Source organism: Oncorhynchus mykiss, chromosome 8, assembly GCF_057628025.1.
Source record: "Oncorhynchus mykiss isolate SJ-2025 chromosome 8, ASM5762802v1, whole genome shotgun sequence".
In the NCBI taxonomy this organism is placed as follows: domain Eukaryota; kingdom Metazoa; phylum Chordata; class Actinopteri; order Salmoniformes; family Salmonidae; genus Oncorhynchus; species Oncorhynchus mykiss.
The window spans coordinates 72442503-72557802 of NC_143029.1; the positions used below are offsets into that span (position 1 = coordinate 72442503).

The following is a 115300-nucleotide window of genomic DNA, read 5'->3' on the forward strand; positions in this document are numbered from 1 at the left end:
CATGAAAATCTTTTGCCAATTGGATGGAAACCGAGATACTGTCTCCCTCTCTCAGCTTGTTGTTTCATACTGCCCCCCTCTGCCCTGGAAGGGAGGGAATAGGCCTCGGTGTCATCAACATACAAACGTCTCTATCAACCAGAAGACTGCAGACCCGGACCAACAATATCTATCACCTGGCTGAGTGACCTGATAGGAAATCACTGTCACTACTTGAGGTGAGTTCAAGAACATCTTGTCGAGAACAGATCTTACATGAATCCAATGGCCATCTCCATAGCTTAATAGTCCATTTCAGCCATAGTCTGAAATTGTCCCATCACAATAATCAAAATATAAACAATGCTGTGGTAATAATACTTGTATCACTAATATTTATGAAAGAGGAAAATAAAAACTTTTGAAGTGTGTTTAATAAATATTAATGTGCCACATCATTATTGGGCCTATGAAGCAATGCTTAATGTTTGATGAATGCTTGATGAAATAATAAACATTTGTTTTCTCTTCCAAATAAATACTACGTGTGATTCAGGTGAGATGTGGCAAATTGAAAGCAGCGTTACCTGGGGGTTCTTCCGTTAGAAAGCCAGTTGGCTACTGCACCCCGCTACACAACATCCTTTTGTAATGTGCACACTATTTACCCCTGGAATGCTCCAGGCTAATGTCTCAATAATGTTCACTCCTTTCTCAGGTCCTTCCCACAAAGGACTTAACTAATGATCCATGGACAAAATGAAGCATTTAAATTTATTCATTAATCATTCATCTCCAGCTCATTGAAAATGCTAAACTTCCACAAAATTAAGATTGAATATTGAAAAGTGATTGAGGGAGACAGCTTTCTAGAAGAGGGAGAGAGAAAATGAGAGAGGGATAAAAAAAAAATGAAACAACAACAACAAGTGTGCTTGTCTCCTGAGAGGAAGTGTTTTGCTCGGACATTGGTCCGGGTGGTCGAGGTAGTGTACTAAGTGGTAGTTAAGGTCACGGTGGGTTTTAGTAGTCCTGATTAGATCTCCAAATCTGGAGAAGCTTAGAATTTCTGTCAACACTGCCTGTAATTATTCTCTTTTCCAATTAATGGTGACATAGATTAATTATCTGATGAGGCAAAGCCAATTGCAATCATTCACCCTGCTAAAATTAGATCAGTCCTGGCAGCAGCATGAAAGTCACCTGTTTCATTGTTATGGATCTGCTGCTGGTGAGAGAGAGAGAGAGAGAGCGAGAGAGAGAGAGAGGGGGGGGGGGATAGTGAGTGAGTGAAGCGTGCTGGGGTAAGTAAGTTGTCTGGCACCAGGTGAATGTCCAATTACACTGTTATCTGAACTGTAGGCATCTTCTTCTTGTTCAACCCAATGGCATCCAGACCCACTTGTTTGTTCCCTGCTGCTGTCTCCATCGTCGGAGCATCCTCACTGGTTGTTGAGTCATCTGCCAGAGAGTGCAGAAAGGCAGAAATGCGCCGGATTGCTTCTGACAACTCCTCCTGTTTGAATAAGAGAGCAAATAGAATCAATGAATACATTCTAATTAAGAAAACAGAGTGACGACAGTAGTCAGACGACGTTGAGTCGGGAGATTAGAGAGGGAGAACAGCAGCTTTGACGACAGACATACAGTAGACAAAGACAACTCTAGTGTTGATGTGATGCTTTCTCCGTTCTCTGTCTGTTTCACTACTTGCTGCTTGCTCGACGTACTGTCTAGAGATAGTGAGAGTAAGTTACGCCCAGGGTCTTGTTCTTTATTTTGTGGAAGGAGAGAGCGAGAACAAGTACAAGAGAGAGAGGCTCCTGGTTGAACCATGGTCCAGGTTCAGTGCGCCTGTGTTTTAAAAATCTCAGCATCCAGTTTTTCTATTAAACTGCCTTGCACTGTCAACCAACTTGGGAATCTGAACCGGCCTAGCCATGCAGAAATTCTCTGACTAACAATTATATCAGAAACAGGATCTTGGATTACTGTCCCTGGAGACTGGGGCTAGTGGGCGTCTGCTACTATCATTACTGGCCATTCAACAAGCACTCTGCACTGTGAGCCTCGCCGCTGTTAGCCATTGTCAATTATGCCATCCCTGGTGTAAACTGGCAGAACACAAAAACTCAACTGCCAGTTCTGGCAGCGGTGTTACAGGATGACAGCGCCCCCACCACCACACACACCCACCATCCCACATCGCCCATTGCCTCCTCCTCTGGAGCTACTGCAAAGCAAGAAAATAAGTTACATTTGGCTTCATAATGCTAGTGTGGTGGAAGTGCAGACCTGACGCCTTGGTGGTGGAAGTGCAGACCTGACGCCTTGGTGGTAGAAGTGCAGACCTGACTTTTCTGATCTTCTGCCAAATAGGTGGATGGATTAGTATAGTACCCAGCAGGATTCAGTCCATGAAGAGTCCATTTTGGTACATTTGTTTCATTATGTTTTGTTCTGTTGGTGCGAAGTGGGAACTGCTATGAGGCCATCACCATCAGTATGTAAAATATGCAGTGCATCACTGAGGGGCTTTGGTTTTAACATGAACGTTACTCAGAGGGGCTTTCTGTTAAAAGTATGCACTGCTTTATTTGTAAGTGTGCACTACTTAGAGGGTCTTTGATTTTTAAGTGTGTACTACTCTAAGGGGTCTTTCTAAGGGGTGTGCACTAGTCTAAGGACCCTGAGTAAGGAAGCTTAGTAAGGAAGCTGTGCGTAGTGCGTAGTAAAGCCTGCTTTAGTCTGCAGGAGCCGGGTTGGGGGTTTAATGTGAGTAGCTGCTCTGCTCTGAGGGACCCTGTGCTGGGCTGTGACGGGTGACGGTGCGCTGCGCTTCAATACACCAGCTCTTTTGTCCTTCACACTCTGCAGCTCCCTGATAGCTCCTCCCTCCTCCTCCTCCTTTTCCTCCTCCTCCATGCTCCACTCCTCCCTGCTCTGCTCTACCCTCTGCTCTGTGTTCAGCTGCCTAGGGCCTCCCCTCCTCTCTTCGGGGCTAGACCTGGGAGACATGACTGCTCCCTCCCGCCGCTGACTGACTGGCTGTAATGTCTGGCTGGATAAGACCAATCAAAAAGCATGTCGGAAATACAAAGGGGGAAGGAATGGATGGATAGGGAAATAATGACTGAATGTGTTATTGCTCACTGTGTAGAGAAGACTAGACACAGAGGGTCTGAAATTATGTCAAATCAATTCTATCTGGGAAGAAGTCTGATCGAATCAAATCAGTTGAATTATCATTTGAATTGCAATGAAGACCTAGACAAAACTTGTATTGTCTAAGTCTGTGGGACTGTGACATAGGTAATGGTAGTGCTAGCTTGGGAAAAGCCGATAGACGTGGCTGGCTGTCACACCTGGATAGAAAGCAGGGGCAAGGAAAAAATGCTGAATGTAAACACCTCTGTATAAAAAATATAATGGGTGAGAGAATGTGAATGGTTCCATGGTTGAATGGCACCTGCCTGCTACACTATGATGTTTGGTGAGGGTGCTACAGGACAGGACATTTGATAAAGATTCATCACTCTCCTTCTGTCCGCTTTGACCTCCTCTCACATCTCACCACATATTAGCCACCCATTATCCAGTAATTGAAGATCTCCACTTCTCCATGCACCCCTGCAGATTCAGAATTACGTGCCTACTACTTTTTCAGCAAAACATGAGAAAGGTAGCTCGGGGTTATTCAACCTAGGAACACAGGAGGGTTTGTAGTTGTACCATAGATAGTTATCCAGTAGTAACAACACAATAAACATAAGGCAGCCACACAGCCAAACGTAATGTAGTGAATAAATATGCACCCTAACAGAGTGAATGTATAGTTCTCTGGAGAGGAGAAAGGGCTAGCTTCAGATGCCGGGTCGCAGCATGTCATAGGCACTCGCACCGAAACATCGTCAATCACGTCACTGTGCCGGCGTTGTGACTACTGGATATATGGAGGAAGGGTGATGGTGGCGTGTTTAATAACTGTAATGTGATGACGCTACAGACGGCTGTGGTGACTGGTGAATGTTTTACTGTGGGTTAGTGGACTGGTTAGTTCCCTGCCAATGGAGGCATGACGCTCAGCTCAACATGTTTTAACTTTGGGATGCTACACATGCTCAGCATTACATGAAGGCATTACATGAAGTCATTATGCTGTCATAAATTATTATACTCCCATTAAATTAATAAAATCTACTCATCCCATGAATCTTCCCAACACTTAAAAAAATGATTGTGATATACTGCAGGACTAGGCAGGCGGATTGGAGAATTGAAGAAAACCCCATCGAACTGGAATGGTTGTAATGTTGTATGTGTGTGGATTCATCCTGTGAAACATACATACCTGGACAGTTTTTATTTTCTGGTTGTTCTCGTTAGAGAGGGTCTGGAAGCGGGCCAGTTCAGCCTGGCTATAGAGGCTGCGTTGTCTGAAGTATTTCACCACAGCTTTGTGCATCCTCTTCTGCAACAAAGAAATCTAGGAGGGGGCAGACAGGGAGAAAGAAGGAAGGGAAGAGAGAAGAGAGAAAAAGGAATTGGTAAGGCAGGAGAGGAAATTAATGGCAGTGTTCAAGAAGAATGATGGAGGGGAATAGAGAAAGCAGTCAATAGCCCATTCTGCAGTACACAGGCCTGACAGGAATTTCACAGTCTCTTGGTTTCTCTGCCCACTCGTGTGCAGTCATCAGAATCCAGTCACATCTGGCTGCCAGGATGGGGGGTTAATTTTCTCTAAATGCTTCAGCAGTTTTGTTCTAGCTGAGGCAAACTCTGTGACTGCAAAGCTGATGAGTAAAATATTTCTACTTCACCCAGTTTAACTTTATATCAATCCCCTCAAGACATATTTTACACATACACACAGAGTCATGAACCCCCCGCCGAAACTAGAAATTATTCCTAGTCTATTGGAAAGACATGATGCTCGCTCGCTTTATTATTTGAACACAGTTTCAAGCAAAGGGGTTTCTTTCAATTCTGATAGATGCCATTGCTTTTTCTCCCTCCATCTCTGTTTTCTTCCTGCAAAGCTTATCATTGCTTGGCAATGTGTTCCCCAGTGCATAGAGAAACTAAAGCGAATTAGCTCAGCCATCTACTGCTGAAGGACAGACAATAACAGGAATTCTCTTCATAGCGTGCCCTGTTAAAAACCTCTGCTGAGAGCTCCATCCACATAAACAAAACAATGCTTACATGCAGTGATGAGGCCACTTATATGAACCATAAGGTAACTGATGCTACTGGAGGAGAAATAACACATCGCAATTGAAAACCACTTTTAGGTTAGTTCTATCCTAGTAGATGGGGGTAGGTATGGTAGGTAACCATTATACAAAAAAAAGGTATTTTGATATTGCCTAAAATTTGAGGAAAGTGTTGGGTTGGAGCATTGAAGCATTCAGCTATGTGCAGGTGATTAAAAAATGTACCAATTGTAACATTGTAACTTACTGTATAATGTCAACTAATAACAAATGCAATACATTCAGAATGTATCTTTGTGTACAATGTCTTATTACTATGGTGCTAACTACGTTTGTATTATAACAGGCAAAAGACTATAAACCTTGGCTTGATGAGTCAGGCCAGTAGAGCGCCTTAGCAGGAGCTTCCATTGGCTCCCTCTGCTGAATATCAAACATTTTACAGGCTCTTCAAACAACTGAGAGCTTCTTCCATGTTTGGAGTGAACCAAGTCATTCCAGTACACAGTATTGCTATGGGCTGTCAAAACATGTGTGCTATGATATGATCCCACCAGTGTGCTGGGTCCTTTGAAGCTAGTCTTTCTTCTCTGGGACAGAAGCAGGTTAGTTAGCCACTATGAATAAAACCCTGTAACATTGGGTATTGAGAATAACAATTGATAGAAATGAGATTGTCAGAGGGATATGCAAATCAGAAACCAAAAAACTAAAAGGAATTACATGACATTAAATCTGTTTCTATTTAGAATGAGAAAATGAGAGATGTTGGTAGGTGGTTCTGTACTAAATGTCTATGTCTAGAGCTGAAACAAACAGAAATGGTTAAGGAAGGCTAAATACAGAGTAAAAGAAAATCAGGCTTTGATCACAAGCGTGGAGAATCCTGCCCACAGGATTTTATTTCTGCATTTTTTTACTTGATAACATTCATTCAGTCAGATGAGGAATTGCTCAAGTAAAGGTATTAGTCATTTTGGAGAAACAAATAATGTCTATTGCTTATTGCCTGAAGCAGTGCATGTTTTATTTCCTGTTTAGGCTATAGAATATGGTCTTCATCTGCAATTCCTTTTAAGATCAAAGTTAAATTGCGTCCCGGACCATAAAAACCGAAACGGTTGAAATGTTGTTTTCTGTAGCTTCTCTCACAACTATTCAACACCTTTAGGAGTATACGTTGTTCTGTAGTTTTCATTCAACACCTTTAGGAGTATACGTTGTTCTGTAGTTTTCATTCAACACCTTTAGGAGTATACGTTGTTCTGTAGTTTTCATTCAACACCTTTAGGAGTATACGTTGTTCTGTAGTTTCCATTCAACACCTTTAGGAGTATACGTTGTTCTGTAGTTTTCATTCAACACCTTTAGGAGTATACGTTGTTCTGCAGTTTTCATTCAACACCTTTAGGAGTATACGTTGTTCTGTAGTTTTCATTCAACACCTTTAGGAGTATACGTTGTTCTGTAGTTTTCATTCAACACCTTTAGGAGTATACGTTGTTCTGTAGTTTTCATTCAACACCTTTAGGAGTATACGTTGTTCTGTAGTTTTCATTCAACACCTTTAGGAGTATACGTTGTTCTGTAGTTTTCATTCAACACCTTTAGGAGTATACGTTGTTCTGTAGTTTTCATTCAACACCTTTAGGAGTATACGTTGTTCTGTAGTTTTCATTCAACACCTTTAGGAGTATACGTTGTTCTGTAGTTTTCATTCAACACCTTTAGGAGTATACGTTGTTCTGTAGTTTTCATTCAACACCTTTAGGAGTATACGTTGTTCTGTAGTTTTCATTCAACACCTTTAGGAGTATACGTTGTTCTGTAGTTTTCATTTAAGACCTTTGGGAGTATACGTTGTTCTGCAGTTTTCATTTAAGACCTTTGGGAGTATACGTTGTTCTGTAGTTTTCATTCAACACCTTTAGGAGTATACGTTGTTCTGTAGTTTTCATTTAAGACCTTTGGGAGTATTAGCATTGAGAGTGTATTCTTTTTTTCTATTATTGACAATGTGCCTGCTATGTGTCTCCCTCCCATTGGCCAACCTAGCCCATTGGCCAACCTAGCCCATTGGCCAAACTAGCCCATTGGCCAACCTAGCCCATTGGCTAACCTAGCCCATTGGCCAACCTAGCCCATTGGACACCTAGTGAACAGAAGCAAACATAATGAAACATGTCACCTTGGAACACCTGTATAGTGAGCTTAGTCTTTATGCGTTTGCATGAATTACATCCACCTATCCTCTCTCTAATCTCCCCCTGGGCAGAAATACTACTATATCACATCCATCATCCTCCTACACTAAGGTTATCTCATCAAGATCAGATTACTGCAGTCATCTCATTGGTTACCCAACTAAAACAATCTGACAATTACTGACCATGCTAAGAAACATTTCAATCAAACGGCAAACTGGATATAATATAATTTAACATAATATCATATCATATAATGATTTAAATGTATGATTAAATGATAGTGATTATGATTCAATATGTAAAGCTCTATCATTTTATAACATTAGGAAGTAGACACGTTCAGTAGAGAGCCTACCTGTTTGTGATCATAAAAAGATGCCTCTGCTCGATTCCTCTCGTCAAACACCCCAACAGCCCCCTGCTTGACGATCATCAGGACTTTCTGAAGGGCTCTGTACTCGTGGGCCAACTCAACGTTCTCTCTTAGGGCTACCTTTAGGTCGGACTACAACACATACACATACAAACACATGTTCAGTTACAAGGTTTCACATATATTGATAACAAGGTGTCCTGACAATTTTAAGCACTTGACAGGACTTATGAGTGTGGTCCACAGTCATAAAATATTGAGGAGACATGGCAGGTTGCAGCACAGTATGACTGAGGAGGTCCATCATGGTGGTTAGTTCCATCAACCCCTAGTGGAGGATAGCTGCTACAGTCCTACCAAGGAACAATGCATGCTGAAGCAGCAGTTATACTGCACTGTATACAGTACATGTTGAATGTCAGCTACTGTATGAGCGATCAAAGACATGGATCACTGTCCCAGGCAAGGCTATAGAAAGGAGAGATAAACATTGTAGGGCACACAGGGACAAGTAGAGACAAACACTGACTGGACACTATTCTGGAAATCAAAAAAATAACAATGACTGAGTAACTGTCTCTCTCTCTGCCTGCCCTCTTCTCATGTCTCAACCCAATTCATTCCCAGAGTATTTGATCATTGTGCTGCTGTATCCTGGTGGTCTCGACTGTACTGTGCTGTACCTGCAGAACGAAGGAACATAATGAAGTGTGTCTCTGCAGTAAAACACAACAGCAGCAGCACTAAGGTGATGAGTTTAACCCAGCAGAAAGAGGGGAGGGGGGGGCTGTAAACATGACAAATGCTTTCTATTGATTCCAGTTTTAATTACAGCAGGCAAGGCATGCAGCACTTCTGACTAAGCCCATCTGATGGCTGCTGTTATCTGAAGTGTAAATGGAACGAATTACACTTCATTGCCCATAAGAAGTCTGTAGTTTGGTTGCGTTGTTTACTTTATCCACGGTGACAACTACACAGAACACCAGCTAGCTGCTTGATTACATTAATGAAGGAAGACACTATGTTGATGGTGGAAACGCTTTGGAAACGTTTGGGTTTGGAGATCATGACAGACATTTACAGTGCCTTCCGAAAGTATTCATACCCATTGACTTATTCCACATTTTGTCATGTTGCAGCCTGAATTCAAAATGGATTAAATAAATAAAAACATTCTCATCCATCTGCACACAATACCCCATAATGACAAAGTGAAAACATGTTTTTAGAATTTTAGCTAATTTATTGAAAAATAAATACAGATATATCTAATTTAGAGTATTCACACCAAAGTCCATATATGTTAGAAATACTTTTGGCACTGATTATAGCTGTGTCTTTCTGGATAAGTCTCTAAGAGCTTTGCACACCGGGATTGTACAATATTTGCTCATTATTATTTTCAAAATTCTTAAAGTTCTGTCAAATTGGTTGTTGATCATTGCTAGAGTCTTGGCATAATATAACGACACAAGGCCAGACCCAGATGCAGACACAAGAGGCAGATGGTTTGAGTTCTGATATTTATTATAGTCCAAGGGGTAGGCAAAAGGGAGGTCGGGGACAGGCAAGAGTTCATAACCAGGTCAGAGTCCAAAACGGTACAGGGCGGCAGGCAGACTCGAGGTCAGGGGCAGGCAGAATGGTCAGGCAGGCAGACTCAGAGTCAGGACAGGCAAAGGTCAGAACCAGGAGGATGAGAAAAACAGACTGGTAAAAAAAACAGGAGCTAGTAGAAAAACGCTGGTTGACTTGGCAAACAAGACGAACTGGCACAAACAGACAGAAAACACAGGTATAAATACACAGGGGATAATGTGGAAGATGGGCGACACCTGGAGGGGGGGGGGGGGGGGTGGAGACAAGCGCAAGGTCAGGTGAAACAGACCAGGTTGTGTCAGGTATAAATACACAGGGGATAATGTGGAAGATGGGCGACACCTAGAGGGGGGAGACAAGCCAAGCACAAGGTCAGGTGAAACAGACCAAGTTGTGACAATAGATGTCAAAGCAGATTTATGTCAAAACTGTAACTCAGCTATAAAATTGCAAAATTACAGATAGATTGTGGATTCTATCAATGTAATTGTCTGCATAATTTCCAATCCCCCATATATACTGTATATATTTTTTTATTTACTGTCTTCTTGGCAAGCAACTCCAGTGTAGATTTGGCCTTGCAGTTAATGTCCTGCTGTGTCTGTTGGAAAGCAGACAAACCAGGGTTTCCTCTTGGATTTTGCCTGTGCTTAGCTCCATTCTGTATTTGTTTTTATCCTGAAAAACTCCCCAGTCCTTGATTACAAGCATACCGGATGACATGATGCAGCCACCACTATGCTTGAAAACATGGAGAGTGGTACTCAGTAATGTGTTGTATTGAATTTGCTCCAAACACAACACTTTGTAGTTAGGACAAAAAGTGAATTGCTTTGCCACATTTTTGCAGTATTACTTTAGTGTCTTGTTGTAAACAGAGTGCATGTTCTGGAATATTTGTATTCTGCACAGGCTTCTTTCTTTTCACTCTGTTAATTAGGTTAGTACTGTGGAGTAAATACAATGTTGTTAATCTGTTCTCAGTTTTCTCCTATCACAGCCCTTAAACTCTGTAACTGTTTTATAGTCACCATTGGCCTCCTGGTGAAATCCCTAAGAGGTTTCCTTCCTCTCCGGCAACTAAGTTAGGAAGGACGCCTGTATCTTTGTAGTGACTGGGTGTATTGATACACCATCTAAAGTGTAATTAATAACTTCATCATCAGGCCTCCCGGGTGGCGCAGTGGTTAAGGGTGCTGTACTGCAGCGCCAGCTGTGCCATCAGAGACTCTGGGTTCTGGGGGGGCGACGCACAATTGGCCTAGCGTCGTCCGGGTTAGGGAGGGCTTGGTCGGTAGGGATGTCCTTGTCTCATCGCACACCAGCAACTCCTGTGTCGGGCCGGGCGAAGTGCGCGCTAACCAAGGTTGCCAGGTGCACGGTGTTTCCTCCGACACATTGGTGCAGCTGGCTTCCGGGTTGGATGCGCGCTGTGTTAAGAAGCAGTGCGGCTAGGTTGGGTTGTGTATCGGAGGACGCATGACTTTCAACCTTCGTCTCTCCCGAGCCCGTACGGGAGTCGTAGCGATGAGACAATATAGTAGCTACTACAACAATTGGACACCACGAAATTGGGGATAAATAAATAAATAACTTCATCATCCTCAAAGCAATATTCAATGTCTGCTTTTTAAAATGTTTACACATCTACCAATAGGTGCCTTTCTTTGTGAGGCATTGGAAAACCTTCCTGGTCTTTATGGTTGAATCTGTGTTCGAAATTCACTGCTCGACTGAGGGACCTTACTGTCACGTCTGCTCCCGCTCCCCCTCTCTGGCGCTCGAAGACGCCAGGCTGCCCATCATTATGCACACCTGTCACCATCATTACGCACATCAGCGTTTCATTGGACTCACCTGGACTCCTTCACTTTGTCGATTGCCCCCTCTATATCTGTCTGTTCCTCAGTTTGATCCCGTCAGCATTAATGTTGTTTTGTTTCCCCTGTCCAGACGCTGTCCGTGTTCTGTTTCATGTCCGTTATTTATTAAATGTTCACTCCCTGTACTTGCTTCTAGTCTCCCAGCGTCTTTCCTTACACTTACAGGTAATTGTATGTGTGGGGTACAGAGATGAGATAATGTTAAACACTATTATTGTAAACAGAGTGAGTCCATGCTACTTATTATGTGACTTGTTAAGCACATTTTTACTCCTGAACTTATTTAGGCTTGCCATAAGAAAGGTGTTGAATACTTATTGACTCAAGACATTTCATCTTTTCATTTTTAATTCATTTGTAACAATTTTGAAAACCATAATTCCACATTGCATTATGCGGTATTGTGTGTAGGCCAGTGACACAAAATCTAAATTAAATCTATTTTAAATTCAGGCTGTAACACAACAAAATGTGAAGAAAATGAATACTTTCTGAAGGCACTGTACCTGATGAATAACTGATTTTGATTAATTTAATTTCAATTGACTCAGTGTATGGGGCGACTTCATGAGTTGAATGGAACTGTTTGTGGATACACAACAGTGTTTTGGTGAAAATTAGGTTAAGATTAGGGTTAAGGGTTTTGTTAAGGTTAGTGTTAAGGTAAGGGTTAGTTATAGATTTTGGCTAGTTGGGCTGTCAATGGGATGCAGGTCAAAAAGTCCCCTTAGTGTCTCCCCACACACAAACACAAGCCTCCTCTGAGCTGTTAGCAATACTAATGTGCTCTACCTGACAGTTAACATCCCAACAGTCAACATCCATGGTGACCTCTGGGGCCTTCCAATGATAATATGAGGTCAGCATCTTTCTCCTGTGTAATTTGATATCTCAATGTGTCCAGTCATTACTGTGTTTCTCTGAGTCACGCACGGCAGTTTCCAAATGCTTAGTGTGCTTATTACGTTATGCTAATGTGGACATTATGTGTGTGCTGTATATTCAAATCGAAGTGTATTGGTTGCGTATACATATTTGCAGATGTTATTGCAGGTGCTATTTGCAGCTTGTGTTTCTAGCTCCAACAGTGCAGTAATAATGCCTAGCAATACAAAACGATTACGCACATAATCCAAAAAGTAAAAAGAAAGAAGTTAATACATTTCAGAACGCGTATAGAAAGTGTGGACAGTATATGAATAGAAACTGTGTACAGCAGTAGTTATATAGGACCTAATGAACATAATGATCAAATTAACCAATTTCCTTCTAACTTAACAGTCGCTCTAACTCTTGATCTTTTTATTTGGTGAGAGGGGCGATAGGCCTATTGTTGTTTCCATTACATTTTTTCAAGTGAAAAAGGCTAAAGCTATTTTTGCATGATTGCTTTTTATCAGGCTAATGGGACTTGTGTCTATGAGGAAGACTTCCTAATTCTTAAATTGTCTCACGCCAACAACTTCTTTAAAGTTGCTGCGCTCGCGGATGCATGGCGGCCTAGCTCCATTGCCTTTTCTTGTTTTGAACTAATGCATTCTTGATCACCGTTTAATGAAACTCTATACCACATGGCGATTTCACATTAGATAAGCCATGTGAGACTCCCATCAGCCACGAGGCGGTGGCTGGGCTGATAATCCTGCATGCTGCAGATGAAAACCTTACAATAAATTGGGCTCTCCCATTAAAGGGGCAATCTGCAGTTGCTACATCCATTTTTGGATTCATAAATTAGTGATATATACCTATAAGTTTCTTGAAGAATATAACTGATAAATGCCTCATGAGCTTAATTCAACTGTCTTACCCCATCAGAACCCAAAATATAAGCTTGTTAAACTGCAATGTTTGTAAACAAAGTAAATGTAAACAAACTCTATAGCCTCTAAACATGGTTAAAACTATAATGTTGATCTCAGTGATGGTCACTCCTTGCATCCATAGCTCTGTCTATGAATTTGAGAGTGGTAACATTTCTCCAGTCCCATTCCTCACCTTTTTACCGAAACAGGAGCGGGGACACCCTTGGTTATTCTTCCAACTGCTGATTGCCACATTAAAACAAGGCTTAAATATAAAATAATGTACACCACAGACATTTTTTACACTCATTTTGAGGTGAATACAAAAAACATTACATTGGTAAAAATGTGTTTTGTCAATGGTGTGAGGTTGGGAAGAATAGGCTTGTGTTTAAATTAATATGATGATTAAACATACAGGTAACTGAATACAGCAAATGTCCAACCAAGAAAGATTCACCAATACAGGAGAGGCCTTCCCACTGGGCACAAACTGGGTGAATCAACGTTGTTTTCAAGTCATTTCAATGAAATTCCATTGAACCAACGTGGGATACATTAATTGAAGTCTGTATTCAGTTGGTTTTCAGTTTGGAAAAATACTTTCCAACAGTTAGTTGTCACTTCTTTAAAAAACACAACACGATTGACCTTGGCTTGTAATTCTAATTGCTTAGGATGCTGTTGTGGTCTTCTCACAACGGATTGTAGCGAGTAATTCTAGTGACACTAATCCACAAATAACTACACAATAAGCTGAGGACCCTTTCAGACTTTCTCTTGTGTTTGTTACCAATATACCACTTTGAAGACAATTGCCATGTTTGAAAACTAACAAATATTTTTAGCCTACCTGCTTTTAGCCTACCTAAATGTTACTGTACATGGTCTCAATTCCAGTAAGATTAGCTGTATGAGGAATAGCAGTAACACTAACATCCAATAAAATGAGTACAACATAAACCAAACCACCTTGTATTAACCAAATGACCCAGTGTTTTACCTTGGTTTCCTCCATTTTTTGCTGTCTGGTTGTGAATAGAGTAGTGTGAGTTTGCACTGCTTGCTCAATCCGTTGTTGACAGTTGGTGATATCACGTTCCAAGGTGTTCATGATCAACGTAGCTGTTTGGTTTTTGAACTCTACGGCATCAAAGACGGACCTGATAAATACAGGTGAACGGCAATCAATTGATTTGGAATAATACCAAGCTGATTCCTGTGCTAATATCAATGATGGAAAAGCCAAGGCTTCAAAGTTAATGGTGACGCTTCACGCTCTGAGAACAGCATGAATCAAACTAATAAATTCAAGCTTTCCGGGGTCTCTGGTGCAGCAGGCTTACAATGATAATACATTCTAAATACTCTAGATAGGGTAGAAGGCCTATTATATTATATTGGCAGAACAGAGGGTGGTTGTGAGGAGAGGAGAGATTCTTACTGTAGTTCTTCAATGACATCTGGCATTGTGGCTGCTGTTTCCTCCATCCTGTCAGACCCTGTTCTGTACTCTTTGGACTTAGCAGTGAGGACTGTGATTCTGCTCAAGGCGTGGTCAAACCTCTTGGTAACATCTTGGTGTAATTCCTGTCAACAATAAACAAGATTGAAATGAATGAACCATGCGCCACAATGAAACTTGGCAGCATGATTTCAACATCAATAACTTTTATTAAGTCCCACCACCCACCTTGTGAGTTCAAATACATTACACTATCACTTGTAAATCATGCGTGTGTATTAGGTGTATTACATTATATCATGAAATGTGTTGTGCTAATATCAATTACATTTCTCACATTTAAAAAAAAAAATATGGTGACTGTGTGTAAATCCTTGCTTTATCTTACCTTGACTGTATTTAGATGGTCAAGTTTCAGGTTCCTTTCCTTTTCCAGACAATTTGTAGTGTTTTTGTGTTCTGTTAGAATATCACAGAGTTTCTCCCTTAAACGTTCAATTTTCTGAAACAGAGAAATGAATAATCAATTGAATTTAAAACACTCAACATATCTCACTAAAATGTTTGAAATACAGTCAACTGAACATAAAATGTTAGATTACCTCAGATTTATCATTGTAAACCTTTCTCAGTTTTTCCATTTCAATTTCCAGTTGTTTTGTAGCTGATGACACCTCTTCAAATTCCTTATGAAGTTCCCATCTGGCGTTTTCTGTGTTGGTTTGCTCCTGGTGTAATTCTGCTTTAAATGTTGTTAATGTATCCTAAAATACAGTTTAAAAATTTAACAAAACTGTTGTACACAAGGAATCATATCACCTTCCAAGATCAGTTTTACGAGATTACTGGTTTTAGAACACAGCTGATTGTAAAAAGCTGCTTGGCAGAACCAACCAAAAACTCTACAGAAGACAGACAGAAGAGATTTACCTTCAGAATGGCCATGGCTTTCATCTCGCTCATCATGTCTTTCTTCAGATTCTCAATCACTTTCTGAAGAGATATGTATATGTGTTGCATCAGTAACACTAGTAAAGAAGCCCACTTCATCATGGTACATGAATCTACTAGTACATATCTGAATGTCTATCTGCAAGGGCTCTTTTCACAAACCCACCTTGATAGAGACTCCAAGCATGGATGAATCTCTAAAAGCATGTGCTTCTCTCACCGACAACTAATGCAGATTATGTGATTGACAATATCTAACGGAATTTGAATCTAAACATCAAACACTTGTGTCAATGAGGATATGCAACCTCATGTAGGATTCATTTATAAATCAGTGTCTCTCTAACTTACCCTCATAAATTCTGATAAAATGGATCTCTACGTGTTATGAGCATGTTACTACAGGTAAGAGTGCATGGATCTCTACAGATGTAAGATCTTCATTTGAGCCAGTTTGCTACAGCAGGAAATTAATCCTGCAGCGACAAGAAATGTAAATGATTCTGTGGATTATAATTCATTGAAATTTTTGTAGTGGTTGATACATTTTTCATAAGGCCTTTTTAAACCTCAAATACACCACAAGTTTTAAATGTCCTGCATTGCAAATTAAGATCTTAACATCTGTAGCCTTGATCATACTACAGTTAAAAGTGTGTGGATGTCGAGATGTCGAGTTAAGTGCATGTCTCTTTCCACACGGACCCTCATCCTCTGCTCCTCCATGAAGGTCTGCTGCTCCAGCTCCTCCAGGTTGACCTTGGTGTTAGCGTGCATTGCTGCCACCTGGGACAACTCCTCCTTGGCCTCTTCTCTCTGTTCCTCATTCACACTGATCTTCTGTAGCATGCGCTTCCTCTCCTTCTGAAGCTGCTTCACTGCCTGCTCACTGATGGATGGACACACACACACACACACACACACACCCACGTAAGTATGCACACACACACAGCTATGTAAGTATGCATACACCCACACACATACGTAAGTATGCACACACACACAAATTACATACAGTACCTCTCATAGATCGTGTTACTGTAGTCCTCAGTCTCTAGTTCATACTCTTTGTTTTCCTCATGGAGAGCCAAGATGTCCTGATGCTTCTTACAGAACACCTCCTCGGAGTGAGAGACCGCCGCTTCACCTGCAAGTCTCTGGAATATGCCCCGGATGCAACGTTAGGAAGCAATAAATATGTAATAAGTCGTATGCAATAAATAAAGTATTGTGAGAATTATTCAACGTCAACAATAACTATCATCACTTACAGTTGCATGGATTTCTTTCTGCAGCTCTGAAATCTCTTCCTTTAATTGTGCAATTTTTCTACCTTCAACCTCAATAAATATGTTCAACTCCACAACCTGTGACCAAAAAATAACTATACATTGTATTCTCAATATGTAAGGAACATTGGTGCATGTTTCAGCATATTCCTTAAGTAAAATTCCTCATTCATTTGTTCATTCATTAATTATGATAAATGCAGTTGTTCACAGTGGTGAAAATCATTTAAGTTAAAGACTGGCTCACATGTGCTGACGTAACATACAGTACACAGTTAGCACAGTACAGTACTCACCAGATCATTGACTGCAGTCTCCTGCACCTCTAGCACAGGGATATGTTGTGACATGTCTCCCCACTCCTCCTCCTTCAAAGCTACCCTCTCCTCTGTCTCCTTCAATGTAATGCAGTAGCCATCCCAATAATCTATCAGCTGCTGGAACTCAGTTCTGGACAAAATAATACAATCATCTTTTGAAGTGAAATTATTCATAAACTTTACATGTATGTCTAATTGCGCAAACTGCAAGCATGGCGCAACAGTTGTAAGTACTTTATAACAACACTGTCAGGTTAAGTTACCGCGTGATTACAGAGATATTTGAGATTTAACAGGACAGATTACTTGGACAATTATTCCTTGGTTCCTTCTGGTTCCTTTTAACCTAAAAAAAACCTTTGGGTAACTATCAGATACTGTATGTGAGGACAGACGCTGGGAGATGAGAAGAAGGTACAGGGAGTGAACATTTAATAAATAACAAACATGAAACAAAACACGGACAGCGTCTGGACAGGTGAAACATAACGACATTAATGCTGACACAGGGATCAAACTGAGGAACAGATACAGTTAAAGTTAGAAGTTTACATACAATTATGTTGGAGTCATTAAAACTTGTTTTTCAACCACTCCACAAATTAATTGGTAGCAAACTATAGCTTTGGCAAGTCGGTCAGGACATCTACTTTGTGCATGACACAAGTAATTTTTCGAACAATTGTTTACAGACAGATTAGGGTCAGAAGTTTACATACACTAAGTTGACTGTGCCTTTTATTAGGGCTAGGCCCCTTTTTTCTAAATTTCTGCCTGAATGACGTGCCCAAAGTAAACTGCCTGTTGCTCAGGCCCTGAAGCAAGGATATGCATATAATTGGTACCATTGGAAAGAAAACACTTTGAAGTTTGTAGAAATGTTAAAATAATGTAGGAGAATAACACAATAGATATGGTAGGAGAAAATCCAAAGAAAAACTAACAATAATGTTTTTGAGAGACCATCCTCTTACAATAACAAGAATAAGGTCATACTGACAATTAACCCCCTGGATGCAATTCCTATGGCTTGCACAGGGTGTCAGCAGTCTATGTTCAACGTTTCAGGCTTGTAACTTCAAAGACGAATAAGAAATATTAGTTTTAGGACAAGGACATACATAGTCTTGGAAATGTGTGTTTGGGCGCACCATGAAGACCTGCTAAAATTGGTTTCCTATTGAACATACTTCTTTCCGTATAAATATTATAGTTTGATTACATTTTAGGGTACATGAGGAGTAAATAGAAACGTATTTTGACTTGTTGAAACAAAGTTTAGGGGTAGATTTTCAGATTCCTTTCTCTGCATGTTGAACGAGTGGACTACTCAAATCGATGGTGCCAACTAACTGCCTTTTTGTGATATAAAGAAGGATTTCATCTAACAAAACGACACTACATGTTATAGCTAGGACCCTTTGGGTGACAAATCAGAGGAAGATTTTCAAAAAGTAAGTGAATATTTAATCGCTATTTGTGAATTTATGAAACCTGTGCCGGTGGAAAAATATTTTGAAATGGGGCGCCGTCCACAAACAATCGCATGGCATGTTTTCGTTGTAATAGCTACTGTAAATCGGACAGTGCAATTAGATTAACAAGAATTTAAGCTTTCAACCGATATAAGATATGTACCTAAATGTTTAATATCCATAATTTTTAGGATTATTTATTTGAAGTGCGCGCCCTCAAGTTTCACCGGAAGTAAAAGGGCCTTTAAACAGCTTGGAAAATTCCAGAAAATGGTGTCATGGCTTTAGAAGCTTCTGATAGGCTAATTGACATAATTTGAGTCAATTGGAGGAGTACCTGTGGATGTATTTCAAGGCCTACCTTCAAACTCAGTGCCTCTTTGCTTGACATTATGGGAAACTCAAAAGAAATCAGCCAAGACCTCAGAAAAACAAATTGTAGACCTCCACAAGTCTGGTTCATCCTTGGGAGCAATTTCCAAACGCCTGAAGGTACCACGTTCATCTGTACAAATAATAGTACGCAAGTATAAACACCATGGGACCACACAGCCGTCATACCACTCAGGAAGGAGACGCATTCTGTCTCCTAGAGATGAACGTACTTTGGTGTGAAAATCAATCCCAGAACAACAGCAAAGGACCCTGTGAAGATGATGGAGAAAACAGTTACAAAAGTATCTATATCCACAGTAAAATGTGTCCTATATCGACATAACCTGAAAGGCCGCTCAGCAAGGAAGAAGCCACTGCCCCAAAACCGCCATAAAAACAGACTACGGTTTGCAACTGCACATGGGGACAAAGATCGTACTTTTTAGAGAAATGTCCTCTGGTCTGATGAAACAACAATAGAACTGTTTGGCCATAATGACCATCGTTATGTTTGGAGGAAAAAGGGGGAGGCTTGCAAGCCGAAGAACAACATCCCAACCGTGAAGCACGGGGTTGGCAGCATCATGTTGTGGGGGTGTTTTGCTGCAGGAGGGACTGGTGCACTTCACAAAATAGATGGCATCATGAGGTAGGAAAATGATGTGGATATATTGAAGCAACATCTCAAGACATCAGTCAGGAAGTTAAAGCTTGGTCGCAAATGGATCTTCCAAATGGACAATGACCCCAAGGATACTTCCAAAGTTGTAGCAAAATGGCTTAAGGACAACAAAGTCAAGGTATTGAAGTGGTCATCACAAAGCCCTCAATCCTATAGAAAATCTGTGGACAGAACTGAAAAAGCGTGTGCGAGCAAGGAGGCCTATAAACCTGACTCAGTTACACCAGCTCTGTCAGGAGGAATGGGCCAAAATTCACCCAACTTATTGTGGGAAACTTGTGGAAGGCTTCCCAAAACGTTTGACCCAAGTTAAACAATTAAAGGCAATGCTACCAAATACTAATTGAGTGTATGTAAACTTGGGGATCTGATGGAAAAAATAAATGCTGAAATAAATCATTCTCTCTACTATTATTCTGACATTTCACATTCTTAAAATAAAGTGGTGATCATAACTGACCTAAGACAGGGAATTTTTACTAGGATTAAATGTCAGGAATTGTGAAAAACGGAGTTTAAATGTATTTGGCTAAGGTGTATGTAAACTTCCGACTTCGCCTGTAGATATAGAGGAAGCAATCAACAAAGTAAGGAGTCCAGGTGAGTCCAATGAAGCGCTGATGTGCGTAATGATGGTGATAGGTGTGCATAATGATGGGCAGCCTGGCGCCCTTGAGTGCCAGAGAGAGGGAGTGGGAGCAGGCGTGACACTGTAATACTATTTAATATGCTGTATACTGTACTCACAGTCTGTCATTTAGCAGATTCCTGATGCCCTTAAGTTCATTGAACATCAATCCTCTATCCTCATCTGCTTTCAGTTCTTCCTTTCTCATCTCTTCTTGAAAACTCTTCAGTTCACTGAAGGTCTTTGAAAATGTCTCAAGGGCCTAAAATAAAAATATATATAAATATATGCAATATATATGTGACAATAACAGTGTAGAAAAAAACTTGAACAAAATGAATTGTGAACAGTACCTTATGTTGAGCCGTATTAATTTGGATCATGAAATCGCTCTCCAGCTGCAGTTTTTCCTTCACCAGAGGCCCATTTTTCTTGATGAAATCAATGTCCTCATTTAACCGCCGATTCAGAACTTCTGTCTTGATCAATCTATCTGTCACTTGGTGAAGTTTATCTCTTCTCAATTTCAGATGCCATTTCAATTCACTGATGTCTCTGGTACAGGCCTCATGCTCTGGAGAGAAACAGCACATATCCAGGTTTCAAGTAAAGTTGCACTATAAGCAATATATAAAGAACTTACCAAACCTACTAGATTACAGTTTATTTTGTCTTCAACAACAAGTGTTGCAAAATAATACTCCTAATAAAAGAGTGATAACAACATGAATGACCTTTCTTTAAGGGATCTTTGTCTTTTGCCACTAACTGACCTTTCTGGACAGCTACAGGGAACTCCTGCTGCTTCCACAGTGAAATACTATACATTTTCCTCCCTAAAGTTCTCCTTCTTTTCTTCTCCGACTGTAGAGCCTCCTCTGCATCCTGGCGATCAGCTTCCAGACGTTCAATCAGATACACTACTTCTACCAGGACGTCCGTGGTTTCCTTACGCAGCGGAGACAACAGGTCACCCTCTGTATGAAGGAAGAGAGATGCTCGTATAGTATACCAGTAGCCTTATCTATTGAAAAATATTGGTAATTGTCAGATGACCTAAGCTAAAATAAAATAAACTACAAGTGGACTCATAGTACAGAAAGCGTCTGCAAACAATAGGGGCTGTACTGTATATGGTTGATTCAAAATAGTGCGCATGTTATAGATGCCATTATAGATAGATGCCACTGTATCCCTCTCATTTGAGAAAATAAATAAACACATAAAAAATATTCACCTCTCTCACCTCTTGCACTTAGTCCAATGCCTTCGATGTATAACTCTGTAGGTATCATTGAAGACACAGATTCACTGGAATTCAATCTGGAAAACATGGAACACATTTCTTCACAGACCTGAAGAAATAGGAACATTCATTGCTGTAAATGTAAAGCTTTAAATGAAGACTAATAACAATAAATGAATCAAACTGTATTCATCAGGTACACAGTTTAAAGAAGGTTTGAAAGGTGCAGCAAAATGCTTGTGTGCTAACTACCTCAACATTACAGTACAATAATCAATAATAAATATCAATAATAAGAGTCAAGTTAAAAATAACAAGTAATAGATCAGTATAGATCATGAATGTGCTATGTCCAGTACGACTGTATTTACAAATATTGTGTCTTGGTCACGCAGTTGACAATAGTATATAATAGAACACCAACGTTGACTGTGTTTGTGTGGGTGTGTGTGTATCTTTGTGTGTGAGTCAATGTGCATGTGTGTGCTTGTGTGGGTTTGTTAATGGGTTGTTGTGGACGTGTTAAACTATACCCCACAGGAATAGTAAACAAACAAAAATTTGACCAACAGTGGACATTTTTTTGGTCCCCACAAGGAAAAAGGCAATTTCTAGCGTGTTTAGGTTAGAATTAGTGCTGGGGTTAGAATTAGGGTTAGGGGTTAAATGTTAGGGTTAGGAGTTAGAGTTAAGTTTAGATTTTGGGGTTAGGGAAAATCGGACTTTGAATGGGTTGGAGGGTTGGAGTTGGAGGTGACACATAGGATATAACATAGGACCAAAAATATACATCTTACCTAAAAGTTTTGCTTTTTTGCTGTTTTTCATGAGACATCTGATGCTGAACATTTCCTGACTGGTAGAGGAGACAGGCAGACAAATTACAGAAATGTATTTTTTTTCTTCATATTTTTAACTCATAATAATGAACTCAAAAAGCTTTTTTTTGCATGATCACACTTTGAATCTTACCTGTTGACACCAGCTCTCCACTTTCCTCTTCAGCTCCTGAATATGGCAAACAGCTTTGTTGACGCACGGCGAGGGGGTGTTAACCAGGGCACAACTGCGACGTCTGCTGGGGCACACTGCTTGAAGATCTACCTGATCTTAAAAGATATCAGAAATGACCACCCGTAAATCAAATTCATGATAATTTGGGGATGGCTTGATGAAAAGCAAAAAACACATAACTGCTTTCCATAAATATGATACATACAAACAACAGTATGACAGTATAACATAACGAATAATTCATATGACATTTGTATCCCTTAAAATCTGACACAAGAATATAGTATATCGGACACATATTCCACTTTGTGTGAAAGAGACTTACTGTACACAGTGTTATGACAATAAGACAATGATCTTATGTCATTTCCACTATCACCCATAAATGTCCATATAACCAATCACTGTATTGTAAGCATCAGGGAATAGGCCAAGGGCCAGGGAAGCCTAATTTGAGCCTCCTGTGGCAGACTCAAGGACAATATAGGCTTAGCGGTGGAAGGGTGCCATCTGGCTGCAGTATGGCTCCTGGCCTAAATGCACAATATTGAAACAGATATCCTACTCAGTCTAACATACACTTTAGGCCAGTGCTTTCAAGGCACAACATAGCCTACTCTATGTAAGATGATGCTGCAGCTGGAGCGCTCATATGAAATATGATTAAGCAAGTGGGCGACTTTCACCTTTTGTCATGGACTGTAATGTGAGAGAACATTACCTGCTGTTGTGGCAATCTGTCTCAAGTGTCTCTTTAGAAGCAAGACAATGTGCGATGACAGACAGTATCCCCATTGTATAACAATGCTACCACCTGTATCTCTGTTCTGTTTCAATTGCCTTTCAAGTGTTAAGGTGTGTGAGGGGGTTATTATTTGTGCAAAATTTCATTCAAACCTTGTAAACTTGGCCCGTCCTCCCTTGATGGAAATCTGAGTGGTTCAACTTCAGGCATTGTCGCAATATGCAATCTCCACAATACTATGCAAAAAAACAAATTATTGTTAGTTAGATCAATGTTGGTGAAATTAAATCACTTATTTGCTACCTTTACATCTTGCCACTGTGCAAACTAATGGCAAAGCTGTGTGTCATGTCTTATGTTATGGCATGGAAGAAAGTCGAAGCGTGAGCGAGTTGGCTATCAACTTACTTGTTCCCAGAATGGATAGGCCTTCGTTCTTTTAAAATTTTAACATCCTGATTCAGGCGCTACTGTAACTACCACCGATACGTTATCTGGAAACAATATATCCGATGAAATTTTCAACTAACTTTATTTTATGACCAGAAAGTTACAAGAAAGGAGTTGTAATGTCCCGTGTGATTCTATTCAGCGTTGAATGGCTGCATAAACTTCCCGTGTCACATGGTTGCTAAGCAACAAGCAAAGGGCTGCATTCAAGAGCAGTAGTAGAGGTTTGTTCACTGTACTTTATAATATGACAAATAATAACCCCTCACGGCTTCTCGAGGCCCCTTTATAATATGACAAATAATAACCCCTCGCGGCTTCTCGAGGCCCTTTGCATGGCACAGGCATTGCTCGTCTGCCATCTAAGTTAGTGGGACATATTATGCGTTGTATTAATTCAGAGGAACGTTTTCACCAAGGTTAGGCTAAAGTCTAGACATTTTGAGACACTATAACAGCATTTTAGGATGATAAGTTGCATGAAGTTTCCCAGTGAAACTGTTTGGCTGACTAGAGGAATAACAAATGTAATTATACTAGGGTAAGTAAGGCTTGTTGTAGAAATGAGTCGTAAAGCAAGTTAGCCTATGAATGAAAGGACAATGGGGCATCACATTTGTGCTTAAGCAGCAATTGCACATGCATTTATTAAAAGTACAACATACTAATTATCTGTTTGTTGATCATTAATTGATGAGATACCAACACAATACATGTTTATTTTAATTTTATTTTATTTCACCTTTATTTAACCAGGTAGGCAAGTTGAGAACAAGTTCTCATTTACAATTGCGACCTGGCCAAGATAAAGCAAAGCAGTTCGACACATACAACGACACAGAGTTACACATGGAGTAAAACAAACATACAGTCAATAATACAGTATAAACAAGTCTATATACGATGTGAGCAAATGAGGTGAGATAAGGGAGGTAAAAGGCAAAAAAAGGCCATGGTGGCAAAGTAAATACAATATAGCAAGTAAAACACTGGAATGGTAGATTTGCAGTGGAAGAATGTGCAAAGTAGAAATAAAAATAATGGGGTGCAAAGGAGCAAAATAAATAAATAAATAAAATAAATACAGTAGGGAAGGAGGTAGTTGTTTGGGCTAAATTATAGGTGGGCTATGTACAGGTGCAGTAATCTGTGAGCTGCTCTGACAGTTGGTGCTTAAAGCTAGTGAGGGAGATAAGTGTTTCCAGTTTCAGAGATTTTTGTAGTTCGTTCCAGTCATTGGCAGCAGAGAACTGGAAGGAGAGGCGGCCAAAGAAAGAATTGGTTTTGGGGGTGACTAGAGAGATATACCTGCTGGAGCGTGTGCTACAGGTGGGAGATGCAATGGTGACCAGCGAGCTGAGATAAGGGGGGACTTTACCTAGCAGGGTCTTGTAGATGACATGGAGCCAGTGGGTTTGGCGACGAGTATGAAGCGAGGGCCAGCCAACGAGAGCGTACAGGTCGCAATGGTGGGTAGTATATGGGGCTTTGGTGACAAAACGGATTGCACTGTGATAGACTGCATCCAATTTGTTGAGTAGGGTATTGGAGGCTATTTTGTAAATGACATCGCCAAAGTCGAGGATTGGTAGGATGGTCAGTTTTACAAGGGTATGTTTGGCAGCATGAGTGAAGGATGCTTTGTTGCGAAATAGGAAGCCAATTCTAGATTTAACTTTGGATTGGAGATGTTTGATATGGGTCTGGAAGGAGAGTTTACAGTCTAACCAGACACCTAAGTATTTGTAGTTGTCCACGTATTTTAAGTCAGAGCCGTCCAGAGTAGTAATGTTGGACAGGCGGGTAGGTACAGGTAGCGATCGGTTGAAGAGCATGCATTTAGTTTTACTTGTATTTAAGAGCAATTGGAGGCCACGGAAGGAGAGTTGTATGGCATTGAAGCTTGCCTGGAGGGTTGTTAACACAGTGTCCAAAGAAGGGCCAGAAGTATACAGAATGGTGTCGTCTGCGTAGAGGTGGATCAGAGACTCACCAGCAGCAAGAGCGACCTCATTGATGTATACAGAGAAGAGAGTCGGTCCAAGAATTGAACCCTGTGGCACCCCCATAGAGACTGCCAGAGGTCCGGACAGCAGACCCTCCGATTTGACACACTGAACTCTATCAGAGAAGTAGTTGGTGAACCAGGCGAGGCAATCATTTGAGAAACCAAGACTGTCGAGTCTGCCGATGAGGATGTGGTGATTGACAGAGTCGAAAGCCTTGGCCAGATCAATGAATACGGTTGCACAGTAATGTTTCTTATCGATGGCGGTTAAGATATAATTTAGGACCTTGAGCGTGGCTGAGGTGCACCCATGACCAGCTCTGAAACCAGATTGCATAGCAGAGAAGGTATGGTGAGATTCGAAATAGTCGGTAATCTGTTTGTTGACTTGGCTTTCGAAGACCTTAGAAAGGCATGGTAGGATAGATATAGGTCTGTAGCAGTTTGGGTCAAGAGTGTCACCCCCTTTGAAGAGGGGGATGACCGCAGCTGCTTTCCAATCTTTGGGAATCTCAGACGACACGAAAGAGAGGTTGAACAGGCTAGTAATAGGGGTGGCAACAATTTTGGCAGATAATTTTAGAAAGAAAGAGTCCAGATTGTCTAGCTATTTAGACAATCTAGTCTATTGTCTAGATTTTGCAGCTCTTTCGGAACATCAGCTGACTGGATTTGGGAGAAGGAGAAATGGGGAAGGTTACTGGCAATCAATGCCATTTCCACTTAAAGCACAATTGAATGCTCTAGAAGTTAAACAAAATAAGGAGCAGACATTATATGCCTACCATTCTTAGATCTGTGAGACAGGTTCTAAGATAGGGCAGGGTCAATAAGACCTTAACTGGATACTGATATGGAAGCATGCAAGACAGGACTATCACAAAATATATAGATTGTATTACAAATATAGTAAAGTACGCCAGTTTACTGGGCAGGCGTAATTTGATGTCACCAAAGGTAATTTACAGTTTTACAAAGGCCTGAAACAAAACACAGCAAATTTTATGTGGAAGCACAGCAAACTGATTTTCAGTGCAACACAGCAAACACAATATTCAACAGGGATTCAATATCAAAGGTCTAACGGACTAAAGTGTTACGTGAATAAAACTGCACGCTCTCTCAATCCCCCCCCCCCCCCGCAAAAAAAAACAGTAAGCTATTAAACACAATACATACCTGCTGCCTCAGCTGTCTCAAGTCCACTCCACTCGACACAGCCACCATTTATTTTTTAGGTTGTTTTTTAACCTTAATTTAAGCAGGGAGTCATGCTGAGACCGCGGTCTCTTTCGCACATGAGCTCTGCATGAACACACCAATAAACAACAATTACACTATACATATCTATAAACACATCAATTACACCCCACTGGCACAGACGTCAATTCAACGTCTATTCCAGTTGGTTCAACGTAATTTCCTTGAAATTACGTGGAAACAACGTTGATTCAACCAGTGTGTGCCCAGTAGGACAAAAGATGAAAAGCAAAACAACCATATGAAACAAACACATTCTTAAGTAAAGTTTCAAGTTGTAATGTCACGTGCACAAGTACAGTGAAATGTCTTTCTTAACCCAACAATGCAGTAATCAATATCAATGTAGTACTAAAAATAACATAAGGCAGAACAAAAACACACACATACAAAGAATTAAGAAGAACACAAGTAAGTAAGCTATATACAGGGTCAGTTCCAATTCCATATTTACAATGTGCAGGGATATTGCAGTAATAGACATCAGGATATATGATAAACAAAGTAGCAGCAGCGTTTATGATTATTGTATGTGAGTGTGTGTGTGTGAGCAAATTAAGTGTGTGTGTGTGTGTGTGTGTGTGTGTGTGTGTGTGTGTGTGTGTGTGTGTGTGTGTGTGTGTGTGTGTGTGTGTGTGTGTGTGTGTGTGTGTGTTGGAGTGTCAGTGTTCATGAGTGTGTAGAGTCCTGTGAGTGTGCATAGAGACTAAAATATAAAATACAAGGGTCAACAATCCCATGTGTAACTCTGTTGTGTGTCGCACTGCTTTGCTTTATCTTGGCCAGGTCGCAGTTGTAAATGAGAACTTGTTCTCAATTGTCCTACCTGGTTAAATAAAGGTGAAATAAATCAAATAAAAAACTCAGTTTGTGTAGCCATTTTGTTAGCTATTTAGCAGTCTTATGGCTTGGGGATAGAAGCTGTTCAGGAGCCTGTTGGTGATTTGATGCACCGGTTGCTGTGCTGAAGCAGAGGCCCTCTGACATCAAAGCAGAGGCCCTCTAACATCTGCCTAAATTGGAAACCTGATCTCAGAGCATTTTGTGTTATTCTGTACGTAAATCTGAGACATTTGGCTAAGTTTAGGAGTTAGGTTAAAGGGTTAGGGTTAGCTAAAAGGTTAAGGTTAGGGTTAGGGGAAGGATTCGCTTAAAGGATTAAGGCTATCTGGATATTTATGCTATCTGGCTATCACTTTTTTTGGTTACTCCCTGATTCCATATGTGTTATTTCATAGTGTTGATGTCTTCACTATTATTCTACAATGTAGAAAATAGTAAAAATAATAAAAATAATAAGTAGGTGTGTCCAAACTTTTGACTGGTACTGTATATATATTTATATATATACTCACTACCGTTCAAAAGTTTGGGGTCTCCTAGAAATGTCCTTGTTTTTGAAAGAAAAGCACATTTGTTGTCCAATAAAATAACATCAAATTGATCAGAAATACAGTGTAGACATCATTAATGTTGTAAATGACTATTGTAGCTGGAAACGGCAGATTTTTTATGGAATATCTACATAGGTGTACAGAGGCCCATTATCAGCAACCATCACTCCTGTGTTCCAATGGCACATTGTGTTAGCTAATCCAAGTTTATCATTTTAAAAGGTTAATTGATCATTAGAAATCCCTTTTGCAATTATGTTAGCACAGCTGAAAACTGTTGTTCTGATTAAAGAAGCAATAAGTGGGAGGCCCCAGTGCACAACTGAACAAGAGGACAAGTACATTAGAGTGTCTAGTTTGAGAAACAGACACCTCACAAGTCCTCAACTGGCAACTTCATTAAACAGTATCCGCAAAACACAAGTCTCAACGTCAACAGTGAAGAGGCGACTCCGGGATGCTGGCCTTCTAGGCAGAGTTCCCCTGTCCAGTGTCTGTGTTATTTTGCCCATCTTAATCTTTTATTTTTATTGGTCAGTCAGAGATATGGATTTTTCTTTGCAACTCTGCCTAGAAGGCCAGCATCCCAGAGTCGCCTCATCCCTGTTGACGTTGAGACTGGTGTTTTGCGGGTGCTATTTAATGAAGCTGCCAGTTGAGAACTGTTTCTCAAACTAGACACTCTAATGTACTTGTCTTCTTGCTCAGTTGTGCACCGGGGCCTCCCACTCCTCTTTCTATTCTGGTTAGAGACAGTTTGCGCTGTTCTGTGAAGGGAGTAGTACACAGCGTTGTTCGAGATCTTCAGTTTCTTGGCAATTTCTCGCATGTAATAGCCTTCATTTCTCAGAACAAGAATAGACTGACTAGGTTCAGAAGAAAGGTCTTTGCTTCTTTAATCAGAACAGCTGTGCTAACATAATTGCAAAAGGGTTTTCAAATGATCAATTAGCCTTTTAAAATTATAAACTTGGATTAGCTAACACAATGTGCCATTGGAACACAAGAGTGATGGTTGCTGATAATGGGCCTCTGTAAGCATGTATATATTCCATAAAAAATCTGCCGTTTCCGGCTACAATAGTCATTTACAACATTAACAATGTCTGTATTTCTGATCAATTTGATGTTATTTTAATGGACAAAAAATGCGCTTCCATTTCAAAAACAAGGACATTTCTGTGTCCCCAAACTTTTGAATAATGATAATAATAAAACAATCTGATGGGGATTGTTTCCAGACACGGCACGTATACTTCCTGTGCATTGTAGTCATGGTGGGTTGAATCATTATGTGTTTATATGTTTCTTTTGTCAACTTCAATATTTGTACACTGGCGCAAGTTAAGAGATTCCGCATTACGTCATCGGCAGAGGCCACATACTCGAAGCAAATGTTGGGTAGTGCTAACGTTACGCGAACATTTCGAATACAGCACCATTGCAAAAAGCGTTAGTAATAACAGGATTAGCAGCGTTCTAGGTGTAATGGTGAATTGGTCTAAATGAATCGTAATCATATATATGGATACGGCTGACACTTCAATTCCTGGAGGTAAACAATGCAGTTTTATGACCATGCCTCGATGTCCTGGTAAGTATAGACAGCACAAATGCACTGCAACATCGGTAGTGAAACGAGAATTATCACTAAGTTACTGTGTAGTGGGAACTAGTGAGATCGAGAAAAAAAATGTATCACGAGGCAAAATGCATGTCAATTAATAGGGTTAAACTATTGACTATTTGGATGTTGTAAAAATGACACCGTTATGTCGCTCATTTGTAGGGATGCTTCTGTCGTTACAGGGATACGGGTTATTTTGCAATCGATGTGCATATAAATCTGTCATCTGCTGCCTGTTGCCTTTCTTCACTCATCATGTGTGTTTGACAAAAACATTGAAATATCTTACTGTTTCTCAATTCTTTCTGAAATACACTAGAGCTGAGCATGATCCATTCTAGATAAAATAATCTAGTCATTGACATGGCCATCATGGCTGGTTGTAAAACTGTAATGGCATCATTAACCAACAGTTTGGTATATAGCTCATACATTTCCTACCCATCCAGTTGTTTCTGTTGCAGAGATTACCTGAAGCAGCTTCACTAATCACCAGTATAAAGTTGCCAGTATCAGTTTTTTTTCCTCCATCAAGGAGTTCACGTTGGAACACAGTGTCAGTTCAGGAACCACACAGTTCTATTCAGGAACAACAACCATAAACACGTCAAGAACACTCGTGAGTTTTTGTCTTGTGGAGCAATGACCCATGGCCTCTTTGCAATGTCTCTGAGTTGTACCAGTTCAGTGCTGTCTGCCCAGGCCAGAGGCCCCACGAGCAGATAACTGACTGGGGCAACTCAGAGACATGCAGTGTCCAGTGTAATAGACTCCCAGACAGACAACATAAGACTGTTTAGACGTCTTATTAACTGACTATATAGGCTGCTATAAATACACCATTTCAATATGTGATGGGCGTTTTTGTTGGTGATTTCTGTACAGTTAACTTCATAACTGAACAAAGTAGACAGCTCTACACCCAGCTCTACACTGTGGTTGGAAATCAGGTGCCAACATCAATTATATTCTAATGATGTAAAAATAACACTGGGCAATCAGTGGATGAAAGTAAATACATGAACAGCTGCAATATGTAGCTTATGACTCAGTCTGCTATGGGCATATGCAGGGCCACAACTCAAGCAACTGCTCGTGTCCCGGAAATACTGTATGACAACCTGATCCAAGTAGTTTAAGAATATACATGAAAAACACCACAGTCTCCTGTGCTTTTCTTTCTTCGCCTGTGGTAAAAATAGAGCCATAATATAAATAAGGGACTTATAAGGGAATGGTTCAGCGGGCCTGGAACTCAGTTAATAACTGGGCAAGAGAGTATATATCCCCTGCAGCAATAAATGTGATCATTTTAATAACGCTGAGAGAAACTGACTTTATAGCCTCAGTTTGATTCTGGCAGAGGTGGAGAGTTACAAGTCATCTGCAATGTTTAGTTTATGGTGTACGATGATTTGCTCGTTTCAGGGCAGTTATTTTCTAATACTGCAAGTGTATTTGACACTGGCACAGAGCAAGAGTAATGCTTGCTGGGCAGGCGCCAAGCGAGAGGTTGGAAGGGACTGCAACTGGAGAGCCAGCAAATCTGTACAAGAATGTGGAGCCTGCTCATTTGAAGTTAAAGATAGAGGCAGCAGCACAAGCTGTGTCCTGACAGTTTCTAATTTCAGATATCTGACTGTAGCTAAGCAAACCACCGTCCAACTGAGGCTGGCTGCTTTTGTTGTCATGCTTGCCTGGTAGAGAGGGATTTATACTCTGTACAGTTGTTAAGAAAGACAAACCTTTGGAGTAGCACACAGACAGACAAGGAGAAGGAGAAGGAAACAGAGGAACATGGTACATTCTGAAGGGTACGTTCAACATTGACAAGTTTGTAATCTCCTGATTTGTGTTGCTTGTAGTTTTCAATCTTCACCAGGGGAATAGTAGTTTGTGTCAATCTTAGCTATTTATTTCACAGTTTAAAAATAGCCTTTGTAAGGTCAAATACTTAGCACAAGAACTTGTCTCTGTTACTTTTGTGATATGAAAAGGGAGTTTGAGTATGTTAACATGTTATTATTAGTTAGTTATGTGTTTCTGTACTACTGTATACGAGACATCTACCGTAGATTGCTCTTGGATGATTCATGAATTATTAACTAAAAAGTGTTTTACATTGTTGTTACTTACTTCAACTAAAACTTTACATTACAGACAGATAGTTTTTGTTTACAGTCATCTTTATGGTATAAATACCGTGTCTAATGATTTCAGTATTTTTTTTAACCAATTTTACCCAGTGTTACCACAGAGGGCGTAACTCTGCAGAAAAGGATCTGTGTGCAGAAAAATTGTTGTCATCTTTGTTTATGTGTACAGTACCTTGAATTAGAATTTGTAATGAAACATTTGGAAGTTCCTGCATAATATTAGCATATTTATCACTTTCAATTATATAAATTCTAAAGTCTTATTTGTTGAAAATTGGCCAGTCTTAGTAGAACGAGTGTAATGAGTCAAAGTTGTTTATCATTTCTGTTCTCATTGTATAATTGACAAGTTCTATCCTAGTTTTATTCTATTTGTAATTACAATGTATTCAAATCCTGATTCAAACATGAATGGTGTCTGTTAGATCTTCAAGAGAAGATGTATGACGAGAGGGTGGTGAAAACCCTTGCTCCACAAACTTGGACCACTCTAAGGGGATACGAAGACATTGCACCCTATTTTTTTTTTAAATGGACAATGGAGTGACAAGATTCTTTCTTACAATCGGCCTCGACCGGGAGGTCCGTGGGGCGACGCACAATTGGCCTAGCGTCGTCCGGGTTAGGGAGGGATTGGTCGGTAGGGATCTCCTTGTCTCATCGCGCACCAGCGTCTCCTGTGGCGGGCCGGGCGCAGTGCGCGCTAGCCAAGGTTGCCAGGTGCACGGTGTAGCCTCCGACACATTGGTGCGGCTGGCTTCCGGGTTGGATGCGCGCTGTGTTAAGAAGCAGTACGGCTGGTTGGGTTGTGTATCAGAGGACGCATGACATTCAGCCTTCGTCTCTCCCGAGCCCGTACGGGAGTTGTAGCAATGAGACAAGATAGTAGCTACTACAACAATTGGATACCACGAAATTGGGGAGAAAAAAGGGGTAAAATTCAAAAAATAAAAATAAAACAAAAAAAGATTATTTGTTACTATGGCAACTTAGCACATGACTATGTGTATTAGACAGCCTTGGACAGTGCAGCGAAGCATGGTGTGAGCGTTCGCTCGCTCTGCCACTCTGCCCCCTGTGAAACACTCTTCCTTGTTTCACTCAAGTTTTTCAATGCCCTGACTTTTGTTTGCATGTGTCCTGAAGGTCAACCGGTAAGAACATATCTGTCATCAGTGTTTCCCCTAGGATTTTAGAGTCCCTCTTGGCTGCACAGACTGGTTTTTGCTGTTTTAAAGCTAATTTCCTGCAATTCTACACATTTTACCATGGGGCAGAGATAATATTTTACAGTTTTAAAGCTAGTTTCCTGTAATTCTACAACAACAAAAAATCATGGTGCTGAGAGAACATGTTCAATTAAAGCTAATTTCCTGCAATTCTACACATTTGGACTTTTGAAGTAACTGTCCAGTGAAAATCTAACTTTTAAAAGTTCATATTCTGTTAACTAATACCCAAATAATATTGTTGACTCAACCTATACTCGCATTTGTGGCCAAAGCATAAATTGGAGACGAACCCCATCTCAAACTTGCATCTTAAACAGACCAAGGCTATAGAATATGATGTCATACTACTGAGAAAGATGAGCTGGCCAATCAGTGGTCTTGGGGAGAATGAGCTGGCCAATCAGTGGTCTACTGTATTAATATTTTTAATCACTGGTATATGCCCACACCATTCTGTTGTTGGGGTACACCTATACCATTCTGTTGTTGGGGTACACCCACACCATTCTGTTGTTGGGGTACACCCATACCATTCTGTTGTTGGGGTACACCCATACCATTCTGTTGTTGGGGTACACCCATACCATTCTTTTGTTGGGGTACACCCATACCATTCTGTTGTTGGGGTACACCCATACCATTCTGTTGTTGGGATACACCCATACCATTCTGTTGTTGGGGTACACCCATACCATTCTGTTGTTTGGGGTACACCCATACCATTCTGTTGTTGGGGTACACCCATACCATTCTGTTGTTGGGGTACACCCATACCATTCTGTTGTTGGGGTACACCCATACCATTCTGTTGTTGGGGTACACCCATACCATTCTGTTGTTGGGGTACACCCATACCATTCTGTTGTTGGGGTACACCCATACCATTCTGTTGTTGGGGTACACCCATACCATTCTGTTGTTGGGGTACACTCACACCATTCCGACATAGAACATCTGCTTTTTAACATACTTAGCTACCAGTTTTTGGAAGGAAAACTATTTCATTCATATTGTAGGTAATTATAGGTCATATTTCATAGGAACCTGGAAACACTGGACAGTTTGGTTAGTTCTCAAATATTACCTTATTTAAAATGCATAGCTCCATTATCTTTTCTACATACTGTACAGTATATTTAGTTTTAGTCATTTAAGTTTACAATGAAAACATTTTACATCGTATTATTTGGAGTGGCTGCCACAATTTAAATAAATATAGAGGAAACACTGGTCATGCATGCCACCATTTATTCAAGTGAAGATGGGCAGTGTGAGGAGGTAAAAAATGCTCAGCATTGATGAAAAAAAATGACCCTAAGTGTCAATAATTTTACAGATGATGTTTAGTGATGGCCTCTTGGAACTACTAATACAGTATCTTGTGCGGATTCAGGCAATGAAGTGAATTTAGAAAATAGTGTGTGGATAGTGACATCAAGTGGATGATGATACAGTATGTAGAGTGTAATGGTGGTGATAGCCAAGGGGATAGTGTTGCGCTTGTTGAATAGTGTGTTTAACTCTGTACTGAGGGCTTGCTAAATGCATCGAGTCAGTAGGACCGTAGGACATACAGTACATGATAGAAGTTACAGCTGAGCAGTAGCACTACTATGTGAATAATACTACAACTACTAACAAGCTGTTGAGTTAGTAGTGTTACATTCATGTATTCAAATGGCAAAATGATTACCTGGGAAGCACTATATTTTGCTGCACACATTCATCCATTACAAAGGTATCACTATTAGAAAGTAAACTGTCATATCCAGTGGTGTAATCCTGCTAAGTCATTACTAATGAATAGTCACTCAGTTTTCCTCTCCTTCTGATCAGAATGATTGAAGATCGTGGGAGGAGTGGCGACATCATGGCGGAGAGACGACAACTGTTCGCAGAGATGCGTAAGTGTCCAGGGCCATCTCTAAAGAGAGACACACATTCCAAGTATTATAACTATAGTATACATAATAATGTTATTAATGACATTTACCAAGTCATTTACTAGGTTACTTCTACAAAATATTAATATAATTAGCATCCAGTATAGGCCTACACAGAAGAACAGCGTTCATTCGGAAAACTAGACACACATCTAGTGTTAATGTCCACATGAATAGCCTATGAGCAACACTTTTCTCCCAAGAGCTCCGCACAGTCTATCCTCAGCAGCATTCCTGTGTTACTGTCTTTCACATTGCCTTTCACAATTAATGTATTTTTCCTACAGGGGCACAAGAGTTGGATTCCATAAGATTGTCCACATATAGAACTGCTTGCAAACTCAGATTCGTTCAGAAGAAATGCAATCGTGAGTATGGTGTGATATCCTGCGTTTGATAGTAATAGTTGTGAGTATGGTGTGATATCCTGTGTTTGATAGTAATAGTCGTGAGTATGGTGTGATATCCTGTGTTTGATAGTAATAGTCGTGAGTATGGTGTGATATCCTGTGTTTGATAGTAATAGTCGTGAGTATGGTGTGATATCCTGTGTTTGATAGTAATAGTCGTGAGTATGGTGTGATATCCTGTGTTTGATAGTAATGGTTGTGAGTATGGTGTGATATCCTGTGTTTGATAGTAATAGTCGTGAGTATGGTGTGATATCCTGTGTTTGATAGTAATAGTCGTGAGAATGGTGTGATATCCTGTGTTTGATAGTAATAGTCGTGAGTATGGTGTGATATCCTGTGTTTGATAGTAATAGTCGTGAGTATGGTGTGATATCCTGTGTTTGATAGTAATAGTCGTGAGTATGGTGTGATATCCTGTGTTTGATAGTAATAGTTGTGAGTATGGTGTGATATCCTGTGTTTGATAGTAATAGTCGTGAGTATGGTGTGATATCCTGTGTTTGATAGTAATAGTCGTGAGTATGGTGTGATATCCTGTGTTTGATAGTAATAGTCGGGAGTATGGTGTGATATCCTGCGTTTCATAGTAATGGTCGTGAGTATGGTGTGATATCCTGCGTTTGATAGTAATAGTTGTGAGTATGGTGTGATATCCTGTGTTTGATAGTAATAGTCGTGAGAATGGTGTGATATCCTGTGTTTGATAGTAATAGTCGTGAGTATGGTGTGATATCCTGTGTTTGATAGTAATAGTCGTGAGTATGGTGTGATATCCTGTGTTTGATAGTAATAGTCGTGAGTATGGTGTGATATCCTGTGTTTGATAGTAATAGTCGTGAGAATGGTGTGATATCCTGCGTTTGATAGTAATAGTTGTGAGTATGGTGTGATATCCTGTGTTTGATAGTAATGGTCGTGAGTATTGTGTGATATCCTGTGTTTGATAGTAATAGTCGTGAGTATGGTGTGATATCCTGTGTTTGATAGTAATAGTCGTGAGTATGGTGTGATATCCTGTGTTTGATAGTAATAGTCGTGAGTATGGTGTGATATCCTGCGTTTGATAGTAATAGTCGTGAGTATGGTGTGATATCCTGTGTTTGATAGTAATAGTCGTGAGTATGGTGTGATATCCTGTATTTGATAGTAATAGTTGTGAGTATGGTGTGATATCCTGTGTTTGATAGTAATAGTCGTGAGTATGGTGTGATATCCTGTGTTTGATAGTAATAGTCGTGAGTATGGTGTGATATCCTGTGTTTGATAGTAATAGTCGTGAGTATGGTGTGATATCCTGTGTTTGATAGTAATAGTCGTGAGTATGGTGTGATATCCTGTGTTTGATAGTAATAGTCGTGAGTATGGTGTGATATCCTCTGTTTGATAGTAATAGTCGTGAGTATGGTGTGATATCCTGTGTTTGATAGTAATAGTCGTGAGTATGGTGTGATATCCTGTGTTTGATAGTATAGTCATGAGTATGGTGTGATATCCTGTGTTTGATAGTAATAGTCGTGAGTATGGTGTGATATCCTGTGTTTGATAGTAATAGTCGTGAGTATGGTGTGATATCCTGTGTTTGATAGTAATAGTCGTGAGAATGGTGTGATATCCTGTGTTTGATAGTAATAGTCGTGAGTATGGTGTGATATCCTGTGTTTGATAGTAATAGTCGTGAGTATGGTGTGATATCCTGTGTTTGAAAGTAATAGTCGTGAGTATGGTGTGATATCCTGTGTTTGATAGTAATATTCGTGAGTATGGTGTGATATCCTGTGTTTGATAGTAATAGTCGTGAGTATGGTGTGATATCCTGCGTTTGATAGTAATAGTTGTGAGTATGGTGTGATATCCTGTGTTTGATAGTAATAGTTGTGAGTATGGTGTGATATCCTGTATTTGATAGTAATAGTCGTGAGTATGGTGTGATATCCTGCGTTTGATAGTAATAGTTGTGAGTATGGTGTGATATCCTGCGTTTGATAGTAATGGTCGTGAGTATGGTGTGATATCCTGTGTTTGATAGTAATAGTCGTGAGTATGGTGTGATATCCTGTGTTTGATAGTACTAGTCGTGAGTATGGTGTGATATCCTGTGTTTGATAGTAATAGTTGTAAAGTTGTCTCTAAAAAATGACTGCTAAAAGAGAACAGTGTACATGCATTTCTATTGGATTCTATTCCATTCTGTTCTTTTACAGTCCATTTGGTGGACATCTGGAACGTGATCGAGGCGTTCAGAGAGAACGGCCTGAACACCATGGACCTCAACACAGAGTTCACTGTGGCTCGCCTGGAAGCAATACTATCGACCATCTTCTACCAGCTCAACAAGCGCATGCCCACCACACACCAGATCAATGTGGAACAGTCCATCAGTCTGCTACTCAACTTTCTCCTGGCTGCCTATGACCCGTGAGTATCCACCATCACCTCATTACTGTGGGACGTTCACTGAGCATGATGACGCGCTGTTTTTTTCTGTGTGTGTGTGTGTGTGTGTGTGTGTGTGTGTGTGTATGTGTGTGTGTGTGTGCGTGCGTGTGTGTGCGTGTGTCATTTAATTGAAGGGAAGTGTTGATAGGTGATAAATCTGTTCACAGTACACAAGGTCTTTCATGGGAGGATGGAAGTCCAGACTGAATGTAGTTATAACGATGCAATGGTCTCACAATGTTCTTGTGCCATTGATTCATCTTTACTTCTGATGAAAGACAAGAGAAAGTAAACAGTAAAAATTACATAGTGAAGATAAATGCAATTGGGCCCTTTTTGCTTGTTTTAAGCGTTATTTTTAATTTATTTAACTAGGCAAGTCAGTTAAGAACAAAGTCTTATTTACAGCCTAGGAACATTGGGCCATTTTTGCTTGTTTTAAGCGTTATTTTTAATTTATTTAACTAGGCAAGTCAGTTAAGAACAAAGTCTTATTTACAGCCTTGGTCAGGGGCAGAATGACAGATTTTTACCTTGTCAGCTCAGGGATTTGATGTAGCAACCTTTCGGTTACCGGCCCAACACTTTAACCACTAGGCTACCGTTCCAGGCAGGTTGCACAGGTATAAGAGCAACTTAAAGGGATACTAAGGATTTTGGCAATGAAGTCCTTTATTTACTTCCCCAGAGTCAGATGAACTCATGGATACCATTTTTAGGTTTCTGAATCCAGTATGAAGGAAGTTAAACATAGTTTTGTGAACAAATGCTAACTACGGTTAGTGCAATGACTGGAATTCTATGGTATTTACTAGCATGCTAGCAGTTACCATAGATATCCAGTCATTTCTCTAATGCTACACTACATGACCAAAAGTTTGTGGACACCAGCTCGTCGAATATCTCATTCCAAAATTATGGGAATTAATATGGAGTTGGTCCCACCGTTGCTGCTATAACAGCCTCCACTCTTCTGGGAAGGCTTTCCACTAGATGTTGGAACATTGCTGTAGAGACTTGCTTCCATTTAGCCACAAGAGCATTAGTGAGGTCAGGCACTGATGTTGGGTGATTAGGCCTGGCTCGCAATCGGCATTCCAATTCATCCCAAAGGTATTCGATGGGGTTGAGTTCAGGGCTCTGTGCAGGCCAGTCAAGTTCTTCCACACCGATCTCGACAAACCATTTCTGTATGGACCTCGCTTTGTGCACGGGGGCATTGTCATGCTGAAACAGGAAAGGGCCTTTCCCAAACTGTTGCCACAAAGTTGGAAGCACAGAATCATCTAGAATATCATTTTATGCTGTAGCGTTAAGATTTCCCTTCACTGGAACTAAGGGGCCTAGCCCAAACCATGAAAAACATCCCCAGGTCATTATTCCTCCTCCCACCAAATGTTACAGTTGGCACTATGCATTGGGGCAGGTAGCGTTCTCCTGGCTTCTGCCTAACCCAGATTTGTCATCGGACTGTCAGATTGTGAAGCGTAATTCATCACTTCATAGAGCGCGTTTCCACTGCTCCAGAGTCCAATGGCGGCGAACTTTACACCACTCCAGCCCTTCACTTGGCATTGCGCATGGTGATCTTAGGCTTGTGTGGGGTGCTCTGCCATGGAAACCCATTTCATGAAGCTCTCGACGAACAGTTCTTGTGCTGATGTTGCTTCCAGAGGAAGTTTGGAACCGAGGACAGACGATTTTTAAATAAAATGTTTTTAAAAAATCCTAATACTGTGCCAAGTTGAAAGTCACTGCGCTCTTCAGTATGTTTGTCTATAGATATTGCATGGCTGTGTGCTCAATTTTATACACCTGTCAGCAACAGGTGTGGCTGATATAGCTGAATCCACTAAATTGAAGGGTTGTCCATGTACTTTTGTATATATATTGTAGTTAGCAGTTATGCTTACGCTAGTTAGCAGTTATGCTAACGCTAGTTAGCAACTTCCTCCAAACTGCACGCAGGGACATAAAAATGGTATTGACGAGTTCATCTGACTCTGGAGTATCCTTTTAATGTTAAAGTGTTTAAATCATTGCAAGTATTATTCTTAAACTGTATATTCTTGACCTGTTCAAATTATACAAGTACACAAATACTAAACACATTTCCTCTTTTAGGGAAGGCCTCGGAAAAATGTCTGTCTTTGTTGTGAAGATGGCCCTAGCAACCATCTGCGGAGGAAAGATTTTGGATAAATTAAGATGTAAGCTCACCCGTTCATCTTTGTTAAGAATAATACATTAGAGAGAGAATTAACTATTTGCAGAGAATGAATTGTCAATGTTAGCTTTTTTGTTAACTTATTAATAGTTATCCTGAGCAATTTAAAATGTGTTTAGTCAGTGAAGTCTCTCTATTGAGGAATTTAGTAATACAACAACATTTGGTTCCAGTGGGTTTTTCCCTTGAAGTCTGTATGCGTGCACTATTGTTCCTAGATGAAAAAGAGAACAGTGGCCCTTAACTCTCCACGGCTGGGAGAAGTCATTATTTATAATCTGAAGGATAGGGTTTATTACATAATCCACCAAATCTAGTGCATCAGACAGCCGCAGCAACTCATGGGGAAAGTAAATGGAAGGTTAGGGTATTTTAGCTTATGTTTTGTGGTAATTACTATGTATTGCTACACAGCTTTAATTTGTTTTTGTTCTTTGTAAATGCAATACACAGCATGATTGCACTGTCTAATGCTGCAATTAGCTAACAATGGTGACAGCTGACAATTAATTTGATAAATTATTTATATATATTTTGCAGTAATGCCTCCCCTCCCATTTTCTTCACAGATATTTTTTCACAGATATCAGACCCTGGTGGCATAATGGTGTACTCCCAATTCGACCAGTTTCTGAGGGAGGTTCTCAAATTGCCAATGACTGTTTTTGAGGGGCCTTCCTTTGGCTATACTGAGCAAGCCACAAGAACCTGCTTTGCACAGCAGGTAAGAGTCCCCATCTACACTGAAAATTAACATACATTTTCAAGTAAATCAATAAATGAATGAATGAATAACACACTATAGGTATAGAGACTGGATGGATGTTGTAATTGTGTATAAAACATCCTTAATAAAACTACATTTTCTTTGTAGTACTAGCTACCCCATATGCATAACCTGTATGTGATGTGTAACTCTGTCCTCTCTACTGCATGTCGACAGAAAAAGGTCTCCCTCAACACATTCCTGGACACGATGATGTCAGATCCTCCTCCTCAGTGTCTGGTGTGGTTACCACTCATGCATCGCTTGGCTAATGTGGAGAATGGTGAGCCATCACCGCCACCACGGCATATTTAACACGTTCCTGGGTAGCACTGGGTATGAATTTTGTCTCACACCATCACATTGAGTCACCACATAGTAGACACACTTGCGCAAACACACACACACATACACACCCTTCCACCATCACATCACCCTGCCCAATCCCTCGTGATTGACAAGGTACAAAATGAGTCATTAGTCTCACACACACACTGATGTTCACAGAACACACTCCTTTATTTGAAGAACGCTGTCTGAGAAACCTGCAAAACATCCCAGTGCTGTTGTCTTATATAAAGATATCAGTTGCAAACCAATTTGTGTTTGTATTAACAACGTTTGGGGTGTGTGTGTATATGTACGCCCGTGTGTGTATGTGGACTTGAATGCACATGTTGGTGTGTGTGCCCCCCCACCTTGCCCCCTCCGCCCCTGCAGTGTTTCACCCGGTCGAGTGCTCCTACTGCCACAGTGAGAGTATAATGGGCTTCCGCTACCGCTGCCAACAATGTCATAATTACCAGCTCTGTCAGGACTGCTTCTGGAGGGGGCATGCCAGTGGTTCCCATAGCAACCAGCACCAAATGAAGGAGTACACGTCATGGGTAAGGGGGGTGACGGGGTGGGGAGAGGAGGGGGACGCCAGCCAGCGATTTCTGCTCAGCTTCACCCAACACATTACAGTGCTATAGGGATGGATGATGAAAGTGTGATTTGATTCCCTCACCTGTGGCAAGGAATATTACATGCAGTGTATTTCCCTTGATCTCTGATGTTCTACATGTGGCCAGATACATTTAAATGATATGGATAGGCAGTGGAGAAATGCATTTTATATATGGATTGTACTGTATGTGCTGTGACATTTTGGTCAGTGGCATCTAATCCTATATGCTATTTTGAAAGTAATTACTCTGTTTTAAGTACCTCTTCTTGCCCTCTGAAATCATATGTTTGTGTTTCTCCCAGAAATCGCCTGCTAAGAAGTTATCTAATGCTCTCAGCAAATCACTGAGCTGTGCATCTAGCAGAGAACCTTTACACCCCATGTTTCCTGACATGCCAGAAAAACCTCTGAACCTAGCCCACATTGTGTAAGTATGGAGCTATTCTATTCATACAGTATCACTTGTATTCAAGACCACAGTCATCCTATTAAATTCCTGTCAATTTCAGATCCATCCCATAATCCCATACTACAGCCCTGTATCCCCAAAGTAATAACCACAATTGGTAAAAACAGATGTTTCATCTTTGCTCCATTTTTCTTTGTGTGTGTTCTGGAAATGAACAATGACAATATGAAGCCACGGTCTTGTAGTGCTACAGTATATATTTGATGCATTACTTTTCCAACCCTTAACAGCTAAGCCAAGTCAAATGTAGGGTTGCTATATTCCGGGAACTTTCAATAAATATCCTGGTTTTCCCGAAATACCTGTTGGAAGATACCCGGAATCAGGAGAAAATAAGCAGGAAATGTAAGCCTCCAACCAGGATTTCTGGAAAACCAGGGAATTTATTGAAAGTTCCCAAAATTTAGCAACCCTAGTTAGATGTCTAAGCTGTAGTGTGGAAAAGAGTGGCAATGCATTCTAAGGGCTGAGAATCTGAGACAAATGTTGATTTTGACACCTACGTAGATTATTTTCATGTGAAAGTGAATTCAGTTGTACAACTCACTGTGGCCGTTGTAGTGCATGCATGGGTGATTGTAACATATCTCTTTGTTCTTTTCTTGCTGCAAAATAGAGACACTTGGTAAGTTTGCTTTGAATACTTGCTAGAATATGTAGAATATGCTGCTATTCCTTTTAATTAGATCAAGTGCTATAGAAGGTAGTGTATTATATTACTAGTAGCTAGTGCCATATTCTTTTGTCTGTTGTTTAATCGGATCATGTTGATCCTCCAGGGTCAATCCTTATATACTATGCCCTGTAGTTCCTCAAAGTGGCACCTTCATTTTAGCACAACAAACTTGTGTGCAGTTCACTACAGGTTTCTGCATCAATTATTCTGTCCCTCCTTTGCGCCACATGTGAATACCTTTTTAGGTCATGTAAACAATAAGATTATGAGGAGTTAATGACCTTCGGATGAGTGAGGAGGAAATCCACACGCACACATTCTTTATGTGATGTGTCACAATCAAAAACTGCAGCTATTGTGTTCCGACTCCCCAGCCCCATTCAATGCTCGTTCGGCCCTCTGAGATCTCGATGCGCACACACACGCACGCACGCACGCACAAACACACACACACACACACACACACACACACACACACACACACACAAACACACACAGTTATTCGACAGTTGCTTCCCTTCCATTTGATGATGACTGTTTGAACATGATCATGTTTGTCTCCTGCACTACAGGCCTCCCAGACCAATGAATAGCACCAATGACTTCATGCTCTCCCACTCCATGCCCACGTCAGGGAACCCTTACTCCACTAAGAAGTGAGTATCTGATATATCAGTCAGAAAGACTGCAATAATGCCGGGTATACAGAATTTTCAAAGACAGAATCAAGTTAGGTTACCTAACTGTACATATTAGTCATGAAAATGAACACCTCTAAGCCCCCTTAAAATCCACACGTCAGTATGAATCCTACTAACCAATCTTTATTTTTCTAAACATTTTTGGATATATGCAGCTAATTTGTGGAGGTTTGTGTCGTCTCACTCTTTTGTCTGGTGTAAATAGCTGCCTTATAGTACCAAGAATAATAATAATAAAAAAACGTTGGCTAGGGCTGCTTCAGATCTGTTGAAAGGAAGGGGGTAAGTGACCCAAGCGGGCGTACTGCCTTGGAGAATGGTTTGGTGGTAACAGGGATCAAGGTAAGACCAAGTGCAGACTGTGTGAAGTAATAATGTTTATTGTAACAACCAACAAGCAGGCAAACGACAGGTCAAGGCAGGCAAGGGTCGATAATCCAGAGTAGGAGCAAAGGTACAGGACGGCAGGCAGGCTCAGGGACAGGCAGAGTGGTCAGGCGGGTGGGTACAGGGTCAGGACAGGCAAGGGTCAACAACCAGGAGGACGAGAAAAAAATAGGCTGGGAAAGACAGGAGCTGACAGGACAAACGCCGGTAAGCTTGACAAACAAGATGAACTGGCACAGACAGACAGAAAACACAGGTATAAATACCCAGAGATAAGTGGGGAAGATGGGTGACACCTGGAGGAGTTGGAGACAAGCACAATGACAGGTGAAACAGATCAGGGCGTGACAGGTGGCGCAAATGCGTACGTGAACTAATTCAAATGGATTGAGGCTGGGTCCGAAATGACATGCTATTCCCTACAGTATATAGTGCACTACTTTTGATCACGGCCAGGACTGGTCTAAAGTAGTGCTCTATTGTAGGGAATATGGTGCTTCTTCAGATGCGAGCGAGCCAGGTAGAACCAAGGAAAGTTACAGGAGAAGTTACACACATAGTTTTCTGGCGTCAGTGAGTCATCCATCTCTACATATAGGAACTGCACCTGCGCTTGATGAGACAAAGGCTGCATTGGTTTAAACACGGACCCCATTCATAGAGCCAGGTTTGTAAAGATATGAACCTTCTAGGGATGGGCATTTGACATTGTTTGACTATTTACATTTAAAAAATGATATATTTTTAGAACTCACGGCCTGCACTGGAAGAAATATGTCCGCATTTATCTATATATAGGCCTAAGCCAATAGAGCTCGACGATGCCAAATTTATCATGACCATTACAAATATCAAATCCTTATTGCTAAATTGCTCCATAAATATTCAGTCAATAAAAAAGCAAGTGCCATTTAAGATACATTTATTGAATCCTTGATATCAACTAGTTATATTATATCGTTGAACACAATCTTCAAAAAGGCAGTAACCTCAGCAGTTGCTCTTGCTTGTAGAAACCTGTGACCGTGCAATGGCATAGCCTTGCTTTTTTAATTTAGCAGACACTCTTATTTCCCGAGCCCTTATCACAGTCAAGACACCTATTTTATAGTAAAAAAAAACTTGATGTAATAGAACAGAATATTTTTCAAAAGTAAAAAAAGATGCCACTACGAAGTGATGCGCATCTACCGTCTGGATAGGTTATTCTCAAAGAGTGATCATTTATTATCACAGGCAAACTACATTTTCTTCATATGATGTTTCTTTAGACCTCTCTAAAATAAATAATAGATTTATTGTGATGGTGTAGGCTATATTACATGGATTTTTTTTTACTTTTAAAAATGTAGATGTTCCAAAGGTCAGCATCAGTAGCTTGTAGGCTATGCGTGGAAGACAGAAGATGCTAAATGTGTTTATGTTAATTAACGGTCAATTACCATGAGACTGACAGTTATTTGCTTGACAATCACCGGCTGACAAAATGTCATGACCTCCACAGCCCTACTCATGCTGATCCATAGTACCTTGCGTGGATGTGATGATTAGTAGAGGTTGAATGGGGGCATGTTCTCTTCTTCTGGCATTTCATGGCTGTTGACAACGTGGTTAACGTTGGGTTTTGGTCTTGCGAGTGTAGTAAGCAAACAGTACTTAGCAAAAATCACTCATTCAATCTTGAAATGCTTATTGAAATCATTAGCGTTATTAGACAGAGTGGTAGTTCGTGCATGACTAGGCTTTGCATCTTGGAGCTATAGGTTACTTGTGAATTTTTCTAAATGTCAAACCAATGACATATTAAAGTTTTGACATTCATTTACATACAATACTTTGACTGTTGAAAACCCAAACACTGACTATTTAGATCAAATTCCCATAAGGAGATTATGATACAAGATATAAATGCCTATGTCTGTGTACTGTAGATTATTTGAAAATGCAGTACAGGTTCAGTATCACATTCATATCTATAGTAATTGTTTCACAGGAGAATTCAACAGATGTATCCCAAAGGGATAGCTTTGTTTTCATCTTTTGACTCATTCAATGATGGAGACAAGACATATTGCTCTCTCCAGACCTGTCCTTGCCCAGTACTCTCTTCCCCTCCCTGTTCTCATCATGTGTGTCATTTGTGTTCTGAAACCCTACACTGTTCCAGGTTAAACTACAGCCTTGATGTGCCCAATAGACTGGCTGATGAATATGTTCTCATTGGGCTGTATGTGAATCTCATGCAAAACAACCCCACGTCATGATTAGTGTGTATTCCTCTGTCTGTAAAGTAAACACAGTGGGGAACTACTAGCTACAGTATTCACACAGTATTTACACCACCCCTGGCACTGTTCTCCCTTTTTTTATTTAGCTACAAGCCTTAATACTGCATACACTCCTCACATCAAACTGAATAAAGGAAGTACAGTGCCTTGCAAAAGTATTCATTCCCCTTGGCGTTTTTCCTATTTTGTTGCATTACAACCTGCAATTTAAATAGGTTTTTATTTGGATTTCATGTAATGAACATACACAAAATAGTCCAAATTAGTGAGGTGAAATGTAAAAAATAACTTGTTTTAAAAAAAAAAAAAACGTGAAGTTGTTCGTGCATATGTATTCATCCCCTCTGCTATGAAGCCCCTAAATAAGATCTGGTGCAACCAATTACTTTCAGAAGTCACATAATTAGTGGAAAGAATGGAAAGTATATGGAAAGAATATGGCACCACAACAAACCTTCCAAGACAGGGCCGCCCAACAAAACTCACGGACCAGACATGGAGGGCATTAATCAGCGAGGCAAAAAAGAGACCAAACATAACCCTGAAGGAGCTGCAAAGGTCTACAGCGGAGATTGGAGTATCTGTCCATAGGACCACTTTAAGCTGTACACTCCACAGAGCTGGGCTTTACAGAAAAGTGGCCAGAAAAAAGCCATAGCTTTTTTGAGAAAAAAATAAGCAAACATGTTTGGTGTTCACCAAAAGGCGTGTGGCAGACTCCCCAAACATATAGAAGAAGGTACTCTGGTCGATAAGACAGAAATGTAGCTTTTTGGCCATCAAGGAAAACGCTATGTCTGGTTCAAACCCAATACCTCTCATCACCCCGAGATACCATCCCCACAGTGAAGCATGGTGGTGGCAGCATCATGCTGTTGGGATGTTTTTCCATAGGCAGGGACTGGGAAACTGTCCAGAATTGAAGAAATTATGGATGTTGCTAAATACAGGAAAATTCTTGAGGGAAACCTGTTTCAGTCTTCCAGAGATTTGAGACTGGGACAGAGGTTCACCATCCAGCAGGATAATGACCCTAAGCATACTGCTAAAGCAACACTCGGGTGGTTTAAGGGGAAACATTAAAATGTCTTGGAATGGCCAAGGGGGGTGAATAATGCCAAGGGGGGTGAATACTTTCGCAAGCCACTGTCTCTCATCAGCCACCCGGTGGAAGGGACTTAGTGGATCTGAGGCTCTTTCTCCTGTTGACTCTGTCATCCTCCGAATCCCACCAACATCAGCTGCCTCAGAGCGCAACTTGTTCTTGTTTGGGAACACACACACATCAAAGCATGCAACAGGCTGACCAATACAAGGGTTGAAAAATTAGTGGCCATTAGGGCAAATTTGAGGCTTTTTGAGCCTGACAACAAACCATCCTCAACAAGGTCGGAAAGTGAAAGTGAAGATGAGGCCTCAGAGTCTGACATTCAAGAGGTGGATATTGAGGAGATCCAGGGAGAAGACATGGAAGCCTGAGAGGAAGACAACCAAAGCTTTAGTTCCTAGACTGTCATTGTACAGATGTACAGTGCCTTGCGAAAGTATTCGGCCCCCTTGAACTTTGCGACCTTTTGCCACATTTCAGGTTTCAAACATAAAGATATAAAACTGTATTTTTTTTGTGAAGAATCAACAACAATTGGGACACAATCATGAAGTGGAACGACATTTATTGGATATTTCAAACCTTTTTAACAAATCAAAAACTGAAAAATTGGGCATGCAAAATTATTCAGCCCCTTTACTTTCAGTGCAGCAAACTCTCTCCAGAAGTTCAGTGAGGATCTCTGAATGATCCAATGTTGACCTAAATGACTAATGATGATAAATACAATCCACCTGTGTGTAATCAAGTCTCCGTATAAATGCACCTGCACTGTGATAGTCTCAGAGGTCCGTTAAAAGCGCAGAGAGCATCATGAAGAACAAGGAACACACCAGGCAGGTCCGAAATACTGTTGTGAAGAAGTTTAAAGCCGGATTTGGATACAAAAAGATTTCCCAAGCTTTAAACATCCCAAGGAGCACTGTGCAAGCGATAATATTGAAATGGAAGGAGTATCAGACCACTGCAAATCTACCAAGACCTGGCCGTCCCTCTAAACTTTCAGCTCATACAAGGAGAAGACTGATCAGAGATGCAGCCAAGAGGCCCATGATCACTCTGGATGAACTGCAGAGATCTACAGCTGAGGTGGGAGACTCTGTCCATAGGACAACAATCAGTCAGTATATTGCACAAATCTGGCCTTTATGGAAGAGTGGCAAGAAGAAAGCCATTTCTTAAAGATATCCATAAAAAGTGTTGTTTAAAATTTGCCACAAGCCACCTGGGAGACACACCAAACATGTGGAAGAAGGTGCTCTGGTCAGATGAAACCAAAATTGAACTTTTTGGCAACAATGCAAAACGTTATGTTTGGCGTAAAAGCAACACAGCTCATCCCAGCTGAACACACCATCCCCACTGTCAAACATGGTGGTGGCAGCATCATGGTTTGGGCCTGCTTTTCTTCAGCAGGGACAGGGAAGATGGTTAAAATTGATGGGAAGATGGATGGAGCCAAATACAGGACCATTCTGGAAGAAAACCTGATGGAGTCTGCAAAAGACCTGAGACTGGGACGGAGATTTGTCTTCCAACAAGACAATGATCCAAAACATAAAGCAAAATCTACAATGGAATGGTTCAAAAATAAACATATCCAGGTGTTAGAATGGCCAAGTCAAAGTCCAGCCCTGAATCCAATCGAGAATCTGTGGAAAGAACTGAAAACTGCTGTTCACAAATGCTCTCCATCCAACCTCACTGAGCTCGAGCTGTTTTGCAAGGAGGAATGGGAAAAAATTGCAGTCTCTCGATGTGCAAAACTGATAGAGACATACCCCAAGCGACTTACAGCTGTAATCGCAGCAAAAGGTGGCGCTACAAAGTATTAATTTAAGGGGGCTGAATAATTTTGCACGCCCAATTTTTCAGTTTTTGATTTGTTAAAAAAGTTTGAAATATCCAATAAATGTCGTTCCACTTCATGATTGTGTCCCACTTGTTGTTGATTCTTCACAAAAAAAATACAGTTTTATATCTTTATGTTTGAAGCCTGAAATGTGGCAAAAGGTCGCAAAGTTCAAGGGGGCCGAATACTTTCGCAAGGCACTGTATGTTGGTAATGTTTTTGGAAGATGCGATGCATCATTGGGGATCATTCAATATTCCCTTTCTTTTGTTGTTCAGTGAAATCATCCCATGTGAAGAGTCAACTCATTTAATTAAAGTTTAATTCGTAACTAAATCGTTTTTTTAAAATTATATGGGAAGGATTGACTCATTTGCAATATATCTACTTATGATAAGGTAAAGTGTTTATGTTTCTGTCTCCATATGATATGGTAAATATATCCAATGCAAAAAAACATTTACATTTAAATTATATCAATATAATTTGCATATATTCCCCTTAATTCCCGTTAATTACCACGGAAAGTATCCACCTATGAATTTCCCCCAAAATGTGCAACCCTAATGGCTCGGCATCTGACCGTAAAGCACTACAGAGGGTAGTGCGTAAGGCCCAGTATATCACTGGGGGGCAAGCTTCCTGCCATCCAGTACCTTTTAACTAGTCTGTGTCAGAGGAAGACACAAAAAAATTGTTGCCCAAGTCATAGACTGTTCTCTCTGCTTCCTCACGGCAAGAGGTACCGGAGTGCCAAGTCTAGGACCAAAAGACTCCTTAAGAGCTTCTACCCCCAAGCCATAAGACTGCTGAACAATTAATCAAGTGGCCACCGGACTATTTACATTGACCCCCCCCCCCGCCATTTGTTTTTACACTGCTGCTATGCGCTGTCTATTATCTATGCATAGTCACTTTACCCATACCTACATGTACAAATGACCTTGACTAACCGCAGGACGCTGGCACCACCATGCTTCACTGTGGGGATGTTTTTCATCGACAGGGACTGGGAAACTGGTCAGAAATGAAGGAATGATGGATGGAGCTAAATACAAGGAAAATCTTGAGGGAAACCTGTTTCAGTTTTCCAGAGATTTGAGACTGGGACAGAGGTTCACCTTCCAGCAGGACAATGGCCCTAAACATACGGCGAAAGCAACACTTGAGTGATTTAAGGGGAAACATTTAAATGTCTTGGAATGGCCTAGTCAAAGCCCAGACCTCAATCCAATTAAGAATCTGTGGTATGACTTGAAGATTGCTGTACACCAGCCGAACCCATCCAACTTGAAGGAGCTGGAGCAGTTTTGCCTTGAAGAATGGGCAAAAATCCCAGTGGCTAGATATGCCAAGCTTATAGAGACATACCCCAAGACACTTGCAGTGTCTTGCACTTGCAGTGAGTGGTTGGGCTGACTGGGAACACGGCGATTCAGACAGTTAGCAGGCCGGTGCTAACACGCTAACAGTTAGTAGGCCGGGGCTAAACAAGCCAGCAGTTAGCAGACTGGGGCTGGCAAGTTAGCAGTTAGCAGACCGGGTTAGAAGGCAAGCAGTTAGCAGGGGCCAGCAGTTAGCAGATCGGGGCAGGCAAGCTAGCAGTTAGTTGAACGGGGCTAGCAAGTTGGTCCTTTGGGGGACGTCGCAATGGGGGTAAGTCTGTTTTTGCCTCATTGTGCGGTGACATCGATAGACCAGTCGTGGAGTTAGGAGGGTTCCAAGTAGCTCTAGGTAGCTAGCAGGCCTAGCAGGTTAGCAGAATGGGCCTTCAGCGGGCGTCGCGCCTGAGGGGCCTGTTGGAATCCTTGGGCAGATTATGTCGGTATTCCAGTCGTAGAGGATTGGCGGGGTTCCATGCCCCGTCGCAGTAGAAGGGGTCCGGATATTGTAGCCCAGGAGTGAGCTGGGAGATGGGTCTAGCATGGGCTAGCCCCAGGCTAGTTGGTGACGGAAACGTTAGCCAGGAGTAGTCAACCGTTGCGATTAGCTAGCTGTGATGATCCAGATGAAAAGGTTCAGAGTTTGTGGTAGGAATTTGGGGATATGGAGAGAAAAATAGGTCCGGTATGCTCTGGTTTGAAATGCGTTGTACGAACTGGAGAGAGATTTCCGAGCTAAAGGTTAGCTGATGACTGTTAGCAGTGGTTAGCTGACTGATAGCTGGTAGCTAGTTAGCTAGCTGGCTTCAGTTGAGGTATTCCAGTTCGGAGGTAAATAGAAATACTTTAGGAAAAAAAAAAACTGATCCACACCACATTGGGTGAGGCAGGTTGCAGGAGAGTATTTTGAAGTTGAGGTTTAGGAAAAATATTAAAAAGAACGCAAAGAAAAATATATATACACAGGGGACGAGACAAGACAAAGACGTCTGACTGCTACGCCATCTTGGATTGCAAGATGTTTGTTTCACAATAAATAATATTTTGCATCTTCAAAGTGGTAGGCATGTTGTATAAATCAAATGATACAAACCCCCAACATGTTCATTTTAATTCCATGTTGTAAGGCAACAAAATAGGAACAATGCCAAGGGGGTGAATACTTTCGCAAGCCATTGTATGTGCATTCACAATCCATTGACTTGTCTTTTAAAAGTTGGCATACAGTAATGTAGCTAAACACTTTTCATAAACCATACTGCTTTCGCCAGCTGTTACTAAGCAATAGGTGTTGGAAGGCTAAATCAATGCTATTTTGCTCATGAAGTTGTTACAGGGCTGTACAAAGTTGCATTTGTTTTGCTCTTCATATAGTGAAAACCTAGTTTCTTGCCCTAGAATTGTCATTTTAATGTGCTTATGATGACAGATTAGACTTTGCTGCGTTTCCTTCTTTGCTGTGGCAGTAATCAGTTATTTGTAGAGAATATCTGTGTTTATGTTTGTCCTTTATTATAACATCTTGGACTGTTACAGTAAATACATTGATTGGATTTTTTTCTTGGACTTTAATGCGTCTTTATGAGTTTCAACAAATGCTGTATGATAAATCTCAACTATTTCTACCCGAAATGTTGTTCATTTCTCTGAAAGGAAACTCAGACCTTTACAAAATTATCCAATGGAAGCTACTGACCGTTTACTGAAGTATCCATCTGAAAGGACTATTTTGTGAGGGTGCTAAGATTAGTAGGAATCATCTGCTTGCGTCCGTGCTGCTCTTCTCTCCTGCTTTGCTCCGCCTCTGTGGACTCTGTAGTAGCATCATCTTAGAGATCTTTCTGCAGATGGAAAATACTTACAGATTCAACTGCATGTAACTTTCCTTAGCATTTGTATAAGCTGAATGTTGTTCCTTAGTGCTTATAGTGTGTGTGCGTGTGTGCGTGCGTGGCTTTAGCAACATGGCTGTGATTTTGGCCCAAAAATGTGCAGCCGAGAACCTTTTTATAGTTTTATCTGTAAATAGCATCAACAATTGACATGGGAGTCAATACAAACTACTCTCCAGTTTGCATGTAAATACATTATAATTAACTAACCAATGATACAGATACTGTTCCAATTATCATTTGAAATTGATGTACAGTAATGTAAGTAAGTGCAGAACTACTCTTTATATTTGGCAGCAATATTTTGTGTCTGTGTGTCTAGTTACCTCACTGCAGTAAATATGTAGATGACAGATGACTGTCTCCCCTCCTCTCTCCACCTGTTGATTAGTTTGCTGGAGAGCAGTTCCCACCAGGAGGAAGAGCACAGTCTCATCGCCCGCTACACTTCTAGACTGGCCTCTGACGCAGCCGCCGCGGTGAGACACACATGCCATCTGAGGTCATAGTGGGAGAAAATACCATGAATAGCATCCTGACATGTGCCCAGCACAAATACACATTTGTTCCAAATGCCTGTTTTCCGTAGTCAGGTTACCCATTCAGGAAGCGCTTGTGCCTGTAATCTTGACCCATCAGTGTTCACTGTGGCTGCTTATGTCACTGCTATGTAGTAGTGTATAAGGAAATAACATCAGCCAGATGACCTCAGTACTGTAGATAATGTAATGTGTCTCTGTGTGTAATGATAATGTCATGTCTCTGTGCGTACTGATAGTGTCATACATCTCTGTGTGTAATGATAATGTCATGTCTCTGTGGGTAATGATGGTGTCATGTGTCCCTGTGTGTAATGATGATGTCATAATGTCCCCATTTGTAATGATAATGGTATGTGTCCCTGTGTGTAATGATAATATAATGTGTCCCCGTGTTTATTGATTATGTCATGTGTCTTACAGCAACAGCAGCAGAGGGTCCCCAACGACATATCTTTCTCTCTGGATGCCAACAAGCAGCAGAGGCAGCTTATTGCTGAGCTAGAGAGCAAAAACAGGTCAGGGATGGTTTCCATCTGGATTTGCTTTTCTCTCTCTGTTCACCTATTCTTTCCAGCCCTGCCATCGTGACAAATTACATGAAAGGAATGTGATAGATTATTTAATGTGGTACTCAATGTGCTTCCCACACAAACTGTGGTTGATAGTTATTCAAATGGGCTGTAGCCCTGTTTGCATGGTAGTACCAGAAAAATACAAAAGCAACTCAAGACTTAATGTCGTCGAGCTAGCTGTAATCCATCACACCATCTAAATCACACAAACAAAACTACTTCAGAAAGCCTACATAGGTGACATACTAGCTTCAACTGGCCTGTGTTTGTGTGTGTCACAGAGAGATCTTGCAGGAGATCCAGCGTCTGAGAGTGCAGCACGAGCAGGCCTCACAGCCTCCCACATGCACGTCCCAACAGAACCCCACTCTGCTGGCCGAGCTACGGCTTCTCAGGTAGACCCATCTCAAATTCTTCTAAAAAACAATCTGTGACCATATAAATGGACAATTACATTTGTATATAGACTCAGCAAAAAAAGAAACGTCCTCTCACTGTCAACTGTGCTTATTTTCAGCAAACTTAACGTGTTATTATTTGTATGAACATAACAAGATTCAACAACTGAGACACAAACTGACACAAAGTTCCACAGACATGTGATTAACAAAAATTTTATAATGTGTCCCTGAACAAAGGGAGGGTCAAAATCAAAAGTAACAGTCAGTATCTGATGTGGCCACCAGCTACATTAAGTACTGCAGTGCATCTCCTCCCCATGGACTGCACCATATTTGCTAGGTCGTGCTGTGAGATGTTACCCCACTCTTCCACCGAGGTATCTGCAAGTTCCCGGACATTTCTGGGGGGAATGGCCCTAGCCCTCACCCTCCGATCCCACAGGTCCCAGATGTGCTCAATGGGATTGAGATCTCCGCTCTTCACTAGCCATGGCAGAACACTGACATTCCTGTCTTGCAGGAAATCATGCACAGAACAAGCAGTATGACTGGAGGCATTGTCATGCTGGGGGTTCATGTCTGCAAGAAGGGTACCACATGAGGGAGGAGGATGTCTTCCCTGTAACGCACAGCGTTGAGATTGCCTACAATGACAACAAGCTCAGTCCGATGATGCTGTGACACACCGCCCCAGACCATGACAGACCCTCCACCTCCAAATCGATCCCGCTCCAGACTACAGGCCTCGGTGTAACGCTCATTCCTTCGACGATAAACGCGAATCCGACCATCACCCCTGGTGAGACAAAACCGTGAGTTGTCAGTGAAGAGCACTTTTTGCCAGTCCTGTCTGGTCCAGCGACGGTGGGTTTGTGCCCATAGGCGACGTTGTTGCCGGTGATGTCTGGTGAGGACCTGTCTCACAACAGGCCTACAAGCCCTCAGTCCAGCCTCTCTCAGCCTGTAGACAGTCTGACAGTCTTGTAGACAGTCTGAACACTGATGGGGGGGTTGTGCGTTCCTGGTGTAACTCGGGCAGTTGTTGTTGCCATCTTGTACCTGTCTCACAGGTGTGATGTTCGGATGTACCGATGCTGTGCAGGTGACCTTAATTGCCTACCGTCTGTAAGCTGTTAGTGTCTTAATGACCGTTCCACGGGTGCATGTTCATTAATTGTTTATGGTTCATTGAACAAGCATGGGAAACGGTGTTTAAACCCTTTACAATGAAGATCTGTGAAGTTATTTGGATTTTTACAAATTATCTTTGAAAGACAGGGTCCTGAAAAAGGGACGTTTCTTTTTTTGCTGAGTTTATTATGTTTTTTTTCCCTCTACCAGGCAACGCAAAGATGAGCTGGAGCAGAGGATGTCTGCTCTGCAGGAGAGTCGCAGGGAACTCATGGTACAGCTGGAGCAGCTGATGCTGCTGCTGAAGGTGTGTGAGAAAGCCACACAGTTTCAAGCCATACCGTTTCATTTCTACTGTAATGTTGGCCTGCTAATGAGAAGGGTAGAAAATCCAACACACTTTTCATTATCCCACCACTAGAGAGAGCACTTCTTCAAATGTCACTGGGGCTTCATCATAAGGAAGTTTCCATATCTTAAGTAAATCCTGAGTTGCTCTGGTTTGACAAGTATTCCTTTCTCATCTTCTTACCATAATCCATACGTCTCTTTACAGAAAATGTGTTTGTGTTCCCCAGTTTCTTCATGTTAAAATGTTTGAGATATAACCTTTTCCAGACCTTCTACTGGTCATTCTGCTAAGGACAGTGTTTTGATCATATGTACTGACAACATACAAACAACATAACTCACAAAATAAAACTGGATATAGGATACAATTTAGTCAGTCAGACACAACAACAGTCAATGGAGAAAGGGTTTAAGAAGCATTACATAAACTGCTTACTGTACTGACCTAAATGGTAAGGCTATCAATCTAATCACTCCAATGAAGGGATCAATGCTAAACCAGTTAGCCCCATCTAGCATAACCATGCTAGCATCAGACTTGCTAAAGCCTACTATATGGGAGAAAATCCCAATAAGTTTTTACATATGAAAGAAATTGTCTTCATTGATTGATTTTACTATTGTGTGCTTTTGGGACAGTACATGAATAACGTTTCTCTCAACAGGAGGAGGAAAGGAAGCAAGCTGTAAGTTTGTCAGTGAAACCTAAAATAACTAATGCTTCTTACAAAAAAACTTCTGAATGTGATGTTTGTGGTTTTGCTGACAATATTTGATCAGTTCTCATGGGAACTGAAAATGCGGCAGTCAGATGAACTAACAGCATGTTAGATATTTAAATAATTTTGACTTAATATAAAGTGCTGTTAAATGGACCTAAAATGCATTATGGCACGTGCTCAATGTTTGTTGCTCACCAACCATGGATGTGTTTTTGGATAAACATGCTTAACATAACAGCTTTTTCAGCAGAAAATTCTATTGGCCTGAACTTTAGCAATTTTTGCTCCATTACTGGGTCTTATAATATTATAATTAACAATTTTGGAATTATGCTATTACTGACACAACTCTTAGAGGTTTCACGCAGTGATGAGGAGTAGGGCCCTGAGGTTTTCCTGACCAAAACTACAATCCCTACTTTATGTTCCCCATACAGACCTATGGAGATTCATAACTTCATGAATTCCACCCACCCAGCTACCCCCCATGCTAACAGGACAACACCCCAATCACAAGAGACCAACAGTCCAGCAAGAAAGCTATGCAGTAGCAACACAAAGAATAGAGCACCCTGCTGCAGCCGAGCTAAACCAGACGAGGCATCTGCTGAACAGAATCTGCAAACAAATCCATGAATTCCTTCTTTCTTATTATCAGAAATAGAATAATAAAAAATACAACCTATTATCATTATGAGTTTTGCATAAGATACCCAGGAAAGGGTTAAAGTTACCTCTTATGTAACCTCATAAACAAAGTTCATGACATTAGTAATTTGCTAATAATATAATATGAATATATTAGCAATTTCTGAGACCCTCTTATAACACACCTTTGATACAGCAGTAGGAGTACAAGGATATAACATCTATAGAAAATACAGGAATCTCTATAGGGGGAGCTCAGAGAGGATCTCATGACAAGTGAAGTAGAAGTGCTGTGGTTGAAGGTTCACCTGCCTCATCTGAAGCCTCTTCTTTTAGGGTGCTACTAGAGGTCACCAAGTGGAAACTGTCAGTATCTGGAGAATGTGTGTGATGTTAGATAAGAACCCTGATGCTATCAGAGAAATTTATTTTATTGGTGACCTGAACATTGACTGGTAATCATCTAGTTGTCCTCTCAAGAGGAAGCTTCTTACTGTGAGTAATGACTGTAACATGACTCAGGTTATCACTCAACCAACTAGAGTGTTGTCCAATAGTGGTGGATCTGTGACATCCACTTGCATTGATTATATCTTCACCAATGCTGCAGAGATTTGCTCCAAAGCAATATCAGTTCCCATTGGCTGTAGTGACCATAATATTGTGGCAATAACAAGGAAGGGCCTAAAGTTATTTCTAAGAGATCATACAAAATGTTTTCTCAGGAGGAACTGCCTAGAAGGCCAGCATCTCTTCACTATTGACATTGAGACTGGGGTTTTGCGGGTACTTTTTTTTACCCCCTTTTCCTCCTCAATTTCGTGGTATCCAATTGTTAGTAGCTACTATCTTGTCTCATTGCTACAACTCCCGTACAGGCTCGGGAGAGACGAAGGTTGAAAGTCATGCGTCCTCCGAAACACAACCCAACCAAGCCGCACTGCTTCTTAACACAGCGCACATCCAACCCGGAAGCCAGCCGCACCAATGTGTTGGAGGAAACACTGTGCGCCCGGCCCGCCACAGGAGTCGCTGGTGCGCAATAAGACAATGATATCCCTACCGGCCAAACCCTCCCTAACCCAGACGACGCTAGGCCAATTGTGTGTCGCCCCACAGACCTCCCGGTCGCGGCTGGTTGCGACAGAGCCTGGGCGCAAACCCAGAGTCTCTGGTGGCACAGCTAGCGCTGCAGTACAGCGCCCTTAACCACTGCGCCACCCGGGAGGCCTTGCGGGTATTTTTTAATGAAGCTGCCAGTTGAAGACTTGTGAGGCGTCTGTTTCTCAATCTAGGCACTCTAATATACTTGCCCTCTTGCTCAATTGTGCACCGGGGCCTCCCACTCCTCTTTCTATTCAGGTTAGAGCCAGTTTGCGCTGTTCTGTGAAGGTACACAGCATTGTATGAGATCTTCAGTTTCTTGTCAATTTCTCGCATGGAAGCCTTAATTTCTAGCCTTAATTTCTCAGAACAAGAATAGACTGACTAGGTTCAGAAGAAAGGCCATTTTGAGCCTGTAATTGTACCTACAAATGCTGATGCTCCAGATTCTCAACTAGTCTAAAGAAGGCCAGTTTTTCAGCGGTGCTAACATAATCGCAAAAGGGTTATCTAATGATCAATTAGCCTTTTAAAATGATAAACTTGGATTAGCTAACATAGCGTGCCATTGGAACACAGGAGTGATGGTTGCTGAATATGGGCCTCTGTACACCTATGTAGATATTCCATAAAAAATCAGCAGTTTCCAGTTCCAATAGTCATTTACAACATTAACAATGTCTACACTGCATGCCTGATCAATTTGATGTTATTTTACTTGGCAAAAAAATTTGCTTTTCTTTCAAAAACAAAGACATTTCTATGTGACCCCAAATTTTTGAACGGTAGTGTATGTTGGTATGTTGGTCTGATGTGTATAAGGAAGAGAATCCAGATAAAACACTTGGAGTATTTGTGATATTATTCTTGCCAATTGTTGACAAACATGCAACTGTTAAGAAACTAACTGAGAACTGTTAGAGCCCTCTGGAAAGATTGTGAATTGAAAATGTCATGGTTCAAAGAAAGTATGCAAAAAAGGTGGCAAATAAGTCTGGCTGCTCAGCTGATTGGTTCATATACTGTCAATTGAGAAATGTTGTGACTAAATATGTACAGTTGAAGTCGGAAGTTTACATACACCTTAGCCAAATACATTTCAACTGAGTTTTTCACAATTCCTGACATTTAATCCTAGGAAAAATGTCCTGTCTAGGTCAGTCAGGATCACCACTTTATTTTAAGAATGTGAAATGTCAGAATAATAGTAGAGAGAATGATTTATTTCAGTGGGTCAGAAGTTTACATACACTCAATTAGTATTTGGTAGCATTGCCTGTAAATTGTTTAACTTGGGACAAATGTTTCGGGTAGCCTTCCACAAGCTTCCCACAATAAGTTGGGTGCATTTTGGCCCATTCCTCCTGACAGAGCTGGTATAACTGAGTCAGGTTTGTAGGCCCCCTTGCTCGCACATGCTTTTTCAGTTCTTCCCACAAATGTTCTATACGATTGAGGTCAGGGCTTTGTGATGGCCACTCCAATAACTTGACTTTGTTGTCCTTAAGCCATTTTGCCACAACTTTGGAAGTATCCTTGGGGTCATTGTCCATTTGGAAGATCCATTTGCGACCAAGCTTTAACTTCCTGACTGATGTCTTGAGATGTTGCTTCAATATATCCACATAATTTTCCTACCTCATGATGCCATCTATTTTGTGAAGTGCACCAGTCCCTCCTACAGCAAAGCACCCCCACAACATGATGCTGCCACCCCGGTACTCCACGTTTGGGATGGTGTTCTTCGGCTTGCAAGCCTCGCCCTTTTTCCTCCAAACATATTGATGGTCATTATGGCCAAATAGTTATATTTTTGTTTCATCAGACCAGTGGATATTTCTCCAAAAAGTACAATCTTTGTCCCCATGTGCAGTTGCAAACCATAGTGTGGCTTTTTTATGGCGGTTTTGGAGCAGTGGCTTCTTCCTTGCTGAGCGGCCTTTCAGGTTATGACGATATACAGTGCCTTGCGAAAGTATTCGGCCCCCTTGAACTTTGCGACCTTTTGCCACATTTCAGGCTTCAAACATAAAGATATAAAACTGTATTTTTTTGTGAAGAATCAACAACAAGTGGGACACAATCATTTATTGGATATTTCAAACTTTTTTAACAAATCAAAAACTGGAAAATTGGGCGTGCAAAATTATTCAGCCCCCTTAAGTTAATACTTTGTAGCGCCACCTTTTGCTGCGATTACAGCTGTAAGTCGCTTGGGGTATGTCTCTATCAGTTTTGCACATCGAGAGACGGAAATTTTTTCCCTTTCCTCCTTGCAAAACAGCTCGAGCTCAGTGAGGTTGGATGGAGAGCATTTGTGAACTGCAGTTTTCAGTTCTTTCCACAGATTCTCGATTGGATTCAGGTCTGGACTTTGTCTTTGCCATTCTAACACCTGGATATGTTTATTTTTTAACCATTCCATTGTAGATTTTGCTTTATGTTTTGGATCATTGTCTTGTTGGAAGACAAATCTCCGTCCCAGTCTCAGGTCTTTTGCAGACTCCATCAGGTTTTCTTCCAGAATGGTCCTGTATTTGGCTCCATCCATCTTCCCATCAATTTTAACCATCTTCCCTGTCCCTGCTGAAGAAAGCAGGCCCAAACCATGATGCTGCCACCACCATGTTTGACAGTGGGGATGGTGTGTTCAGCTGTGTTGCTTTTACGCCAAACATAACGTTTTGCATTGTTGCCAAAAAGTTCAATTTTGGGTTTCATCTGACCAGAGCACCTTCTTCCACATGTTTGGTGTGTCTCCCAGGTGGCTTGTGGCAAACTTTAAACAACACTTTTTATGGATATCTTTAAGAAATGGCTTTCTTCTTGCCACTCTTCCATAAAGGCAATATACTGACTGATTGTTGTCCTATGGACAGAGTCTCCCACCTCAGCTGTAGATCTCTGCAGTTCATCCAGAGTGATCATGGGCCTCTTGGCTGCATCTCTGATCAGTCTTCTCCTTGTATGAGCTGAAAGTTTAGAGGGACGGCCAGGTCTTGGTAGATTTGCAGTGGTCTGATACTCCTTCCATTTCAATATTATCGCTTGCACAGTGCTCCTTGGGATGTTTAAAGCTTGGGAAATCTTTTTGTATCCAAATCCGGCTTTAAACTTCTTCACAACAGTATCTCGGACCTGCCTGGTGTGTTCCTTGTTCTTCATGATGCTCTCTGCGCTTTTAACGGACCTCTGAGATTATCACAGTGCAGGTGCATTTATACGGAGACTTGATTACACACAGGTGGATTGTATTTATACTCATTAGTCATTTAGGTCAACATTGGATCATTCAGAGATCCTCACTGAACTTCTGGAGAGAGTTTGCTGCACTGAAAGTAAAGGGGCTGAATAATTGTGCACGCCCAATTTTTCAGTTTTTGATTTGTTAAAAAGGTTTGAAATATCCAATAAATGTCGTTCCACTTCATGATTGTGTCCCACTTGTTGTTGATTCTTCACAAAAAAATACAGTTTTATACCTTTATGTTTGAAGCCTGAAATGTGGCAAAAGGTTGCAAAGTTCAAGGGGGCCGAATACTTTCGCAAGGCACTGTATGACTCGTTTTACTGTAGATATAGATACTTCTGTACCTGTTTCCTCCATCATCTTCACAAGGTGCTTTGCTGTTGTTGATTTGCACTTTTTGCACCAAAGTACGTTCATTTCTAGGCGACAGAACGCGTCTCCTTCCTGAGCGGTATGATGGCTGCGTTGTCCCATGGTGTTTATACTTGCATACTATTGTTTGTACAGATGAACGTGATACCTTCTGCCGTTTTGTAATTGCTCCCAAGGATGAATCAGACTTGTGGAGGTCTACCATTTTTTTCTGAGGTCTTGGCTGATTTCTTTTGATTTTCCCATGATGTCAAGCAAAGATGCACTGAGTTTGAAGGTAGGCCTTGAAATACCGGTACAGGTTCACCTCCAATTGACTCAAATGATGTCAATTAGCCTAACAGAAGCTTCAGAGGACGCAAGTCCGTGAGGGAGTTGCAGCCATGGGACAAGATTGTAACTACCACGAAATTGGGGAGGAAAGGGGTAAAAAAAATGGACACACCTACTCATTCAAGTTATTCTACGTTGTAGAGTAATAGTATTTTCTACGTTGTAGAGTAATAGTGAAGACATGAAAACTATGAAATTAGGGTTAGGGTTAAACACCAAAAAAGTGTTAAACAAATCTAAATATATTTTAGATTCTATATATTTAGCTGCCTTGATGGCAGCTTTGCACAATCTTGGCATTCTCTCAACCAGCTTCATGAGGTAGTCACCAGGAATGCATTTCAATTAGCAAGTGTGCCTTGTTAAAAGTTTATTCGTTAACACTTAATGTGTTTGAGCCAATCAGTTGTGTTGTGACAAGGTAGGGGTGGTATACAGAAGATAACCCTATTTTGTAAAGGACCAAGGCCACAAGAACAGCTCAAATAAGCAAAAGGAAACGACAGCCAGTCATTACTTTAAGACATGAAGGTCAGTCATTGAACTTTGAAAGTGCAGTCGCAAAAACCAATGCAGCACTATGATGAAACTGGCCCTCATGAGGACCGCCACAGGAAAGGAAGACCCAGAGTTACCTCTGCTGCAGAGGATAAGTTCATTAGAGTTACCAGCCTTAGAAATTGTAGGCCAAATAAATGCTTCACAGAGTTCAAGTAACAGACACAACTCAACATCAACTGTTCAGAGGAGACTGTGTGAATTAGACCTTCATGGTTGAATTGCTGCAAAGAAACCACTACTAAAGAACACCAATAAGAAGAAGAGACTTGCTTGGGCCAAGAAACACGAGCAATGGACATTAGACCGGTGGAAATCTGTCCTTTGGTCTGATGAGTCCAAATGTTAGATTTTTGGTTCCAACCGCCGTGTCTTTGTGAGACGCAGAGTAGGTGAATGGATGATCTCCGCATGTGTGGTTCCCACCGTGAAGCATGGAGCAGGAGGTGTGATGGTGTGGGGGTGCTTTGCTGGTGAGATTGTATGTAATTTATTTAGAATTCAAGGCACATTTAACCAGCATGGCTTCCACAGCATTCTGAAGCAATATGCCATCCCATCCCAGCATTCCAGGTGAAGCTGGTTGAGAGAATGTCAAGAGTGTGCAAAGCTGTCATCAAGGCAAAGGGTGGCTACTTTGAAGAATCTAAAATCTAATTTGTTTTACATTTTTTTGGTTACTACATGAGTCGATATGTGTAATTTCATAGTTTTCATTTATTCACTATCATTCTACAATGTAGAAAATAGTAAAGAATACAGAAAAACACTTAAATTTGTAGCTGTGTTCAAACTTTTGACTGGTACTGTATATTTTACCAAAACAAAATACATGATAAAAATAATGACATTATGGGCAGAAAACCCAAATAATCGTTCATTGAAGCTGATGGGTCATTTATCACAAAACCTTTTTATATAGACAATCATTTAAATTACTATTTCACCGGTAAAGTGGACAAACTGAGAAGTGAAATGACAAAATTGAACAGTGAATCATCATATTTGTGTATTGATGATCTAATAATGAAAGAGAATGATTGCTGTTTTGAATTTGGTCAATTTTGTGCAAAAGAGGAGGAAAAACAGTTGTTATCCATCAATAATGATAAGCCACCAGGTATAAATAACCTAAATGGTGAAATATTAAGAATGGTAGCAGACTGTATTACCACCCCTTTTGCCAAAGCCTAAAGGAGTGTGTGCCCACAGGCATGGAAGGAAGCTAGAGTAATTTCACTGCCTAAAAATAATAAAGCACCCTTTGCTGTCTCTTACAGCCGCCCAATCAGTTTGCTGCTTGTTCTTAGTAAACAGGTGGAGAGAATTGTGTTTGAACAAATACAGTGCTATTTTTTTGTTAAGTTAACTACTGACTTTCAACATGCATATAAGGTAGTGCACTCAACTTGTACTGCACTGACTCTGATAATAAGATTATAGTTGGAGCTGTAGTGTAACATTTCAGTGCAGCCTTTGATGTTATTGATCATAATTTCTTATTGAAAAAGTTAACTTGTTATGGCTTTACTTCACCTGCCATCACATGGTTGGAGAGTTACTTATCCAACAGAACTCCGAGAGTATTCTTCAATGGAAGCTTCTCGAACGTCAGATATGTACAGTGTGGTATCCCTCAGGGCAGTTCCCTTGGGCCGTTACTCTACTCTATTTTTTACAAATGATTTGCCACTTGTCTTACAAGAAGCCACAATTACTATATATGCTGATGATTGCACACTCCACACATCAGCACCTACAGCCAGTGAGTTCAATGCTTCTTAACACCCGCTCGCTTAACCCAGAAGCCAGCTGCACCAATGTGTCGGAGGAAACACCGTTCAACCGATGACCGAGGTCAGCTCGCAGTAGCCCGGCCTGCCACAAGGAGTCGCTAGAGTACGATGAGCCAAGTAAAGCCCCCCCGGCCAAACCCTCTTCTAACCCGGACGACACTGGGCCAATTGTGTGCCGCCCTATAGGAATCACAACACTGAGATGTAGTGCCTTAGACCACTGCACCACTCGGGATGCCCCTATTTTATATTTAATGTAATATCTTATGTTCTTCTTATCAATTACTGTTCTGTACTTCGTCATGTATGTGTACCCCAGGAAGAGTAGCTGATGTAGCTAATGAGAATCCTAATAACTGAGTCATTCAGTATAGAAATAGCTCCACAAACATTAGACAGATCAATGTGGATGATCACTGGTTGTTACTGCACTGGTGTACTACTGCTACTACTGAAACAGTGACATGAAGTGACACCTAGAGTCACGCTAACCCATGCTTCCTGTTTCCTGTTTCAGACTCAGGGACCTGGCTCCCCCCGCTCGTCTCCCAGCCACACAGTCAGTCGGTCCATCCCCATGCCAACCCAGTCAGAGTCTGCCGGCACCACACCCACTCACACCCCTCAGGACTCACTCATGGGTGTGGGAGGGGACGTGCAGGAGGCCTTCGCTCAGGGTAATACACACACTCACACACCTTTACAGTTAGGAGTGCAGTAGCCTCCTCAGGTTCTGGAATGCCAGTGTGTGTACCAGCCTCGGTTCTATCTCCAGGCCCCAGGAGGAACTTGAGAAATGACCTCCTTGTTGCAGCTGACTCCATCACCAACACCATGTCTTCATTGGTTAAAGAGCTCAATTCAGGTGATACTATGGTCTCACTGTGTCTCTGACTTTTGAAAATATACCTTTCATATCCTCTGAGCATTTTAAAGCAGCGTGTGTTTTGTCTTCTCCAGAGGCTGGAAGTCAATCAGAGAGCAACATGGACTCTCAAACAGATGAACTGTTCTCCTCTCCCACTTCCGATCCTCTAGCACAGATGACCACTAAACCACGGTAACTACAGTATGAAGTATGCACAGTGTGTAGATATGCTGTATGAATCTCTATAAAAGCTCAAAATTATATACAGAAGATTGCAGTATGGTAATGTTGGATTTACCTCCATAGTCTTGGTGGCAGGAACCCTGGTGGAGTTGAGGAGGAGTGCTATGAGAACGACTTGGTTCAGGTGCTGGAGGATGAGCTGAAGATGGGGGAACTACTAAAACACAGACGGGAGCAAGAGAAACCCCATATGGTGACCTATGGTTTGAGTTATTATTATGGAAAATAAGTGCATTTCAAAACACATTCCTTATAAATTCCTTGAATTCTTCTCTCTTCATTTTGGTTGTTTTCTTGGTGTGGTACAGGTGACTTTGCAGCAATGACCTTGTCATATTCCTGGTAAGAAGACTAATTCATTTTTTGACATGTTCTTACCATTTGATGTTCACTGCACAAAAATAATAACTATTCATCTTCTGTGTCTATTTCATTCACTGCCTGGAATATATTTTTTCTCACTACGCTATATTCCAGTACAAATGGGCAGAGTATTTAACTCCCTGTCCTCTCAACAGGTAAGCAATATGAAAAGCCACAAAAGTAGAAAAACACTGGAAGATGGATGAGAAGAGCAGGCATATAGAGAAGGCTGTGGAGAGATGATGGTCCACATGCATGCAAGTCAAACTAAAAAAGAAGTGACAAGGAGGAAGGATCAAAGTTATGACACTGCTAAATCCAACATATTATGTAAAGATCTATTTTTTAAACCAACAGCATTTTTAAGTGAATACTGTGAACCGATATGGAGGGATTATTAAACAAAACAGCTGTCTATTATACCACCGGTGCCATAAAATTGAATAACTTTGTTGAGAATTATTTGATTTTTAATCATATTATTTTTGGGTATGAGTTGTTGAAGAATTGTGCAAGTATATGCTGTAGTTCATTTTTCCCTGGGGCCACATTCGGTCTTCAACGAGGTCCGGAGGGTCGCACTGAATTGTTTAAAATATTTCCTTGCTGTCAAAATTTGCAAAAAATTGTCCACTTATCCATCATTTTGGGAATTTTCTATGCTCTCTGACTGTTTAGAGTTTATTAGCGAGCTGGACTGTCAAGAAACTATGAGTATAGGTCCAATATCATTTCTACACAGTTGTGATTAGATTTTAGTCTTTTTTTTTTTCATTTTAAAGTATATTTTTACTCCAACCACCCACGGGCCAGATTGGACACCCTCCGACCTGCGGGCCGTGCCGTATGTTTGACACCCCTGCTGTAGGTGTATTGCTGGTGAGATTGCTTTTTAAACCAAATAGTAAACTTGGTATATGTGTAAACTGAGGCACAACTGTCTATAACCCAGAGGGTAGCTACAGTATGTCTGACGCTATGACCTGGTTGGCCCATCAGTCGAATGATACTGGTGTTGTATCGCTTTTGTATTTGTTGTTTGACTGTTTAGCTTTTTGATTGAGTGGCTTGTCAGATAGTTTATTTTATTTGCCTTAGCTGGTTAGCTTAGCTCACATTTGGATGGGGTACAGTCAGACCTTCAATGCAGCATGTACTGTAGCTAACATTGTTCCAGCCACTGATACATTTATATTCACTGTCAAAATCACGTTGTTTATTTCACCCACAAGTATTGCCTAGTAGTTAATAGTACTGTATTACGTAATACAACTGCAGAAGAGGAACAATGTTATTTGCCCTCTTCTGCATGTTGTGTTTGCCACATTGCAAATTTTATTTAATTCCACCTGGAGTATTAAGCCGTTAGGTGATACTAAGAGAATCAGACAGTATAAGACAAAGAAGCTGAACCTATGATACATCTAATGCTGGAAAGTGATATTGTCTACTGAAGGATTTTGTTAACTAATAGCTATACTTTGATTAAGAGTTATAGTTTATTTTATTTTATTAATAGCTGCTTGAGGTTTGAAGATGTGACGACATAAATGAAATTGGAGTAGGGAATACAGTACGTAGACAGTACATAGTAGATAGAATGGACAGTACAGTACATATAACGGACAACATTGTTTATAACACTCCAGATTCTAAGGTTTACACTTGCAAGAACAGAGGACATTGTTTGTTTACCATGTATTAGAATCAACATCTTCTGTTTTACCATAGATTTTGAAGTTTAAATGTTCTGACCAAATTATTAGCGTTCTTATACTCACTCACACACACATCTCTCACAAACATACACTCACAGTCACACACTTGGTAACCAAGCTCATTGTGTGTAAATGTTACCCAGTCACTTTACAATATGTGGTGCAAGCCAATAAATGTGTGAAATATATCTAGTATGATTTTCAAGCTAGTTCGTATAAGTGATTTTGCATGGTGGTGATGATGCATAATAAAGAATTGACACAACATGATAATGTTGTTGCCTATGAGCTCTTTCTCTTCTTTTTATCCATCGCTTATAAAAGGCATCTATGTAGCCTGGAATCCAAACTGATATCTGTTTGAAACAATGATGAAACTGAGAATATCAGTTTGGATTCCAGGATAGCACTATGAATTCCCATAGGTTTGCTTTACTGCCCCACAATTTATTATCTGTCACTAGTTCAATGCTCCCAGCTCACTGCATTTAATTCATCACACACCCTCCCAGTTAGAACAAAAGAGCAGACAACCATTGCTAGATAAGATCACTTCTTGTGTTCTCACTCCTCCTCACACAAACTGTAGGTGTATCCCTTGGCTACTGTCAATAAGATAGGGTCTCTGTCGAATTCAGAAGTAGCCTTCAAGTTGACATGATTCCCTAAGAATGTATATCAGTAGAAAAATTGCACGCAGCAGCTGGGTACTGAACGTCTGAAAGTATGTCAAATAACCCCTTGGGCCAAAGAAAAGGCCTTTGCCGAAGCATTTTAGCCAAGGTAATCTTAAATGCTAATGACATTTCATGCTTTCTTGCTCCTAACTTATTTATGAAACTTGACACCATCGTTTCATTGCTTTGCCTGCTCTGTCCTCTGTTTCTGCTCTCCTGCTCTTGCTTGACATGCCACTCCATTGTTCTGTCTTCCTCCCTCTAGGTAGGACTTGAGTGCCCCCTGCTGTTCAACAAGTATCTTCTTCTTCTTTGGTGTTATGGCGGTCCGCAAACAAATGTTATAGGTGCATCACTCCTCCTGCTTTCTTGGCTGTATATCAGCCTACTATTCTGGAGAATGAATTCATTACACTTTGTGAAAAAGTTGCCCTACCAACTAACCCTACACCCATTAAAACCTCATCCCTATTCCACTACGTTGGCTCTATCTGATCCTACATCAGACCAACAGCCTGGGAGGACGGGACACTATCATTCAAAACACCTTGTAACTCTTCTGCAGTAAAATCTCATACACCCAAGTACTTCTCCGCAGCTGCCATCACAACATCTATCCTCTGATTGGCCATGAACGCCAAAAATACCAACCTTACTGTAGCATATTTGCTTCCTATCACTCTCTATTGACATCGGCCTACTCACAGGAGATCCTCTTAGGATCTCTCACCCTGGACCAATCTTCCTCGACTACTCTCATCACTGCCTCAGCATACCACACCTTCTGCACTACTTTGATCCTGGTAACCTCAACATGTCTTTGTCTCATCGGACACCTCTGATCTCCAACACCATGCGTAAACCCTACAGTTTACACACACAACTTTTTCCACCGTTACTACAAATTCCTTTGCCTCATGTCCTCCTACACACTTCTCACATCTAGAAATCTCCCTCCTACAGACTGCTGCCAACACCATAAGCTTGACATCTAAAACACCGTAATGGGTTTGGGACAAAATTTCTCACGGGATAACTCGCACATCCTAACTTGACTTTATCTGGTAAAAAACTCTGCATCAAAATTCAGTAGTACAGGCAGTCTTCTCTCTTTCACCATACTCTCCACCGGTCTGTGTCACACCAAACTGTGGTTGTCACAGACACCGGGAATCTTCAACTTCATCATCAACTTCACCAAACCCTCCTCAACACTTAATGCCAGTCCAGTTATCACTCCTTTCAACAGAGCCACAGGAGAGAAAAACATGTCACAGTTCTTGTCCCCAGTCAATTTTGCTGTGACTCTTACATGGATGATGTTAAAAATATTTGTTGGTCTGTATGGTGGAAAGAGATGTTAAAAATATTTGTTGGTCTAATGTGATTAATAAGGATCATCCAGACGCTGCACTTGATGAGTTTATGAAATTGCTTCTTCCAATTATTGATAAACATGCACCTATTAAGAAATTGACTGCTAGAACTGTTAAGGCACCGTGGATTGATGAGGAATTGAAAAACTGTATGGTGGAAAGAGAGGGGGTAAGAAGAGTGGCTAATAAGTCTGGCTGCACATCTGACTAGCTGACTTACTGCAAATTGAGAAATTATGTGACTAAACTCAACAAAAAGAACAAGAAACTCTATTATGAAGCCAAGATCAATGATATAAAGAATGCTGGGAAAAAAACTTTGTAGTATTTCAATTAAATCATGATCAGAAAGACAAATTCAACTCCATCTTTCATCGAATCAGATGGCTTATTCATCACAAAACCATTTGATGTTGCCAATTATTTGAATGATTACTTCAAGTGGGCAAACTTAGGCAAGAAATTCCAACAATGAACAGTGAGCCTTCGTATTCATGCATCGAAAAACAATTAAGAAAGAAAAGCAGTTCAAGTTTGACTTTTGTAAAGTTAGTGTGGGAGAGGTAGAAAAAGTATCATTATCGAACAATAATGACAAACCTCCTGGCATTGAAAATGTAGATGTTTATTATTATTCGCTCCAAGATGGCATAGCAGTTCAGACGTCTTTTGTCCTCGTCTTGTCGTGTCCCGTATATATATATATTTACAACTGTCTTCGCATACCTTTTTATATATATATATATTTTTCCATAAACTCATCTTCAAAACACTCTCCTGCAACCCGCCTCACCAATTTATATTTAAAAAAGAAAGAAAGTATTATTTACCTCAAATCTGTAATCCTCCATAGAAGCTAACCAGAAGCTAGCCAGAAGCTAATCCAGAAGCTAGCCAGAAGCTAGCCTGAAGCTAGTTAGCTTCTTTACTGGCTAATCGTTAGTATTCAGCTAACCACGGTTTGTGGTCATCAGCTTTCCTTTAGCTCAAAAATCTATCACCAGTTTTGCGCGGCTCGGACCAGAACATACCGGACCTATTTTTCTCTCCATGTCCCCGGATTTCAATCGCTAACTCTGGACATTTATACCTGGATCTCACAGCTAGCTAGCTGCTATCCGTGTGACTATCGGCTTATGTCGATTCCGGAGCAAACATCAATTATTCTGGAGCTAGCCAGCTGAAGAGTTCCATCAGTCACTCCTGGGCTACAATCACCTATCCGGACCCGTTTTACTGCCAACGCGGAGCCCCACCGGGCCTTCACAACTGGACTACCGACGTTATCTACCCGAGGGAGTTATCCGGCTGGCTCCTCCGTCGCGACGTTACTTGAACGCCCATCTGCGGTCCGCTAACCGTTAGCTGTCTTATCGGCTGCTATCTGAATAGACCTATCGGACAATTATTATTTTCTTTTTTTCTTGGGCCTCTATAACTATATCTATTGGGTTTTTTTTGCGAATTGGATTCATCCTCTCTACCACACGGAACCCCACTAATCCTACCGACGGAAACGCATGAGGTGGCTAATAACAGACCTCCATCCTATGCTAGCTTGCTACCAATGGCCCGGCTAGCTGTCTAAATCGCCGTGACACCAACCAACCTCACTACTCACTGGACCCTTTTGATCACTCGACTAAGCATGCCTCACCTTAATGTCAATATGCCTTGTCCATTGCTGTTCTGGTTAGTGTTTATTGGCTTATTTCACTGTAGAGCCTCTAGTCCTGCTCACTATACCTTATCCAACCTATTAGTTCCACCACCCACACATGCGATGACATCTCCTGGTTTCAATGATGTTTCTAGAGACAATATCTCTCTCATCATCACTCAATACCTAGGTTTACCTCCACTGTATTCACATCCTACCATGCCTTTGTCTGTACATTATACCTTGAAGCTATTTTATCGCCCCCAGAAACCTCCTTTTACTCTCCAGACATTCTAGACGACCAATTCTTATTGCTTTTAGCCGTACCCTTATCCTACTCCTCCTCTGTTCCTCTGGCGATGTAGAGGTGAATCCAGGCCCTGCAGTGCCTAGCTCCACTCCTATTCCCCAGGCGCTCTCTTTTGATGACTTCTGTAACCGTTATAGCCTTGGTTTCATGCATGTTAACATTAGAAGCCTCCTCCCTAAGTTTGTTTTATTCACTGCTTTAGCACACTCTGCCAACCCGGATGTTCTAGCTGTGTCTGAATCCTGGCTTAGGAAGACCACCAAAAATTCTGAAATTTTCATCCCAAACTACAACATTTTCAGACAAGATAGAACTGCCAAAAGGGGCGGTGTTGCAATCTACTGCAAATAAAGCCTGTAGAGTTCTGTCCTACTATCCAGGTCTGTACCCAAACAATTTGAACTTCTACTTTTAAAAATCCACCTCTCTAAAAATAAGTATTTCACCGTTGCCGCCTGCTATTGACCACCCTCTGCCCCCAGCTGTGCTCTGGACACCATTTGTGAACTGATTTCCCCCCATCTATCTCATTGCCTGCATCCGTAATGGGTCAGCAGTCAAATGACCTCCACTCATCACTGTCAAATGCTCCCTGAAACACTTCAGCGAGCAGCCCTTTCTAATCGACCTGGCCGGGGTATCCTGGAAGGATATTGATCTCATCCTGTCAGTAGAGGATGCCTGGTTATTTTTAAAAAATGCCTTCCTAACCATCTTAAATAAGCATGCCCCATTCAAGAAATTTAGAACCAGGAACAGATATAGCCCTTGGTTCTCCCCAGACCTGACTGCCCTTAACCAACACAAAAACATCCTATGGCGTTCTGCATTAGCATCGAACAGCCCCCGTGATATGCAGCTCTTCAGGGAAGCTAGAAACCATTATACACAGGCAGTTAGAAAAGCCAAGGCTAGCTTTTTCAAGCAGAAATTTGCTTCCTGCAACACTAACTCTAAAATGTTCTGGGACACTGTAAAGTCCATTGAGAATAAGAACACCTCCTCCCAGCTGCCCACTGCACTGAAGAAACATTGTCACCACTGATAAATCCACTATAATTGAGAATTTGAATAAGCATTTTTCTACGGCTGGCCATGCTTTCCACCTGGCTACTCCTACCCCGGTCAACAGCACTACACCCCCCACAGCAACTCGCCCAAGCCTTCCCCATTTCTCCTTCTCCCAAATCCAGTCAGCTGATGTTCCGAAAGAGCTGCAAAATCTGGACCCCTACAAATCAGCTGGGCTAGATAATCTGGACCCTTTCTTTCTAAAATTATCTGCCTAAATTGTTGCCACCCCTATTACTAGCCTGTTCAACCTCTCTTTCGTGTCGTCTGAGATTCCCAAAGACTGGAAAGCAGCTGCGGTCATCCCCCTCTTCAAAGGGGGGACACTCTTGACCCAAACTGCTACAAACCTATATCTATCCTAGCCTGCCTTTCTAAGGTCTTCGAAAGCCAGGTCAACAAACAGATTACCGACCATTTCGAATCTCACCATACCTTCTCTGCTTTGCAATCTGGTTTCAGAGCTGGTCATGGGTGCACCTCAGCCACGCTCAAGGTCCTAAACGATGTCTTAACCGCCATCGATAAGAAACATTACTGTGCAACCGTATTCATTGATCTGGCCAAGGCTTTCGACTCTGTCAATCACCACATCCTCATCGGCAGACTCGACAGCCTTGGTTTCTCAAATGACTGCCTCGCCTGGTTCACCAACTACTTCTCTGATAGAGTTCAGTGTGTCAAATCGGAGGGTCTGCTGTCCGGACCTCTGGCAGTCTCTATGGGGGTGCCACAGGGTTCAATTCTTGGACCGACTCTCTTCTCTGTATACATCAATGATGTCGCTCTTGCTGCTGGTGAGTCTCTGATCCACCTCTACGCAGACGACACCATTCTGTATACTTCTGGCCCTTCTTTGGACACTGTGTTAACAACCCTCCAGGCAAGATTCAATGCCATACAACTCTCCTTAAGTGGCCTCCAATTGCTCTTAAATACAAGTAAAACTAAATGCATGCTCTTCAACCGATCGCTGCCTGCAGCTGCCCGCCTTTCCAACATCACTACTCTGGACGGCTCTGACTTAGAATACGTGGACAACTACAAATACCTAGGTGTCTGGTTAGACTGTAAACTCCCCTTCCAGACCCACATCAAACATCTCCAATCCAAAGATAAATCTAGAATTGGCTTCCTACTTCGCAACAAAGCATCCTTCACTCATGCTGCCAAACATACTCTTGTAAAACTGACCATCCTACCAATCCTCGACTTCGGCAATGTCATTTACAAAATAGCCTCCAATACCCTACTCAACAAATTGGATGCAGTCTATCACAGTGCAATCCGTTTTGTCACCAAAGCCCCATATACTACCCACCATTACGACCTGTACGCTCTCATTGGCTGGCCCTCGCTTCATACTCGTCGCCAAACCCACTGGCTCCATGTCATCTACAAGACCCTGCTAGGTAAAGTCCCCCCTTATCTCAACTCGCTGGTCACCATAGCATCACCCACCTGTAGCACGCGCTCCAGCAGGTATATCTTTCTGGTCACCCCCAAAACCAATTCTTTCTTTGGCCGCCTCTCCTTCCAGTTCTCTGCTGCCAATGACTGGAATGAACTACAAAAATCTCTGAAACTGGAAACACTTATCTCCCTCACTAGCTTTAAGCACCAACTCTCAGAGAAGCTCACAGATTACTGCACCTGTACATAGCCCACCTATAATTTAGCCCAAACAACTACCTCCTTCCCTACTGTATTTATTTTATTTATTTATTTATTTTGCTCCTTTGCACCCCATTATTTTTATTTCTACTTTGCACATTCTTCCACTGCAAATCTACCATTCCAGTGTTTTACTTGCTATATTGTATTTACTTTGCCAACATGGCCTTTTTTTGCCTTTACCTCCCTTATCTCACCTCATTTGCTCACATCGTATATAGACTTGTTTATACTGTATTATTGACTGTATGTTTGTTTTACTCCATGTGTAACTCTGTGTCGTTGTATGTGTCGAACTGCTTTGCTTTATCTTGGCCAGGTCGCAATTGTAAATGAGAACTTGTTCTCAACTTGCCTACCTGGTTAAATAAAGGTGAAATAAATAAAAGATGGAAAGCTACTGAGGATGGTAGCTGACTCTATAGCCACTCTTATCTGTCATATCTTTAATCTCAGCCTAGAGGAAAGTTTTTGTCCTCAGCCCTGGAGGGAGCCTGTCACATTTCACTTTGTTATTTTGTATTTGTGTAGTGTTCAGTTTGTCTTATTAAAATGGACACATACCACGCTGCAAATTGGTCCGACCTCTCTTACTCCTCATCAGAGGAAGATGACGAACGTTACAGAGCCAACGTAATTCCTGCCCAAGAGTGGTAAAGATGTACAAGATCGAACCAATGCGCAGCATGGTATGTGTCCATGTTAATATTTAATAAATCAACTGAACACTGAATAAAAAAACTATAAAGTGAAAGAACGAAACGACAACGAAACAGTCCTGTCTGGTAAAGACACAAAACAGAAAACAATCACTCACAACTAAAATGGGGAAAACAGGCTACCTAAGTATGATTCTCAATCAGAGACAACAAACGACACCTGCCTCTGATTGAGAACCATACTAGGCCAAACACGTAGAAAATATAACATAGAAAAAAGAACATAGACAACCCACCCCAACTCACGCCCTGACCAACCTAAAACAAAGACATAAAAAATTAACTAAGGTCAGAACGACAGTTATGGCCTTTCAACTTCTGCCATATTGTGGATTCAGAGCTATCTATCTAATAGAATTCAAAGGGTTTATTTAATGGAAGCTTCTCGAATGTCAAACATGTAAAGTGTGGAGTACCACAGGGCAACTCTCTAGGCCCTCTACTCTTTTCTATTTTTGTCAATGACTTGCCACTGGAATTGAACAAAGCATGTGTGTCCATGTATGCTGGTGATTTAACCAAATACGCATCAGCAACCACAACGAATAAAATTGCTGAAACCCTTCACAAAGAGTTGCGGTCTGTTTTGGAAAGGGTGGCCAGTAATAAACTGGTCCTGAACATCTCTAAAACTAAGATAATTATATTTGGTACAAATCATTCCCTAAGTTCTAGACCTCAGCTGAATCTGGTAATGAATGGTGTGGCTGTTGAACAAATTAAAGAGACTTAATTACTTGTTACCTTAGATTGTAAACTGTCATGGTCAAAACATATAGATTCAATGGATGTAAAGATGGGGAGTGGTCTATCCTAGTTAAGCTGCAGCTGGCCCGAACAGAGCAGCATGTCTTGCTCTTCATTGTAATCAGAGAGCTGATATAAATACAATTTGTGCCAGTCTCTCTTGGCTAAGAGTTGAGGAGAGACTGACTGCATCACTTCTTCTTTTTATAAGAAGCATTGTGTAGAAAATCCCACATTTGTTGCTCCCTCTGGATGGCAGAAATGCAAAAATTCTACACGATTCAACTTCGAGTCACTTTCACTGACCCAACATTGCCCAACCTCTTACACAACACAAGCCATTACACAACACAACACTGAACAATACATTAATTGCATTATAATAGTGACAAATATGCCCACAAACTGTTAGGGCCTACATAAAGCTGCCCCAACAGCAGAGCTTTCTTTTCAGCACCTTTGAACTAATCCTTACCACTTCTTCACCTGACTATCAGCAGAGCCATGTCTGGCAGCGAAACAGTTAATTCAGCCTAATTTACTGCCTTTTGAAAAAAACATAGCTGATATGGCTGACGTGCTTAAACAAATGTGGTTTCTACTGACAATTGAGATGTAAAAACTATAGCATAAGGGGAGGACGAGCGAATAAGAGGTAATCTGTCATTTCCATTAAGACATTAATGAGCGAGCTAGGATGGACATAGTCAATAACTATACGTTCAGCACTTTTGAAATGTACAGCGGCAGAATTCAAATCAAATCAAATTTTATTAGTCACATGCGCCGAATGTAACAGATGTAGACCTTACAGTGAAATACTTACTTACAAGCCATTAACCAGCAATGCAGTTAAAAAATATGAATAAGAATAAGAAATAAAAGGAACAAGTAATTAAAGAGCAGCAGTGAAATAACAATAGCGAGACTATATACAGGGGGTACTGGTACAGAGTCAATGTGCGGGGGCACTGGTTAGTCCAGGTAGTTGAGGTAATATGTACATGTAGGTAGAGTTATTAAAGTGACTATGCATAGATAATAACAGAGAGTAGCAGCGGTGTAAAAGAAGGGGGGGTAATGCAAGTAGTCTGGGTAGCAATTTGATTAGATGTTCATGAGTCTTATGGCTTAGGGATAGAAGCTGTTTAGAAGCCTCTTGGACCTAGACTTGGAGCTCCGGCACTGCTTGCCGTGCAGTAGCAGAGAGAGCAGTCTATGACTACGGTGACTGGGGTCTTTGACAATTTTTAGGGCCTTACTCTGACCCCGTCTGGTATAGAGGTCATGGATAGCAGGAAGCTAGACCCCAGTGATGAACTGGGCCGTACGCACTACCTTCTGTAGTGCCTTGCGGTTGGAGGCTGAGCAGTTATCATACCAGGCAGTGATGAAACCAGTCAGGATATTCTCAATGGTGCAGCTATAGAACCTTTTGAGGATCTGAGGACCCATGCCAAATCTTTTCAGTCTCCCGAGGGGGAATAGGTTGTGTCATGCCCTCTTCACGACTGTCTTTGTGTGGTGGGACCATGTTAGTTTGTTGGTGATGTGGACGCCAAGGAACTTGAAGCTCTCAACCTGCTCCACTACAGCCCTGTCGATGAGAATAGGGGTGTGCTCGGTCCTCCTTTTCTTGTAGTCCACAATAATCTCCTTTGTCTTGATCAGGTTGAGGGAGAGGCTGTTGTCCTGGCACCACACAGCCAGGTCTCTGACCTCCTCCCTATAGGCTGTTTCATCGCTGTAGTTGATCAGGCCTACCACTGTTGCATCATTGGAAAACTTAATGATGGTGTTGGAGTCGTGCCTGGCCATGCAGTCATGAGTGAACAGGGAGTACAGAAGGGGACTGAGCACACACCCCTGAGCGGCCTCTGTGTTGAGGATCAGCGTGGCGGATGTGTTGTTATCTGCCCTCAGCTACTGGGGGCGGCCCATCAGGCAGTCCAGGATCCAGTTGCAGAGGGAGGTGTTTAGTCACAGGGTCCTTAGCTCATTGATGAGCTTTGAAGGCACTATGGTGTTGAACGCTGAGCTCTAATGAATGAATAGCATCCTCACATATGTGTTCCTTTTGTCCAGGTGGGAAAGGGCAGTGTGGAGTGCAATAGAGATTGCATCATCTGTAGATCTGCAAATTGGAGTGGGTCTAATGTTTCTGGGATAATGGTGTTGATGTGAGCCATACCAGCCTTTCAAAGCACTTCATGGCTACAGACGTGAGTGCTACTGGTCGGTAGTCATTTAGGCAGGTTACCTTAGTGTTCCTGGGCACATGGACTATGTTGGTCTACTTAAAACATGTTGATATTACAGACTCGGACAGGGAGAGGTTGAAAATGTCAGCAAAGACATTTGCCAGTTGGTCAGCACATGCTCGCAGTACACGTCCTGGTAATCTGTCTGGCCCTGCGGCCTTGTGAATGTTGACCTGTTTAGGGTTCAACTCACATCGACTGTGGAGAGCGTGATCACACAGCTCTCCGGAACAGCTGGCGCTCTCATGCATGTTTCAGTGTTATTTGCCTCGATGCGAGCATAGAAGTAGTTTAGCTCGTCTGGTATGCTCATGTTACTGGGCAGCTCTCTGCTGTGCTTCCCTTTGTAGTCTGTAATGGTTTGCAAGCCCTGCCACATCCAGTGAGCGTCGAAGCCGGTGTAGTATGATTCGATCTTACTCCTGTATTGACGCTTTGCCTGTTTGATGATTTGTCGGAGGCCATAGCGGGATTATTTATAAGATTCCGGGTTAGAGTCCCGCTCCTTGAAAGCGGCAGCTATAGCCTTTAGCTCAGTGTAGATGTTGCCTGTAATCCATGGCTTCTTGTTGGGGTATGTACGTACGTTCACTTTGGGGGCGACATCATCGATGCACTTACTTCTAAAGCCAATGACATATACGGTGTACTCCTCAATGCCATCGGAAGAATCCCAGAACATATTCCACTCTGTGTTAGCAAATCAGTCCTGTAGCTTAGCATTTGCTTCATCTGACCACTTTTTTATTGACCGAGTCACTGGTGCCTCCTGCTTTAATTTTTGCTTGTAAACAGGAATTGGGAGGATAGAATTAAGGTCAGATTTGCCAAATGGAGGGCGGGGGGGAGTTTTTTTTATGCATATCTCTGTGTGGAGTAAAGGTGGTCTAGAGTTTTTTCCCTCCGGTTGCACATTTAACATGCTGATAGAAATTTGGTAAATCTGATTTCAGAACATGGGAACATGGGCCATTCTTACAGTATTCTGCCTGAACACCAAGTCAGACCTGTAGGATAAATAAAGGGGGAATATAAGAAAACAATGCACGGTCTTATAATATTAGATGATGACATTTCTCTAGAACAGGCTATAGACTACAGGTGCACCACCAAGTCAGAACAGTAGGCTAAGTGACGAGGGGGAAATGGACTTCAATTGGTATGTGTTACGTTTCATATCAAATCAAATGTATTTATATTGCCCTTCTTACGTCAGCTGATTTATCAAAGTGCTGTACAGAAACCCAGCCTAAAACCCCAAACAGCAAGTAATGCAGGTGTAGAAGCACGGTGGCTAGGAAAAACCTAGGAAGAAACCTAGAGAGGAACCAGGCTATGAGGGGTGGCCAGTACTCTTCTGGCTGTGCCGGGTGGAGATTATAACAGAACATGGCCAAGATGTTCAAATGTTCATAAATGACCAGCATGGTCATATAATAGTAATCACAGTGAACAGGTCAGGGTTCCATAGCCGCAGGCAGAAACAGTTGAAACTGGAGCAGCACGGCCAGGTGGACTGAGAACAACAAGGAGTGATCATGCCAGGTCATCATGCCAGGTAGTCCTGAGGCATGGTCCTAGGACTCAGGTCCTCTGAGATAGAGAAAGAAAGAGAGAAAGAGAGAATTATAGAGAGCCTACTTAAATTCACACAGGACACAGGATAAGACAGGAGAAATACTCTTAACAGACTGACCCTAGCCCCCCGACACATAAACTACCTCAGCATAAATACTGGAGCTGAGACAGGAGGGGTCAGGAGACACTGTGGCCCCATCCGATGATACCCCCGGACAGGGCCAAACAGGCAGGATACACCATATGGTATGTATTAATTTGTGGGTGTCCATCATTCATTTCATATGATATATTATGAATTACAATTTGTATATGTTTACAAAAATTACAATTCACATATGTTACGAATTGCAATTCATACAACATATTTCAAATTGCAGTTTGCACAATGTGTTATGAATTTGCTAAATGTATGATTTGTTACAAATTCCAATATGGTGTTGCTAACATTAGCTAGGTGCCTAGGTTCTGCTTAAGGTTATAGGGTTAGGAGTTAGGTTAAAGGGTTAGCTAACATGCTAAGTAAACTCAGCAAAAAAAGAAACGTCCTCCCACTGTCAACTGCGTTTCTTTTCAGCAAACTTAACATGTGTAAATATTTGTATGAACATAACAAGATTCAACAACTGAGACATAAACTGAACAAGTTCCACAGACATGTGACTAACAGAAATTAAATAATGTGTCCCTGAACAAAGGAGGGGGGGGGTGTCAAATTCAAAAGTAACAATCTGGTGTGGCCACCAGATGCATTAAGTACTGCAGTGCATTTCCTCCTCATGGACTGCACCAGATTTGCCAGTTCTTGGTGTGAGATGTTACCTCACTCTTCCACCAGGCACCTGCAAATTGCCGGACATTTCTGGGGGGAATGGTCCTAGCCCTCACCCTCCGATCCAACAGGTCCCAGATGTGCTCAATGGGATTGAGATCTGGGCTCTTCGCTGGCCATGGCAGAACACTGACATTCCTGTCTTGCAGGAAATCATGCACAGAATGAGCAGTATGGCTGGTGGCATTGTCATGCTGGAGGAACATGTCAGGCTGAGCCTGCAGGAAAGGTACCACGTGAGGGAGGAGGATGTCGTTCCTGTACGCACAGCGTTGAGATTGCCTACAATGACAACAAGCTCAGTCCGATGATGCTGTGACACACCGCCCCAGACCATGACGGACCTTTGACCTCCAAATCGATTCCACTCCAGAATACAGGCCTCTGTGTCAACACTCATTCCTTGGACGATAAACGCATATCTGACCATCACCCCTGGTGAGACAAAACCACGACTGGTCGCTGAAAACCCCTTTTTCCTGTCCTGTCTGGTCCTGCAACGGTGGGTTTGTGCCCATAGGCGACGTTGTTGCCGGTGATGTCTGGTGAGGACCTGCCTTACAACAGGCCTACAAGAACTCAGTCCAGGCTTTCTCAGCCTATTGTGGACAGTTTAAGCACTGAGGAGGGATTGTGCGTTCCTGGTGTAACTCGGGCAGTTGTTGTTGCCATCCTGTACCTGTCCCGCAGGTGAGATGTTCGGATGTACTGATCCTGTGCAGGTGTTGTTACTTGTGGTCTGCCACTGCGAGGATGATCAGCTGTCTGTCCTGTCTCCCTGTAGCGCTGTCTTAGGCGTCTCACAGTACGGACATTGCAATTTATTGACCTGGCCACATCTGCAGTCCTCATGCCTCCTTCCAGCACACCTAAGGCACGTTCACGCAGATGAGCAGGGACCCTGGGCATCTTTCTTTTGGTGTTTTTCAGAGTTAGTAGAAAGGGCTCTTTAGTATCCTAAGTTTTCATGGTTCATTGAACAAGCATGGGAAACAGTGTTTAAACCCTTTACAACGAAGATCTGTGACGTTATTTGGATTTTTACTAATTATCTTTGAAAGACAGGGTCCTGAGTTTAGTTGCAAAATAGCAAGTAGTTCCATAATTACCCAACATTTTTGTTTTTGCCTTATCCTTCTGTCTTATGTAACTATACCAAACATAACAAATCTTACTAATTTGAGTGTCCTGGATTTACATGTACTATGTTACATCTAGTCTTGAAACCAGGCTGTTCCTACAAGCAGTGGTCCAACCAGTTGGGTACAATACAAATTCTAAAAATGACTAAAAAGCATTCTTAATGGAGATGATTCATTGAGCTTAATTTGTACCTAGGAACTGGCACCAAGACTACATCATTTTGATAATGATACATCATGACTTGCCAAATATATGAGATATATTTTTAGTGCCCCTTATATAATTGCTGTGTGCTAAGGGAAATGCTAAGGGGAAATCTGATCTGCTAAACTGTTAACTTCTTACAAACAAATCAAGGAGCTCAGTATGCAGACCACTTATTGCAGTCAAGCACATTTTGCACATTTGGAAACAAGATAAGTCTTGTCATATCCAATGTGGTATAGGAATCTTGAAGGTGAAACCCTTCATTTGAAGTACAAAAGTACAAGTTGGATAATTTAAAAGAAAAATGAAATAAATAAAAAATAAGAATTAGAAATTCAATGACATACTGCATTTTCTCTGTATACATTGCATATTGTCTTATTGTGTAATACTAAAAGGAATGCATTATCATGTTACTAAAAAAGGAGAGTGCAGAGGCAACTCCAATGCACGCGTACATTAGCTGTCAGTTGTACACAATGAGCAACGCATCAAGTTATGACTGGTCGAAATCACACCAGATGTTACAATCAAGCCAATCGGCTTCAGCAACGCTGGTTCTTTGTCGAATGAAACATGTGTACGTTATCGGCGTCATCAGCTCCTACAATGAGTGGAAAGAGGGTGGGGTGACTCAGGAAAATAGCAGCTTTTGAACACCGAATAACCTGAAATCTGAGTTCACTGGTGAGTCAAAAAATCTACGGTTGCAATGTGATTTTTTTTGTCAAACTTGTTGAACATGTTTTATGACATGTATGGCGGGCTGTACACCTCAGTATATTGTTGAATTGTACTCGATGTAATGTGGTTAATACTGTATATGTTGGCTACCGGTTTCTGTCAAAGTGGGCTTGTAATTATTGCTAGCTTGCTAGTCCAGCAGTGTACGTTACCGTGGTAGTGCTAGCTACCGGTATACATTGATTAGCCAGCTAGCTAGCATGCTAACTATGTTTGGTTTGACAGCTAGCCACCTACTAGTTTGGAAGTTTCACTCACTACTCCACTTTCACTTTGGTTTGTGTGTGTCTTTTTAGTATGTGACACTTTGCACATTTGATCCACTTCCCGCGAGAAAGGGGACTGCAAATTGTAACCAAAACTCTCTACAACAACGTGGATATCAAAAAACAAGATAATGCTTGTAAAAAAAAAAGAAGATATTCAGCTATGAAGTCCTTTGACAAGTCTCAGCCACCAGAGATAAACTTCTTCATTTGTACACTGTGCTGACTGCTGCTCTGGTTTAACACAACATTGAACAGCATGGCACCACAATGGTACAGTGCAAATCAATACAGTAATTCAGTACCAGTCAGCTAGGTGTCCAAGACAGCTGATGCCCCTAAGCAGCTGCAAAAGAGATCTGAAATGGCCAATTCAACTTGGCATTTTTTCCTTATGTTATGATTTCTGCAGTCATCATTATCCATATTTGCCCGGTGTTAATTTGAGATGGAGAACAGCTATGTGTTTAATCATCAGAACGTTTTCATGTTGTGTCTTTGGCAATGTTTTCATTCCTGCTTTTCTTGAGCGCATATGTACACTGACTGAATATTTCTTCAGTCAGTGCGCAGAGGAGTACACTGTGTTCTAGTTGTACCAATAATAAATAGCGTTTGCACTGTCAGAGGATTACTACTCAGGCTGGCTTATATTTCATTCATATACAATACCAGTCAAAAGTTTGGACACTTGTTCATTCAAGGGTTTTCTTTATTTTTACTATTTTCTACATTGTACAATAATAGTGAAGACATCAAAACTATGAAATAACACACATGGAATCATGTAGTAACCAATATATTTTAGATTCTTCAAAGTAGCCCCCCCTTTGCCTTGGTGACTGCCAAGCGTGTGCAAAGCTTTCTCCCAACCAGTTTCACATGGAATGCTTTTCCATCAGTCTTGAAGGAGTTACCACATATGCTGAGAATTTGTTGGCTGCTTTTCCTTCAGTCTGCAGTCCAACTCATCCCAAACATCTCAATTGGGTTGAGGCCAGGTGACTGTGGAGGCCAGGTCATCTAATGCAGCACTTCATCACTCTCCTTGGTCAAATAGCACTTACAGAGCCTGGAGGTGTCATGGTAGCCATGCTGGTTAAGTGTCCCTTGAATTCTAAATAAATTACATGATGTCACCAGCAAAGCACCCCCACACCATCACATCTCCTCCATGCTTCAATGTGGGAACTACACATGTATAGATCATCCGTTCACCTACTCTGCGTCTCACAAACACAAGGTGGATGGAACCAATTTTTTTAATTTGGATTCATCAGACCAAAGGACAGATTCAATTCAATTTCTGAAGCTAGTAACTCTAATGAACTTATCTGCAGCAGAGGTAACTCTGGTTCTTCCTTTCCTTCCTCTCATCATAGCACTTGATGGTTTTTGCGACTGCACTTGAATGAACTTTAAAAGTTCTTAATGTTCCACGTTGACTGACCTTCATGTCTTAAAGAAATTGACTGTTGTTTGTCTTTGCTTATTTGAGCTGTTCTTGCCATAATATGGACTTGTTCTTTTACCAAATAAGGCTATATTCTGTATACCACCCCTACCTTGTCACAACACAACTGATTGGCTCAAATGCATGAAGAAGGAATGAAATTCCACAAATTTTACTTTTAACAAGGCACACCTGTTAATTGAAATGCATTCCAGGTGACTACCTCATGAAGCTGGTTGAGAGAATGCCAAGAGTGTGCAAAGCTGTCATCGAGGCAAAGGGTGGCTACTTTGAAGAATCTCTAACACTTTTTTTGGTTACTACATGATTCCAAATGTGTTATTTAGTAGTTTTGATGTCTTCACTTTTATTCTACAATGTAGAAAATGTAGAAAATAGTACAAATAAAGAAACCCTTGAATGAGTACGTGTCCAAACTTTTGACTGGTACTGTATACTAAAATAAAAAGGTCTATTGTTCCCTGAGGTATATAAATTCTGCATGACTGTAACAGTGTGTTTCTGTCATGGAGACTCAAGGCAGCAGGCTTTTGTTCTAGCCCAGCACTAACACCTGAGGGTTTGGCAGGGTGGCAGTTAGAGAATGACTGGTAATCTGAGGGTTGCAATCATGGCTTACGTCTGACACTGAAAGAATCTTGCGGGATTCACAGTAATCAGTCAACTGGCAACCAGAGGTTTCTGGCATCACTATCTCTGATACAACCTACAACCGTTGTGCCCTAGAGCAAGGTATATCTTAAACCAGGCTGAAAATGTGCCGGTTTCCACTTCAAGTCGATTTAATGGGCCACCAGCTTAAAAAAACAGGAAAATATGCGTTCTGTCTTAAAACACTATTTCCACCACCGTGTTAGTGGTTAATGCTGCTTCCGGATGTTGTGTACTGCATTCAGCAATCTGTTTACCCCTGGCTGAACAGTGTACGCAACATCAGGAAGTGGCATTAGCCACTAGTATGGTGGTGGGAAAAGGGGTTTTATTAAGAGTGTATGTATATTTTCCCAGTTTTGTTTTTAGACAGGCGCACCATTTAAATCAAGTCAAGAAGGAAACCAAGTAACCGACACATTTGCAAACTGAATGGAGGATGTTTTCTGAACGAACTGGTCGCCGGGGGACACAAGTGTCTCACCGTCTCGGCAGATTACAGTAGGACACCAACTTGACAAATGACGTAAGAATTAGAGGCATCTGGCGGAAGTAGGGGTACAGCCTGCCATGTGGTGTGTTAGTGGGACAGTGCAGCCCTCATATATATATATATATATATATATATATATATATATATATATATATATATATATATATATATATATATATATACAGTGCCTTGCGAAAGTATTCGGCCCCCTTGAACTTTGCGACCTTTTGCCACATTTCAGGCTTCAAACATAAAGATATAAAACTGTATTTTTTTGTGAAGAATCAACAACAAGTGGGACACAATCATGAAGTGGAATGACATTTATTGGATATTTCAAACTTTTTTTAACAAATCAAAAACTGAAAAATTGGGCGTGCAAAATTATTCAGCCCCCTTAAGTTAATACTTTGTAGCGCCACCTTTTGCTGCGATTACAGCTGTAAGTCGCTTGGGGTATGTCTCTATCAGTTTTGCACATCGAGAGACTGACATTTTTTCCCATTCCTCCTTGCAAAACAGCTCGAGCTCAGTGAGGTTGGATGGAGAGCATTTGTGAACAGCAGTTTTCAGTTCTTTCCACAGATTCTCGATTGGATTCAGGTCTGGACTTTGACTTGGCCATTCTAACAACTGGATATGTTTATTTTTGAACCATTCCATTGTAGATTTTGCTTTATGTTTTGGATCATTGTCTTGTTGGAAGACAAATTTCTGTCCCAGTCTCAGGTCTTTTGCAGACTCCATCAGGTTTTCTTCCAGAATGGTCCTGTATTTGGCTCCATCCATCTTCCCATCAATTTTAACCATCTTCCCTGTCCCTGCTGAATAAAAGCAGGCCCAAACCATGATGATGTGTTCAGGGTGTTGCTTTTACGCCAAACATAACGTTTTGCATTGTTGCCAAAAAGTTACATTTTGGTTTCATCTGACCAGAGCACCTTCTTCCACATGTTTGGTGTGTCTCCCAGGTGGCTTGTGGCAAACTTTAAACAACACTTTTTATGGATATCTTTAAGAAATGGCTTTCTTCTTGCCACTCTTCCATAAAGGCCAGATTTGTGCAATATACGACTGATTGCTGTCCTATGGACAGAGTCTCCCACCTCAGCTGTAGATCTCTGCAGTTCATCCAGAGTGATCATGGGCCTCTTGGCTGCATCTCTGATCAGTCTTCTCCTTGTATGAGTTGAAAGTTTAGAGGGACTGCCAGGTCTTGGTAGATTTGCAGTGGTCTGATACTCCTTCCATTTCAATATTATCGCTTGTACAGTGCTCCTTGGGATGTTTAAAGCTTGGGAAATCTTTTTTTATCCAAATCCGGCTCTAAACTTCTTCACAACAGTATCTCGGACCTGCCTGGTGTGTTCCTTGTTCTTCATGATGCTCTCTGCGCTTTTAACGGACCTCTGAGACTATCACAGTGCATGTGCATTTATACGGAGACTTGATTACACACAGGTGGATTGTATTTATCATCATTAGTCATTTAGGTCAACATTGGATCATTCAGAGATCCTCACTGAACTTCTGGAGAGAGTTTGCTGCACTGAAAGTAAAGGGGCTGAATAATTTTGCACGCCCAATTTTTCAGTTTTTGATTTGTTAAAAAAGTTTGAAATATCCAATAAATGTCGTTCCACTTCATGATTGTGTCCCACTTGTTGTTGATTCTTCACAAAAAATACAGTTTTATATCTTTATGTTTGAAGCCTGAAATGTGGCAAAAGGTCGCAAAGTTCAAGGGGGCCGAATAATTTCGCAAGGCAGGGTAGCCTAGTGGTTAGAGCGTTGGACTAGTAACTGGAAGGTTGCAAGTTCAAACCCCCGAGCTGACAAGGTACAAATCTGTCGTTCTGCCCCTGAACAGGCAGTTAACCCACTGTTCCTAGGCCGTCATTGAAAATAAGAATTTGTTCTTAACTGACTTGCCTAGTAAAATAAAGGTAAAATAAATAAAATAAATATACACACACATACACACACACACAGACAGAGTGCCTTGCGAAAGTATTCGGCCCCCTTGAACTTTGCGACCTTTTGCCACATTTCAGGCTTCAAACATAAAGATATAAACCTGTATTTTTTTGTGAAGAATCAACAAGTGGGACACAATCATGAAGTGGAACGGCATTTATTGGATATTTCAAACTTTTTTAACAAATCAAAAACTGAAAAATTGGGCGTGCAAAATTATTCAGCCCCTTTACTTTCAGTGCAGCAAACTCTCTCCAGAAGTTCAGTGAGGATCTCTGAATTATCCAATGTTGACCTAAATGACTAATGATGATAAATACAATCCACCTGTGTGTAATAAAGTCTCCGTATAAATGCACATGCAGATATCCATAAAAAGTGTCGTTTAAAGTTTGCCACAAGCCACCTGGGAGACACACCAAACGTGGAAGAAGGTGCTCTGGTCACATGAAACCAAAATGGAACTTTTTGGCAACAATGCAAAACGTTATGTTTGGCGTAAAAGCAACACAGCTGAACACACCATCCCCACTGTCAAACATGGTGGTGGCAGCATCATGGTTTGGTCCTGCTTTTTTTCAGCAGGGACAGGGAAGATGGTTAAAATTGATGGGAAGATGGATGGAGCCAAATACAGGACCATTCTGGAAGAACCTGATGGAGTCTGCAAAAGACCTGAGACTGGGATGGAGATTTGTCTTCCAACAAGACAATGATCCAAAACATAAAGCAAAATCTACAATGGAATGGTTCAAAAATAAACATATCCAGGTGTTAGAATGGCCAAGTCAAAGTCCAGACCTGAATCCAATCGAGAATCTGTGGAAAAAACTGAAAACTGCTGTTCACAAATGCTCTCCATCCAACCTCACTGAGCTCAAGCTGTTTTGCAAGGAGGAATGGGAAAAAATGTCAGTCTCTCGATGTGCAAAACTGATAGAGACATACCCCAAGCGACTTACAGCTGTAATCGCAGCAAAAGGTGGCGCTACAAAGTATTAACTTAAGTGGGCTGAATAATTTTGCACGCCCAATTTTTCATTCATTCAGATCTAGGATGTGTTATTTTAGTGTTCCCTTTATTTTTTTGAGCAGTGTGTATGTGTGTGTGTGTGTGTATATATATATATATATTAGTTGTGGTAGGTACTGTCTCAGCAAAATGACAAGTTTCAGTTGAGCTAATTGATAAACTGGCCTATATACAGGTATTCTGTTTCAACTAATCTATTTATTACCAGTAGATGAATCAGAGTTAGTGCTGGGTTGGAACGGAAGCCAGCATACGCTCAGTAGCTCTCCAGGACCAAGGTTGGTCCTGTACCTTATAGTATGGCTAACAACAACAGGCTTTTGTTCTGCTACTTGTGATTGTAGTACAGCACTTTAGAAGGCAATCCTTTTAAGCCATAGTGCGGAGCGATTAGTCCTTTTTTGAGGTCAGTTCGATTATCAACATTTTTAAAAATCAGGTTTTTGGTTTCTATTTTCTTTTGCGTGAAATGCCCTATGCATTATGTGGTTGAATGCTGTAACAACACAGAATAAAACAATTAAAAGTCCCATTACTGCTTATCACTTATTCACCATAATTTATTCACATGACTTTTATAAAATATTTCAGTTCTGCATATTGCATTTGTTTTTGTCAATTACTTTATTTTATTGTAAGTCATCTCATCTCTATAGAGCTACTGCCTATGCTGTCTGACAACACTATTTTAGTAGTTCAAAGTAAATAAGGCATACTTTTATAACTGCTGAATACCAACTATCAAATACTTGGATAATGTATTTTTAGGGAGAGAGACCTCGTGAAACAACTGCTCACTATACCTCTCCATTGCACATTTTTCTCTATTCTAAGTGTCTGTCCCACTTAATGTAGCAGGCATAAAATAAACAGACTGGACAAGTAGGTATGCAATAGATGATGGTTATTGTAGTTAATTACCACAGCTAAACTATGTAGACTGTTGGCCTGTTATTTAAAGCATTGAGCTCACAGAAAAATAGAACAAAATTGAATTTAAGTAATTGAACCAACATCAATCAATTAGTTGTTTTTGGAAACTAAAAATAAATAAATTGGTTAATACTCAGTGCTAGCCATCAGAGGGTTGGTTTTCAGTGCAACATTAATGAAACTGCTTACCAGTATGCAAAATAAAAAAAATAACTAGAATTGGTCCCATATGTCCCAGTCACAGATCCACTATTATTCTTCTGCATTTCAGCAATATAATAACCATTAATATTGTTATGTAAATTAAATCCAACAAGCAATTGAATTCTCACTCGCCCAAATAATGAGAATATAGAAAACCAAGAAGCACAATAGATGCATAATTTTATTATAAAGGCCTGGCATTTAAATGTCTTCAAGTAGGCCACCTATTGCTATTAACTCCGAGGCACGAAATAAACAAAACATTTTGCGTTTGAGTGAGAAAGGGTCCCTATGTCCCTTCGTTTATATTAGTGGAATTCGCCGTCCACCTTCCAAGAAGCGCACCGCCACCCCATCAGTCACGTGGTTGGTTAGGGTGCAGTGACGTCACCAGAGACAGATTTGTGAAGAATAAGCAGACTAGAGAACGAGCCCGAGGTGCGTCACTTTATATTGCATCGTCCTTTCATAGAGAGAGAGAGCAGATAATCTGTTCAATATTTTAGAGACCCAATGCCTGGTCCCACCCAAGCACTGTCCCCAAATGGAGAGAATAACAACGACATCATCCCAACGGACGGATCCAACTGCATTCCTTACAGAAAAAATACAGTGCGAGGAGAGCGCGCCTACAGGTAAATCAGTGCAAATGCCGCAGTTGGCGTGGTTTCATAGCAAGGCTTTGAGCACAAGGTTGCTGCAAAACCCTGAACATTTGTTTCACGAGCATTGAATGTTTTCCATGCCACGGTCTAGTGCTATTTCGATTCCGTTACAATGAATCGGCTCGTGCAATAGTGCATGTATTGCCTTCTTGGTGACTTGTCATTATCAAATCCAACATGTACGTGCTGTTTCTTAATCATGGGTTAAATCGTTTTCAGGAGGCCTCTGCAAGTTAACAATTCTGCCAAAGCGAAATACGTGACATTTACAGTGATAAAACGGCACAAATTATGTGGCGAGTTGGAAATAAGACCGTTGTCAGAAAGACTACCCCGTTAGCTTGCTCCATTATCACATACACAGTCACTGTCTTGACTATAACGTTAATGATTGCAAGTAGCTGCTATACTATTTTTGTTGGTCCAAACCCTACCTAATCGTGTGTTCTGGGAAAAGGGGCACCTTTACTGTCTTAGTTATTCCTTGTATTATATGACATGGTTATAAAACCAGTCTGTTCAAATGATAAGCTCTTCTGTCTGGGTCAAGTATAGCCAATGAGCTAACTGGCTAACAAAGCTAGCAGTACATCCGCTTTGTTGACACGAGAACGGCTGTCCTTTTTATCATTGCGAAATCAATGAAATAGGATAGTTCGAAACCGAAACTCCAGTCCAAATTTGGTCAGTTTGGGTCATTGGAATAAATTATGCGCTTGATGTAATTGTAGCCTAACGTTAGCTGTTACCGTAATGGAAATGCATTGTCCGTCTGCCGCTAAGTGGCCAGCCCTTCTTGTTATCTGTGACAGTGGGATGTAAGATTATTAGCTAAGTGTTTGGTATGGTGGAGCGATAGAACACTAGACATTAGTAGGCCCGTTTTTTATTTCTGATACTCATCTGAGAATATGAAATGGTGCAATAACAACTCGGGTCTTACATTTTGACATTATGGGTTCCAGCCTCATCATTTAGAATGAAATAATACCAAAGCGGTGAAAAGCGCTATTTTGTTGCACTTTTACAATGTTCTTGCATAATGTAGGCTACACTCGTCAAAGACCATGTTTGAAGTTACTGTGATCACTATGGTTATCAACAGTTTCACACATTATACTATTCATGCTATTTGTTTGCACTGTGAGAGCTTACACCATGTTAATTTCACTTTGCTCCATTGATGTTTCTTAAAACTCACAATAGCCAGCTTCATTATGAAGATACGTTTTTTTATATCCTCATGCAATGTCTCCTCATCACATGTAGATTTGTAGTACAACTATACTCAAACTTCACTCAAATTCAATACTCTTCTGAATGCTTTTTCCGTATTTGTTTGAGCCCTCTCCTGTTATGAGTGTATTTGCATGTTTAGTGTTGATAGTGTTTGTATCCATTGCTGTTTTAATTGGACATCCTTTATTTTTATATATGTGTTACTAACATGTTATCACATTACTAGACCTTGGCTTAATTTCGTACAGTATCTAGTAGCTGTGGTTATATGACTATGTTTACTTGCTTGCTGTCAAATCAGTGAGTTTCCCCTTGATGGTTTGTATTGTTGTTGTCTGCCTTGCTTAATCTTTTAATGGCAGTAGTTGAAAATGATATGCAGGCTTTTATCTGTTGGTCAACAATTGTGTGTACAGAATGTTGGCTAACCATTATGTAAAGGGGATACAATTTTTTTTCCTTATTTTGAGATGGTAATGTTTTGTAGAAAGTGAATTATAACTGACAGAGATGCCTTCCTGTCTTTTGCAGTTGGGGGATGGCGGTCAACGTATATTCTACCTCAATAACCCAGGAGACTATGAGCAGGCATGATATCACTGCCTGGGTTAATGATCTTCTCGGTCTGAACTACACTAAAGTGGAGCAGCTTTCCTCAGGTACGAATAATTACCCTCTTAACTCTGCTGCAAACTGTGCTTCCTCCCAGAACCAAGGACCTCAGGATATAGGCCTAGCATAAGAAGGGAGATGCAGGATGATACTATAGGTATTGGATGAGAAACAGATGGCCATTCTTTTCCTCTCTTATATGCCCAACTTCTGCTGATAACCCTCTAATAGGCATAGTAATATGTATAATCAAAGAAACCTGGTGTAACCCCAACCTTGCTCCTAACCTAACCTTGCTCTTGACAGAGAAGACGGACTGTGCTATTAATAAAACTAGTTTGCGCACTTGCTGTGCCTACCATGCCATGGCTACCCCAAGTAATCCAATCTCTCCTGAACCACACACAGTCCTGTCGCAAGGTGTGCTAATGGTACTAATTCCATGGTCTCTAGTCTGTGTCTTTTAATTGAAAGGATGTGTTGTGCACAGGTTTGCTAATGGCAGTACAGTGACACATTTCCATCAAGCATGTGCCTGAAAAATATAATTTGTTTGCACTTGTATCAGAAGAGAAACAAGCAGTAATTTTTGTCACACATCTCAATTCCCTTCTAGGAGCAGCCTACTGCCAGTTCATGGATTTGCTGTTCCCTGGTTGCGTCCATCTTAAGAAGGTTAAGTTCCAGGCTAAATTCGAGCATGAGTACATTCATAACTTCAAGCTGCTGCAGGCCTCTTTCAAGAGAATGAATGTGGACAAGGTGAGAGGATGAGGCCAAGTAGTGTCCTGACGTGACCTACCGTAGCTGCTAATGACAGTTAGTTGCATTGGCAAGGCTATATTAGATAGAACACACACAAAGTTCCTTCATTTTTTTCCCTTCTAATTTGTCAAGTCACATGAGGTCCAGATTATTAAAATAATTGGGGTAATTGTTTATCTTGATAATTTATTTCCACTTCTCCTCTTTAAAGATTATTCCTGTGGAGAAGCTTGTGAAAGCCAGATTTCAGGACAACCTTGACTTCATCCAGTGGTTTAAGAGGTTCTTTGATGCCAACTATGACGGTAAGGATTACGACCCACTTCAGGCCAGACAGGGTCAGGATGCCATCCCCCCACCTGACCCCGGTGAGCAGATCTTCAACCTGCCAAAAAAGTCCCAACACCACGCAGCCAGCTCCCCCACTGCAGGTAAGACCAGCTACCTGAGGGGTCTAACTAATAGAAAGCAGGATCAATGTGTTAGCCAGATAACTTGCCTAAATATTAGGAAATAATGTTGTTGTTTTTTAAAGATGTGCTTGAAATGAGCATGGTCTAACTGACTCAACAACCAAAAACACATAAGTTTAGCTTTCTTAATGAACCAGAACATTTGTTTAATTCTGGTTGTTTATCAAAGTTAGCCTGCTAACTCATTGATCCTGTTTTGTAGGACACCCCTCTGGACAACAGACATTGTTTATGTAGTTTATGTTCATATAGTCCTCTTTAATGAACCTATATCAGTCCTCTTTACTCTGGGGTAAAAAGAAAAGGCAAAATAACTGTTATTTTTGTATTCACACTGCCCATGCCTTTGAATAAGAACTCAACTCTTTTGCCAGTTGATTTTATGCTTAGTGCTATCGAGGCTCTTTGGGACGTTCCTACCCTAAATCCTAACCTTAACCCTTACCTTTCCTTAACCCTTAACTATTTTAAATGTTAACTTCCATGGGGTAACGTCAGAGTTGGGACGTCCCAACGATCCCGGATAGCACGTCTCTTGATTTTGTATCCTATGTTGTGATTATTGCCAAGTATGTTGTCTTCTCACATTATTCAAACCCCACAAACGAAATAAACAGCGTATGAAGCTTTCTTAGCATATAGATCACATAGTGCAAACAAATAATCTGAACGTCGTGTCAGTACAAAACTCCACACATAATTTGGAATTTCTCTGCGTTCTTGACAATCGCTAATCAATATCCAAAAACGGCACACGTTTTTTTCCACTAACCTTATCTTTTCTCTTTTGTAGCACCAATGTGAGGGATTATGGCAGGGGAAACGGTGTTGCATTATTGTAGTGCAGTAATAATGACAAGCGAACCTGGGAAGCTTTGGGTTCGCATTGCCCTAAAAACGGGAACCGGACCACGGAATTCAAGCGAACCGAACTCAGACCACCCCTTGATGGTCTCAGTTTGGTTCACTTCAGGGGCTCTTTTGAGGGTCTGAGTTCCTTTTTTAAATTTTACCTTTATTTAACTAGGCAAGTCAGTGTTCACACTGAATGAAAAATTAACAAACCGAGGTGAGTTCACAGAAATTGGCTGGAAGGGACCAAGTGTGAACACCCTGACATGACCAGATTATTTACATTTTCTGACATATCTTTGTGTTCAGGAGCCACCAGGGCAAGTGCAACAACTCCGAAACAAAACCCCTGCAGCCCCCATCCATCCTCCAGACCCTCTTCAGCGAAAAGAATCCCAGTTGCAACTCCAACGACAACTCCGGCCAAAGGAGAGCGGGAACTGGAAGCACAGGTCACAGGGCTCAACGACCAGGTATAAAGTCACTACTACAGAATAATTACAACGTAATATATGTTACTACAACAGCGTCATTACAATTTAATATATCTAAGTTGGACTCACTGTTTAGATTTGTAAGAAGGATATGTATGTATTGTTTTTGACAAAACCAATATGACAAGTAATTACAAACTGCATTGAATGATCATTCCATAATCCTGATTTTCCAAGGATTAGATTACTGTTAAACCCTAAACATGAAAACGATCCAAGTAATAAGCGGTTGGGGATCAGAGGAACAGTGGTGTATTACAGCTAGATTTTTAAGATGGTGCGCTGTCCAACTTTGTGACCATTTTGTATTTTATTGACAAGGGAAAAATCATTAATACTGCACATCATTATACAAAACAGTTTCCACACAAAGAAAATTGTGGTGTGTGAAGTAAAACAAATAGATGATAGTAATATCAACTTGTCTGTATGATACTAATACTACTTTTCCTCATTTTGTGTACAGGTGAACACATTAAAACTTGCACTTGAGGGTGTGGAGAAGGAGAGGGACTTTTACTTTGGAAAGCTGCGGGATGTGGAAGTCCTGGCACAGGAACAAGGTCAGGAGAGCGCCCAGTTCGTGGAGCGGCTAATGGAGATTCTGTACTCTGCAGACGAACAGGTCAGTCGGCTGTATTTGATTGGCTCTTCATTGATTGATCATTCATAGGAATTTCCCAGAGGCGATTGGGTGTGGGTTGCTGTTGTGCAACGTTTGTTTTAGGTTCTAGAAGGTTGGTACTGGATTGGATAGCAAAGGTTTTGCTAATTGTTCAAGGACCTCATTTTCTTTGTAATCACAGGCCTTTGTTTGATTGATCAATTGATTTAGGTTGCTGGTGCTGTTAATTACTTGAAAAGACCTATGGTGGCTCTGGCCCTGACATTTTGTTATGACTGCTTGTGTCCCTTCAGGAAGGTGCAGGAGAGGTGGATGGAGAAGATGTGGATCCAGGGGTCCATGAAGAGGATGTTCCTGATGATCAGCAGGATGAGTACTGACTGCCATCACTCCTTGTTCTTGCCCCGGGCCCCACCACAACGCCATGCCCTTTTGTTTTGTGAGAATTTTGTTACAGGTTTTATTTTTTATTATTTTTTTCTCATTTGTATTTTCTTCCCCTCGTGGTTTGTTTATTTTTTTTGTTCTCCTGAAGACTGAGCACATGAAACAACCTCATGCAAAGAAACATGACCCTAGTTTATTTTATATATATATATATATATATATATATATATATATATACAGTGCCTTGCGAAAGTATTCGGCCCCCTTGAACTTTGCGACCTTTTGCCACATTTCAGGCTTCAAACAAAGATATAAAACTGTATTTTTTTGTGAAGAATCAACAACAAGTGGGACACAATCATGAAGTGGAACGACATTTATTGGATATTTCAAACTTTTTTAACAAATAAAAAACAGAAAAATTGGGCGTGCAAAATTATTCAGCCCCCTTAAGTTAATACTTTGTAGCGCCACCTTTTGCTGCGATTACAGCTGTAAGTCGCTTGGGGTATGTCTATCAGTTTTGCACATCGAGAGACTGACATTTTTTCCCATTCCTCCTTGCAAAACAGCTCGAGCTCAGTGAGGTTGGATGGAGAGCATTTGTGAACAGCAGTTTTCAGTTCTTTCCACAGATTCTCGATTGGATTCAGGTCTGGACTTTGACTTGGCCATTCTAACACCTGGATATGTTTATTTTTGTACCATTCCATTGTAGATTTTGCTTTATGTTTTGGATCATTGTCTTGTTGGAAGACAAATCTCCATCCCAGTCTCAGGTCTTTTGCAGACTCCATCAGGTTTTCTTCCAGAATGGTCCTGTATTTGGCTCCATCCATCTTCCCATCAATTTTAACCATCTTCCCTGTCCCTGCTGAAGAAAAGCAGGCCCAAACCATGATGCTGCCACCACCATGTTTGACAGTGGGATGGTGTGTTCATGGTGATGAGCTGTGTTGCTTTTACGCCAAACATAACGTTTTGCATTGTTGCCAAAAAGTTCAATTTTGGTTTCATCTGACCAGAGCACCTTCTTCCACATGTTTGGTGTGTCTCCCAGGTGGCTTGTGGCAAACTTTAAACAACACTTTTTATGGATATCTTTAAGAAATGGCTTTCTTTTTACCACTCTTCCATAAAGGCCAGATTTGTGCAATATACGACTGATTGTTGTCCTATGGACAGAGTCTCCCACCTCAGCTGTAGATCTCTGCAGTTCATCCAGAGTGATCATGGGCCTCTTGGCTGCATCTCTGATCAGTCTTTTCCTTGTATGAGTTGAAAGTTTAGAGGGACGGCCAGGTCTTGGTAGATTTGCAATGGTCTGATACTCCTTCCATTTCAATATTATCGCTTGCACAGTGCTCCTTGGGATGTTTAAAGCTTGGGAAATCTTTTTGTATCCAAATCCGGCTTTAAACTTCTTCACAACAGTATCTCGGACCTGCCTGGTGTGTTCCTTGTTCTTCATGATGCTCTCTGCGCTTTTAACGGACCTCTGAGACTATCACAGTGCAGGTGCATTTATACGGAGACTTGATTACACACAGGTGGATTGTATTTATCATCATTAGTCATTTAGGTCAACATTGGATCATTCAGAGATCCTCACTGAACTTCTGGAGAGAGTTTGCTGCACTGAAAGTAAAGGGGCTGAATAATTTTGCACGCCCAATTTTTCAGTTTTTGATTTGTTAAAAAAGTTTGAAATATCCAATAAATGTCGTTCCACTTCATGATTGTGTCCCACTTGTTGTTGATTCTTCACAAAAAAAATACAGTTTTATATCTTTGTTTGAAGCCTGAAATGTGGCAAAAGGTCGCAAAGTTCAAGGGGGCCGAATACTTTCGCAAGGCACTGTATATATATATATATATATATTCCTCTGCTGTTCTACATTCTGTGTGTTATTGTGACTGTTGTGAAATGCTGTAGGCAGGTGGCTGTTATTACATACTGCCACATGCAGACAAGCTCAGAACATCACAGAAGTTTCCAAGGACAGTGACAAAGGGTGAAAAAAATAAGTCATCCAAAATTCTAGATGTGACAAAATGTTGTAGTATGGAGTGGACAGATAGTGTTTTTATCTGTCAGCAAGCGTTATGTATGTTGCCAGCTTCGGTCGGTCCCATGATCCTTCCATTATGTACGTTGTTTCAAAGTTATTGTTTATTTGATTTTTTTATTACATATCAACCATATTAATCATGAGAATGCAATAAGAAAATGCCCTGAAGGGCTCGTAGTATCTCCTAAATAACCTTCCTCCATATGTTGCACTGACATTTGACTCTGGAATGGATAATACTGTATGTCCATATACTCACAATTCACACAATTACAAATTAATTACAAAAACAATAATTAAAGCTTAGAAGACTCGATATTGCCTTTCTACATGAAGTGAGGCAGTATGGTCCATGAGAATCATGAATGAAAAGCAGTAGTGAGTTAGTCACATACTAGTCACAATTTGTCTATCTTCATGAATTCTAAGAATTCTGATAAATTAATCAGTGTACTCAAAAATGCCTATTTTGCACCAGATTTGGTGCATCAGTGACAGAAACAAGTTTGTTTCGGTATGGCTTCATCATAAGGGAAGGGAGCTCATTTTAGTGTAGACTAGTATGACCACAATGACATTTATTTTCAACTTTAGTTTTAACAGCAACTAACCATCTTCGTATTCAGTGGAAGTCAGGTATATTTCAGATGTTTTCATATGACTTTTGAACCACATGTCTTAGGGAAAGTTGTGAGTCAGTTCACTGAGTAATTTGACATACTATATTCCAAGTACGTACATTGTATACCTTTTTTAATGTTGCATTTATTCTTATTGAACTTGGCAGTGCACCATAATGCTTTAGTCATATATTGTGTAAATGAAAAGGAATGTAAACATGTGCTGTCAATAATTATATATTTTTTTTCTGATGTCCCACTCATTATGCATTCCCCAAAACTTGTTGCATGTTTGCATTTTATTTGTGAATAACTTGACCTGCTTTTTAAATATTTAATAATAAAAAATAACTATGTTAAGTGAGATGTGTTTTTGTATGTTTAACTTGCGTTTTGAAAGCTGTTGAGATTTGAATGGATTTACTGTAATAAAACCTTTCACCTTTTCAGTCAAAGTGAGTTTTTCATTATGTTGTATCATCCATCAAATATCCAACCTTCAATATTATTCACTGCGACAGTTGATATTTAAAAAAAATGTAAGGAACGAAAACTGTTCATTTGGATTTGGCAGTGCAGTGGTCAATGAGGTATTGATGCCCAAAACAGGCTCTGTCTATTTGATGTGTTTACTGAAGGAACCGACTCCATTTGGGTTTGCTTTGCACCAAAATAGTACACTTTGTCTAGTGTTTCTGTTCCAGTCTATTTATTTTTTATTTATTTAACCTTTATTTAACTAGGCAAGTCAGTTAAGAACACATTCTTATTTACAATGATGTATTGCAGTAACAGTAAGGCACTGTAGAGTTGATTGAAGTCATTAAAATTAAATTTCCTCAATGAATCCTCTAACATTTGTCAGCTTAGAACCAAGTTCTCTGCTGCAAACTCAGAGGCCTGACAAGTGGTAGATATATAGCCTCTTGCTATTTACCTACTAAGTCATTAAACCTAAATAAATCAACAAATAATGGAGTTTTTCAGTGTCGAACTGCTTCCAGCATTTTCTATTTAATGAACGTAAGCACTGTTCAACAAGCAAATGACTGTAGTACAAGGTGCGTCACCAACCTTTAGTACTACATTTCCCAGAAGTCAACAATAAGTCAATATCGTAAAAATTAATGAAAACAAAATTGTGCTTATTGGTCTTCATTTAAGGTTAGGCATAAAGTTACGAGTGTGTTTAAGGTTAGGTTTAAAATCTGATTTTAAGAAGAGAAACTATAATTGCCAGGGTTTTTGACTTCGTGGTTGTGGGACAACAAACAGAAGGGGTAAGACATGTCACAGGGGCTATAAAGCTGACGCATCTGTTCAGAACGTTTTTCTCACCACCAAATGTGGTAGTGAGAGGAAGTCTGTGAATTTTCTCATCGATGAAACATCTGATCTTAATAAATGTTTATATTTACAGCACAGTGCACAATGTTTTATAGACTTAACGCTTGGCCACCGTTTTTTTTTAAATTGCGCGGTTTTTGATAGACAGCAAGGTCGAATTGAGTTTGTGCACACGCGCACTTCACCGAGGAGGCGTTCCCTAACGGAAAAATGCAAAGACAGCATGTGTCTGGCATAACGTGCCAATAGGTTCTCACAAGCTTGCCATGCTTCATTTGCTCCCACTGTAAACGACACAGATGAACTGTCTTGGGTTAGTTATAAATATATTTGATGGGACGTTAGAAAATGTAACCACTTCCTGAAAACGGTGCGCCAATAAGAAAAATTGTGGACAGCCAGCTGGTAATTTCATATTAGTGCTGGGCGATTAACTGAATTGTCGGTTATTTTGGGGTTTTTAAACAACTAATTGACCGATGTCGGTTCAATTATTTGAATTCCGTTTCGTTCGTTTGTTTAATGTAAGTTTAATGCGCAATATTGCACAGTTTGGTTTCTCGAGAGAAAAATCTAATTCCATCATGAACTCTGCGATTTAGTGGGGAGTTGTAGTTTCCAACAGACCAATATTGTACATAGTTTAGAGCAGTAAACGTAGTTATTAACTACAATGACCTTAATCCATTGCGCATCTACTTGTTCTGTTTTTATTTTATGCCAGCTAAGGAAGAGCCAGAAGAATGCGCTATCATGAGGGAACAGCTGTTGCTTTGCGAGGTATCCCCACAAATCTCGTCGTTTTTTTCTTTGTATCCCTACCTAAAAATACATTATCTAAGTGATTGATAGTTGGTATTCAGCAATCATAAAAATATGCCTTATTTACTTAGAAAAACGACAAAATGGTGATTTAGTCAGAAATCATAAGCAGTAGCTCAGTAGATATGATATGACTTGGAATGAAATAACGAAGTCATCAATAAAACAAATGCAATATACACAACGACAGAAATGTTTTATTAAATAGTGTGAATAAATAATGGTTAATAAGTAATAAGCAGTAATGGGCAGTCACAATCGTGAATCGTAATGGGCAGTCACCATCATGGGACTTTTTACTAATTGTTTTATTCTGTGTTACAGCATTCAACTCAAATAATTGATACGGAAATCTTTATTTTTTAAATAAACTAACCGAAACCGAACCGGCCTCAAAAAGCATTAATCGCTCAGCACTATTTCATATAGTTCTACTGGCTAAACTATCATATCTCACAAAATTGAGGTATGATTAGACCTATCATGTCCTATATCACTCACACAAAACGTCATATAGCTATTTGCCAATATTACTTTTCAAGGAAAGGTAATTTTCTCTGACTAGTCTGCTTTCTTTCTAGCTAACTGTTAGCTAACTCTATCTTGCTCTGGTTCCATTGCGCGGCGACAACAATGCTCCATTGATTCTTTCATAGATAATCAATTTTGTTTAGTGACATTATATCACCAAAGTGAAGAAGTGTCTAAAGTGTTAGTCAAGGTAATTGAGGTAATGTGTACATGTAGGTAGAGTTCAAGTGACTATGCATAGATAATAAACAGCAGTGTTGAAGAGGGGGGAGAGGGCAATGCAAATAGTCTGGGTAGACATTTGATTAGCTGTTCAGGAGTCTTATGGCTTGGGGGTAGAAGCTGTTAAGAAGCCTTTTGGAACTAGACTTGGCGCTCCGGTACCGTTTGCCATGCGGTAGCAGAGAGAACAGTTTATGACTAGGGTGGCTGGAGTCTTTGAAAACACCACCTGGTATAGAGGTCCTGGATGGCAGGAAGTTTGGCCCCAGTGATGTACTGGGCCGTACGCACTACACTCTGTAGTGCCTTGTGGTCGAAGGCCGAGCAGTTGCCATACCAGGCAGTGATGCAACCAGTCAGGATGCTCTCGATGGTGCAGCTGTGGAACCTTTTGAGGATCTGAGAACTCATGCCAAATCTTATCAGTCACCTGAGGGGGATAAGGTTTTGTCGTGCCTGCTTCATGACTAACTCTATGTGCTTGGACCATGTTAGTTGTTGGCGATGTGGACATGGAGGAACGTGAAGCTCTCAACCTGCTCCACACAGCCCTGTCGATGAGAATGGAGGCGTGCTCTGTCCTTTTTTTCCTGTAGTCTACAATCATCTCCTTTGTCTTTATCACGTTGAAGGAGAGGCTGTTGTCCTGGCACCACATGGCCAGGTCTCTGACCTCCTCCCTATAGGCTGTCTCGTCGTTGTCGGTGATCAGGCCTACAACTTTTGTGTCATCGGCAAACTTAAGGATGGTGTTGGAGTCGTGCCTTGCCGTGCAGTCATGAGTGAACAGGGAGAACAGGAGGGGACTGAGCACACACCGCTGGGGGGCACGCACCGCTGGGGGGCTCCTGTTGGCGGATTTGTTGTTACCCAACCTTACGACCTGGGGCGGCCCGTCAGGCAGTCCAGGATCCAGTTGCAGAGGGAGATGTTTATTCCCAGGGTCCTTAGCTTATTGATGAGCTTTGAGGGCACTATGGTGTTGAGCTGTAGTCAATGAATAGCATTCTCACATACACTACCGTTCAAAAGTTTGGGGTCACTTACAAATGTCGTTGTTATTGAAAGAAAAGCAAATTTTGTCCATTAAAATAACATAAAATTGATCAGAAATACAGTGTAGACATTGTTAATGTTGTTTATGACTATTGTAGCTGGAAACAGCAGATTTTTTATGGAATATCTACATAGGTGTACATAGCCCATTATCAGCAGCCATCATTCCTGTGTTCCAATGACAAGTTGTGTTAGCTAATCCAAGTGTATCATTTTAAAAGGCTAATTGATCATTAGAAAACCCTTTTGCAATTATGTTAGCACATCTGAAAACTGTTGGTCTGATTAAAGAAGCAATAAAACTGGCCTTCTTTAGACTAGTTGAGTATCTGGAGCATCAGCATTTGTGCGTTCAATTACAGGCTCAAAATGGCCATAAACAAATAACCTTCTGAAACTTGTCAGTTTAATCTTGTTCTGAGAAATGAAGGCAATTCCATGCGAGAAATTGGCAAGAAACTGAAGATCTGGTACAACGCTGTGTACTACTCCCTTCACAGAAAAGGCGCAAACTGGCTCTAATCAGAATAGAAAGATGAGTGGGAGGCCCCGGTGAACAAGAGGACAAGTACATTAGAGTGTCTAGTTTAAGAAACAGATGCCTCACAAGTCCTCAACTGGCAACTTCATTAAATAGTACCCGCAAAACACCAGTCTTATCATCAACAGTGATGCTTGCCTGTCAGGAGGATGGATTATCTTGGCAAAGGAGAAATGCTCACTAACAGAGATGTGAACAAATTTGAGAGAAATACGCTTTTTGTCTGTATGGACAATTTCTTATATCTTTTATTTTAGCTCATGAAACATGGGGCCAACACTTTATATGTTGCATTTATATTTTTTCAGTGTAGTTGGTTGGTTTAGTTATATACTTTGCAGTATTTTACAAAGGAGGTAATTTATTTTTCAGAGCAAAATGGAGGTGCAAAATATATTACAAGGACATCAATTGTATGTTCTGTGGTTAGTGTCAGAAAAGTGAGGAGAGATCCTTCAATCACTGCCACGTCTGCTACCAAGTCCCGGGAAAGAGCTTTTTGGACACTCCTGTGATATACGGTTGAAGTCGGAAGTTTACATACACCTTAGCCAAACACATTTAAACTCAGTTATTCATAATTCCTGACATTTAATCCTAGTAAAAATTACTTGATTTAGGTCAGTATGGTTCACCACTTTATTTTAAGAATGTGAAATGTCTGAATAATAGTAGAGATAATTATTTATTTCAGCTTTTATTTATTTGATCACATTCCAAGTGGGTCAGAAGTTTACATGCACTCAATTAGTGTTTGGTAGCATTGCCTTAATTTTTAAAAACTTGGGTCAAATGTTTCAGGTAGCCTTCTACAAGCTTCCCACAATAAGCTGGGTGAATTTTGGCCCATTCTTCCTGACAGAACTTGTGTAACTGAGTCAGGTTTGTAGGCCTTGCTCGCACACGCTTTTTCAGTTCTGCCCACAAATGTTCTATAGGTTTGAGGTCAGGGCTTTGTGATGGACATTCCAATACCTTGACTTTGTTGTCCTTGAGCCATTTTGCCACAACTTTGGAAGTATGCTTGGTGTCATTGTCCATTTGGAAGACCCATTTGCAACCAAGCTTTAACTTCCTGACTGATGTCTTGAGATGTTGCTTCAATACATCCACATAATGTTCCTTCCTTATGATGCCATCTATTTTGTGAAGTGCACCAGGCATGCTGCCACCCCCGTGCTTCACGGTTGGGATGGTGTTTGTCGGCTTGCAAGCCTCCTTCTTTTTCCTCCAAACATAAAAATTGTCATTATGGCCAAACAGTTCTATTTTTGTTTCATCAGACCAGAGGACATTTCTCCAAAAAGTACGATCTTTGTCCCCATGTGCAGTTGCAAACTGTAGTCTGGCCTTTATAGCGTTTTTGGACCAGTGGCTTCTTCCTTGCTGAGCAGCCTTTCAGGTTATGTCGATATAGGACTCTTTTTACTGTGGATATAGATACTTTTGTACCTGTTTCCTCCATCATCTTCACAAGGTCCTTTGCTGTTGTTCTGGGATTGATTTTCGCACCAAAGTACGTTCAACTCTAGGAGACAGAACACGTCTCCTTCCTGAGTGGTATGACGGCTGCGTTGTCCCATGGTGTTTATACTTGCTTACTATCCATTTGTTTTGAAAATGCATCATTATTATCCATTATTCATGAAAATCCATTATCGCTCTGTATCGCTTGAGACTGACCGTCTTTCACCTTGTCCAACCCTGTGTGTGTCCAATGTAGTGCTGTGTGATGAGGACCCATTGCACATCGCCTGGAGCTCCAGTGAGTGAGCTGTCTGACAGTGAAGCCCAGGCCCAACAGCCTTCACTGTCCCCAGCAGCAATGTGGCTCAGGACACAGCCGGACCCTGAGACATGCAGCCCCCATTCAGTTCTACAGCAGAGCCCTATGCATGCTCAGCACTGGAACAGGCACTTAAGACGTGGGTGCAATGTTTATAGTGCTCTGTTTGCATTCAGCTTGCATCACTTGCAAGGCTTTATTCATCATATGACACAATCTGTGGTTGGTATTTTGTTTTCAATATGTATTTGTCTTTGAATGATATTCAGAGAACATTCATCACTGCTCCTTCATCAGTGCAAGTACTGCAGTGAAGAAAGTTTGTAAATAAGAATAGAATATACTGCGTATGTTCATCATTTCATCAGCCGCACATGATAATGTTTTAAATTGTATTTTTAGATGAGCTTCCGACAATAGACATAGATAGTGATGAGGCTGAAGATAAAGATGAGAAGGATGGTGTGGGGAAAATTTCTGTCCTACGCTGAGTCCTACGCTGAGGAACCAAAATAATCATCACCTAAACCTATGACGGTGAGTAAACTAGAGCTTTACTCAAAAAACAATGCTACATAAAACAGTAAGACAAAATATATATAAACACATCTAGATTTTAAAAAAATAATGTTTATTTAAATAAATAAAACACAGACATTTCACATAGTGGTTTAAGACAAATATACTATTTTAAACAATCCATAATGATACACAAACAATACAGTACACAAACTTTACAGTACACAAACTTTACAGTACAGACTACAAAAATATACAGAGGTGAATGAAGAGGCATGGCATTCTAAGTTTCAGTCATGTTTAATGACACTAGGTGGTGCTATGCACCTTCCAGTGCATTGTTTTCTTCCTTCTGTGTTTATATAACAGTGTGACAGTGCTGGATTTATCATCTATCCCAGTTGAATCTATTTGTAAATATCCTTCCTTCACTCAGTATGAGCATAATGGTAAACATGTGCACGTGTATAGCAACATGTAATTAGTGTCATGGTGGTTTCCGTAACACATGTTAGATGTCAGCAGGGCCACATGGTTTCCCCATTAGGCTATAACTGATACATTTTTGGCATATGCCCTATGCAGCTCATATCAAGACACATGTAAACAGGGATGTACACAACACCACAACACTGTTATATACCTTTAAGGAAACATGACTTTGCATTTATACATTTAAGACAACATGACTATTTCATCTTAACATCAACAGGGTCTAGGTAGATATGTTAGACCTTTTTAGACATTCCACCATTGGGAGGATTATTCAAAAACAAACTGACAGTCTAAGTCTGGCAGGCCAATACCAACACAGTACAACATAGTGCATTTTCCTTTGTAGCTTAGTTGGGAGTGCATGGCTCTTGCAACACCAGGATAGTTGGTTCAACTCCCCGGACCACCTGTACGTAAAATGTATGCACGCATGACTATATGTAGCTTTGGATAAAAACATCTGCTAAATGGCATACTGTATATTATATCTTCAGGTCATGCTCTAAATTGTCCCAGTGGTGTTGCTGAATGGAGCACTGTTTATGTGGGGAGAGGGTAGGGCACATTCCAAAATAGCAATCAGCCACTTAACCCTTTACACTCATGGGAATTGGCCTATATGGATAGGGCTACATTGAAATGTTCCTTAAATAATAATTAAGATAAGCATATGCATAACCATGGTAGCAATTGAAAGGGAACAGTTTGGAGATAATGTGAAAATTATTAGACCAAAGGTGAGGACACAAAAGTTCACCTGACACAAGACTGAATCCAAACATTACACTGTACATTTTATGTGCATTTTACATTTACTGTACTTTCTGTCGCATTTGTTGATAACGAAATCTGAAAATACTCTGGATACATTCAGTAGCATGATAAGACTATTCCTGGAAAATGTGGGGTAGGTGCAAAATAACAAATAATGTTTTCTTTAAAGTACTAACTTTCAAGACAAATCATGTTCTATTTGTGTGAAAGGACTAACAGGTGTCTCCAAGTGGACACACCTCTCCAAAGTGTTCACAGTTCCTAAGACATTTCAATGCATTTTTATGACTCAAACAACAATCTTCAACTATAAGGTGCTTTTTGAGCTCTCCTAGCTGTGCCGTTGAGGAACTAGAGCAAGCACACTTGCAGTTGTTTCCTTTGGAACACAACCCTGCATCCCCGCCCTCACACAATTACTGTTGGTGTTTACGCAATCCAAAAAACAGTCCATTATAAATTGCTATCTGGTTCAGGTGGGCATGATTTGAAAGTGTGTTCTATTGCCAATATGACTAGTTAAGTTATAAAATACGATCTTACAGTGTTAGGCCTCCACAAGGCATTTCAGAGAAACATATTGTCATTTTGGTGTGCATAGAAAGGAGTCATGTGCATTCAGGTGTGTGTGGCCCGACACATGTTCTTCACAATAAACAAAAATAGGCTAATTCTGTTCAGAACAACCCAGGTACATTCAATTCATTGGACATTTTGGAAAAGCTCACAACTGTTTATATAAGGTCCCACAGTTGACAGTGCATGTCAGAGCAAAAACCAAGCCATGAGGTTGAAGGAATTGTCCGTAGAGCTCTGAGACAGGATTGTGTTGAGGCACAGATCTGGGGAACGGTACCAAAACATTTCTGCAGTATTGAAGGTCCCCAAGAACACAGTGTCCTCCATCATTCTTAAATGGAAGAAGTTTGGAACCACCAAGACTCTTCCTAGAGTTGGCTGCCTGGCCAAACTGAGCAATCGGGGGAGAAGGTGACCAAAAACCCGATGGTCACGCTGACAGAGCTCCAGAGTTCCTCTGTGGAGATAGGAGAACCTTCCAGAAGGACAACCATCTCTGCAGCACTCCACCAATCAGGCCTTTATGGTAGAGTGGCCAGACGGAAGCCATTCCTCAGTAAAAGGCACATGACAGTCCACTTGGAGTTTGCCAAACGGCACCTAAAGGACTTTCAGACCATGAGAAACAAGATTCTTTGGTCTAATGAAACCAAGATTGAACTCTTTGGCCTGAATACCAAGCTTCATGTCTGGAGGAAACCTGGCACCATCCCAACAGTGAAGCATGGTGGTGGCAGTATCATGCTGTGGGGATGTTTTTCAACAGGCAGGGACTGGGAGACTAGTCAGGATTGAGGAAAAGATGTATGGGGCAAAGTACAGAGAGATCCTTGATGAAAACCTGCTCCAGAGCGCTCAGGATGTCAGACTGGGGCAAAGGTTCACCTTCCAACTGGACAACGACTCTAAGCACACAGCCAAGACAACGCTTCAGTGGCTTTGGGACAAGTCTCTGAATGTCCTTGAGTGGCCCAGCCAGACCCTGGACTTGAACCTGATCTAAAATCTCCGGAGTGACCTGAAAATAGCTGTGCAGCGATGCTCCCCATCCAACCTGACAGAGTTTGAGAGGATCTGCAGAGAAGAATTGGAGAAACTCCCTGAATACAGGTGTGCCAAGCTTGTAGCGAACCCAAGAAGACTCGAGGCTGTAATCGCTGCAAAATGTGCTTCAACAACGTACAGAGTAAAGGGTCTGAATAGTTATGTAAATGTGATATTTCCATTTATTTTATTTTATAAATGATTAACAATTTCTAATACCCTGTTTTTTTGTCGTTATGGGGTATTATGTGTAGATTGGTGATGAATATAATGTAACAAAATGTGGAAAAAGTCAACAGTCTGAATATTTTCCAAATGCACTGTATACTGTGTTTTCAAAATACCCCTCCATATACCCCTCATATACCCCCCCTCTACCATGTGAAGAACTGCATTCGGGTACCCCTCATCCCCCAAAATACCCCTCCATATACCCCTCATATACCCCCCATATACCCCCATACCCCTCATGTGCAGCCTGGCAGTGTCAATTATGAGTGTGGGTTGAATTGATGGCGACTTTGTGTAAAGTAAATAAGATAGGCTAAAGACTTCCAACAACCTGTTTGGATAATATGCTGTTTTATTTTTTTTGCCAAAATGCTGCTATGCTTGTTTTGTATTTTGTGAAATTGCATTAGTGTGACATTGGGGGGTTAACTTTGTAATTTCCCGGGTCTTGACATTTCATTTTTTGGGAAAATGTGAAGAATGGGCCTGGGACAGGATGGTTACCGGTGTTAATCCCTAATCCATTGTTTTCTAAAGTTCCAGAATATTCTACTATTTGGCTTTGGGTATGTTCAGTTACAGTGTTGACAAGTCAAAATGTGCCAAGCCTCTTGAGGCGCTCTCTGTAAGTATACTGAAGAAAATGTAAATGCAATAATTTCAAAGATTCTACTAATTTACAGTTAATTTAAGGAAATCAGTCAATTCAAATAAATTCATTAAACCCTAATCTATGGATTTCACATGACTGGGAATACAGATATGCATCTGTTGGTTACAGATACCTTAAAAACATGTAGGGGCTTGGATCAGAAAACCGTCTTGGTAAGCAAATTCAGTGTATATTTGGCCTTGTGTTGTAGGTTATTGTCCTGCTGAAAGGTGAATTTGTCTCCCAGTGTCTGTTGGATAGCAGACTGAACCAGATTTTCCTCTAGGATTTTGCCTGTGCTTAAGCTTGATTCTGTTTCTTTTTATCCTAAAAAACTCCATAATCTTTGCCGATGACAAGCACACCCATAACATGAAGCGGCCACCACCATCCTTGAATATATGAAGAGTGTTACTCAGTAAAGTGTTGTGTTGGATTTGCCCCAAACATAATACTTTGTATTCAGTACATTAAGTTGATTTCTTTACCACATGTTTTGCAGTTTTGTGCCTTATTGCAAACAGGATGCATGTTTTGGAATATTTGTATTATGTACAGGCTTCCTTCTTTTCACTCTGTCATTTAGGTTAGTATTGTGGAGTAACTTCAATGTTGTTGTTCCATCCTCAATTTTCTCCTATCACAGCCATTAAACTCTGAAACTGTTTTAAAGTCACCATTGGCCTCATGGTGAAATCCCTAAGTGCTTTCCTTCCTCTCTGGCAACTGAGTTAGGAAGGACACCTGTATCTTTGTAATGTCTGGGTGTTTTGATACACCATCCCCCAGGGGTATGCACAATGCCATCGGGGGTAAACCAAATAAAAATGTGATTCACATTTAAAAAAAAATCTATTTATATTTTCCAACGGGGCTATACATTTGGGTGAGTTGTTCTCTCTCGACTGAGTAGCCTCGTTTCACTGCCAAAAATAAAATTAAACCATCTAGTGTTCAGCGAAATAACAACACAATGTCAAATACAGGTAGCCTTGTCAAATATTTAACATCCAATCACATTAACCGTTACTCCACTAACGGTCCGTATGTAGCCAAACGTAGCTGCAGCTCATGTTGGTATCTGTACTGATGGCGCAAAAGCCATGACAGGCAGTTGCTCCCGACACCACTTGGGTCCACTGCAGCATCCACCGAGAGGCTCTTGCTGCCAAGGGAATGCCTGAAAGCTTGAAAGACGTTTTGGACACTACAGTGAAAATGATTAACTTTGTTAAGGCAAGGCCCCTGAACTGCTGTGTATTTTCTGCACTATGCAATGATATGGGCAGCGACCATGTAATGCTTTTACAACATACAACATAAACAGAAGTGTGCTGGTTATCAAGGGGTGTCACGTTCTGACCTCTATTTCTGTTGTTTTGTATTTATTTAGTATGGTCAGGGCGTGAGTTGGGTGGGCAGTCTATGTTTGTTTTTCTATGTTTTGGGGCATTTCTATGTTTTCGGCCTAGTATGGTTCTCAATCAGAGGCAGGTGTCATTAGTTGTCTCTGATTGAGAATCATACTTAGGTAGCCTGGGTTTCACTGTGTGTTTGTGGGTGATTGTTCCTGTCACTGTGTTTGTTGTCACAGGATAGGACTGTTTTGCGGTTTCACATTTCTTGTTTTTGTTAGTTTGTTCATGTGTAGTGATTTATTAAAACATGAATAACCACCACGCTGCGCTTTGGTCCGCTTCTCTTCCTCCTACAGACGAACGCCCTTACAGAATCACCCACCTACCAAGGACCAAGCGGCGTGGTAAACAGAGGCAGCAGCAACAGCAGCAGCAGGAGAAGCGACTGGTGCAGCAGGAGCAACAGCAGCAGCAGCAAAAGCAGCAGCAGGAGGAGCAACAGCAGCAGCAGCAAAATCAGCAGTGGGAGAGGCTGCACTACTTGGAGAGATGGACTTGGGAGGAGATTCTAGACGGGAAAGGACCCTGGGCAGAGCCAGGAGAATATTGCCGCCCCAAGGCCGAGCTGGAGGCAGCAAAAGCAGAGAGGCGGCATTATGAGGAACTAGCACGGCAGAGCGGATGGAAGCCCGAGAGTCACCCCCAAAAATTTCTTGGGGGGGGGCACAGGGGGAGTGTGGCAGAGTCAGGAGTCAGACCTGAGCCAACTCCCCCCGTTTATCGTGAGGAGCCAAGGAGGAGCTCAGAACCAGAGCTGGTGTTGGAGGTGAGCGAAGCAGAGACTGTGAAGGAGTTAATGGGGAAATTGGAGGAGAGTGATATGAGGGACTTGCTGGTTTGGTGCATGAGGCACGACATTCGCCCGACGGAGCGTGTCAGGGATTTAATGGCACCGGGGTCAGCTTTCCATACTCATCCTGAGGTGCGTGCGAGGGGTCTGGTAAAGACTGTGCCAGCCTCACGCACCAGGCCTCCTGTGCATCTCCCTAGCCTTGCACGTCCTGTGCCATCTCAGCACTACAGTGCTCCTAGCAGTGCTAACTGTGGCGGGCGTGGTGCTGGTCAGGCACCGTGTTATGCAGTTGTGCGCACGGTGTCCCCAGTACGCGTGCTTAGCCCAGTGCGCTACATCCCAGCTCCCCACATCTGCCGGGCTAGGGTGAGGATCCAGCCAGGGCGGTTGGTGCCAGCCCCGCTCTCAAGATCTCCAGTACGCCTTCACGGTCCGGTCTATCCGTCACCACCTCCACGCACCAACCCTCCGGTGGCAGCCCCCCGTACCAGGCTGTCTCTCCGGCCCATCCTTACAGGGCCTTCCTCCTCTCCAGCGCTGCCGGAGCCTCCCACCTGTCCGGCGCCTCTGCCGGAGCCTCCCGCCTGTCCGGCGCCTCTGCCGGAGCCTCCCGCCTGTCCGGCGCCTCTGCCGGAGCCTCCCGCCTGTCCGGCGCCTCTGCCGGAGCCTCGCGCCTGTCCGGCGCCTCTGCCGGAGCCTCCCGCCTGTCCGGCGCCGCTGCCGGAGTCTACCGCCTCTCCGGTGCCGCTGACGGAGTCTCCCGCCTCTCCGGCGCTACCAGGGCCTTCCTCTTCTCCAGCGTTGCCGGAGCTTCCCGTCTGCCCAGCGCCAGCTGAGCTTCCCGTCTGCCCAGCGCCAGCTGAGCTTCCCGTCTGCCCAGCGCCAGCTGAGCTTCCCGTCTGCCCAGCGCCAGCTGAGCTTCCCGTCTGCCCAGCGCCAGCTGAGCTTCCCGTCTGTCCCGAGCAGCTGTCGCCCCTCTGTCCCGAGCAGCTGCCGCCCCTCTGTCCCGAGCAGCTGCCGCCCCTCTGTCCCGAGCAGCTGCCGCCCCTCTGTCCCGAGCAGCTGCCGCCCCTCTGTCCCGAGCTGCTATCGCCCCTCTGTCCCGAGCAGTTGTCCCTCTGTCCCGAGCAGTTGTCCCTCTGTCCCGAGCAGCTGCTTCACCTCTGTCCCGAGCTGCCCCTCTGTCCCGAGCAGCCCCTCTGTCCAGTGGGGTCATTGAGAGGGGTGGCCATGGTGAGTAAGCCAGGGAGGCGGACAATAAGGCGGACTAAGACAATGGTGAAGTGGGGTCCGCGTCCTGCGCCAGAGCCGCCACCGCGGACAGACGCCCACCCAGACCCTCCCCTATAGGTCAAGGTTTTGCGGCCGGAGTCCGCACCTTTGGGGGGGGGGGTACTGTCACGTTCTGACCTCTATTTCTGTTGTTTTGTATTTATTTAGTATGGTCAGGGTGTGAGTTGGGTGGGCAGTCTATGTTTGTTTTTCTATGTTTTGGGGCATTTCTATGTTTTCGGCCTAGTATGGTTCTCAATCAGAGGCAGGTGTCATTAGTTGTCTCTGATTGAGAATCATACTTAGGTAGCCTGGGTTTCACTGTGTGTTTGTGGGTGATTGTTCCTGTCACTGTGTTTGTCACAGGATAGGACTGTTTTGCGTTTTCACATTTCTTGTTTTTGTTTGTTCATGTGTAGTGATTTATTAAAACATTAATAACCACCACGCTGCGCTTTGGTCCGCTTCTCTTCCTCCTACAGACGAACGCCCTTACAAGGGGCAAAGTATTGACACGTTTTTTGAATTGAGAGACAAGCTTAAAGTTTTCTTTACCGACCATCATTTTCACTTGTCTGACCGCTGCATGATGACGAGTTTCTCACGCGACTGTCCTATCTGGGTGATGTTTTTCACTTGTCTGACCGCTGCATGATGACGAGTTTCTCACCCGACTGGCCTATCTGGGTGATGTTTTTTCTCGCTGAATGATCTGAATCTAGGATTACAGGGACTCTCCGTAAATATATTCAGTGTGCGGGACAGAATTGAGGCTCTGATTAATAAGTTGGAGCTCTTCTCTGTTTGCATTAACAAGGACAACACACAGGTCTTTCCATAATTGTATGATTTTTTTGTGTGCAAATGAACTCAAGCTTACTGACAATGTCAACTGTGATATAGCGAGTGAGTTGGGTGCGCAATTACGCAGGTACTTGGGACTATAAAAAGTTTGGGAACTGCTGCTCTAAGAGATATTCAATGTCAGATGTTTTCATTTTTACCCACGAATGGGTACGACTGTGTGCCATTCTTTGAGTCATTGGAAAACCTCCCTGGTCTTTGTGGTTGAATCTGTGTTTGAAATTCACTGCTTGACTGAGGGACCTTACAAATAATTTTATGTGTGGGGTACAGAGATGAGGTAGTCATTAAAAATCATGTTAAACACTATTGTTGCACACTGAGTGAGTCCATGCAACTTATTATGTGACTTGTTAATCAAATGTTTACTCCTGAACTTATTTAGGCTTGCCCATAACAAAGTGGTTGAATACTTATTGACTCAAGACATTTCAGCTTTTCATTTTTAAATAATTGGTAAACAATATCTAAAAACACAATTCCACTTTTACATTATGGGTTATTGTGTGTGTGTTGGCCAGTGACACAAATCTCAATTTAAATTCAGGCTGTAACAAAACAAAATGTGTAAAAAGTCAAGGGGTGTAAATACTTTCTGAAGGCACTCTATTAGTGTGAAAACTACTACTTTTGACATGAATGGATGCAGACGTAACGATGGCCATTATTTATCAACTAAAAGCGAGTGTTTCTACATCCTATTCTACTCAGTGGCTATCAGTTTCCCTTTCCTTTGAATACAGTTTGGGTCAGTAGGGTAAGAGTTAGTCGTTTTCTACTCTCTGCGGTGGATGGAATGGTTAATGCCGATAGTAAATCAAATTGGATCTAACAGGATACAGATTTTGAGATCTCAAATGCATTGTTTCATTTCAAGCTGAAACAAAACACACGGCTCGGCTGACTCACTTTATCTGTGTTTGCCATGTCAGTGTAGTGCTCTTTAATTTGTATTATTGTTCTAGAACTCTGTGGTGGGTAGATAAAAGGAGCATGCATGGTGACAATGTATTTCAAGGCCAGAGAGTTAGCCATTTGCCAGATGAAGGCAAATCCACACCCAAGCATAATCTTCCAAAGCCAAGACCTAGGTTCAAAAACAATTTGAGATAATTTCAAATAACTGCACTTGATTGAGCTTACCGGTTGCAATGGAACCAAAAAGGTCCCAAAAGTACAAGCCCCGCCCACCTGGCACTCCAGGCGGGCACTAAAGCAATCACTCAAACTGTTTGAAAGAGAGAGTTCAAATAGCATTTGAACCCAGGTCCGCCGCAGCCTTTTTGCACCCAACAGGGTTAATAAGTTCATCAGTACCACATCTAGGCGGTGCCAGCAGGGTTGTAAAGCAGCCTTTTACTACTGTTGGTTCAGCAACAACATGCTAGCTAGGAGGCAGGTCCTGGCCCTCATAGGTCGAGAGACAGGGAGAGCTGTGTGAGCTGTGTACTTACTTCCAATGCATTCAGTGCAGACAGGGTAAATGAACACATTTTTTAGGACAAGCCAGGAACATCGTGTTCCTGCTTTCTGTAGCTAGTTAGAGTGTGACGTCTGCTGGCACTCTGCCTAGCAGGGCCAAGTTGATTCAAATAAGAAAGCTTGCTGCTGGGCTGCTGCTGCGTGGGCTAGGGTGGGTGGCTGACAGGGTAGGGGGCTGGTAGGCTGCACTGGGGT

General features: G+C 41.3%; 3 protein-coding genes and 1 long non-coding RNA gene across 13 annotated transcripts; 3 read left to right on the forward strand and 1 right to left on the reverse strand.

The window, feature by feature from the left end:
• Positions 1–739: 739 nt before the first annotated feature.
• ccdc178 (coiled-coil domain containing 178) lies at positions 740–23896 on the reverse strand. Of its 4 annotated transcripts, none has more exons than XM_021613539.3 (20): positions 23664–23896; positions 23408–23491; positions 22469–22605; positions 22294–22352; positions 21497–21573; positions 21024–21227; positions 20604–20824; positions 20370–20512; positions 17067–17220; positions 16753–16848; positions 16502–16638; positions 16187–16370; positions 15461–15523; positions 15133–15294; positions 14919–15032; positions 14510–14655; positions 14069–14228; positions 7758–7907; positions 4331–4465; positions 740–1495 (listed from the first exon to the last, which is right to left on the reverse strand). In XM_021613539.3, exons 2-20 carry the CDS (start codon positions 23463–23465, stop codon positions 1319–1321), a joined length of 2577 nt encoding a protein of 858 aa, XP_021469214.2. In that variant the 5' UTR covers positions 23466–23491; positions 23664–23896; the 3' UTR covers positions 740–1318. The 4 variants fall into 4 exon arrangements, with proteins under 4 accessions (XP_021469214.2, XP_090038595.1, XP_036841982.1 ...); XM_090182469.1 differs by having other exon boundaries at positions 22469–22600; positions 23664–23895; XM_036986087.2 differs by having other exon boundaries at positions 21488–21573; positions 22469–22600; positions 23664–23895.
• Positions 23897–29606: 5710 nt separating this feature from the next.
• LOC110530463 (dystrobrevin alpha) lies at positions 29607–68113 on the forward strand. 6 transcript variants are annotated; one of them, XM_090182470.1, is made up of 21 exons: positions 29607–29961; positions 35219–35286; positions 35613–35693; positions 37940–38153; positions 40299–40384; positions 40971–41125; positions 41345–41450; positions 41888–42054; positions 42419–42543; positions 43834–43917; positions 53263–53350; positions 53834–53928; positions 54267–54380; positions 55728–55824; positions 56534–56554; positions 65169–65328; positions 65427–65516; positions 65612–65711; positions 65826–65955; positions 66071–66104; positions 66281–68113. In XM_090182470.1, the coding sequence occupies exons 2-20, from the start codon at positions 35220–35222 to the stop codon at positions 66086–66088; spliced, it is 1998 nt and encodes a 665-aa protein (XP_090038596.1). In that variant the 5' UTR covers positions 29607–29961; position 35219; the 3' UTR covers positions 66089–66104; positions 66281–68113. The 6 variants fall into 6 exon arrangements, with proteins under 6 accessions (XP_090038596.1, XP_090038597.1, XP_090038600.1 ...); XM_036986089.2 differs by lacking the exon at positions 29607–29961 and adding an exon at positions 31464–31808; XM_090182471.1 differs by lacking the exon at positions 56534–56554.
• A 14569-nt stretch (positions 68114–82682) lies between these two features.
• On the forward strand, positions 82683–99132 carry LOC110530464 (microtubule-associated protein RP/EB family member 2). 2 transcript variants are annotated; one of them, XM_021613542.3, is made up of 7 exons: positions 82683–82785; positions 92309–92436; positions 93006–93151; positions 93366–93585; positions 94789–94952; positions 95440–95598; positions 95892–99132. In XM_021613542.3, exons 2-7 carry the CDS (start codon positions 92316–92318, stop codon positions 95976–95978), a joined length of 897 nt encoding a protein of 298 aa, XP_021469217.1. In that variant the 5' UTR covers positions 82683–82785; positions 92309–92315; the 3' UTR covers positions 95979–99132. The 2 variants fall into 2 exon arrangements, with proteins under 2 accessions (XP_021469217.1, XP_021469216.1); XM_021613541.3 differs by lacking the exon at positions 82683–82785 and adding an exon at positions 88922–90508.
• Positions 99133–100725: 1593 nt separating this feature from the next.
• LOC149982102 (uncharacterized) lies at positions 100726–105519 on the forward strand. Its single transcript, XR_016482583.1, has 3 exons — positions 100726–100804; positions 104920–105121; positions 105385–105519. It is a non-coding gene; the product is annotated as an uncharacterized LOC149982102 (long non-coding RNA).
• Positions 105520–115300: the final 9781 nt, after the last annotated feature.

Coding starts and splice junctions, on each gene's coding strand:
- ccdc178 (XM_021613538.3), bottom strand. CDS start 23,465: ATGCCTGAAGTTGAACCACTCAGATTTCCATCAAGGGAGGACGGGCCA. Junction 17,221..20,369: donor AATCTGCTAAATGACAGACT/GTGAGTACAGTA, acceptor TATTTTGTCCAG/AACTGAGTTCCAGCAGCTGA. Junction 7,908..14,068: donor AAAAAATGGAGGAAACCAAG/GTAAAACACTGG, acceptor TATGTGTTGTAG/TCCGACCTAAAGGTAGCCCT.
- LOC110530464 (XM_021613541.3), top strand. CDS start 90,387: ATGCCTGGTCCCACCCAAGCACTGTCCCCAAATGGAGAGAATAACAAC. Junction 94,953..95,439: donor TCACAGGGCTCAACGACCAG/GTATAAAGTCAC, acceptor TTTTGTGTACAG/GTGAACACATTAAAACTTGC. Junction 95,599..95,891: donor TGTACTCTGCAGACGAACAG/GTCAGTCGGCTG, acceptor GTGTCCCTTCAG/GAAGGTGCAGGAGAGGTGGA.
- LOC110530463 (XM_036986089.2), top strand. Junction 35,694..37,939: donor CGTTCAGAAGAAATGCAATC/GTGAGTATGGTG, acceptor GTTCTTTTACAG/TCCATTTGGTGGACATCTGG. Junction 55,825..56,533: donor AGCTGATGCTGCTGCTGAAG/GTGTGTGAGAAA, acceptor TTCTCTCAACAG/GAGGAGGAAAGGAAGCAAGC.